This window comes from Euleptes europaea, chromosome 1, assembly GCF_029931775.1.
Source record: "Euleptes europaea isolate rEulEur1 chromosome 1, rEulEur1.hap1, whole genome shotgun sequence".
Taxonomy (NCBI): Eukaryota; Metazoa; Chordata; class Lepidosauria; order Squamata; family Sphaerodactylidae; genus Euleptes; species Euleptes europaea.
The window spans coordinates 22876227-23018665 of NC_079312.1; the positions used below are offsets into that span (position 1 = coordinate 22876227).

Here is a 142439-nt window from a genome sequence, read left to right on the forward strand (position 1 = left end):
CACCACAGAGAAGGCCTGTCTACGGTTGCCATCCATCCTTGTTTCGAAAGCTGTAGGGGGACGGGGGAGCACATAGCGGGGCCTCTGATATTGATCTTAACTGGCAGGCTGGCTTGTGTAGGAGTCAGCGGCAGATGAGATAAATGGACTGTTTTCGAGAGATTGCCTCTGCTAAATATTCCGGTTAGCAGCCCTCGTTCAAAGTCTGACCTTAGTCCAACATCACTGGCGTAGGATAATAAACAATGACACGGCTTTTTCCCTGCCCGGGCTATGGAAATGCCTCGGCGCTGGGAATGCCGTTCATTAGGACGCCTCTTCGGAGAGGGCGATGACATGGTTTGAAACCTTATCACCCCAAAAAATGCCCCCTGGGGGGAGCGTCCTGTCACCACGCAAACGGCAGGCCCAAGGTATGGCTGGAAAGGGCTTGATGCAGCCGGCTCGCTGACAGAGGTGAAGGCGAGGCTTAGAGAGTAACCCCCTGGAGCTGTGCAGGAAAAAGGCAGCATGTGACTATAATAAGGTTTAAAAAAAAGGTACAGGTAGTCCCCCGTGCGAGCACTGGGTCAGAGGAGGCCAACAAAGATGGTGAGGGGTCTGGAGACCAAGTCCAAAGAGGAAAGGTTGAAGGAGCTGGGTACGTTTAGCCTGGAGAGGAGATGACTGAGAGGGGATATGATAACCATCTTCAAGTACTTGAAGGGCTGTCATACAGAGGAGGGTGCCGAGTTGTTTTCTGTTGCCCCAGAAGGCCGGACAAGAACCAACGGGTTAAAATTAAATCAGAAGAATTTCCATCTAGACATCGGGAAGAATTTTCTAACCGTTCGAGCGGTTCCTCAGTGGAACAGGCTTCCTCGGGAGGTGGTAAGCTCTCCTTCCCTGGAGGTTTTTAAGCAGAGGCTAGATGGCCATCTGTCAGCAATGCTGCTTCTATGAACTTGGGCAGTTCATGGGAAGGGGGTATCTTGGCCATCTTCTGGGCACTGGGAGTGTGTGGGGGAGGTAGTTGTGAGTTTCCTGCATTGTGCAGGAAACTAGATAACCCTGGTGGTCCCTTCCAACTCTATGATTCTATGATTCCTGACCCATGGGGTGATGTCACATCACAACGATTACTAGGCAGACTATGTTTATGGGGTGGTTTGCTCTTGGCTTCCACAGTCATCTACACTGGACCCCCAGCAAGCTGGGTACTCGTTTTACCGATCTCGGAAGGATGGAAGGCTGAGTCAACCTTGAGCTGGTTACCTGACACTGACCTCCGTTGGGATCGAACTCAGGTCATGAGCAGAGCTTTTGACTGCAGTACTGCAGCTTACCACTCTGCGCCCTTCATTAATGCATGATAGGGGAGCAAAGTGGGATATAAAAACATGTCATAATAAGCATATAAGGAAAATATTAAATTTGGGATCCGCTCTGCATCGTGTTGATGCCCTCAACTTGTGTGTGTGTGTGTTTTTAAAAATCTGATCAAAGATTTAGGCTTTAGCAACAGCAGTAATGCAGTACCTTTTATTGGGACCAAATCAGATAACACAAGGTAATGACCAACGTAGTGATGTTTTCGCTGATCCTAATAAAAGGTACTGCATTCCTGTTGATTTGGGATTTAATGGACCTATATGGCAACCTGCAGTTTAACCTTTATGGATCTATAGCCAATGAATCCATTTTGTTCTTAGTTTTATGATTTAGCAGCGACCATAGGAGCAGCTGGTTTGCATGCGGAAGATCCCAGATTCAATCCTCAGCATCTCTACCTAAAAGGGCCAGGTAGTAGGTGATGGGAAAGAATTTCATGCTGGAGAACCTCTATCAATCAGAGTAGACAATATTAACTTTGATTAGGGTTAGAATCATAGAGTTGGAAGGGACCACCAGGGTCATCTAGTCCAACCCCCTGCACAATGCAAGGAATTCACAAATACCTCCCACACACACCTCCAGTGACCCATACTCCATGCCCAGAAGATGGCCAAGAAGGCCTCCCTCTCATGAGTCGGCTGGAGATCAGTTGTAATAGCAGGAGACCTCCAGCTAGTACCTGGAGGTTGGCAACCCTACATTGTGCAGGGGGTTGGACTTCACTAGATGACCCTGGTGGTCCCTTCCAACTCTATGATTCTAAATCGCCACGAATTTCCCGACCTAGAGATGGCAATCTTAGACCAGGGCAGCTACTCCCAATCTGCCCCATAGCTGGGCTTTGTGGGTTAATGCTGGCAAGGAGATAACACAAGGCTTTATTCTTCTGCCCCTCTTACAGCTCTTGATCTACATTCTCATCCATTGCTACCCCACCCCCCCACCCCCCCACCCCACACACACTGCTTCCCATTTCAGTATAGAGGGGCCTAATCTGCTCAGAAACAGACTGTGGTTTCTCTAATGGGACACAATTCCAAACATCAACAATGACATTATTTGCAAAACAGCTTTTGAAACACAGCACTGGGGGCTCAAGAATCATGGGCAGATGAGTCACCCAGAAAACCTTGGCGCTGAAGAAAGGCTACAAGGAAAGATGTCACATCATACATAGGGTTGCCAAGCTCCAGGTACTAATGTAAACAATGGATCTGTGCTGTATTAACCACAGTTATACCAAAAAATCAGCACGAGGGCTCTGCTTTTAAACATAAGATTATATTCACCAATTACAAGTTGCAAGTTTCCCTTATTTAAGTAGCACTATATACATTGAAATCAAAACAAAACATTTACACAAGATAATACAAAGTGTTCAGTCACACCATTCACTTTCAGAATCAGTTACTCAAGTGTAAGCTGTAAAGGAGTCCGTTACTCAAGTGTAAGCTGCTAGAGAGTCCAAATGAAATTCAAAAACAAACCAAGGTATAAATCATGCTGCGGCTGTCTTCCTGCAGCCAAAGGTCAGACCAAGGTGTAAATCACGCTGCGGCTGCCTTCTTGCAAGAAGAGTAACTGATTCTGAAATTGAATGGTGTGACTGAACACTTTGTATTATCTTGTTTAAATGTTTTATTTTGATTTCAATGTATACAGTGCTACTTAAATAAGGGAATGTATATAGTGCTACTTAAATAAGGGAAACTTGCAACTTGTAATTGGTGAATATAATCTTATGTTTAAAAGCAGAGCACTCGTGCTGATTTTTTGGTATAACTAAGCTCCTGGTACTAGCTGGAGATCTCCTGCTATTACAACTGATCTCCAGCCGATAGAGATCAGATCACCTGGAGAAAATGGCCGCTTTGGCAATTGGACCCTATGGCGTTGAAGTCCCTCCCCGCCCCAAACCCTGCTCTCCTCAGGCTCCGCCCCCCAAAAAAACCACCAGTGGCGAGGAGGGACCTTGCAACCCTAATCATACGTGCATAATTTAGCATTTCTTGATGCAGAATTTTTATTCCCCGCCTCCCTCTTGCATATATTGTATACGTAGCTATTCTATAGGACACAAGGGTGAGAGTTCTAGATGGCCTCTGATGCCTTGCTCAGTTTCAGATTGTCAAATATCTCCTGAATTGATTTTTTTCCATTACACAGCTTCTGCATCGTGGTCAGGAGGGTAGAATCATTTCCTCTATGCAACGTGCAGGACGGCAGAGGATGCAAAAGAAAACCCCTCCCAGTCCCCTACATGTATTCATTCCTGCTGTTACGAACCCAAAAGAGACGTAAGCTGCTGGCTCATGAAATATTCTTTATTATATCATTTCCTTCTTTCCAGGAAACCTCAAGCCCAGAATAACAAATTGCAAATTGGCTGGTTTGTAACGTAGCCTTTGGCTGGCATTGTGGCTGTTCCAGATGTGCCCCATTTCTTCTAAGGTTCCGATTAGATGTGATGCTCAGATGCACGTGGAAAAATAGTTAACGGCAATCATTGCAATAATGGTAGCAAGCTTATTTGTAGGGTTGCCAGGTCCCTCTTCGCCACCGGTGGGAGGTTTTGGGGCGGAGCCTGAGGAGGGTGGGGTTTGGGGAGGGGAGGGACTTCAATGCCATAGAGTCCACTGGCCAAAGCGAGTGAACTGATCTCTATCAGCTAGTACCTTAATTTGTATAATGTATAGTTATATAATACACTTACGTGTATAGTTTGGGAAGGGGTTGTGTCCCTCTGTAGATGCAGCCCATGGTTTCCTGAGGTCTATGAATCTGTGTGACTTCTGTTTTGACTGATCTAATTAGGTACACAAATGAGAAACTCCATTTTTTGCATGTGCTCTGTTATGGCCAGGAATCATGTCATGCTTTAAAAAGACATGTCTGCTCATACATATTAGGTATTTCTCACCTAAGCTTCCTGATAAACTACTCTTACGCAAGTTTCCACTGCTTCTTTTCAATTTAGGAGAATATAAAAGGTACTGTGGGGGCGAGAGGAGGTGCCTTCTAAGAAGGATTGTGTCATAAAATACACTGCGATAGAGATCTGTGGTATTCAGCAAGTCAGAAGTGCCTAAGGTGTAAGAATTTCCATCTTTGAGAGAGGCATCAATTAAAAACATAAGGCAGAAAGGAAGAATTATTGAGGGGACGTCAGACATGACAAAAAAGTCTTCAACCACTGGCTGAAGACAGTGATAGAGAAGGACAGATAAATATTTCTGGGGAGGGAGTTCCACAATCTTGGCGCTGCCCGCAACTGGAAAGGCCCTCTCTCGATTTGCTGCCTAATCTCAGAAGACAGGAGCACCCGAAGCAAGGCCACAGAAGATGACCATAGTGGTCAGGTAGCAGCCCTTGTGGCCCATCTAGGCAACCCTTGCTCATGTTGCTCCTCAGATCTCCCCCACTGATATCCTGTGGCCTTCCCAAGTCAGTGTGTGTGTGTGTGTGTGTGTGTGTGTGTGTGTGTGTGTGTGTGTAAGTGCTGTCAAGTCACATCCGACTCATGGCGACCCTATGAATCAATGTCCTCCAAAACGTCCTATCTTTAACAGTCATGCTCAGGTCTTGCAAATTGAGGGCCGTGGCTTCCTTTGTAGAGTCAATCCATCTCTTGTTGGGTCTTCCTCTTTTCCTGCTGCCTTCAGCTTTTCCTAGCATGACTGTCTTTTCCAGTGACTCTTGTCTTCTCATAATGTGACCAAAGTACGATAGCTTCAGTTGAGTCATTTTAGCTTCTGCGGTCAGTTCAGGCTTGATTTTATCTATAACCCACTGATTTGTTTTTTTGGCAGTCCATGGTATCCGTAACACTTTCCTCCAACACCATATTTCAAAGGAATCTGCTTTCTTCCTATAAGCTTTCTTCACTGTCCAGCTTTCACACCCATACATAGTAATAGGGAATACCATGGCATGAATTAACTTGATCTTGGTTGCTAGTGACACATCCTTACATTTAAGAATCTTTTCCAGCTCCTTCATGGCTGCCCTTCAGTCTCCTTCTGATTTCTTGGCTGCAGTCTCCCTTTTGGTTGTTGATGGAACCAAGGAATAGAAAGTCTTGAATAATTTCAATTTCCTCACTGTCAACCTTAAAGTTGAGTAATCCTCCCGTAGTCGTTACTTTTGTCTTCTTGATGTTCAGCTGTAGTCCTGCTTTGGCACTTTCTCTTTTAACTTTTAGCAGTAGTCGTTTCAAGTCTTCACTATTTTCTGCCAGTAATGTAGTATCATCGGCATATCTCAAATTGTTAATGTTCCTCCCCCCAATTTTCACTCCACCTTCATCTAAATCTAATTCATCTTTCCTAATGATAAGTTCTGCATACAAATTTAAGAGATAGGGAGATAAAATACATCCTTGTGTAACACCTTTGCCAATTGGAAACCGTTTTGTTTCTCCATATTCTGTCCTATCTGTGGCCTCTTGTCCAGAGTACAGGTTGCACATCAAATTGATCAGATGTTGTGGCACACCCATTTCCTTTAAAACCAGCCATAGCTTTTCATGATCCACACAGTCAAAAGCTTTGCTGTAATCTATGAAACACAAGCCGATTTCCTTCTGAAATTCTCTTGTACGCTCCAGTAACCAATGTAAATTTGCAATATGGTCTCTAGTGCCTCTTCCTTTTCTGAATCCAGCCTGAACATAAGGCATTTCTCGTTCCATATATGGTAACAGTCTTTGTTGTAAGATTTTGAGCATCCAAAGTCAGAGATGCAGATAAATCCATCAATTTTTATATCAAGTCAGGCTCTCTTGATAAGGCATGTTATTTTCCAGGTGCTTTCAAGAGGAAGTAGCTTGGTTGCCTGAGAACTCCAGAGACACATTAATGAAGGGTCTTTCTTTGGTCCTCCAAAATGCCTCACGCCCTGGTCATGACTAATGACGCAAGTTTGAAGGATAATAACCAAGGCTGTAAAAATCTCCCTCACAATGCAGACTTCCCTGGTAACTCATCCGCCCATCTCCTGGCCACTATCAGTTGGTTCCTATGGCAGCTTGGATCCTGACCTTTCATCAATGAGGCCTCAGATCCTAAAGCTGGTTGCACTGGTGGTTTAGCTGCACCAGGAGATGAGCATGAAGAGTATGACCCTATTAGTTCTCCTGGGTCTCTGGGTGGCTTTTGATTCCCTCGATTGTGGTATCCTCCTGGACAGCCTTTGGAGGCTGGGACTGGGAGGCACTGTTCTGTGGTGGTTTTGATCCTACATCAAAGGTAGGTTCCAGAGTATGTTATGGAGGACTACTGCTCCATCCTTTGACCTCTGGCCCACAGGGTCCTGCAAGGTTCCATTTTGACCCCCATGCTTTTAAAAAGCTACATAAAAGGTGCTGGGAGAGGTCATCCAGAGATTTAGGCTGAGTTGCCACCAACATGAGGACAACACTCTGCCAGCTTGGTATAGTGGTAAAGAGTGGTGGTTTGGAGCGGTGAGCTCTGATCTGGAGAACCATGTTTGATTCACTGCTCCTCCACATGAATGGCAGGGGCTAATCTGGAGAACTGGGTTTGATTCCCCACTCCTCCACATGAGTGGCAGAAGCTAATCCAGTGAACTGGATTTGTTTCCCCACTCCTACACATGAAGCCAGCTGGGTGACCTTGGGCTGGTCACAGTTCTCTGGGTACTTTCTCAGCCCCACCTACCTCACAGGGTGTCTGTTGTGGGGAGGGGAAGGGAAGGAGACTGCAAGCCAGTTTGATTCTTCCTTAAGTGGTAGAGAAAGTCAACATATAAAAACCAACTCTTCTTCTTCTATTTTGTGCTTCCAGCAGATTCTAGGGAGGCTGTGAAAACCATGAATGGGTGCCTGGAGGCAGTTTTGGGATGGAAGAGGGTTAACAAACTGAAACACACTCCCAACGAAAAGGAGGTGCTATGGGTGGGAGAAGGTCTGACTCAGGGACAAGGATATATCCTGTGTTTGATGGGGTTGTACTCTCACTAAAAGAGCAGGTTCGTAGTCTGAGGGTGCTGCTGGACCTGGGCCTTCTGTTGGATAAACAGGTGGCCACAGTGCCTTTCACCGGCTTTGGCTGGTGAGTCAGCTGAGGCCCTTCTTGCCACTGAGGTGCATGCCCTGGTACTATCTAGATTAGATTACTGCAATGCGCTCTATTTGGGGCTGCCCTTGAAGACTGTCTGGAAGCTGTAGTTGGTACAGAGTACTGGCAAGAGTAGGTCATCAAGTCTTGTTCCATCTACACTGATTCCCAATTTGCTTCCAAGCCATGGGCCCTTCTCCTTCCTTATGTGGGGTTGTGTGTTTATGTTTTATTGAACTGTTTAAATATTTTATATGCACATATATTTTAAATGGTGTTTTAATGTATTGATGTTTTAATGTTTTGATGTGTGCCACCTTGGGGGCCCCAACTGGGTAGAAAGGAAGCATAGAATTTTTTCAAGCAAATAAATACTTAAAAAACAACATTGCACCAATCAGAATACAATCCAATTTCACCAGGGCTCAGACAAACCCTGAAGATTTGGGCCAATCCTATCGTGGATCCTAACTCTGCACTAAATTCTGCCAATGTTGTTACTTCCCCCGTTCAAACCCAGATAAATCCATCGGCATAAGAAGAGCATCCCAAACCTTCCAGCCTCTTCGCTACTAACACTGAAATAACTGGACTTCTTCATCAAGACAGGCAGAGTATGCTTTTCTCTCTCTTATTCTGCTCCAACTTCCAAACTGATCCTACATGCCTTTCCATCTCTGTCTTAAACCTTCTTCATTCCCTGATCCCAGTCAGCCAACTAGTCTTTCTCTGTAGTATCCTTAGCCTCCTTTCCCCATAAACCCTTCCCCATTTATCCCACTGCAACTCCTGGACCCTTTTTGGTCAACCTCTCACCTATCTCTTCTCTCTGAGCTGGTTTTTCTGGCCTAGCGTGGCGTAGCGGTTAAGAGCAGTGGTTTAGAGCGGTGGACTCTAATCTGGAGAACCGGGTTCAATTCCCCACTCCTCCACATGAGCGGTGGACGCTAATCTGGTGAACCGGGTTGGTTTCCCCACTCCTCCACATGAAGCCAGCTGGATGACCTTAGGCTAGTCACAGATCTCTCAACCCCACCTACCTCAAAGGGTGTCTGTTGTGGGGAGGGGAAGCCGGTTTGATTCTCCCTTAAGTGGTAGAGAAAGTCAGTATATAAAAACCAACTTGTCTTCATTTCCCAAATCTGAAAGGAAGCAACAAAATGCCATTGGGTTTTTATGAAAAATGCCCAGTTTGTTTTATAAGCTGTTTTCAGGGGGTTTCTATGATACACATTGCAATGTTTTCTTCCTGTTTGAAACATAACTCCTCTTTCTCACCCAAAGGAGAGGTAATATGGATTGACTGCAAAAATTACCCAGAAAATTTATGAAGGTGTTGGGCGTTTTAAAATTAAGCCTCTAATTGCACTGGTTTGTCTTTTCCTATTGCTGCCAGAGGCAGAGGAAAGTCTGGGGGAAACCCCTGCAAGGAAGCTCCGTTACCACTGAGAATGCCTCTGGGCTTTCTGCTGCAATGAGAACAACACGGGAACCGCCCCTGTGTGGAAAGATCAGATCTCTCCAGGATCAGAGGAGCATGCCTGTTGTATTAGGTGCTGTGGAACACGGGCAGGATGGTGCTGCTGCACTCGTCTTGTTTGTGGCTTCCTAAAGGCACCTGGTTGGCCACTGTGTGGACAGACTGCTGGACTTGATGGCCCTTGGTCTGATCCAGCACGGCCTTTCTTATGTTCTTATGAAGCAGACTTTAAGCTCCCAAAAGATAAGGATTGAACAAAACCTGTTATTGATAGGGTTGCCAACCTCCAGGTACTAGCTGGAGATCTCCTGCTATTACAACTGATCTCCAGCCGATAGAGATCAGTTCCCCTGGAGAAAATGGCTGCTTTGGCAATTGGACTCTATGGCACTGAAGTCCCTCCCCTCCCCAAACTCCACCCTCCTCAGGCTCCACCCCAAAAACCTCCCATCGATAGCAAAAAGGGACCTGGCAACCCTAGTTATTGATAATGAGGATACTTTTGTGATTTTATATGATTTTGTTAATTATTCTTGTGATCTTCTAATAGGGTTGCCAGGTCCCTCTTCGCAACAAGTGGGATATTTTGGGGGTGGAGCCTGAAGAGGACACGGTTTGGGGAGGGGAGGGACCCCAATGCCATAGAGTTCAATTGCCAAAGCGGCCATTTTTCTCCAGGTGAACTGATCTCTATCAGCTGGAGATCAGTTGAATTAGCAGGAGATCTCCTGCTACTACCTGGCAGTTGTCAACCCTATCTTCTAAGCTACTCTGAGAGCCTACTGGGCTATAGGGCAGGAGATAAATGCCGTACATCAAAAAATTTAAAAGTTTATATCAGGGGTGTCTAACTCAATTGTTATGAGAGCCGGATAAAACATAAATGTCACTTGGTTGGGCCGGACCATACCTCGCCAGCCCAGATCGAGAGCAGGGGGTGGCTTCCCCAGCTGGCTCGCGGGCCGGATAAGAGCTCTCAAGGGGCCGGATGTTTGACACCCCTGGTTTATATTGTGAGCACTCAGTAATGAATTCCCAAGGCTGTATTGTTTTAAATTTATTTTCTATATTAGATGCTTGGGTAAATACACTTTCTTTTCCTTCTCTGCTGCGTCACGTTCCGTCTTTTTTTCCATGTGTAAAACAGAAATTTCCACAAGCCTGTGTAACCAGTGTGTGGACCTTTGGTGTGCATGTGAGATTTTTAAGGCATAGAAATGTGTTGGCGGCCCTCCTGGGTCAATATCTGTGTATTTATTGCACAGGATGTTTATAGTGCAAGAGCCTGTTTGTGCTGTTGCAACCGTCTTGTTTATTTCATGGACTCAAAATATATGTGTCAGAGGGGTTACATTTTGCAAAATGGTGTGTGGGTATGTGGGACACAGAGAGAGAGGCCCAAAGTACTTGGTGTGGGGGATATTGGTTTAGGGTTGCCAACCTCCAGGTGTGGCCTGGAGATCTTCTGGAATTACAACTAATCTCTACACCACAGAGATCGGTTCCTCTGGAGACACCGGCTGCTTGATTCCATACCTAGAATCACAGACTCCACCCATTGACATGTCAGAGGTTCACTAGGCTTCTTCTATGCTAGTGTGCTGTAGTGGTTAAGAATGGTAGACTCTAATCTGGAGAACCGGGTTTGATTCCCTCTCCTCCACATGAAGCCTGCTGTGTGACCTTGGGCTAGTCTAGGTTGCCAGGTCCCTCTTTGCCACCGGCGGGAGGTTTTTGGGGCAGAGCCTGAGGAGGGCAGGGTTTGGGGAGGGACTTCAATGCACACATCCTTTCTCCTCAGTAGCCACTGTTCTGCCCCTTATAGCCCCCCTCATTTTTTAAACTAAACCTTGCTGGCATGTCATTGTATCAATGTACAGCTGTAAATATGTTTCCCATCTGTTTGTGTGTAAATTTTTCGTTCCTCTCTGCACCTACATTATCAGGAGCACTGGAAGAGGAGGAGGAAGAGGAGGAAGAGGAGGAAGAGGAGGAGGAGGAAGGAGGAGGAAAAGGAGGAGGAGGAAGAGGAGGAAGAAGAAGAGGAGGAAGAGGAGGAAGAAGAGGAGGAAGAGGAAGAAGAAGAGGAGAAAGAAGAAGAAGAGGAAGAAGAAGAGGAAGAAGATAGTTTTTATTCTCAGATTTTCTCTACCTTTAAGGAGTCTCAAAGTGTATTACAATCACCTTCCCTTCCCATCCCCACCACAGACAGCTTGTGAGATAGGTGGGGCTGAGAGTTCAGAGAAAACTGTGACTAGCCTAGAGTTGCCAACCTCCAGGTAGTAGCTGGAGATCTCCTGCTATTACAACTGATCTCCAGCCGACAGAGATCAGTGCACCTGGAGAAAATGGCCACTTTGGCAATTGGACTCTACAGCATTGAAGTCCCTCCCCTCCCCAAACCCTGTCCTCCTCAGGCTCCGCCCCAAAAACCTCCTGCCGGTGGCAAAGAGGGACCTGGCAACCCTATTCAGGGAGCTGTAATTTGTTTCCAAGAGGAAATCATTTGTACTGATCAGCTATAGATAATTTCCCCAAAAGGAAGATCATTCTGAGCTGCTTCCTTTTCTGATCAGCTTCCTGCCCTGTCTTCATCACTAAAACCATTCAAGCAGGGCTGTTTCCTCGCGGTCACCCCCGCCGTCTGCTCCGGTACTTCGTTTTGGTTATGCATGCCTTTCCCAACCGTCAGAGGTCGCCTCGGCCTCCCCGCGTGTCTCCGCGTGTTTTGCCCACATTTTCCGGATTCTCGCTAAAACGGCACCTGAATAACGTGGGCAAAACACACGGAAACCCGCGGGGAATGCGAGGCGGTCTCTGACGGTAGGGAAAGACATGCATAACCAAAACGAAGCACCGCGAGGGAAACAGCCCTGCATAAATGGCCTAAGACTCTTCTTAAACATAAAGACTGAACTGGATCCATTCTAGCAAAAAAGGCAAATCTGAGGTCTCAGAACCTGGCTGTTCCACAGTCTTGAAAATCAGCATTTTTCCAGAGAATGGCTCCATAAGTACCAATGCAGTTATTTTGTTGACACTCAGTATTCAGCACTTCATTGGGAAATTACTTGAGAGTCCAAAGGAAGAGTAGGATATCATGCACTTTGAGTAGGATATCATGCACTCGTCTGAAGATGTTAAACCCTGACTGCTGATTAATTGGCCCTCAAAGAAGCCGCCGCCCTCAATCTGCAAGACCTGAGCAAGGCTGTGAATGATAGGATGATCTGGAGGACATTGAGTCATAGGGCTGCCATGGGTCGGAAGTGACTTCACACACACACAAAGCACCTTACAACAGATTACCCCTCCCACACACACATGAACAACCACTCAGCAGCTCTTAGGCCTCTGGTTGTGGCTAAGGTTGCCAACCTCCAGGAGGGGCCTGGAGATCTCTCGCAATTACACTCGATCTCCAGGTGACAGAGATCGGTTCCCCTGGAGAAAATGGCTGCTTTGGAGGGTGGACTCTATGGCATTATGCCCTGTGGAGGTTCCTCCCATCCCCAAGCCCTGCCCAGGCTCCATCCTCCAAAATTTCCAGGTATTTCACACCCAGAGCTGGCAACCCTGCTAGTGGCAGAGGCTTGAATGTTTTTCCCTTCATGTTTGTGGTCTGTGAGCAACTGGCTCTGTGGCAGCGTGGTGTGGTGGTTAAGAGTGGTGGTTTGGAGAGGTGGAGTCTGATCTGGAGGATCGGGTTTGATTGCCCACTCCTCCACCTGAGTGGCAGAGGTTAATCTGGTGAACTGGATTTGTTTCCCCGCTCACGCACATGAAGCCAGCTGGGTGACCTTGGGCTAGTCACAGCTCTCTCAGCCCCACTTACCCCACAGGGTGTTGTGGGGAGGGGAAGGTGATTATAAGTCGGTTTGATTCTTCCTTAAGTGGTAGAGAAACTCGGCATATGAAAACCAACTCTTCTTCTTCTCTGGCTATCAACTGGATTCTCTGGTTATCAGCTGGTATTCCCCTGGACAAAGTGCTCTTCCTGGTATGGAGGAAACTGCCCAGTGTCCCGAACAGCAAGAAGTTCTACAGGCAGCGCTACTGTGCCTGAGTGGGCCTTTCTGTAGTATTTGTTTCCAAATGTACAAGTAGAGCACAGGCAGCGAAAAAGGGACATTCTGAAAAGGAGGCAGATCCAGCGCTCTGCCCCGGTACACAGGGCAGGGGGAGAGAGAACTCCTGTGCTCCCCAGGGGTCTCACCCAACTCACAGCCTGTGGTGGAGGACCGTTTACAGGGAAATTTCCTGGTGGGCCAACGATGATCAAGAGCAGGCCATGCTAAGCAGAGTGCCTCCTTTCTAAGCCCACTGACTTAAGAACATAAGAACTCATCTGCTGGGTCATGGTGGGAAGAGGAGCTTAAGGACATAAGAGCATAAGAAAGGCCGTGCTGGTTCAGACCAAGGCCCACCAAGTCCAGCAGTCTGTTCACAAGAGGCCAACCAGGCGCCCCAAGGAAGCCCCCAGGCAAGACGGCTGCAGCAGCACCATCCTGCCTGTTTTCCACAGCACCTAAAATAGAAGAAGAGTTGGTTTTTATATGCCGACTTTCTCTACCACTTAAAGGAGACTCAAACCGGCTTACAATCACCTTCCCTTCCCCTCCCCACAACAGACATCCTGTGAGATAGATGGGGCTGAGAAAGCTGTGACTTGCCCAAGGTCACCCAGCTGGCTTCGTGTGTAGGAGTGGGGAAACAAATCCAGTTCACCAGATTAGCCTCCGCCGCTCATGTGGAGGAGTGGGGAATCGCACCCGGTTCTCCAGATCAGACTCCACTGCTCCAAACCACCGCTCTTAACCACTACATCACGCTGGCTCCCATTTCTGGTTTTAATAGGCCTGCTCCTCTGATCCTGGAGAGAATAGGTATGCACCATGACTAGTATCCATTTTGACTAGTAGCCATGGATACCCCTCTCCTCCATGAACAGTGGACTTTGAAGGGCGTTGACTCTGTTTAGGATTGCTCTGTCAAGGTGCAGCCTGAAACTAGCCCCACCTGGCATTTGACTTGGCAAACCCGCTTGGCATTCAACACCGGACGCTTACAAAAGGCCTCACGCCCATTGCCTGAAACTAACTTCTCCTCCCCATGTTTTTTTTTAAAAAAACATCTGGACTGCTGGTGTTCTGGAGGAACTGCGAGCCTGCACACTTTTCTGGTCGGTCCTAATGAGAGGTATTAGATATTTTGGAAACCCACACAGAGGCACCGCAGATACCGGAAAGGCAGAACAGTTGGAATCAGTAGGGCTACTCCCTGAGCTCATCACTAATCAAATCTATCACATTTATATCTCGCCTTTCCTCCAAGGACCCATAGTGCCATAAGGAAGGGTCAGTCACAGAATGCTGAAAATCAGTTCAGCTACTGTAAATCCTGACCTGGATGGCCCAGGGTAGCCCAATCTGGTCTGATCTCAGAAGCTTGGTGAGTGTGTTTCTGTGCATTTGCTGTTCATATCAGAGTGTGGTTCATAGATTCCTTGAGTTGGAAGGGACCACCAGGGTCATCTAGTCCAACCCCCTGCATAATGAAGGAAATTCACAACTACCTCCCCGCCCCAACCCTGCAGTGTCCCCTACTCCATGACCAGAAGATGGCTAAGATGCCCTCCCTCTCATGATCTGCCTAAGGTCACAGAATCAGCATTGCTGACAGATGGCCATCTAGCCTCTTCTTAAAAACCTCCAGGGAATGAGCACATACAACCTCCTGAGGAAGCCTGTTCCAGAGGAACTGCTCTGTTAAAAAAATTCTTCCTAATGTCTAGATGTTCTTAACCTTTAATCCACTACGGCCCACCAAAGCACACAACATCATCATCAAATGCCTCTTCCCAAATAAAAAAGGAACATAAAAACTGCACACCAAACAAGGCAGCTTTTGTTTCTACAGGCACATTTATGACATATGCCTGCAATCCACAGATCTCAGGCCTAAGTTCAATGAAGTGCTTGTATGTGATCAGCTAACTCAGAACCAACAGGTTGAAATTAAATCGAGTTTCCGTCTAAACATTAGGAAGAATTTTCTAACAGTGAGATCGGTTCCTCAGTGGAACAGGCTTCCTCTGGAGGTGGTAAGTGCTCCTTCCCTGGAGGTTTTTAAGTAAAGGCTAGATGGCCATCTGTCAGCAATGCTGATTCTATGAACTTGGGCAGTTTATGAGAGGGAGGGCATCTTGGCCATGGAGTAGGGGTCACTGGGAGTGTGTGGGGGAGGTAGTTGTGAATTTCCTGCACTGTGCAGGAGGTTGGACTAGATGACCCTGATGGTCCCTTTCAACTCTATGATTCTATAACTCATTAATGTCAGGCTTGATTCCTATTTGATAGGTGCCACTATTGGAGGAGGGGTGGGATCTAGGATCTGGGATTTGACCCTCAGGGCAGGATAGCGGTAGAAAATAACTTTCCTTCCCTGGATGTCAAAAACCATTGTAAGTAGGGAGAAGGGGCTGACTCAAATCCTAAATATCCCTTTCTCCTTCCTTTTTGTAGCCTGCTGCTGAAGGGCGGGGGGGGGGGGGTCATATGATCTCCATTAGGAGCTACTGTGCCTGGCATCTGCTCTCCGTCTGTGGTTTTGGCTCCCGGCATTTACAAAAGTCACTGACATTTCAGGATTTGTTTCATAGCTTTACGCCCCTCGGTCTTGACACTGATAGAGAAGTGTTAAATGAGATTGTGTGTGGGTGGGTGTTTATTTTCTGCAAGGCATGCCCTTCCCCCATCCTCACTGCTTGCGGTTACTCAACCCTCCCCTTCCTTTCTCCCTCTCTCCATGCCTTGCGTGACAGCTCCCCATTCAGCTGGGCCCGCAGCCAACACTGACTGAACGCAGAAGTTTGGACTTTCCCGAATGTGCTGTCATCTGAACACCCAATCACGAGCGTCCCCTTCTCCCTCCCGAGCCAATCCTGTCGCGGGGGGGAGTGTCGCCGCCACCATTCATAAAGCCGCAGCTGGAAGGCACCCTCTCATCCTCGCTTATTGCTCTGCTGAGCAAAAACCAGTGGCTGCCTCCCGCTTGCTTTCTTCGTCACATGAACGCCTTGTACGGCACGACAAGCATGTGCTGTGCCTGTGAGCCCAGACTGCCTGCCCTAAAGATGCCCCAGGCCCCGCATCGGGCACAGCCCACCGGGCCCCAGTACTTCACTTTCGACCCACTCCCAGAGGTCGAGGCGAGTCCAGCCTACAAGAAGCCCTCGAGGACCGCCAGGATCAAGAAGCGATCCCGTAGAGTTCTCTATCCCCCAGTGGTAAGTTAGCGAGTTTGGACCCTTGCAGAGAAAAGGGGATAGGGTTTCATGGGTTGGCACTATCAGCCAGGACTCCTGGGTCCACTGGGAAAGTGGGGTGCATCTGAGAGGGAACAGGTGGGGAACTGTGGGACTCTTAAGGGCGGAGTGAGGCCTACCATTCAGGATTTTGGAGTTCGCTCAGAAAAGGGATTTGTCTTCAGGGCGTTTAAGACTCTGGGCTCTTCACAATGCACTGTATGAATGAACGAGGGAAGCTAAATAGTAAATACCCCTTCTTCATGCACATAGAATTACTTCCTCTTTTTTTCTGGCAAAGCCTTAACATTGTAATTTTGTACTGATACTTGTTGGTCAAATGACTATAAATACACTGAACTGAAAACTCTGGCAAAGCTGCCAATGCCAGTGTGGTGTAGTGGTTAAGAGCGGCAGTTTGGAGCGGTGGACTCTGATATGGAGAACCGGGTTTGATTCCCCAATCCTCCACATGAACGGCGGAGGCGAATCTGGTGAACTGGGTTGGTTTCCCCCACTCCTACACATGAAGCCAGCTGAGTGACCTTGGGCTAGTCACAGCTCTCTTAGAGCTCTCTCAGCCCCACCTACCTCACAGGATGTCTGTTGTGGGGAGGGGGGCAAAGGGAAGGTGATTGTAAGCCCAGCTTGATTCTTCCTTAAGTGGTACAGAAAGTTGGCATACAAAAACCAACTCTTCTCCTTCAAAGCTTGACCAAAACTCAGGAGGTGAAACTTCCTCCATTGCTGTATCTTCAAGGCAGGAAAAAGCCTCACCTGCTTTATTTCTGTCTACATGCTATCTTCATGGGCAAAAGAGCCTTGCCAAAAAGAAAAAAAAGTTGGCATACTATGAGTCAGGCATGGGTGTAGGATATGCTGGCAATGAGTCACCCTTTGTTACCTGTCCCAGCACGTCACTCCTCTTCCCACATGCCTCTGAGGAGAGTGACCTTTGCTCTAGTTCCCTATAATAATTATTTCACTATTAATATACTTCTTAATTGTATTTCAGTTCAACAATTACTTTGATAAAATACATATTTTGTTATGTGCAAATGGCTTTAGATACCTATTAGGTCCATAAATTACCATATAGCATATGTGTGTGTGTTAAGTGCCGTCAAGTCGCTTCCAACTCATGGCGACCATATGAACGCAAGTCCTCCAAAATGTCCTGTTTTTGACAGCCTTGCTCAGATCTTGCAAATTGAAGGCCGTGGCTTCCTTTATTCAGTCCATCTCTTGTTGGGTCTTCCTCTTTTCCTTATATAGCATATATATTCAACGCAAAAAACAGCAACAATTTGTTGTTGACAAAGGGCAGCTGGACATATCAAGGGCCCCATTACCTTCAATAGCTTAGGGCCTCATCAAACTGTGACAGTACCCCAGAGATCTCCCGGTAATAATTGGCTTCCAGACTGCCAGGGAAAGAATTTCTGCCTAGCTACAAGCCTGCTCTGTGCACTGGGGAACTGGGCTAAGAGTCATGGAGTGTCAGTGAACGAGAAACAACGATAGGAGAAACTGGATGAAACGGCAACTGTCCCGAGTCGCCTTTCTGTCTGTAATGCAATCAGAGATGCATCACTTGTTGATGCATCGTCATAACTTGAATTTGGATCAATACCTCTTCCCCAGTATAATCGGTAGCAGAAAAGGGCAAGAGTCCAGTAGCACCTTAAAGACTAACAAAAATATTTTCTGGTAGGGTAGGAGCTTTCGTGAGCCACCGCTCACTTCTTCAGGTGTCAGAGTGAACGATCAACAATGCTAGGAGAAACGGGACGAAACGGCAACTGTCCCGAGTCGCCTTTCTGTCTGTAATGCAATCAGAGATGCATAACTTGTTGATGTATCGTCATAACTTGAATTTGGATCAATACCTCTTTTCCAGTACAAAAGGGACTCAGAGATTTCTGCCCATTAGGTCAGCAGCTGCAAATAAACTGTTGTCTTGATAAGGATCTTGGGTCTCCCTCTCCCCCTGTTTTACTGCAACAAAACCTCAATCCGGCCCTGGGAATGCTGCACTCCCCCCACCCCCCAGGATCTGACCCCCTTGTCCCTCTTCTCTTTGCAGGTGAAGCGCTACTACCCCACCGAGGAGCGCAGCTTCTCCAAGCGCCTGCTCGTCATCCTCCTGGCCGTCGTCTTCTTCCAGATCTACAGCGCCGAGGAGGAGCTCCCCCTCGCCCTGGGGGCCTCCGAGGAAGCCGCCCTCGCCCGCCCGGCGGCCAAGGCGGGGGGACCCCGCTGCGAGCCCTTCCCCCTGCAGCAGCCCGGCTCCACCGCGCCCTCCTGGCAGGGGGCGGCCAATGCCACCGCCCGGCCCTGGGGCAGCCCGGAGGCGCCCGCCTCCACCGTCATAGACATCACCCACTTCCTGCTGCAGAGCCGGTTCGCTTTCTGAAGATCTCCCCGGGCTGCAATGCAGCCGATTAGGGCTCCTCGCGAGCAAGGACAGGACTCTGAGCGTGTGAACAGGGAGGCGATCCTTTTCTGTGCGGGGCTGCAGACAGGAGCGGGTTAATAGGCCTCCCGGGGTTCCTTCCGGGATCGGCTTGCTCGGAACCCGGCGCGGCTGGCGTCGCGCGTAAAGCGACGCGGCCTCTGACGTCGCGCGTAAAGCGACGCGGCCTCTGACGTCGCGCGTAAAGCCGCGCCCTCTTCCTGCAACCGCTGAGCGCGCCTCTCCCAAGCCAAGTGGGGAGGGGAGGAAATAATTTAATATTTATTAATATTATATTATATTGTTGTTATTATTATTATTATAAAGATGTGTAATTTAAACTGACTCTGTTATTTAAAGGGCAAGAGTCCAGTAGCACCTTAAAGACTATTTTCTGGTAGGGTAGGAGCTTTCGTGAGCCCATCACGCCTGCTATTCACATTTACATACTATGAACATTTACATACTAACGCTTGTCTGAATTCACTCTCCTCTACTTAAAGACAGATGGATTCACATTCTGGCTGTATCTGAAGAAGTGAGCTGTGGCTCACGAAAGCTCCTACCCTGCCAGAAAATATTTTTGTTAGTCTTTAAGGTGCTACTGGACTCTTGCCCTTTTCTACTACCGCAGACAGACCAACACGGCGACCCACTGTGAATTATCTGTTATTTAAGATTGCCTGACACTAAAAGTTTGCAAGAGAAATTGCTGTGTGCAGATGATTCAAAAGAGAGAGGGGAAAACGTGCAACGTTTGCCTCCTTAGGATGGGCTATCGTTACAGTAAGAGTCCTTAGGAATGGATTAAAATCTCTAATCTGAATCAGACGAACTTCTGGTTTTCTGATGTAAAACTCTTAAGTTTATAATCTGTTTAAAAATCAGGATTGTGCTGTGATGCTTTTAGCTGGTCTGATAAAAATGGGATTTGTATGACTGGTATAAAAAGAGAAGTATTTATTTGGATTATTATTATTATTATTATTATTATTTGGAAGCACGACATTTCTTAGGTTAATGCGGGGGGGGGGGACCAACCTCACATTTTGGCTCCTTGATACTTTTCGAAAGAAAGAACTAAAGGTATTTCAGGGCGCCATTCAAGCCAATTTTTTTATTTATTTTTTTGCTTTTTAATCTAAGAATGCCGTGCTAAATGTCTTGTTCCGGGTAACAGCCAGCACTGTTCCTTGCTATGTGTTTGCTTACCATGTAAGCATGCTCTGTCTTAAGAGCAATGACCATATCCAAAGAAGCATTTCTGTAAACAGACTTGGTTAATTTATTTTGTGAACTGCACCTTGCATGACAACACACGGTTCCAGATGGACCATCTGACCTCTGTATGTTCTGTGAACAAATTAAATAAACCTTTTAAAAAGGATTTTTGTTTCTTTTTATCTTCTCTGATTGGGATGTATAAAAAACTATTCAGGGAGCGGGGATGAGAACAGCAGGATAATAACTTTTCTTAATAATTATTAAGCGCTGTGGAGAAGTCACAATTGACTTATGGTGACCCGTCATGGAGTTTCCAGGGCAAGAAATGCGCAGAGGTGGTTTGCTACTGCCTTTGTATGCATAGCAGCCTTGGTGTGGATGTCAGAAGGGATTTCATAGAATCATAAGAGTTGGAAGGGACCACTGAAGCATCCATGAATAAGTCCCTCACTGTCAGCTGTATGAGCAGACACGCAAGCTCCATGCAAGCCCTCCCTCCCTTCACATTAAGTGCCTTGAAAGCAGTAACATATGTACACACACACACACACACAGGCATCTCCCCCAACCCAGAGCCCCTCTAAGGCTGGAAATCTCCCCTATTTCCCCCGCCCGGGGAAAAGCGGAACTCTCTTGTCTGAAGTAAGGCACAGCTATCCCCGCTACTGAAACTGACATGCTAAAAGGTACACTGTCTTCCCTGGCTAGTGAAACTGACAAGCTAGATGCAGTTGGCACACGAAACGCTGACCTTTGCAATATGTAATGCCAGTACAGAACAATGAACAACTGAGCATCGAATCATGATCAAAAATGTATATTGTACATGTAGTTTCCTGAAAGTTATAAATCAAACTACTTGCCTCCCGGTGGGGTGTGTCGTCTCCCACCTGCGTTTGGGCACGGAGTCGTACACCCGGTTCTGTTCTTGATCAATAAAAACTTAGTTTCACTCAACCTCCTCTCAATTGTCTATCATTGGACTCTACGGATAATGGCGGTGCAACACCACCAGGGTAATCTAGTCCAACCTCCTGCACAATGCAGGAAATTCACAACTACATCCCCCCCGCACCCCCAGTGACCCCTACTCCATGCCCAGAAGATGGCCAAGATGCCCTCCCTCTCATGATCTGCCTAAGGTCATAGAATCAGCATTGCTGACAGATGGCCATCTAGCCTCTGCTTAAAAACCTCCAGGGAAGGAGCACTTACCACCTCCCGAGGAAGCCTGTTCCACTGAGGAACCGCTCTAACTGTTAGAAAACTCTTCCCGATGTCTAGATGGAAACTCTTTTGATTTCATTTCAACCAGTTGGTTCTGGTCCGACCTTCTGGGGCAACAGAAAACAACACTACATGACAGCCCTTCAAGTACTTGAAGAGGGTTATCATGTCAACTCTCAGTCTTCTCCTCTTCAGGCTAAATTTCAAGTGTTATGAGTCGACAGGATCCTAAAAATATATTCCCCAATGTAGTGCTGTGCCAAGGAGCCCTTATTGCCACTGTATGAATGTATTGGTAAAACTCATATGGGGAATGGTTTTAATGTCAGTAATGCTGCCAAAAGAATTAGAGTCAATATCTAACGAGTCCAGTGGCACCTTAAAAGATAAACAACATTTATTCCAGTATAAAGTCTTGCAAGTCAGAGCTCATTCCATCAGACATGCTGAATCTGCAAAGCTGCCCATTAAATGTGCTGAGAAACTGCCCAAAATGCCATGCATATAATTGGGGGTCAGAGTGGGGCTCAGCCATCATGCATGGCCGCCACAGATTCACCCACATCGTCAGGCACACCAGAGGCAGGCACACCAGAGAGCTCCGCATAACTTGTGCAAGCAAGACAAGCCGCATGCTTCAGTGGCAAGCCAAAGTTGCCATGGCTGTTCCTTCGATCCTAAATGATTTTTTTCTCCCCATGATGGGTATAAAAAGAGAGGAAATGACATTTGGAAAGTGGTCTTCATGGTCCGAGAAGAAGAAGAAGAAGAGGAAGAGGAGGAGGAGGAGAGGAGGAGAAGGAGAAGAAGAAGAGTTGGTTTTTATATGCCAACTTTCTCTGCCACTTAAGGAAGACTCAAACCGACTGACAATCACCTTCCCCTCCCCTCAACAGACACCCTGGCAGGTAGGTGGGGCTGAGAGAGTGTGACTAGCCCAAGGTCACCCAGCTGGCTTCATGTGGAGGAGCGGGGAAACAAATCCAGTTCACCAGATTAGCCTCCACTGCTCATGTGTAGGAGTGAGGAATCAAACCTGGTTCTCCAGGTTAAAGTCCCCTGCTCCAAACCACCGCTCTTAACCACTACACCACACTGGCTCTCAATGAGAAGCTAACCAGAGTGTGACACCAGAGGAAGCCCAAAGTGATCGGTTAATGCTTTCTGTTGTAATACTTCTTCTTTGGATGCTTGCTTTCTCTGAACAGTGATCGGAGCATGTAGGTCTGCCTACCATCAGATATCACCCCTGGAAACAGTGCATGGAAACTAGTTATCAGCAGGGAGGTGAGGGACCCTGAGCAGCCCCACACCCCAAGTATTGCCCACATGATGCATACCTATTCTCTCCAGGATCAGAGGAGCATGCCTATTAGGTGCTGTGGAACTCAGGCAGGATGCTGCTGTAGTTGTCTTGTTTGGGGGCTTCCTCGAGGCACCTGGTTGGCCAATGTGTGAACAGGCTGCTGGACTTGATGGACCTTGATCTGATCCAGCATGGCTTTTTTTATGTTCTTATGGCTGTCCACTTGGGATTCTAAAAATTCCAGGTCAGTTTGGAAAGCTGTGACCAGGTTTTTATTGGCCAGCAGGAGAGCTCGGTGAATTTTTAGGAACTTGGGGACGGTGTGAGAGCCTGGAGTTCTTTTGGTGCATGGGGCCTGGATATTTCTGGGGTCATCAGAGTGTAGAACAGGGGTGGGGAATCTTTTTTCCACCAAGGGCCATTTGGATATTTATAACATCATTCGTGGGCCAAACAAAATTATCAACTTAAAAATTAGCTGACCAAGCCCCAAGCAGGCAGCTGCCCCAGATGACCCCCCCCCCAGCATGGGCAAGCAGGCAGGCATCCCACCTGTGGTGCACACACCCACCTGGTGGCCCGGGATGGTCTGTTGCACCAGCCAGGCATAGCCGTCCAGCCACACGCCCCAGTTGCTCCTGCTCTGCATGGTTGGGGGCAGATTCTACAGCCAGCTCCTGCTACCTCCACCTGCAGGGATGAAATGAGGACACACTGGCTAAGAACTCCCCCCCCCCCGCATATTCTGGCCCTGCCCATTTAACCCCTCCATTGTCACCACTTCTGCCCCCAGCCCTCTTGTAGTACAGAGGGAATACGTTTCTCCGTGGCACGGGTGGGAAAGGGTTAACACGGTTTCTTGGGCAGTCCTAGCAGCTCCTTAGCTAATGACTCTTCTGCAAGGGGGGGAAAAGGTTCTTTTTCTCGGCAAAACAAACTCACATCCGCCTTGAATAGAGGCTATTCCTGTCCGTGGGAGGGGGCGGATCACCAGTCTTAGATCCTTCTGAGCTAGAGATCTGCCAGGACCCACGAAGGGCCAGACCAAATGATTTTGTGGGCCTTATATGGCCCCCGGGCCTGACGTTCCCCACCCCTGGCGTAGAACCTGGAAGATTTTATTTCCACACTGAAGAATCCTAGTGGACTTCAGACATGTCAGTGGGTGGAATCTGTGATTCAGGGTATGGAATCAATAGGGAAACCAAATTCTCCCTTCTGCTGGCTCAAAATTCATGTTCAGGCCATACAAAATACCTGAAACTGGATCCAAAGGCAAAATACCGAAATAACAGCTCAAATGCCTAATAGTTGGCCACCCTAAGAAAGGAACCATCCTTGAGGTGCTCCTCCTAAAGCACTGGTTCCCAACTGGTGGTCCGCAGACCACCAGGGGTCCGTGAGAACTAAACCAGGGGTCCGCGAAACAAAGTTATAAAGTAAACCCATATTAAAATAATATTTACGCGGGTGTGCGTGGATTGCGTGATCCTGCGTGCAGAGCGAGCGTGTGAAGGAGGGAAAGAAGGGGATCGGGCGCTGCCAGTGCGCATTGCGTGAGCGCCAAAAGACAGTGGCGGAGTCCGACGGTTGTCGAGTCGGCTTCGAGCAGATGCGGGTGGCGGCAGCGCCCCCGGCATGCATGGTGAGTGGCTTCTGGGCGTCCGGGGGCTCTGGCGAGCAACCCGCCGCCTGTTGAGCGGGGCAGGGGGCGAAGGGGGAGGGCGGCCGCCCCATCAGAGCAAAAATGCTCCCCCAGGTCCTACCCCAGCTCCCGGGCTCCTTTCGGTGGGAGGCACTGTGAGTGCGTCGGTCTCCCAGGGCAGGAGCGCCACCTCTCCCCTTCTCCTCCTCCTCCTGGGAGCCTTTCTCTGCTCCTCTGTTTCGAACTGTTGCATGGTAGGGCATGCATATCTCCCCCCCCCCCCCCGGTAGGGATTTGTACTTGGGAATCGTGTTTATGGCAGAATAAGAAAAGACTCTTTATTTTTTTTAATCGAAGGGCGGAGTTGGTTGCAGCCGCTCATAAAACAAAACAAAAAAGTACATTAAAAGGTTGTGGAAACCCTTTTTTCCAGTTGTGTGGTAAAAGGTGTTAATGTTTTAAAAACCTGGTATGCGGTGAAGAGGATACAAACAAGAGGCATCAAGTGTCCAAAAAATCTTGCAGCTTAAAAAGAAGAAATGCATTTCCATATTAATGAAAGTAGCCCATGTAGCTCTGTACGTGTAGCTCTGAGCAAAAGTCCTAGTGATCCCTGGTCAAAAAAAGGTTGGGGACCACTGTCCTAAAGCGATGTCACTAGTGATCCCATCAACTCTACAAGCTCATTTCCCATTGGAGTTGGGCAGGGAGACAAAAAAAAATCCTGGAAGATTTTTTTTAATGCCCCAAACCTTAACCTCCCCCAAATCCCACTGCACCAGCAACCTTGTACCAGTACAGCAATACGTCCTTTCCCTGTTCAGGAAATTTTACTTTTTTCTTTTCTGAAAAGCAGATGGCAACAATCGTCAGGAAGATGAAGGCATATATCACCACCCAGTTTCTCACTCTTGGTGCAGGAAGGGTACTGTCAGGCCTTGCTCTCTCAGTCCGAAGTAAAGGCTCTTGACCTGAGTTAGGCCAGCGTTTGGCTGGGTGTCAAGTCCTTGGTTCTCATGCCTGTTAACTCTGTGTACAGTTTCGCCTGTCCTGTTTTCGCTGGCAGTGCAGATGCCAGGCTGCTGTTTAGTCTTTCCTCCTGGGAACTCCTTATCTTGGAGCTGCTTCACCATGTTTACTTCCAGAGCCTGTCTTGCTTTTAAAACATGTAACCTGCCAAGGATTCCTCATTACAAGCCTCATCTGTATGTAGACAGTCAGTTCTTTATTTCTGTCCTGTTGCTCCTAATAAAGTATTACTGCTTCAGAGCTACTTGCCTGCATGAGTTTGCTTTTGGGATGCTAAGGACGGACGCCTGATCCTGACAGGTACGTTTCCCCCTGAGGATTTGGAGAAAGAGGGGAGCCTTTGTCTTCTGTGGAAGGCAAAACACTAACCTCATGCAAATGGGCGTCAATTCTCCAGTTCATCCCTTATCTCATTCTAATTTGCGATAAGATTTCCAGGTCGCTCAAACTGGGAACAGAGCTGGCTGTAGGACTTTATGGGCCCTCAAACAAAATATGTCTGTGTATGTCCTACACATCTCTGCCCTCTTAAATACCAAAGGTCAGAGGAGGAGGAAACAGAAGGGAAGGGGGCCTTCTGAGGTTCATTCTCATAAAAAACAAACCCATTATAATATGTTCGTTATTATCTGAATGCAGAATGAGTTTAATACTTTTTGAATGTGTGAGAGTCGGTGTAGTGTAGTTTTTGGACTAGGACCGTTCAAATCCTCACTGCCATGAAAGTTCTTAGTTGACCCTGGGTCAGACATTCTCTCTTAGTCTGAAGCAAGACATTTTGTCACAACTCCCAACTGATTCCCTCACAATCAAAAGCGTGGGGAAAGGTGAGGTTAGAAGGGGCGAACCACTAGGCAAGATGGCTGCGCGGAGGGGACTGTGGTGTTTATGGCACCGGTGGAGGCATGTAAGTACTGTGCTGCCTGGTACCTCTCGCGGTCCCCTGGTAAATGATGTCCGAGTCCTGTATGGTGGTGAAACTGCCCCTTTGCTCTGAACAATGTGCCAGATAGAATTGGTCACTTTTCATTCTGGGTGTCTTCGATGCCTCTTCCGATTTTTGCCTTTGCACCCCTTTCCCCTATGAACTTATACTGTATTTTTAATGTGTGAAGGGCTGAACCATCCTTGGGGAGGGGCTGTGGCTTAGTGGTAGAGCATCTGCTTGGCATGCAGAAGGTCCCAGGTTCAATCCCCGGCATCGCCAGTTAAAAGGGACTAGGCAAGTAGGTGATGTGAAAGACCTCTGCCTGAGACCCTGGAGAGCCGCTGCCAGTCTGAGTAGACAACCCTGACTTCGATGGACCAAGGGTCTGATTCAGTACAAGACAGCTTCATGTCTTCATGTGTTCAAACGTGGCCCACAGAACAAAGTTCCTACGCACGTGAGGAACCTATTTCAATCAAGAACATGGATCAGGGAACCCAGACCCAACTTCAGCCCAAATGCCCCACCCAAGCCCTAGATTTAGATTTGACCCTTAGCTGTAGGTTTAAAAATTGGGGGAGGGGCTTCTGCTTCAATCTAGCATCCCCATCCTCCATTGGTGGTGGAAAGTGCTATTAAGTCACAGCTGACTTATGGTGACCCTGTACGGTTTTCAAGGCAAGAGACATTCAGAGGTGGTTTGCCATTGCCTGCCTCCACATGGGCTAAGAGAGTTCTGAGAGAACTGTGACTGGCCCAAGGTCACCCAGCAGGCTTCATGTGGAGGAGCAGGGGAATCGAACCCGGCTCCTCAGATTAAAGTCCACTGCTCTTAACCACTACACCATGCTGGCTGGATGGCCGGCCCAGGTTAGCCTGATCTCGTCAGATCTCAGAAGCTAAGCAGGGTCAGCCCTGGTTAGTAGTTGGATGGGAGACCACCAAGGAAGTCCAGGGCTGCTTTGCAGAGGAAGGCAATGGCAAACCACCTCTGTTAGTCTCTTGCCATGAAAACCCCAAAAGGGGTCGCCATAAGTCGGCTGCGACTTGACGGCACTTTACACACAAAAAAAAAACCCTACCTTACGGGGCTGTTAATTAGGATAAAAAGGGAAGACCCACTTTGAACTCCTTGGAAGAAGGATGGGATAAAAATGTACTAAATAAGCAAATGTGCCCATTAAAAAAAGACTGAATGAGGGAATAAGGCTGGTTTGAGTAGCGAGAAAGCCTTGGACAAGGTTTTAGCTGCCAAAGAGAGCTTAAATGGGCTTGATATGCATGGATTTTATTCCGTCTGGGCAAGTAATCTGAGGAGATTATCTCTGTGGGAATCTTGTTTCTTTGAAATAAATTTAGTGACATTCACAAAATCCAGCACCATGAGTAATGTAGCAGCATATGACAGAGGGTTAGAAGCCTGGGGGGGGGCTCCACTTCACTGCGGTGTCCCCCCACAGTTATCTCATCAGGTTCGGAGAACAACAGAAATGACACAAGGATGTGGAACGGCTGGCTGGCCTAGAAAGGCTGAAGGAAATGAACATTTTTAGCTCACGGATTAAGAAAGGGTGTGTGATTATTTGCGTAATAGCAGTGAGAAAAATTGCTTAATGGGGCAGCAGGAAGAAGCATAAAAACTGCCCTTACTGTAAAAATATATTGAGCAAATGGACAAATTTATTCTGGGGAAGTTATCGAACCTCCGGTGGGAGAGGCTGTGGCTCAGTGGGAGAGCATCTGCTTTACATGCAGGAAGTCCCCAGTTCAATCCCTTGCATCTCCGGGCAAAAAATTCAGGTAGTAGGTGATGAGAAAAATGTCATCCTGGGATCCTGGTGAGCTGCCACCATTCAAAAGAAACTTGATAGACTAATTACTTAGTAGGAGGCAGCTTCATGTGTACATGTTTGCCCTGAGCAAAAGGGAATGCGAAGGAATATGTAGACCAGGGATGTCAAACATGAGGCCCACAGGCCAGATCCGGCCCCTTGAGAACTCTTATCCGGCCCGTGTGCCAGCCAAGGCAGCCAACCTCACCCACTCTCAATCTGGGCTGGCGAGGCATGGCCTGTTCCAACCAAGTGACATTTATGTCATATCGGGCCCTTGTAATAGTACATGTATGTAAATACTACTAAAGTGCTATGAAGCCTGCCTAACATTTTAAGTTGCTGCTGTGATGTGGTTTATCTAGAGATTGGGTAATGATCATGATCATCATTGTCGAAGGCTTTCACGGTCAGAGTTCATTGGTTCTTGTGGGTTATCCGGGCTGTGTAATATACCAAGACCACGGTTACACAGCCCGGATAACCCACAAGAACCAATGATCATCATTGTTTATTATATCACAGTCTGGCTGGATGGTTAGATTATTTTAATCCTTTATTATAAGCTTTTCTTTAACCCCAAAAATATGGTACATTTTATATATTTTACACTTAATTGTATTGTATACTCTGTAGGGGCCCTGGTTTGTTCAGCAGGGATTTGTGTGAATTGTTCTCGTTCGTGAGAATCTGTATTAGCTGTTTTTTGTACTGTGCCTATTAAAGGTTATTGAATTTTGAATTATTATTTTTTACTACTAAAGTGGATCTGTTTTCCAAGCTAATGGGTTGAGTCTGAAGCTCGAATAGTCAAGACTTTATGCTTTTCAGTTCTGTTCCCGGGGACACAGAACCTGATCCAGAATACTAATCTAGTAGAAAACACTGAGATGAGGGTAGAAGAAGAAAGCCAAAGGGGGCCCTGGAAGGCATGCTTGAATTGAGCAAAAGGGAATGTGAAGGAATATGTAGACCAGGGGTGTCAAACATAAGGCCTACGGGCCAGATCCTGCCCCTTGAGAGCTCTTATTCTGCTCGTGAGCCAGCCAAGGCAGCCACCTTTACCCCTGATCTGGGCTGGTGAGTCATGTCCCGGCCCGACCAAGTGGCATTTATGTCATATCCTGCCCTCATAACAATTAAGTTTGACACCCCTGGTGTAGACAGTCATGAGTGGAGCAATGGAGAGCTTTATGCATAAGAACCTTGATTCGTATGATGTTTTGATGAGAAGCCAACGGAAAGACCTAAGAAGGGAGCTATGTAACAGAAGAGACAAAGCAAGACTAGCAGGTGCTAATAGAATAAAAAAGGAGGGGAGAGACAAGAGCAGATCAAGTTAAGAGTTTTGGGGTGCCCCAGGAGACAGCTTTCTTAATAGAAAACTAGGGCAGACTCAGTGCAGTTGCTAGAAATGTAGGGTTGCCTACATTTGGTAATAGATATGTCATGATAGGACCATGATGCTATAGTAATATACCTACTACCAAAAAAATTTTAAAACGCACAGCAAAAATCCCTCCAGTGACCTGGGAGAGGGGCAAGTGCAAGGGATAAGTTTGGTTGGCTACGGTTCTGGATAAAAAAAGTTCTGCCATCTTTAATAGAGGAATAATCTCTTGGAAATGGGCAGCGCATACTTTTCTTGGAGAATAACACTACCTAGTAAATAACATCCCATTAAGCTCTTATTGTAGGTACAAGGGGAGGGAAGGCAGCATGGTATAGCCCGATCTCATCAGATCTCAGAAGCTAAGCAGGGTCAGCCCTGGTTGACCACCAAGGAGTTGGAGAGAATTCTTTGTCAGGGAGATAGCATGGCTATTTCTGATTCAGAAGAGGGAACCAGTAGTAGAGGAAAGGAAGCACCTCTTATATGAGTGGACGTCACATCTTCCTGTAGCAGGAATTGCCATAATTGTACCCACTTTGGGGAGAGGAAAAATAATTACTTCCTGCTCTGTTTATTTCTAAGCCTTCCGTATTTAATTTCATCTAAGTCGTCTTGCATTCCATTCAAAGATCAACAGCTTTTCCTTGTTTACCCCACATCATCCTAGATTGTACAAACAGCCTTTCCTTGTATGGGAAGCCATCCGCATACCTGACTGCGTTTCTGTTGGACTTTCTCCAGGTATCTTATATCCTTTAGGAGATTCTCTAACGAGAACAAAAAGCGAATGACAGCACCGATGTAGATTTTTTTTCTCCTTCCTTCTTTCTTTCCTTCCTCCTAATCTGGTTTTGTATAGTGGAAACTCTGTGTGTGGATGGATAGAGGAGAAGTTACATCAGGGGTGGGGAACCTTTTTTCTGCCAAGGGCCATTTGGATATTTATGACATCATTCGCAGGCCATACAAAATTATCAACTTAAAAATTAGCCTGCTATATTTGGTCAAACATTTAGCCAAGAGGCATAACCGGAGATGGCTCGAAGTGTCTGCCACATAGAGCGACTTGCTTTTGAGCTCTGTCGTCCCCAGCTGGGCCCAAGAGATTCAGGCAGGGCAGTATCCTTCTGAACTAGAGATAAGCCAGGACCTATGGAGGGCCAGACCAAATGATTTCGCGGGCCTTATACGGCCCCCGGGCCTGACGTTCCCCACCCCTGAGTTACATGAATGTGAGAAATCCAGTTTTAAATCACTGCTGAGTGGTGAAGTTCACTTAGCCTTGGATCACGCTGCAAAGTATCCATTTTTAGGATATGTAGCTTCCAGGTAGAGCGGAACCTAGGCCTCTTCTCTTTAGACATTAACCACTGCCCTTGGCAGTGTAAAGTATGTTAGACACAGAAATGACAGATACTAACTCTATGGTCGAAAACACATGGCCGTTTTATCCTGAAATTCTCCCGCAAATGTAGCGAATCTAGTGAGTCAACACGCATGGTATCTCCCTCTTTTGGGACCATCCCACTCCCGTTGCGAAACTTTACCAGGTTTTCGTAATCCAGTTTTGTCCCAATTTAAAACAAAGATTTGCTGAAATTGCGAGGACTTGCTGTGTGTTTCAGCATGCAGGTCGACTCCTCTTCCTTCCGGCAGAAGCGTCTTTCTTCCCACCTCATTTCAGGGGGGTGCCTGTTCGCACCCATTTCCCTTTCCTCTCTCCAGGCCTAGGGAAAGGGCCCCAACTCTCTCCTTGGCTACCTGCCTTCTGATCTTCCCCCCAAAGGTCCATCCAGCTGGAATGATATATCTGAGCCCCGTTTCTGCCGAGGGGAGTTATCCCAAGCGAGAGGCGACTTTTCATGGGGAGCTGCAGCACCTGCAGCCACCCCGGCTGCCTCTGAGCGGGGGCTCGCTTACCCGCAGCCAGCCACCAGCCGACCCCCCAGCCCAGAGCCCAGCTTTGCATTTCAGCCCGGTGCCCCTTCTTTGCCCTCCCTCGGCAGGCTGTCTCCTCACTGCCTTCACTATGTGTTCAATTTTTTTGAACATGGGACAGAAAAGTGTGGGACAAATGAATAACGAACCTCTATACATCCTAGCCGTGCATTAACAGCCATGGTCTTCCTCTCCCTGCCATTCCCTGACTGTTCCTAGGCACTTCCACTGTACATTCACACAGTAAAGATGGCTCAGCGATTGTGATGGCTCAGCTATTGTGTCCACTCTCCCTCCCTGCATGTTGAGTCAAAACGCAGATGGATTGTCTGCAAAGGGCTACACAATAAGTCTGGCCTACTTTACAGGGCAGTTGTGCAAGATAATGCATAGGAAGGGCATGGATACATTAGATACATGCTCTCCCTGACCTGCATGGCCCAGGCTAGCCTGATCTCAGATGCTCAGCAGGGTCAGCCCTGGTTAGTACTTGGATGGGAGACCACCCAGGAAGGTCCAGGGTTGCTACGCAGAGGCTGGCAATGGCCAAACCATCTCTGTTTGTCTCTTGTCTTGTAAACAGGGTTGCCAACTCAAGGTTGGGAAACTCCTGGAGGTTTGGAGGTGGAGCCTGGGGAGGGGAAGGGCATCAGTGGCGTATAATGCCCTATAGTCCACCCTGCAAAGCAGCCATCTCCTTAAGGGTAACTGATCTCTGTCTGGAAATCACCTGTAATTCCAGGAGATCTCCAGACCCCACATGGAGGTTGAAAACCCCTACTTGTAAACTCTATGAGGTTGCCATAAGTCAGCCGTGACTCGATGGCACTTTCTACCACCGCACAGGCGAAATGTTTCTATTTAGTCTCAACAAACCATCCTGTCTCCACCCCACCCTGTGTCCAAACTCTTCCTTTTACATTTTCTCCCCTTCCTTCCCACAACAACTGCACAGAACCCAAACTGACACGCCTCTGTAGGCTGACCACCAGCGCCCTTGTCCTTGGTGGTGGTTGGTGATAGGCAGATAAGGGGCTAGCAGAGCAGCTGATAAAGACCCATTAACAGTCTCTCCCCAGCCACAGAAGAACTCTGTGTTCCTGGCCATGTGCTCCTTGGTAGGCCTCAAATGGGGATAGGGTTGTTAGCTCTGGGTTGGGAAATACCTAGAGATTTGCAAGGGGAAGGGATGGAGCCTGAGGAAAGTGGGGTTTGAGGAGGGGAGGGGCATAATATCATATAATAGGGTATAACATCATAAAAGGAGTCCACCTTCCAAAGTGGCCGTTTTCTCCAGGGGAACTGATCTCTGTCACCTGGAGATGAGTTGTAATCCTGGGAAATCTCTAGCCACCGCCTGGAAGTTGGCAACCCTAAATGGGAGGGATTCTGCCAGGCAGCCATACTAGAAGAAGACTTGTAGCTTTCAACAACTCCTTTTTTGTCTACTGAGGCAGTCAGCTGGAGGATCTCCAGAGTGAGGAAATCAGTTCCAGAAATACACTCAGTAGGATCTTACAGTTCACAGAAAGGGAGGAGGCATTCTGACGTTGAGTTGCTACTCCTGTGTTACTCTTATGAGAAGATAGTTGGTCTCCAAGGTGCTACTTTAGAAAGCCAGCATGGTGTAATGGTTAAGAGCAGTGGACTCTAATCTGGAGAACCGGGTTCGATTTCCCACTCCTCCATATGAAGCCTGCTAAGTGACCTTGGGCCAGTCACGGTTTTGTCAGAACTCTCTCAGCCCACATGAAGGCAAGTATTGGCAAACCACCTTCAAATGTCTCTTGCCTTGAAAACCCTACGGGGTTGCCATAAGTCAGGTGTGATTTGATGGAACACATGCCCACCTAAGGTGCTACTGGACTCAAATCTAATTCGTAACCTGAGAAGACAGCTCTTTTGCTTGCAGCTAGAAATCAATATTATTAGAACTAAGGAGAATAGGTGCATGCTTCTTGGGGACATTTAGGGAGGGGGCATTGCTCAGTGGTAGAATATCAGCGTTGTTTACAGACGGTTCCAGGTTCAATCCCCAGTATCTCCACTTAAAAAGTCCAGGTCACAGGTAACGTGAAAGACTTCTACTTAAGAACCTGGAGAGTTACTGCTAATCAATATAGACAATATGAATACGGTTTCTAATTTCCAGGTGTGGCCTGGAGATCTCCTGGAATTATAACTGATGTCCAGACCACAGAGGTTAGTTCCCTTGGAGGAAATGGCTGCTTCAGAGGGTGGACTCAAAGGCATTAGACCCCACTGAAGCCCCTCCCCTTCCCAACCCCCGCCCTTCCCAAGCCTCCAAGAATTTCCTAACCAAGAGTTGGCAACCCTAAATACTGACCTTGATAGACCAATGGTATGACTCAGCTTCATGTGTTCGTGTGTGTTCACCTCAAATATTCACCCAATAACCGATGAGTCACACAGTGCTGTCAAAGGTCTTTGAAAGGAATATGGGCATTTCAGCTTCCTGCTAAAACTGGCCAACCTTTTAGACAGACTGGACATCTGTATGATGGCACCAGGGGTCAGTGACTAGGGTTGCCAAATCCCTCTTCGCCACTGGTGGGAGGTTTTTGGGGTGGAGCCTGAGGGGGGCGGGGTTTGGGGAGGGGAGGGACTTCAATGCCATAGAGTCCACCTTCTAAAGCAGCCATTTTCTCCAGGTGAACGGATCTCTATCAGCTGGAGATCAGTTGTAATAGCGGGAGATCTCCAGCCGCTACCTGGAGGTTGGCTACCTGACGCAGATTTGCCATCTGCTAACACTGAGGGATTACAAACCTTATCTCTAGAACACATGTTCTGTGGAACTGTGATAGAACGTCGTGGGACTGCCAGAATTGAAAAAGCTTATGCGAAATAGGACTCTATACCGGAAACCTATCTTTATTTGGCATTCTTGGACTTTACTGACCCACAGGGTCATGGTGATACTTACCTTGTTGTATATTTGAAGTTGGCACATGTACTTTGTTGTCATTTTTTGCTTATGCACATATTATATTTCCTTGTTAAGCATTTATAGTTGTGTGCTTTTTTGCCATAAGTGCCTGCTACTTGTTGTAATCCCTCCTCATTGGGCACTAGCCTTTTTGTTTGATTAGCTACCTGGAGGTTAGCAACCCTACCATCCCCAAATCTCCAGGACCTTCCCACAACAGAGTAGGCAACATTACCTGTAGAAGAACTCACATTCAAACCATGCCACCTCACATTTGAAGGGATCCTGCAGCCAGGATGCCATAAAGACCTCTACAAGTAGGGTTGCCCAGGTTGAGAAATTCTTGGAGATTTGATGGTGGAGCCTAGGCAGGGTGGGGTTTGGGGAGGGGAGGGACTTCAGAAGGGTGTAATGCCATAAAGTCCACTCTCCAAAGCAGCCATTTTCACCAGGGAAACTGATCTCTGCACTCTGGAGAACAGTTGTCATTCCGGGAGATCTCCAGGCCTCACCTTGAGGTTGGTAACTCTATCTACAAGAACAGAGTCAGAGATAGATTAGTTGTCTAACCTGGGGTGCCAACCTGAGCTCCTTGGAGTAAGGGTGGGATAAAAATACAGTACAATAATAAACCAAGAGCCCCGTGGCGCAGAGTGGAAAGCTGCAGTACTGCAGTCCAAGCTCTGCTCATTACCTGAGTTCGATCTCGACAGAAGTCGAGTTCAGGTAGCTGGCTCAAGGTTGACTCAGCCTTCCATCATTCTGAGGTCGGTAAAATGAGTACCCAGCTTGCTGGGGGTCAAGGGAAGATGACTGGGGAAGGCACTGGCAAACCACCCCGTAAACAAAGTCTGCCTAGGAATCCTCGGGATGTGACGTCACCCCATGGGTCAGGAATGACCCGGTGCTTCCACAGGGGACCTTTACCTTTACTTAATAAACCACCAGCAATAGCTACAGTATGACTTGAATCCTGCCTAGAATTTCTGCAGAGGAAGATATTATTACCTGTGGAAGAACAACTTCCTCACCTCTCCCCCTCCACTGTAGTCCAAAACACCCATGAAATGCTGTTCCTGGGGGCTGGGGAATAGTTTTTTTGGGGAGGGAGGAAATCAGAGGCCTGCCTCAGGAGGGAGGAACTGGCAAAGATCTCTCCTCCCTCAGTTCAGGTAGAGTGGCCAACTTCCAGATGGGGTCTGGAGGTCTTCCAGAATTACAACTAACAGTGCTCTCCAGAGCACAGAGGTCAGTTGCTCTGGAGAAAATGGATACTATGGCATACTATGGGGTGGACTCTATGGCATTATTCCCCACTGAGGCCTCTCCTCTCCCTAAACCCTGTCCTCCCCAGGCTCAATCCCCCAAATCTCCAGGAATTTCTAAACCCAGAGTTGGCACCCATATGCCGGTGGAAATTTCAGGTGGGATCCAACTAAACGATTATGTTTCGTTGGGCTCCAAATAGACACTCCTCAGTATTCCTTGTTTAGCTGCGACTTGCTCAACAAAGCGAGAGACGGATGGACAAAGCCTTTTTTATCGGGGAATCTCCTTGTGAATTGGAAAATTTGAGGGTTCTTTTAGCAGAGGTGGATTTTAATATTACATTGGCAGGTGCCAAGTATCATTAAAGTAATTAAGTTTCATAGGGCTGTCATCGGGATCAATAAAATTAGCATGGAAATTGCCTGTTATCCTTCCATGTCCAGTATTTCAGCAACATGGATATGCCCCAATATGACAAATAAATAGGTCAGAAGTGAAGAGGAAGGAACTTAAAAGTGAAAAAAAAATGTTACTGGAGGCTTTGGTGGCCGCAGAAGATCAGTTGCAACTTTTTTTTTTCATCCCCCAGAGAAGAAGAGACTTTTCATTGCACAACATCTTAACTTCCTGGATGTGGAAACCCATTTGTCAGCTAGCCAAGCAAAGGGGCTGTTAGCTTGAAAGCAAAGCGGAAACTGAAGTGTCCACATCCGTTTTTGTTTAACCACATAATGAGCGTGATTAGTGAAAGCAGATCATAACTATCAGCGGAGGAGGAAAGAGAAAAGATGAGTTTTCAACATCCTCACGCTGTTGCTAGCATTACAGTTTATTTCCTTGTTATGATGACATCAAGTGGGCTTTTTGATTTCCTATAGCTTGAAGAGCTGAAGGCAGTTTCCGTTCTAATCTGTTCGACTTTTCCCCCAAGCATAATTTAAAAAACCGTGCAGTAATGTATGAGGAAGCAATCCAAGTATTCCAAGATAACGTTACCCCTTATTCTTCAGAAAAGGCATAATCTAAGGTTTTTGACAGACAGGTTGAAGAATAATCAAATTGTATGTTAGTGTGTGTAAAGTGCCGTCAAGTCAGAGCCGACTGATGGCGACCCTTTATGGGGTATTCAGGGCAAGAGACTAACAGAGTTGGTTTGCCAGTGCCTTCCTCTGCATAGCAACCCTGGTGTTCCTTGGTGGTCTCCCATCCAAATGCTAACCAGAGCTGACCCTGCTTAGCTTCTGAAATCTGACAAGATTGGGCTATACCATGCTGCTACATTGAATACAGATGGGGATTTCCATTTAAACTGACTTTTAAATTGAAAGGTGAAACTCAGATTGTTAGAACTGAGGAAGCTGAGGAAATAGTGAAACATTTTTTTCATAAGTGATAGGTAATCAATTGTTAAGTGTATTAGAATTTAAGACAAACCAAATAAAGGTCTTTTCTACAAATGTCAATGGACTCAATGAACTGTAAAAAAGATGTCGCTTTTTTCATAAACTAAAAAAAGCAAAAGCAAATATAATCTTTATTCAAGAGACTCACAGTAAGAAATGTCATAATTATCTTTTACATTGTCCTAAATTAGGTCAAGAATATGTAGCCTCTGGGCCAAATAATAAAAGAGGAGTGGCTATTTATGTTAATCTTACATGGTTCAAAATTAATTACATTTGGTTGACTCTTCAGGTAGATATTTAAGTATAAAAGATATTTTCAAGGAACAAAAATAACATTAGTTAATGCTCCAAATACTAAACAGAAAATTTTCTATAATGAATTGGTTAGTGTTCTGGATTCCTTTGCAGATGGTGTACTTATATTAGGTGTAGATTTTAATTTAGTTATGAACCCTAACTTAGACATATCTTGTAAAAGTGATAAGGGTGAACCTTATAAAGAACGTAGTGAACAGGAGACTTCCGGTGGTGCTGCTGGGGAGAGCACTCCATTTCCCCAGGCTGTCCTGGGAGAAATCCAAGTTTGCGTTATTTCTGGGGTACATAGATACCCCAATCCGACCCTTGCAAGTGGGTTGGAAAGCAGGAATTCCCTGCAGCCCGCAAACGCGGTTTGACCTCCTAGGTACTCTGAGGGGGCTTTTTAAGCCCCTCGGAGTCCTGGACGCCGGTCCTGCGAGGGCACTAGGGAAGGACATCGCCAAAACGCAACTTAGGCATCAAGCTCCACCCTCCACCACCTTAATACCAACATAAGGACTACATAAAGAAAAGAACCTCACCTCTTGACACCCAAGTGAGTACAAAAGAACTCTTCGTCTACTTACTGGAAACTTGAACAGACGGGGGGCTGATAAGAATATTTCTGGGACCCCCATTCCTCCTTAATCTGAACTGAAAAAGTTTGATCTGAGTTAGCCATCGGGATTAGCGACAGGAGCCTTATCAATCCGATCAGCCTAAACCATAATAAAGAGTCGGAAGGATACCTTTTGATTGACAAGAACTATCACCAATGGGTCCAAGGGAAGGGGAGGGTGATTTTTCTTCCTGATTTTCCGGCGAAGAATATCCTGCCACGTTTGCAGTAAGGGAGCGCCTGGAACGGAAGACCCTCTATCATCGGAACTAAAATAACAGGAAGTAGTTGTAGGACCGATTACGCGTCGCACCCGAGTTACTTGGAAATCATTCCTGAAGGAACAACCATCGAGAAGAGGCGGTAGAAGGTCCACGGCACTAGCAACTTCCTGTATACTTCCTGATCAGCCCGACCTAGAGCGACCGAAAAAAACTCACTGGTATTTCAAAACTTTAAAACGCAACTCTAGAGCCAATTTCGACTCTTTTCAACCCGAAAAAATTATAAGGCTGATGTTTGAACTATTATCTTTTAATTAGAACTTTAAAGGCCCTGTCTGTGGACATGTATTTTACCAGCTTCTTTTGGCTTAATACATAGCCCTGCTCCTATGAAATCAAAGGGAATTTTACAGAATTCAAACATGGAAAAAAAAATACAGGACATGCTTGCTAAACATTCTGAGGCGACAATTAAACAATTAAAACAGATTTCAACACAGATGGCTCAACTGATTTCAATGATGACGACTCTTGACCAATCATCACAGGTAGGCAATCAGAAGTTGGATCTGGTTATAGAAGACATAAAAGTCTTGAAAATTCAAACGATGACCACAAATACAGACATACAAGCAATGGACTCTTCTGCCCAAAAAGTCATGGAAGAATACAAGGATACAAAGAAGAAGACAGATGTTCAAGAAAGCAACCAGCCGGCGATAAAGAGATCAGACATACAAGAAATAGACTTTTCATTTAAAAAAGTCATGGAACGACGTGTGGATATAAGGAAGAAGAGAGTAGGTCAAGGAATACAGATTGAAGCCACGATGGAGATGAAGCCCAGAAAGAGTTATTTTTGGATACGTATCCTGTCTGAGGAAATGAGAGAGAACAAAGAAATCCTGTTCCCATACCTGACTGGCCTATTTCAGTTACAGAAGGAAGTATTAGACCATGGTTAAAGGATTGATTTAAACATGATTGCTGGATCCAAAGGCTTTGATAGTGTGGACGGGTGGCATGGCTATTAATGATGTAGTGGAATTAAGATTAAGACATTATTTTGGGAATAAAGGGCTAGAAATTCTTGAGAAAAAAGACTGGATTGTTAAAATGTTTGAAGTGGCAGAAATGGCAAAACTCACAGCTATTCTAAATGAAGAAAATGATGTTCGGTTTCTGGGGGAATGGGAGGCGTGGATGCATTATTGTGAATATGAGTTAAAATTGGGAAGAATGGAAGAATATTTTCTAATCTGATCCAGAGGATTATTTTTGGGTTTTTTTATAATGAATAAGCATAATTATATTTACTAACAGATTATGGTTTTTTTATACAGGATATTGATAGTTTATTAAGATTAGATTAACTACGACGAGATGAACTTTTTATTAAGAGGAAGATAGAGGTGAAGGGGAAGTCAAAAATTTTCATTTCTTTTTTTTTCTTTTTTTTCTTTATTATATGTTATGGAACTATAACAACTTTAGGTTAGAATTGAAATTTTATATTGTCATAGATGTTGTTTAATGCAATGGAAAATTTTTAGTATAAAATCCAATACAATCTATATATATAAAAAAAAAAAAAAAAAAAAGAACGTAGTGAACAGATTTGGCTTAGTCGATGTTTGACGAACTTTTAATCCTAAAACCAGTGATTACACCTTCTTCTCCGCTATTCACAACACCTATTCTTGAATAGATTTTTTTTTTAACGTCAAAACAATTTATGGCTCAGATTAAACGTTCTTTGATTGGATCAATGTCTTATGCAGATCAGGCTCCTATAATCTTAAGATTATTATTTGATGGACATGAAAGGTACATGGAGAACCATCACCGGATGGAAGCAGGCAGGCAGGCAATCCTTCCTCCCACCCCAACCCCCCAGTATCACAGCTCTGATCCAAATCACCCCTCCCCTTCATTCTTAGCTGCTTTTTAAAGGTAGTTGTTGCTCTCCCATGCAATCTGTACTCGAACCCTAAGGATAAAACTTTTGGGGAGCGCCTCCAGATTTCATGGGTGGTGATGGATGTGTTTCTGCTGCTTTAGAGCAAGCCTGCTAGGAAGTCGTGCACGTTGATATAACCCGGTCCCCGCGAGACAGGCTGTAGAGGGGGAATGTTTGGCTGCAGTGGCTGCGTTAACATTTAAACAGAAGAATGTGGAGCGGAAGAGGCGCTTATTGGGGAAATGCCTGGCTTTGGTGCCTTAGACTGGCCTCACAAAGCAGAGTTGGTGATATTAACACAGCGTTGTCAACTGACTGAACGGGGTGGGGGTAGTGCTGCAAGCCCACTGGCTACTAAAGCCGCAACTAGATTGTCCACTTTAAAAGGTCCTAGGTAGCCATGCTGGTCCCAAGAAAAACCCAAAAAGCAAAAGCCATGTCATCCTTTTTAAGAACAAGGCCAAAATCCATGAAATAACTTTTATCGTATGTGTATAAAGTACCATCAAATCGCAGCCAACTTATGGCAGCCCTGTAGAGTTTACAGGGCAAGAGATGTTCAGAGTAGGGTTGCCAACCTCCAGGTACTACAAAGTCACAAAAACCACCTGTGCTGTAAGGTAACCTCCAGGTACTAGCTGGAGATCTCCTGCTGTTACAACTGATCTCCAACTGATAGAGATCAGTTCGCCTGGAGAAAATGGCCACTTTGGCCATTGGACTCTATGGCATTGAAGTCCCTCCCCTCTCCAAACCCCGCCCTCCTCAGGCTCCGCCCCCAAAATCTCCAGGTATTTCCCAACCTAGAGCTGGCAACCCTAGTTCAGAGGTGGTTTGCCGTTGCCTGCCTCTGCATAGCAACCCTGGACTTCCTTGCCAATCTCCCATCCAAGTACTAACCAGGGCTGACCCTGCTGAGCTTCCAAGATTTGCCAAGATTGGGCTAGCTGGGCCTATCCAGGACGTGGGGAATCACTTTTATTGGACTTACAAAATTAGCAGAAAAACACTGTAAGCTTTCGAGCCCACCAGGACTCTTCATCAGACCTGATGTTAAAGTTTTTAAAAGACAGAAGGGTGGAAAGCAGATCTCTTAAGGTCTTGATGGCTCCCTCAGTGAGATGCCAGCAGGGCTGTAAACTTAACTTTATTGGTGCATTGCAGGCTTACAGAATCTTCTCCGGAATGCTTTGTTCCGCCAATCTCCATTCTTTGTTCTACCACTGAAGTACAAAAACCATCCAAAGTCCCGCCAAAACCATCCCAGACCAGGAGCACAGACCCCCTTGCAGGTTGAGAGAACTAGGAAGCACCTATAACCCACTGATTTGGTTTTTTGGCCGTCCCCGGAATCCGTAACACTCTCCTCCAACACTGCATTTCAAAGGAATCTATTTTCTTCCTAAAGGGCCAGAGTCCAGTAGCCCCTTAAAGACTAACAAAAATATTTTCTGGCAGGGTATGAGCTTTCGTGAGCCACCGCTCCCTTCTTCAGAGCTGCGCCTCACGAAAGCCCATACCCTACCAGAAAATATTGTTGTTAGTCGATATTGATATTGAAAACCTTTAATGGCATAAGTAATATTACAATTGTTACAAAGGTACATAAAATATGCAGTCATTAAGATAAAAACATAGGCCTTTTTGTTAGTCTTTAAGGTGCTACTGGACTCTTGCCCTTTTTGACTACTGCAAACAGACTAACCCGGCGACCCGCTGTGAATTATTTTCTTCCTATCAGCTTTCTTCCCTGTCCAGCTTTCGCACCCATACATGTGTGTGTTAAGTGCCGTCAAGTCGCTTCCGACTCATGGCGACCCCATGAATGAAAGTCCTCCAAAATGTCCTATCTTTGACAGCCTTGCTCAGATCTTGCAAACTGAAGGCCGTGGCTTCCTTTACCGAGTCAATCCATCTCCTTTTGGGTCTTCCTCTTTTCCTGCTGCCCTCCACTTTTCCTATCATGACGGTCTTTTCCAGTGACTCTTGTGGTCTCATGACGTGACCAAAATACGACAGCCTCAGTTTAGTCATTTTACCTTCTAGGGTCAGTTCAGGCTTGATTTGATCTATAACCCACTGATTTGTTTTTTTGGCAGTCCACGGAATCCGTAACACTCTCCTCCAACACCGCATTTCAAAGGAATCTATTTTCTTCCTATCAGCTTTCTTCCCATACATAGTAACAGGGATAAAAGAGCAAGAGTCCAACAGCACCTTAAAGATGAACAAACACATTTTCGGCGACCCACTGTGAATTAGGGAATACGAATTAACACGAATGAATCCAGCCTTGGTGGCCAGTGACACATCCCTACGCTGCAAAATATTTTCTAGCTCCCTCATCGGCTGCCCTGTCACTCAAAGGCAGTGGGGGTTTTTTTGGGGGGGGCGAGGGTCTTCCCGCACCGTCTCCCGGCGGCCAGCAGGGGGCGGCAGACCCTCTCCGCGGCCGCTGTTTGCATTCGCGTGCCTTGCAAGGGGAACGGGGAAGTAGCAGCAAACCGAGGCCTGCCGGGAAAGCGGCGGCGGCGGGGTCAGAGCCAGGAAGGGTGTGTGCCTGCTCGGAGCAGGAAGGAGCCAGCGGAGGCGCTTGCAATTGGAGCCGCAGCGGGAGCCTCGGTCGTCCCGGGGGTGAGTCTCTTGCAGGGGGGGGGGGGATGCATGCTTTGAAGATGGCCTGGTGGGGAGAAAACACCGACCTCTTCGCCCTTGCACCCTTCTCCCCCCACCCCTTAGTAAATAAAGCAAAAAAAAAAAAATGCTACTATTGCCTTCGACAATATTTTGCTACTATTTTTGTTCATCCTGGAGAATCCAGGCGTCCCGGGTTCTCTAGAAGAGCTCTTGGAGATTACAAGCACCCCAATGAAAAATTTATTTAATTTTTTTTAAAAAAAATTATTAAAAAAATAAAACATTTATTAAAAACAAAATTAAAAAATATTTTTTTAAAAGAGATTACAAGCACCCCAGTAAAAAATTTATTTAATTTTTTTTTAAAAAATTATTAAAAAATAAATAAAACATTTATTAAAAACAAAATTAAAAAATATTTTTAAAAAAGAGATTACAAGCACCCCTGGCTTCCGGGTGTCCCGGTCCTTTTGCTCCTGTCCCGCTAGTCCCCGTTGCTCCCCCGAAAGCGCCTCGTCCACGCCCTGCCTCTGCGCTCATTGCAGAGGTAACAGGCAGGATAATTATACCCTTGGGAAGGTAGGGCGGTGTAGCTCATCTCTGGGGTGGGGTTGGGATGATGTTTGCAGGGGGGTTTTCACACCCGGGGAAATGCACTGCCTGAAGGAGGTGCTAGGGGTGGGTCCTGCTGGAGAGGAGAGCTGGGGGGGGGGAGGCCTGGATCCTGCAAAGCCTGAGCACGTGCGTGTAATAAACATGCACCCAGACACACAGGGGCCTTTGAACGCCCCTCCCAAATGATGGCACTAGCTAGGGTTGCCAGGTCCCTCTTTGCAACCGGTGGGAGGTTTTTGGGGCGGAGCCTGGGGAGGGCGGGGTTTGGTTTGGGGAGGGACTTCAGGGCCATAGAGTCCAGTGGCCAAAGCACCCATTTTTCTCCACTGATCTCTATCTGCTGGAGATCCATTGTAATCATGGGAGATCTCCAGCTAGTACCTGGAGGTTGTGCAAAAAAACCACTAAGGTGAGAATATCAGTACGCAACCACTGATTAATTTATATGCAGTTTTACTACTCTTGAGATACTATCTTCATTATACAATAGAAACTAGATAATCCTTCATACAGAATAATGAAACAGTGGGTGATGTAAACACTAGCAAGATGACTGTTTTACTATTTGCAAGACTATTGGACAACGTATACATGCACAAAGATTCCCCTACTCCTAGCGAGATCCCATGTTGTCAAAGTCCCATATAGTCCTGCGGACCAAACTTCCACAGGGGTTTGGGGAGGGGCTTCAATGCCATGGGGTCCAGTTGCCAAAGCGGCCCTTTTCTCCAGGGGAACTGATCTCTGTCGGCTGGAGATCAGTTGTAATAGCGGGACATCTCCAGCTAGGGTTGCCAACTGCCAGGTAGTAGCAGAAGATCTCCTGCTAATACAGTTGATCTCCAGCCGATAGAGATCAGATTACGGTACCTGGAGAAAAATGGCCGCTTTGGCCATTGGACTCTATGGCATTGAAGTCCCTCCCCTCCCCAAACCCCGCCCTCCTCAGGCTCCGCCCAAAAAATCTCCCGCCAGTGGCGAAGAGGGACCTGACAACCCTATCTCCAGCTAGTACCTGGAGGTTGTTTAAAGAGGCAGCGCGTGGCTCAAAAAATAATAAAGTACAATAATATCAAAAACAAGAATGTCTTGGTATAAGAATTATATTCATTCAAAACCAACCAAAGAATAAACGTAATAGCCTCGCAGGGCTTAAGACAAAGCCATAAGAGGCTTAAAAGTGATTTGTATTCAACATGGCCAACCGGCTCCAACAAATACAATGCCTCTCAAGGCTTAACAAATACAAAATTGAAATTGTAGATTCAACAGAGCCAATGGCTTATAGTTACACAACAACATATATTATAGGGGCAATCACAAAGAGTAGCAAGACTAAACAAAGCAGAGGTCCGTTTATTCTTTGGTTGGTTTTGAATGAATATAATTCTTATATTCTTGTTTTTGATATCATTGTACTTTATTATTTTTTGAGCCACGGGCTGCCTCTTGATACAGCTGCCACTATTTTCAGCATAGGTTCCTTATTCTCTACAGTACCTGGAGGTTGGCAACCCTATAGAGCACGTTGATTTCCCCCCATGCTCAGAGGTCGTGTTGCTGGTCTGACACAAGGGAGGACTCTGTTATGGCTCGCCTGTACTTCCCCAAGGACAGCCTTCTGCCCAGGTTGGAAAGGAAACGTGGGCTAGGCCACAGCGACGTTGCACAGTCAAGGCCTCTGCCTCCACCCCTATCAGCCTGCCCAAGCCTGAGTTCAATGGAGGGGACTTTCCTGCAAGAAACGGCTTTGTTAGGTTGGCAGGGCCTTCGGGAAAGGCCCCTTCAGCAGCTGCCCCCAAATGAGGTCACTTCCTGCCCCTGGAGGTGGAACTGCCGCCATCCCTTCCGAGCCGATTAAAGACGTTTCAGAAGGCCTTTGAACAGTAGGGTGTCCAGGTCCCTCTTCACCGGCGGGAGGTTTTTGGGGCGGAGCCTGAGGAGGGCAGGGTTTGGGGAGGGGAGGGACTTCAATGCCATAGAGTCCAATGGCCAAAGCGGCCGTTTTCTCCAGGGGAACTGATCTCTATCGGCCGGAGATCAGTTGTAATAACAGGAGATCGCCAGCTAGTACCTGGCAGTTACACCCGAAAAATCAGCACGAAGGCTCTGCTCTTAAACATCAGATTATATTCACCAGTTATGAGTATCCCTTATTTGTGTACTATATGTATCAAAATAAATATAAAAACATTTCCACAAAATAATACACAGTGTTAATTCACACTAGTCAATTTCAAAATCAGTTTTTGGTATAACTGCGGTTAATACAGCATAGATTTATTGTTTGTATCAAGTACCTGGCAGTTGGCAACCCTAACAATGTCTGATGCATAGTTTTTTTTTATCCATACTGTTTTTATTTTACTGTTCTTAAATTCTCATTTGGCTACTGTTTGTTTTTTTTTAATGCCGTGGATGCCCCTGGTGGGCAGAAAAGCAGTTTAATTAGTGAACCGAATAAAAATTACTATGTTTTAATCCCAACCTTTTTCCAATGAGCTCTGGGCAGCATTCGCGGTCCTCCCCGTACAGGCTGAGTATCCCTTATCCGGACTGCTTGGGGCCAGAAGAGGTCCGTATTTCGGATCTTTCCGTATATTAAAATATTTTGGAATTTTTGCATATGCATAATGAGATATCTTGTGGATGGGACCCAAATTCATTTATGTTTTGTATACATTTTATACACATTGAATGTAATTTTAAACAGTATTTTTAATAATTTTGTGTACATTGGACTATCAGATCCAGCAGGGCTTTTCTTATGTTCTTATGAAGTGCCACAACCTGCTAGTGGTCTTGTTTGTGGGCTTCCTAGAGGCCCCTGGTTGGCCACTGTGTGAACAGACTGCTGGACTTGATGGGCCTTGACCTGATCCAGCAGGGCTTTTCTTATGTTCTTATGTAAAGAAAAGATGTAACTGTCTCACCAGAAAACCTGTATCAGCTGTTAAACAAAAGCAACAGCAAACAACTAACTAACTAACAACTGCAGACTTTCAGTCTCCATCTATAATGCAGTGTACAGTATTTTATTTTTTTAGGTGAGAGGAAACATTGAAAGCAGGCAGCACAGATCTGCCTGCATGCCGGATCGAAGGGTCCGGTTTTTGGATCAGTCCGGACATGGGATGTCCAGATAAGGGATACTCTACCTGTATTTCAGAGTTCCTTGGCCTGCCCTTAGTAATGACCTCATAGAGAAATCTGAACGTACTTTAAAGGCACCTTGAGATCTCTGGAACAAATAGAGTTTGAACACTGGGCTGGGTGAGGCTTCACTTGGAAACAGCCATGCGGTTCACGCAGATTTGTGAAGTGTTCTGTATTTTTGGCGAGGGGCCATGGCTCAGTAGTAGAGCATCTGCATTGCACATAGAAGGTCCCCAGTTTGATCCCTGGTATCTCCAGTTACAAGGATCCAGTAGGAGGGGAAGTGAAAGATCCCACCTGAGACCTTAGAGAACTGCTGCCAGTCTGAGTAGACGATACTGACTTTGACGGACCAAGGGTCTGGTTCAGTACGACAGCTTTGTCCATTTTTTGATAGAGCCAAAGTAGAGCATGTTCAGAAATGAGAACTGTGCCGGTTTTCATTTCAGCCTTGGGGTCGTGTTCTGTGCTGAGAACTGATGTTCTGGTTTAAAAACTATAAAGTTGAGAAACGAATTTGTTTTTTCAATTGGGAAGCTATAATAAGAGGGAAGAGTGTAGTGTAATGGGGCAGTAGAGAGAAGCTGGATACCCAAGCTCTAATATCCATGTTTCCTTCTCCTTTGCAGAACCTCCAGGCACCAAAATGTTCTTTACCTGTGGCCCCAATGAGGCCATGGTTGTCTCAGGTATGTGTTACTCTTGGTCTTCTTTATTGGGAAGGGGGGTGCCTCAGTGAAGCAGGTAGCTCCAGGTTGAGCTGGCCAGTTTTAGAAGGTTGCAGACGGTGCAGAGGGTGGTCAGGAAGGACATGATTCTGGTGCTTCCTGTCCTGTGGGCTTCTCCGCAACGCCCAATCGCTCTGTCTGGTGATTGTACGTCTTGCTGCAAGGTGTCCGACTTGCCTGCTCAGGCCATTGGAAATGGCTCTTTGCCCCGGCAGGAACTGAACTCTCCAGCCCTAAGAGTGTGCGGCTGTCCTCAACAAGAGCCAGGGCCTTTTTGGCCCTGGCGCTGGCCTGGGCTTGTAAAACGGAGTTATTCCACCAGGCCTACAATTGAGGACAGCTGCGGGCATCATCTGCGCTGGTCTCCCTATCTCCCCCCTCCCTTGTATATGGTCTTTGGGGGGAAATGTCTAGCTGCAGTGCTTCTCAGTAGCTACTATTCTCTACTGAGCACCATCTGTTATTTATTATGGTTATTTATGGTTGATTTTACTGTTTTAATGTATATGTATTATGGACTGTAAAATGGCTTTAATGTTATTACCCGTCCTGAGCCTGGCTCCAGCTGGCGAGGGCAGGATAGAAATGTAAGCAAACAAACAGCTCCCTTTCTTATCTGCCCCTTTTCTTGGAGCGCAGTCGCCACATTTGGCCCAAAGATAGCTCCGATGTGGCCCCTTTGCCAAGGCGTTTATTTTCCAGAAGGGTGTCCCAAACAGAATCTGAGCTAGCCAGGCCCGGATCAGGTGCTGCAGAGGGTCTGTTTCTCTGCCCCCTTTAAACAATGCAGTCTCACATTGGAGAAGGTAATCCTTGGTGGTACAAGCCCCATAATATCATTCTTCAGTGCACACAGAACTTCTGCAAAACAGTCAGTCCCCCTTTCTTTGCACCCAATCACAGCTGAGGGAGGCAGGCTCCCATTGCATAGCGTTGGAGCTTCCCATGTTGCAGAGAGGACTTTGCCATACCCTTGATCTCTTATAGTAATATTAGTCCTCGTGTAGTGATTAAGAACGGTGGTTTGCAGTGGTGGACTCTGATCTGGAGAACTGGGTTTGATTCCCCACTCCTCCACATGAGCGGCGGAGGCTAATCTGGTGAACTGGATTTGTTTCCCCTCTCCTGCACACAAAGCCAGCTGGGTGACCTTGGGCTAGTCACACTCTCTCAGCCTCACCTACCTCACAGGGTGTCTGTTGCGGGGAGAGGAAGGGAAGGTGATTGTAAGCCGGTTTGAGTTCTCCTTATGTGGTAGAGAAAGTCGGCATATAAAAACCAACTCTTCTTCCTCTTCTTAACTGACACACTACACGCAATCCTCCCATTATGCGCAATTGCCGTATTGTCTGAAGGGTGCAACCTGTGTATTTTCACCTTTAGTACACATGAGCCAGAACCCTGGCAAATCAGAGTCCTGCTATGTATGTGCCAAGGCTGAAAATACATGCATTGCCCCTTTCAGACAAAATGGCAGTGGTGTATCGTGTGTTCTCCCCATGCACAGAACTCCCCTGAAATGAAATGACTGAAAACGACTTCTGGTTTTTCTGGTTTTTCATCTTGTCTGTCCCTCTCACCCAAGTTGCTGGCAAATAATATTATGCTTCCCTGGGCAGGCTTGCCTCTGCGCGTGAGTCCAACCCCTGGACGACACCACCATTTAAAATGGATTTTAAAATGCCGAGAAGGCAGGCTGAGGAGTTCTTGTTACCCCACATGACTTTTCAGGTGCCAAAAAAAGCTGCACCTCCCCACACACCGCTGTTTTGGCACTTGAAAAGTCGTGGGGGGACGGACGGACAAGAGTGCCCCATCCTGCCATGCTGTGGGCCCAGTCTTGATCAGGCTCTTGCAGCCTTTTTGAATCCCTTTAAAATGGTGGCAGCATCCCTGTATCGGACACAGGGAAACTGTAATGTCTAGTTAGGCCCTGTATCTCTGTAGGAAGTAGTATTTCTGTAAACCACCTCCACGTAGTTTGCCCGCCTATACCTACTTTTTGACAATTCCTCGTCTCTCTAGAGCCTTCTTTTTGGCTAGATTAAACGCTAACCCTTCTATGGTTTTGCAAGGTAAATTTTTGAACCTGCCATGTTCAAAAAGGACTTGTCTGTGCTCTTCCGGTTCCATCGATTCACTAGCTCTTATGCTCTTGGAATACCATTTCTATGAGGATCTTAATTACGATATCTCTCTCCTCTTTTAATAGATAAATCTAATGCCTCTGTGTCTGATATAATGCCTTTTTATTAAGTGAAAGGAATCCTAAGGCTACAGTGGCAGTGGCAAAATTTATCTCAGTCCTTATATCCCCCAAACAATAGATTTAAAACTACGCTGCTCAAGATCAGTGGATCAAAGAGCTTCAAAGGGATAAAGAAAAGGAAAGGAAGTAGTATTTCAAAGGTGTTGGGTGTGCTTTATTAATTCTGTGCTTTCCCCCAGGATTCTGCCGCAGCCCCCCGGTCATGATAGCGGGAGGCCGGGTGTTTGTGATGCCCTGTATCCAGCAGATTCAGAGGTGAGTCCTTTTGTGGCTGACATGGTTGGAAAGCAGGTGAAGATCTCGGCCCGTCGGGAGGCTGCTGATGTGAGCAGACATAGGCTTGGACCCTGAGTTGCTGCTTCCACTAGCATAGCCGCAGTTCCACTGACGGAACAATGCTGTGTAGTAGTTAAAGTGTCAGACTGGCATCTGGGAGACCCAGGTTCCAATCCCCACCTCTGCCATGGAAGCTCTCTGGGTTACCTGGGGCCAGTCACTCTCTCTTAGCCTAAACTACCTCACGGGGTTGCCGTTAGGATACAGGAACACATACATCAAGCTGCCTTATACTGAATACTTGGTCCATCAAAGTCAGTATTGTCTACTCCGACCGGCAGCAGCTCTCCAGGGTCTCAGGCTGAGGTCTTTCACATCACCTACTTGCCTTGTCCCTTTTAACTGGAGATGCCGGAGATTGAACCTGGCACCTTCTGCATGCCAAGCAGATGCTCTACCACTAAGCCATGTGGGGAGGGAGCCACCCTGGATCCCCATTTTGGGCAGAAATGAGATACAAATAAATGTATCCATTGGTGGAAGAGGAGAGCTGGGCCCGGAGGCTTCTGAGCCCCACATGGATCTGGGTGGCGGCAGCGGCCGGGGAGTTCTGTGCCAGCCTGACCAGCTAGCAGGTAAGTAAGGGAGAGGGGACGGGGAGTCTTTTTTTTAATGGTGTTGGGGCCAAAGTGGCCCGAATCATGCCGAAAATATTCGGGGATCCCTTTAAATTGCTGCCATTTTTGGGGGGAGGAACCCCCCCCCAATAGCAATGAGGTATTTTTGGGGGAGGGGGGTTCGGTTCGGCTTTGCTGAACGCACACTCCTAGTCTCCAAGTCTTTCCAGAAACAGGGCTCAAACTGAACTGCAAGGATGTGACAGCAAGATGGCGGCAACGCTTGAACCACTGATCTTGTCTCCAATTAATGGGAAGGTTTAAAGCAAACTGAAGATGCTGCTTTTCAAAACGAGTACGGGTTGAATATCCCTTATCCAGACATCTGATATCCGGACTGATCTGAAAACCAGACCTTTTGAGCCGACATGCAGGCATTACTCAGCAGCTCCATTGATGGTTCAGTGTACACAAAATTATTTAAAATATTGTTTAAAATTACATTCAGGCTATGTGTATAAAGTATATATAAAACATGAATGAATTTCATGTTTAGACTTGGGTCCCATCCCCAAGATATCTCATTATGTATATGCAAAAATTACAAAATATTCTGAAATATGGACTACTTGGATAAGGAATACTCAACCGGTTGTACCCGGGAGCTCGTCTTGTGTGATTTATGCAGCCTTCAGATTTATGTAGCCTAAAATGTGTATTTAAGTAGTATTTTTGATATTGTCACATATTGATAATAACATATGGCATTGTTATTATTCAGCTAGTGATTACATGTTTGGAGTGGATGGGACGTATTGTTGTGATATTTGATATACCGGTACAATTTTGGATTTCTGTGACCGCATGTACATATTATATTTCTGAGTGGTTATTGTTTGCACTCTTAGAGGTCTTAACTTTCCAGTTTCATTCTTTCTTGCTCTAGTCTCAGTCAAGGCAGGGAAGGCTTGGAAATTGTTCTGCCCTTTCAGCGCAGGTTCGATTGCATCAGTGAGAAAAAGTCTGGAAGCAAAGCAAGAGTCATTGGTGCTGCGGAGTAAATCTATTAGTTACTTTTCGCTTTGGGTTTGTTTGTTTTTAAATCCGCATGCAGTTTTAATTGATTACAACTTTTGTGATCGATCGATTAAAAGTGTGATCATCTTAGTTCACTTTAGGGAGAGGGCCAGTGGAGGATCAGGCTGCAGGTGATGTTTCAGATCTTGACCTGAGGCCCTGGAGAGCTGCTGCCAGTCAAAGTAGACAGTACAGATCGCACCCCAAGAGTGCTTGTTAATGGTTCCTCTTCCACTTGGAGAGAAGTGACTCGTGGAGTTGCTCAGGGATCTGTCCTGGGCCCTGTGTTGTTCAACATCTTTATAAATGATTTGGATGAAGGATGCTTATTAAATTTGCAGATGATACTAAATTGGGAGGGGTAGCAAATACGGTAGAAGACAGAGCCAGGATACAGGATGATCTTGACAGGCTGGAGAATTGGGCTAAAACCAATAAAATGCATTTCAACAGAGATAAATGTAAAGTTCTGCATCTAGGTAGGAAAAATCAAATGAATAATTATAGGATGGGGGAGACTTGTCTCAGCAGTAGTGTGTGCAAAAAGGATCTTGGGGTCTTAGTAGACCAAACGCTGAACATGAGTCAGCAGTGTGATGCGATAGCTAAAAAGGCAAATGCTGTCTTGGGCTGTATCAACAGAAGTATAGTGTCCAGATCACGCGAAGTGATGGTATTGCTTTACTCTGCTCTGGTTAGACCTCACCTAAGTGCTGTGTTCAGTTTTGGGCACCACAATTTAAGAAGGATGTAGACAAGCTGGAACATGCCCAGAGGAGGGCTACAAAGATGGTGAGGGGTCTGGAGACCAAGTCCTATGAGGAAAGGTTGAAGGAGCTGGATATGTTTAGCCTGAAGAGGAGAAGGCTGAGAGGGGATACGATAACCATCTTCAAGTACTTGAAGGGCTGTCATATAGAGGAGGGTGCTGAGTTGTTTTCTGTTGCCCAAGAAGGTCGGACCAGAACCAACAGGTTGAAATTAAATCAAAAAAGTTTCCATCTAGACATTAGGAAGAATTTTCTAACCGTTAAAGCGGTTCCTTGGCGGAACGGGCTTCCTCGGGAGGTGGTGAGCACTCCTTCTCTGGAGATTTTTAAGAAGAGGTTGGATGGCCATCTGTCAGGAATGCTGATTCTGTAACCTGGTCAGATGATGAGAGGGAGGGCATCTTGGCCTTCTTCTAGACATGGAGTGGGAGTCACTGGGGTATGGGGGGAGGTAGTTGTGAATTTCCTGCATTGTGCAGGGGTTTAGACTAGATGACCCTGGTCCCTTCCAACTGTATGATTTTATGACCTTGATGGACCAATGGTCTGATTCAGTACAGGTAGAGTATCCCTTATCCAGACATCCCATATCCGGACTGATCTGAAAACTGAACCCTTTGAGTCGGCATGCAGGCAGATCCATGTTGTCTGCTTTCAATGTTTCTTCTTGCCTAATTTTTTTAAAAAACTAACAACGGCAAGCTTTCAGTCTCCACCTACGATAGTTAGTTTGTTTATTGTTTGTTGTTGCTCTTGTTTAACAGCTGATACAGGTATTCTGGTGAGATAGTTACACCTTTACCCTGACCTGGATGGCCCAGGCTAGCCTGATCTTGTCAGATCTCAGAAGCTAAGCAGGGTCAGCCCTGGTTAGTATTTGGATGGGAGACCACCAAGGAATACCAGGGTTGCTGTGCAGAGGAAGGCACTGGCAAACCACGTCTGTTAGTCTCTTGCCATGAAAACCACCAAAAAGGGGTCGCCATAAGTCGGCTGCGATTTGATGGCACTTTACACACACACACAGTTACACCTTTACTTTCTGATGGTTAATGTACACAAAATGATTAAAAACATTATTTAAAATCATATTTAGGCTATGTATATAAAGCATAAATGAATTTGGGTCCCAGCCACAAGATATCTCATTATGTATATGCAAAAAATTCCAGAATATTCCAATATACGGAAAGATCCGAAATACGGACCACTTCTGGTCCCACGCAGTTTGGATAAGGGATAAGGCAGCGTTATATGCGAACTGTCTGTGCAGAGAACTGTAACCTGTGATTTCTTGAGTTGGGCAATAGTTCTGATTATTGCTCTGGCATAATAATTTATGCAGAATGCAACATTGTGATTTTTATTTCCTGCTTTAAAATACTTATATCCTGCCTTTTTTTATTTAGCCCAATGGGATTTGCGGACTTGGCTATGGGCCGAAATCACACTGTGAAAAACAAAACAAGATCCACACTGTAAAACCACAGAGTGCTCAGGGAAAGCAATATCAAATCGACGGCGTGCTTTTATATGCTTTTAGTTTAAAATCTACCAGCTTGCAAGAGAACCATCCCAAAGGCCTTACAGGCCTTAGAAGAGGCGCTCCATGTTGATGCTTTCTGGACTGCCTCTGGTAATCTGTTCCAGGGTGCAGTGTGGGGGCACAGTGAGTGGGAAAGCTCATGAAAGGGCAGAGGCATAACGTGCCATGCAAGGAGGCAGGGGGAATAATTCCTTCAAGAAGCATAGTTGGCGCACGGAAAGGCAATCCTTCAGATACGCAGGTGCCGGCGTAACTGCTTCACAACTGGTGTTCTAAGTGCACAGCGCCTAAATCATGTTAAGTTGGAGACCTGCTGCATTCTGCACTCATTGAAGCTACTAGCTGGTCTTCAAGGGCAGCCCCACATAGAGTGCATTGCAGTAATCCAGCGTAGGTTAGAGAAGGATGCATCAGAGAGGCTAGGTCGGCAGAGTCTAGGAGAGAGGACAGTTTCTGAATTGGGTGTGGCTGGAAAAAAACACACTGGCAATGGAAGATGTGCTGAGTTGGTTCATTGGCTGGGCTAGAAGAGTTTATCAGATTGCTGGAGGCAGCAGCAGCAAAGGAAGGAAGAGGGTGGGGGAGAAAGATAAAGGGCAGCTCTGTTTGTGTCTGCCGTTACCGCTCTGGCAGGCTCTGAAATTTTCAGGCATCCTCCCAAGAGCTCTCTTTATGCCTTGCAAAATCTAAACCTTGGCAAGGGGACCTAAATTGTCTGTAGCAAGCCCGGGAAGCAGAAATTAGTGTGAGAGGCCAAAAGAAAGAAAAAATCACCAATGGTGCCAGCAGCGTGAGCAAAGGAAGTGAAAAATTCCATATTGGGGGGCAACATACAGTAAAGCTTAAAATATCACCTCTCCTTTAAATCTGTTACGCACCTGCTTTTAAAATGACGTGCAGTTCTGGCTAACTCAGAAGGGATGTAGTAGAGCAGGAAATCTAGAAGAAAAATCATTGTCATTGTGGGGAGGGGGGCTGGAGTAATTTCCTTATCCAGAAAAGGCTGCACTTAATGGTATTTTAACATAGAATGTGTTTGTTATACAGTTATGCTGTTTTCCAGTACCAAGAGATGTGATGGCCCCAAAGGAAAACTAGAATGTTTTGGAAGGGGTGGGGAGAAGCATCCTTTTCCCCTTCTTTACCTCTCTGTTTTTCCAGTGGGGAAAATGGAAATGTGGGTGGAAGCACTGAATAAAACCTGTTTGAAATGTTTTTCTCTTTAGAACGGAATGAAATGCTTTGCACAATAAGGCTTTGCTCACCCAATCAATCAAACCTTTATTGGCATACACAATACCTGCGGAGAACATAATCGATACAATTTCACTCAACAGAGCTCGCCTGGGCTTTGCTCACCCAAAATATGTAGAGCGCAGATATTTTTTATTAATCTAAAGCAGGGGACCCCAACCTTTTTGAGCCTGTGGGCACCTTTTGAGTACTGACACAGTATGGTGGGCACGGCCACAAAATAAGTGCCCCAGGAGGCGGACCCAGTCACACATCTGCCGCATCTTACCTTCAGTTATACAGTGAAAATCCCTGTGTGGTGGCAGTTGCTGCCAAAGCAACATTTTTAAGAATCATAGAAACATTGAGTTGGAAAGGGCCATACAGGCTCTCTAGTCCAACCCCCTGCTCAATGCAGGATCAGCCTAGAGCATCCCTGACAAGTGTTTGTCCAGCCTCTGCTTAAAGACTGCCAATGAGGGGGAGCCCACCACCTCCCTAGGTAGCCGATTCCACCGTCGAACAACTCTTAACTGTAAAAAAATTCCTAATATCCAGCCGGTACCTCTCCGCTTGCAATTTAAACCCATTATTGCGAGTCTTGTCCTCTGCTGCCAACAGGAACAGCTCCCTGCCCTCCTAAATGACAGCTCTCCAAATAGTTCAAGAGATCAATCATGTCCCCCCTCAACTTCTTCTCCAGACTAAAGATTCCCAGCTCCCTCAGCCTTTCCTGGTAGGGCTGGGTCTCCAGGCCCCTGATCATCCTCATCGCTCTCCTCTGCACCCGCTTGATTCTGTCCACATCCTTTTTGAAGTGAGGCCTCCAGAACTGCACATGGTACTCTACAGCCACTCAGAAGTGTTGCGGGGCAAAAACCCCACCTGGCCCTGCCCACTTTTTAAAAACACTTGGCGGGCGCCATGGCACCATGTTGGGGAACCCTGATTATTAGATGTGTATACTGTAGTCCCGTGGCACAGAGTGTTAAGCTGCAGTACTGCAGTCCCAAGCTCTGCTCACGACCTGAGTTGGATCCCTACAGAAGTCAGTTTCAGGTAGCCGGCTCAAGGTTGACTCAGCCTTCCATCCTTCCGAGGTCGGTAAAATGAGGACCCAGCTTGCTGGGGTAAAGGGAAGATGACTGGGGAAGGCACTGGCAAACCATCCCATAAATAAAGTCTGCCTAGGAATCATCGGGATGTGACATCACCCCATGGGTCAGGAACAACCCAGTGCTTGCACAGGGGACCTTTACCTTTATACTGTAGTTTCAGAGAGTGGCAGGAGAAGATCCAGATTTGAGCAGTACCATCTTAGAGACCATCAAGATTTCTGGGGTATAAGCTTGAAAACTCATCCCCTAGAAATCGTGTTGGTCTCCAAGATGCTACTGGACTCGAATGTTGCTCTTGTGTATACATACAATGTCTTTTCCCAAGGGTATGTTTAACTGTCCACAGCTTGTTATAACGTGAGTGATCGTAGTATGCTATTGAAGTGTTCGGGGTTTGTTTGATTTTACTGTCCAAACATGCTGCTAGTCTGCTTGTGGCTGTCTGAGACTGTTTCTCTCCAAATCACACATTTTATTTGTTTACTGCAAACTTAATGTTTCTATTTTCAGCTTTCTCCCTACCTCTTAGATGGTGAAAACTAAGCTACATATTGCTAAGATAAGCACTGGTCACAGAAGTTAGCAGCATTCTCTCTCTGTCTCTCATATATTGGGTATATTCACCGTTTTGCTTATGGAAAACTAAAGCACGAATACTCTACATTTTACAAATATGCCAAATGGTACAATTTTATGTGCCTATATATAATTGTTGCATTTTGTGTTGCTAAAGCAGTAAAATATTTTCAGGTTTGCTAAGACACTATTTCCCCAAAATTTCTAAGTAATTTTCCTGGGGGAGAAAAGCAAAAAAACAGCTCTGCCAATATCACTCTTCGTGGTACTAAGATAGAGCTCATCTGAGCCGTGTCGCCTTTGGTGGGAGGGAAGCAGATTATTCCCATTTTGTCTTTCAGGGAAGTCAATGGTGGTTCTCTCTAGGATTCCCTAGTGTTTACCAAATACAGTACGGACTTGCTTGGCTTGAGCAAGATTGTTGCATCTTGTACTTTGAGTCTGGAATTACTTGCTTTAAGCGATTGAGCCTTCTGTACTGTACCCTTGTACAGCTTGTACAACTTCAGATTTAATGAGGACTAGAAATCACAAAACTGCAGACCACCATGCATTGTGATTTTTTTTTTCAACAGCGTTGGAAAAAATGAACTGCCCAGCTTACGTTTTCCACAGTGGAGATTTACTGTTTCTGTGTGAAGTCCAGAAGCTGTGGAGTTAAGAATATACTCGGGCATCATGCCAAAAATGCTCGAGTAGGATGCGGTCTTTGTAAAGGAAAGGGTGGGAGAGAAGTTGATAAGATGAAGATATTCCATGGTCTCAATCACTGGTGGTGTTGATCGATTATACTTTTATCCATTCCTTCTCCCGAGGAGATCCGGGCAGAGTATATTGTTCTCTCTCCCTATCCCCCGTTTTTTCTCTCCAACAACAACCCTGTGCAGTAGATTAGGCTGGGGTACAGTGAATGTCTCAGGCCACCCAACAAGCTTCCTGGTAGTGGGGATTTGAACTTTGGCTCCCAAATCTTAGTTCCCCTCTTTCATTATAGGTCTTTCATGCATGGCTGTTTCCCTCGCGGTCACCCCTCTGACGACTTGGGGTCTTTGTTTGGATTATGCATGCCGTTTCCGACCGTCAGAGGCTGCCTCGCTCTCTCCCTGCGTTTTGCACACGTTTTCAAATTCGAGCTAAAACAGGCCCCTCAAAACGCGGGGAAACGCAGGGGAAGAGCGAGGCGACCCCTGACTGTCGGAAAGGGCATGCATAGTCCAAACGAAGACCCGAAGTCGTCAGAGGGGTGACCGCGAGGGAAACAGCCATGCATAAAGGACCTCAGTGGCTGTGTAGAATCCATGCACTGAGAGTGTTGGTAACAGGGATGAAAACGCTCACAATGAGGGACTGCCAAGGAAAGAGATCCTCGAGCTAAGCTAGGCATGCCAGCAATATGTCGAGGGGGATTATTATTGATAATAATTTTCTGTCTTTATTTTACTTCAATGATTCCCTGCCTTTCGCCCCAGTGGGGAACCATAGCAGCTTACGTCAGTCTCCTCTCCTTCATGATATCACCATGTATCACTCCAAGCCTGAAAGGAAGAGACTTCCTGTGTACCATTCCTACCTTCCCTTTTGAGCCCTAGAAAGATGATTCCCAGGGTTATGAGACCCTCACAGAGGTACGGTCATACAGGTTGGAGGGGTTGGAGTGAGGAAGCCTGCAGGCAGTGAAATCTCACCTCCTTCCTTTTCCATAAGTGCGGTTTTCTGAGGATCCGGGGACGAGCTGAAACTTTTGGTTTTAAAAAGCTGTTACCTGAGATGCTCCTTTACAGAATAATGCTTAAAGAGGGAGGTGCATATGTGAGAGAATGGCAAGCAGAGGAGAGCTAAAGACAGTGGTGTCTCAGTTTGAAGTTCCTTTTCATTTGTGACTAGTGCTTCTCCTGCACCGCTTCCCATTCATTTTGTCCTCACGACAACACTGTGAGGTAGGTTAGGCTGAGCGAGTGTGACTGGCCCACAGTGAGCTTCATGACTGAATGGAGAGTTAGGCCTCCTTAGCCCAGCACTTTAACCAGTACGCCATACTTGTTTAGATATTTGTTCCTCACTTTTTTCCCCAACGGGGACCCAGAACGCTGTACAACATTGGAGTCTTCTCCCTCATTTGATCCTTGCAACAACATTCCTGTGAGGTAGGTTAGGCTGAGCATGTGTGGCTGTCCTGAAGTCAGTGAACTTCCCAGTGAACTTCCATGGCAGGGTGGGGGTTTGAACCTGGGTCTCCCAGATCTTAATCTAAAGAAGCTGAAGAGTTGATTTTTATACCCTGCTTTTCTCTACTGAAAGGAGTCTCAAAGTGGCTTATGTTACAATCTTTTCCTCTCCCCACAACAGGCACCTTGTGAGCCAGTATGGTGTAGTGGTTAAGAGCGGTGGTTTGGAGTGGTAGACTCTGATCTGGAGAGCCAGGTTTGATTCCCCATTCCTCCACATGAGCGGCGGAGGTTAATCTGGTGAACTGGATTTGTTTCCCCCACTCCTCCACACGAAACCAGCTGGGTGACCTTGGGCAAGTTACAGCTCTGTTAGAGCTCTCTCAGCCCCACCTACCTCACAGGGTATCTGTTGTGGGGAGGAGAAGGGAAAGTGATTGTAAGCCGGTTTGAGTCTCCTTTAAGTGGTAGAGAAAGCCGGCATATAAAACCAACTCTCCTTCTAGGTGGGGCTGAGAGAGTTCAGAGAGATCTGTGACTAGCCCAAGGTCACCCAGCAGGCTTCATGTGGAGGAGTGGGGGAATAGAACCCGGCTCTCCAGATTAGAGTCCGCCGCTCTTAAACACTACACCACACTGGCTCATTATAAATCTGACCCATTAGGTCATGGGCTCCATCTCTTTTCATTCTCCTTGCTACAGAGGTAGCTCATCACAGGAGACACATTCTCCTGCATCTCTGCCAGGATCATCTACTAAACACAACTCGGGTGACTCCTTTATTTTCTCTTTGACACTCTCTGACTACCTGGAGCTCCGCAATGTGGTCCTTTTTCAGACCATGAATATATTTTTCTTCTCTGCCATCCAAACAGCTTGAATATTTCCTTACTGTCTGAGGGAGGAACACTGTTCTGAACAGCCAGCTTTAGCTGAGTCCTGGGCACGTAGCCTTTATAGTAGGGATCTTGCTCATTAAGTTTGCAATGTTTATTTATTTATTGGTACAGTCAATCAGACCAGTAAAAACTATACAACAATAAACCTCGCATGAACAATATAAAAAAGCATTTAAAAAATGAGACATATTTATATAAATTTTAAGAACATTTACATAAAAGTGGATGGAGTAGGAAAAAGTGCAATGTGTGCCAATAACATCATTTTAGCAGAAGCTTCATAGAGACAACACAAAATTTGGCAACCTGAGTTGTAACCTGAGGGTTCTCGTCGCTTAACAATTTCGCGACCCTATCCGCTGAGTCCTGGCCTGGGAATCTTACCAACAACAGAGAAATCATTTCAGCATGAGCATTTTCACGACGAGGGCAGAATAGTAAAATGTGTTTCGTGGTATCAACTTGCCCACTGCCACACAGGCAAAATCTTTGAGCTACGTTTGCAATGAAGCGAGCCAGACAGCAATCTGAGAGCAACGCGTGTTTGGTTGTAGGCCAATATAAATCTTGCATTGTAAAAGTCACAGACATTTTGGACATTGCCGTTACACAGGCTCGGTTAAAGATCCTAGCACCGCTGTGGTATCAGATTAGGATCTGGGAGATCTGGTTTTGAATTCCTCCTCTGCCATGGACGCTTGCTGGGTAAACATGAGCCAGTCACTCTCTCTCTCAGACTAGCCTACCTCATAGGGTTGTTATGAGAGGAAAATGGAAGAGGGGAGAATATTGTAAGCTGGTTTTCATCTCCAGTGGGGGAAAAAGGCTGTAAATAAATAAAAGGGAGGTTTAAAGCCCTTCCAGTTATATTACCTTGTTCTTCAGCTAACCAAATATGCAATCCAACATGTTTTAATTGTCACAGCAACCAGTTCATTTCCTTGTTCATGGAGTTAATATGACTTGCTAACTGAGAAATGTACTTGGCAGTAGTTTTAATAAAAGGACTTCAACTGGCTTTATAAATTATCCGTCTTGCTGATTGAAATCAATGCTCCTTGTGATTGGTGTCTTTCTAGCAACAGTTCGATATAGCTGCAGAACAATGCTTGCATTTAAAATGTCGAAAATAGCCCGAGGACAGGCTTTAAAGACATATTTGTCTGTGTGTAAGAGAAAGACACACACAAATTAAAAAAAAAAACCTCTTCATTAACCCTCTCCTGGCCTTTCCTGTTCTACTCAGGATTTCACTGAATACTCTGACGCTCAATGTGAAGAGTGAAAAGGTTTACACTCGGCATGGTGTCCCCATCTCTGTCACCGGCATCGCCCAGGTAACATGTTCCCAGTGATGTATGGAGGGTTATTAAGGGAAATATCCATGGGTTGGAGGAGGAGAGCAGGGCTTATAGAAACAAGCACAGATTTCTTTCCCCTCCGACTGGCACAGCCTCGGCTAGGCCCGTTTATCACCCCTCTCCCATGGGGGGTGTGTGTGTGCCAACCACATCTATCCATTTTCCGCCCTCCTCCTTCATGTTTCCACAATAATATCAGCTGCAGCTGAGGTTTTATTTGTTTAAAACGTTTCTGTGCCGCCTTCCATCCAAACAGGAGTGTTTCTTCCCCCTGCCTCCCGTTACAAAATGGTATCTGCCTCAGCTCTGTCCCCCCCTTCCATTATACCATGGCACCTCCTGGCCTCGATCCTGTATTTGCTGAATGGGTTAAACTTTGTGGACCGAGAAGAAAGATGCCCTTTGCCGTGGCAACCGCCTCCAGAAGCCATTGCCATGGGAAGAAGAAGGAGGCAGTCTCTTAAAGGGGAAGCGCCCCCTGTTTGAGCGATCCCTGAAACTGGAGGGGGGGATATGGAAGGTGGTGGGAAACGAAGGGCAATCCCATTCTCCTCCTCAGCTTCCTCTCTTCTCCCAATTGTAGGTGAAGATCCAGGGGCAGAACAAGGAGATGCTGTCTGCCGCTTGCCAGATGTTCCTGGGCAAGGAAGAGCCTGAGATTGCCCAGATTGCCCTGGAGACGCTGGAAGGGCATCAGAGAGCCATCATGGCCCATATGACCGTAGAGGTGAGGCTGCCGGTGTGAGTGCATCTTTGCTGCCCCCTCCTGGATAGGAGGAGTTTTGTTGTGTATCTATCCGTGACTCTCTAATCTGCACTCTGGGAAATATCTTTCCAGCAGTTCCATTCTAATTATGGAGCTGAGTTCTGTTTCTTTTAAAAGCTCCAGGACAGGCTGTTTAGGTATTTATGCCCCGCTATTCTCTGATGTCCGAGGCCAGCTCAATCTTGTCAGATCTCAGAAGCTGAGCAGGATCAGCTCTGGTTTGTATTTGGGTGGGAAGTCCAGGGTTGCTATGCAGAGGCAAGCAATGTTCAGTCTAACTACCAGAAGGAGATTTATTCCAGGGTCCCAGATTTGGGGACAGGGGAATCGAATCATCTTTGCAAGGATGTGGTGGGTTGGAAAAAAAAACAACCCCATCTTTGACAATCCCTGCTCTGCCGTGGAAACTTACTGGGTGACTGTGGGCCAGTCCCACCCTCTCATCCTCTCGCACACGTAGTAGAACACACCAATAAAAACAACAGGCTTTGTTGAAAAGATTAAAGAAAAGGTTCAGGCTGAAGCATAAGGCAAAGGACAAGCAGGTGCAATAAACTAAGAAAATCTCTAGTTTCCTAGTATACACTTACATATGTGAAGGCAAGCAGCGTGGTGTAGTGGTTAAGAGCGGTGGTTTGGAGCGGTGGACTCTGATCTGGAGAACCGGGTTTGATTCCCCACTCCTCCACATAAGTGGCGGAGGCTAATCTGGTGAACTGGATTGGTTTCCCCACTCCTACGCACGAAGCCAGCAGGGTGACCTCGGGCTAGTCACAGCTCTCTTAGAGCTCTCTCAGCCCCACCTACCTCATGGGGTGTCTATTGTGGGGAGGGGAAGGGAAGGTGATTGTAAGCCAGTTTGATTCTTCCTTAAGTGGTAGAGAAAGTCAGCATTTAAAAATGAACTCTTCATCATCATCTTCAAATCAGCATAGGTAGCAAAGTAACAGGTAGGAGATGGAGCAAGATGGTCCCTGGCCCATTCCTGGTCCTGATGATGTTATTGGGCCATGCTTGGAAAAACTTGTCCCAGAAGGCTAACTGTATAGAAAACTGGACCCCTGACTAATTTAAGCCAATCAAGAACTTGATCCAAAAGATGATTCTTGAAGAGGAGCAAGATTCCCCATCCCATTTCACATCACTGAGGGCAGTTAAGTCAGATCGCTTTGAAATGCAAAAGTATGATCTCGATCTCTTCAACTTTATCTTGGGAACAGCAGAAGAGTTTGTAAGCTTTTGATACAGAACTCTTCCCGTGTTATTCTTTAACACTTGGATGACACATTCTTTAAATTTATGGCATGGCCAAATGCTGCTGCTTAAACTGTCAGGTTGACTGATAACAGAGGTGACCATCTCTCTTGACAGGGGTTCGAGCCTGGGTCTCCAAAATCCTAGTTTAACACTTTAACTACTATCCGATGCTTGCTACAGTATGCCATATGCTGGTGCCTCTGTAGAAGACCTTTGTGCCTGGGAACTTTTAAATAAACAGGTCATTTTCCAGGAGAATGAGAAGGATGGGAAACTTGGTTCCAGAGGTGTCTCCCTGGCTAGTTTGGATGCTTCTGATGGAACCGTCTCCTATTCTTCCCCTCCCTGATACACCTGGTTATCTCTGTCTGCTCCACAGGAAATTTACAAAGACCGGCAAAAGTTCTCGGAGCAAGTCTTCAAAGTTGCTTCCTCTGATCTGGTCAACATGGGGATCAGCGTGGTCAGCTACACTCTCAAAGACATCCATGACGATCAGGTAGGGTCCCCAGGAGTAGATTCTGTCTTCTGATAGTGTGACCAGGGGATTTAAGGGATTAAAATGATTTAATTTGTTTGACTTTTAGCTGGTTAATCAATTCCTCGTTTTAAATCAAACTTGTTTCAAAACATCATTGAAGATGTCATTCTGACGATCTCAAGATAGTGGGCAGTTGAAGACTGAGGACTTCTTTAATAAATAGATGCTGTCACTCATTAAGACTGTTATTAATGTTTTCTCCTTTTGTCGAATATGGGAATATGGAGCGTTTCCTATGATGACAACATAATCAGAGTCAAAATGGCTTGGGAAAATAAACAAATTCAAATGCCATCATTTTTGTAGACTATCCAGATTTAAAAGGCATATTGATTCTTGCTGTCAGCTTCAGTTTTCTGGGTTTTTCTGGCTGGAAGGAAAATCCTAGTGTCTTCACTGTGAAGCGCAACATTAGCTGAGTAAGAACTGGAAGAAGATCCCATCTCTTTCTGTAACTTTTTTGATCAGATCTACGGCAGGATCAGGAAGTGTGTGTATCCAGGAACCCTTTGGGCCTTGTAAGAAGTTTGGCTTGTTATCAGCCACACCGATCAATTTTAATCTGAGATCAGTGCTTGAGTTTGATCGCCCTCTGACGAGATCAGGCTAGCCTGGGCCATCCAGGTCAGGGTATTAAATATAGGAGGGCTTTGAGGGTTGCTGGAAGCATATTCCTTTAAACCGGGTAGGGAACATCAGGCCCAGGTGCCGTATAAGGCCCGCAAAATCATTTGGTCTGGTCCTTTGTGGGTCCTGGCAGATCTCTAGCTCAGAAGGATCTAAGACTGGTGATCCGCCCCCTCCCAGGGACAGGAATAGCCTCTATTCAAGGTGGATGTGAGTTTATTTTGCCGAGAAAAGGAACCTTCCCCCCCCCTGCGCACCACCGGTTGGATGCCTGCCTGCTTGCCCATGCGGAGGGGTCATCTGGGGCAGCTGCCTGCTTGGGGCTTGGTTGGCTAATTTTTAAGTTGATCATTTTGTATGGCCAGCGAATGATGTTATAAATATCCAAATGGCCCTTGGCGTAAAAAAGGTTCCCCACCCCTGCTTTAAACAATCAATTATGTCCTTATAGTGGAGACTGTCTTGAAATTATTACAAGGGAGTTAGAGTGCATGTCATTGCTCCTTTTTTGGCTATGGTGCTAGGCCAGTCAGCAGAACAGCTAATTACCCCTTTTTTTGCTGGGCTGTGGCTCAGTGGTAGAGCATCTGCTTTTTCATGGAGAAGGTCGCAGGTTCAATGCCAATCATCTCCAGTTAAAAGGATGTACACAGTATTGAAAAAGGGGCAGTGTTTTTCAGTTGTAGCCACTGAGATAAGGTCCTGTATGGTCAAATGATCCTGTTAATCAATTTTTAATAATTGCTACATTCTGTTTTAACGCTTGGCTCTTAAAGGTCTATTGACTGTGTGTTATAAGTCGTTATTGTAGGTTGACTATAGGGTAGGATTTCAGTGACTTCTACAGAGCCAGTGTGGTATAGTGGGTAAGAGTGGCGTACTCTGATCTGGAGAGTTGGATTCGATTCCTCACTTCTCCACATGAAGGCAGCTGGGTGACCTTGGACTAGTCACAGTTCTCTCAGAACTGTCTCAGCCCCACCTACCTCACAGGGTGTCTGTTGTGGGGAGGGGAAGGGAAGGTGGTTGTAAGCCACTTTGAGACTCCTTAAAGGTAGAGAAAAGCGGGGTATAAAAACCAACAGTTCTTCTTCTCCACCCAGCCATGGCCTAATATTCCCTGGCTTTTGACCTGCATAGTCTTGATCTTGCTGCAAAGCAATGTTTCCAATGTGAGGTCACAATGCTCAGCATAGTAGGGGGGATTTTTGCCCCTCCCCAAGGTTAGCCGAAGTATAAATCGACTTATGGGAGAGTGCCCCCCCCCCGCCCACAGTGTGCTTTCAAGAAAAAGAGGGGATTGTCTTAAATTCACATACAAAATAGGGAAAGGGAGGCAAAAAAAAAGAAGGCCTGCCCTTGTTATCTCCAAAGCTGAAGACTGGAAAAATGGGGAAACAGAGCAAAGAAAAACTAGCCGATAATGTGATGCACTAATTCATAAATCTTCCAGCCAATCTGGACAGTTCCATATGTCATCCCTGCTACAAGATGTCAACTCAGATATAACGTATTCAGTTGCTAGATTCTGTGCCGCTGCAATTGACATACGATGGAGGAGGGGCTGTGCTAACCAGCAGTCTTGAAAATGAAGGCAAACAGTTATATTGTATGTGCTCTCCTTTCTTACCAAGTGGTTCATTCATTATACTAACTAATGAACCAGCATGTTTTATTCAGATGTTTTTTTTAGACGACTGTAAATTGGTAACTTACCTGTTTTACTTATGCTGGTCATTGACTGTAATAAAATTTCTATTCTATTCTAATGTGATGCAAGTGTGTGAGGAGTAAGCATAAAAGGGAAAGGGGGACTTCTGTGGGCAGGGAGTTGCAACGGGTTGGTGCCACTGCCAAGAAGGCCCTGCTCAGTATCCCCTGCCAGTTTCGTGTGCAAAGGAGGGGACCCAGAGCACAACCTTCTCTGTTGATTCCAGGAGGCGCAACAGAACATGCAGGAGAAATTAGGCAAGGTCCACAGGCCGTATCCAGCTTTAAGCTTTGAATTGGTCCCAGAAGCAAACTGACAACCCATGCATAGCAGCGACAATGGGTGTAATGGGCTACCTACAACTGTCTTTAGCTAAAAGATAGTGTGCCAGATTCTGCACCAGCTGCCATTTCCATTGTGGAAAACCCAAGCCCATTTAGAGCTTTGGGAGAACGTCGATACCCGGAATTAGCCTGGTAGCAAATAAGAAGCCAGGGCAGGGACTTTGCATGAGAAGTCATAGCCGGTGCGGAATTCAGCACCCCATCTTTTAGCATGTCCTTGACAGTATATACTGAAAGACTGCAGACAGTGAGCATATGGAAATAATCTACTTGACAGTTTATTGACAGCTGTAGTCACATGACTGTAAAAAGATGTAGTCAGAACAGGCCTGAACAGGTTGAGAATGATGACTCAGCATCTGCCAGTTGATTGGTTAATTGACTAGGCAGAATTGTATATAACTGTACAAAGAATGTATGTATTCACTCTGCTACAAATAGAGTGTCTGGCGGAGCACTTTGTCAGAGTATGCCAGAATTTGCCTGTATGTATTTATTTCACCAGTAAATAAATGTAAATAGCACTTAAACCAGGGGTGGGGAACGTCAGGCCCGGGGGCCGTATAAGGCCCGCGAAAGTGTTTGGTCTGGCCCTTCGTGGGTCCTGGCAGATCTCTAGCTCAGAAGGATCTAAGACTGGTGATCCGCCCCCTTCCGCAGACAGGAATAGCCTCTATTCAAGGCAGATGTGTTTGTTTTGCAGAGAAAAGGAACCTTTTTTCTGCCTTGAAGAAGAGTCATTAACTATGGAGCTGCTAGGACTGCCTAAGAGTATAGCAGGCTAATTTTAAGTTGATAATTTTGTATGGCCCGCGAATGATATTATAAATATCTAAATGGCCCTTGGCAGAAAAAAGGTTCCCCACCCCTGACTTAAACAAACTGTGCTGACTCTGCTGGCCTCACTTGAGCCTGGGGTGCCAGCCAACCTAAACTACAGAAGCCGTCAGTCCTCTGTGGCCTGGTCCCAAAGGGAGACGGGCCACGGCATTCTCCACCAGCCACAGCTTCTTGGATGCCTCTGAGCGACTCCACTACAGTCATCTGAGTGGCAAGTCAGCCAGGAAGTCAAGCGGAGCAATTTGAATCTGGAAGGAGAGACTGCAGACAGCTTAAATGGCAAACCATTGCGTTCTTTGGTGCTGAATTTTGGATGTTCTTTCTGTTTGGTGCCACGTGTGGGCACCGCTGACCATAATTCCCCTCTCAATTGCAGGATTATCTTCACTCTCTGGGGAAAGCCCGAACTGCCCAGGTTCAGAAGGATGCCCGGATTGGAGAAGCTGAAGCCAAGAGAGACGCTGGCATCAGGGTGAGTTCTAGGTCCACAGTCTGAAGGAAACATGGGCCGTTTCTGCCAGCTTAGGGCCTTTGGCATCTCTCTCACCTTAGCGCCATGGCATAATTTGAATTCAGGACCCGTTACATGAAAAGCCTGTGCTCCCCCTCTCCACCCATAGGAAGCGAAGGCCAAGCAAGAGAAGTTGTCTGCTCAGTACCTGAGCGAAATCGAAATGGCCAAGGCCCAGCGGGATTACGAGCTGAAGAAAGCGTCCTATGATATCGAGGTGAACACAAGGAAAGCCGAATCTGACTTGGCATATCAACTCCAGGTGAGGCAACCCTCTTAAGTTCCATCTTTGACCCCCTACCCCTCTTCATCTGGGCGACCCCTGAGCTCTTCCCTGCTTTCTCCACACTCCGTAGGTAGCCAAAACGAAGCAGAAGATTGAGGAGCAGAAGATGCAGGTGCTGGTGGTGGAGCGGTCCCAGCAGATTCAAATCCAGGAGCAAGAGATCATCTGCAAGGAGAGGGAACTGGAGTCCAAAGTCAAGAAACCCGCAGAGGCCGAGCGCTTCCGGCTGGAGAAACTGGCTGAAGCTGAAAGGTAAGGACAGACCTGGCCGTCTTTCCCCACGTAACAGCCGGGGCTTTTTCTGTTGGCAGCCAAAACAAGGGAGAAGGGCCGTAGCTCGCTGGTAGAGCCTCTGCTTGACATGCAGAAGGTCCCAATTTCAATCTCCGGCATCTCCAAGGGACTAGGCAAGTAGGTGATGTGAAAGACCCCTGCCTGAGACCCTGGAGAGCCGCTGCCGGTCTGAGTAGACAATACTGACCTTGATGGACCAAGGGTCTGATTCAGTAAAAGGCAGCTTCATGGGTTCATGTGAGAAGTTGTCCCAGGTGATAGATCTGTTGCTGGATTGCTTCAGGCTGATCGGGTATTGGTGGTGAGGAGTTGAATACCCGCATGTCCTTCACAGAAAAATAAAACCTCTGCACTGTACAGTATGATACAAATTATCCTTGCTGTTGTAAGTGTAGTATTTTTATATTTTCTATGTGCAGGGATTTTATTTTTTCCAGGGTGAAGCATTCAGTCATGTGATTTCTCACAGACACACACCTCCCTGAAGTCTAAACTTTCCCCCCTCCCTAAAGTCTGAACTTTCCCCCATTATCTGTGGGGATAATATTATGCCCTCGTGCTTACACACTGGAATCTCTCTCTCACCCATTTGTTCTCTGCTGACCTTAAGGTGCCTCGAACTGGGGCTCCAGCTAGGGTTGCCAGGAATTGAACCCAGTTCTCCAGATCAGAGTCCACCGCTCCAAACCACCACTCTTAACCATTACACCACACTGGCAGGCACCTATTATGTGATTTTAGCGCCATCAGGGGGAGTATTACTCCCTATTTATTGTATGATTTGGGCTATTTTAAATGTATTTAAATTAGATTTTAAGGTTTTATTGGTTTTCTTGTTCTGAACTTGTAAGCCTCCCTGAGCCTGGCCTTTGGGCCGGGGAGAGTGAGGTAAAAATGTAATAAAATAACTAAGTAAATAAAATATCCCCTTCCAACCCAATGTCATCTTTTACACACAACAGGCAGCATTATATCTTTGGAGTGCTACGGTCCCTCCTCTTCCTCCCGCTACCCCCTTTAAATGTCGGGAGCAGGACACGGGAGTGTGGCCACCCTCCTGATTGTGTTTCTCTGTCAGGTCCCAGCTGATCATGCAGGCCGAGGCTGAGGCAGAGTCGGTCAAGGTGAGTGCGTCTCCGTGGCGGAAAGAAGGACAGGCTGTACGTGAAGTAAATGAATAAACTCATTCTCGTTTTCAACCCCGACCTCCTGTCCCTAGGTGAAGGGCGAGGCTCGGGCCTACGCTATCGAGGCCAAAGCCCGGGCTGACGCCGAGCAGATGGCCAAGAAGGCAGAGGCCTTTCAGCAGTACCAAGAGGCAGCCATGGTCGACATGCTTCTGGAGAAGATTCCGGAGGTTAGCATTCTCCCCGCCACCACCACAGTTCCCCTCTTTTAGGGCAAAACTAATTTTGGAGCTCGCCCTGCCTGTATCTACAGAAACCTAGAGCGCTCGGCTTAAAAAAGAACGAGCAGGGCAAGTGCTCAGACAGGTTCTTGGGACTTGGTTTCATCTTTTCTTAGATGCCGTTATCACTGATCTCTCTTCTGTTCACATTCCTATAATGGGGGGAGGCTGCTGTTTCCAAATGAGTGCTCCGTGCAGATATCCTGCTCCAGCGAGGTGGAGGAAAGCCAGGGTTGGCTCTTTCCATCAACCATGGAAGAGAGGTTTGCTGAAGAAGCAAATGGGCATCCTGACACACAATCGTAGGTGCCACGGGGACCATGTTGGGGATCACTGGTTTAGACAAAAGTCGCTCAAGGCTGCTTGGAAGAGGCTTAGAGGATCCCAAATGCCACCTGCCAGATATTTAAGCTTTTGTAAATTCTGCTTGTGGATATTTCAAAGCCCACCAGGAGCATTTGCAAAAAAAAAGCTGTGGCTGAGGAGCAGCAGCTTGGGTGATTCTGAGCAAAGGCCTGTTATTTCCACAAAATCCGAGCCCCCTAAAATATAACCACTCGGTGCCTGTTCTCTCCCCCCCTTTTGTGTATATTTCTCTCGCAGATGGCTGAAGAGATCAGCAAGCCCTTGACCTCAGTGAAGAAGATCAAGATAGTGTCTAGTGGGAGCGGAGACATGGGGGCTTCCAAGATCACTGGGGAGGTCATAGACATCATGAACAAACTGCCCGACACCATTGAGAAACTCACCGGCATTAGCATCTCTCAGGTACCGGGCAAAATTGCTGGGTTCTCTGAGGAAGAAGGAGTTTTGTCTCGAGCCCTGGTCATTGCCAAAAAGCTAATAATGGAAGGGGCGCTTCAAGGAGGTGCTGAACAGCCAACCCACTCTCCTTCACTACTTCCGGAAGTGTCCTGCTAAACAGGAGCAGATATAGCGAGAAATCCCTGGTTCGGATTTTGTGTCAGTCATGTACCTGTTAGGTGGCCTTGGGCACATGTGCGCATCTGTCTGTGGATATATGCAGGCACACCATAGGAGTCCTTCCGGATCAGACCAGCGATCCCTCTAGTCCAGCATTGTGTTTTCCACAGTAGCCAGTCGGATACCTCTGAGAAGCCTGCAGACCAGGGCTCAGAGGCAAATACCCCTCCCCTTCTGTTGCTCCCCATCTCCCCCCATAAATTAGCATCTCTCATTTAGCAGTATGCTGCCTCTGAACATGGACGTTCCCTTGAGCCAGCATGTCTTAAGAGCCATCGATGGACCCATCCTCCATAACTTTGTCTGACCCTGTTATAAATCGATCTAAGCTGGTTGGCGTCACGGCATCCTGTGGCAGTGGCGTTCTTCAGAAACTAGTTTGTTGTGTGAAAACGTCTTTATTTATTTTTTCTTTCCTGACTTTACTGCCCATTGCCTTCATTTGGCTTTCCTGAGTTGGGATAGATAAGATATTTAATTTACAGTCCTTAGACCAAACATAAAATGTTTCCAGGTACATTGCCTTACCCAAACCGGCAGCATAAAACAATACATTTTGGTTAAAACACTATACAAAATATTACTCTCTTTAAAAACTGGTCAGCAATATAAAATTAAGCAATCAATCCACTCTACAACTTTTCATTTTGATTTCCTATAATTAAATACTATTCTACAAAACTTGGCCACTAACTTTGTTACCTGAGAAAATTCGTCCTTAAGAAGCCCCGAGTTTAGGAGCCCCGTGGCGCAGAGTGTTAAGCTGCAGTGCTGCAGTCCAAGCTCTGCTCACGACCTGAGTTCGATCCCAACGGAAGTCGGTTTCAGGTAGCCAGCTCAAGGTTGACTCAGCCTTCCATCCTTCCGAGGTCAGTCAAATGAATACCCAGCTTGCTGGGGGTAAAGGGAAGATGACTGGGGAAGGCACTGGCAAAGCACCCCGTAAACAAAAGTCTGCCTAGTAAACGTTGGGATGTGACGTCACCCCATGGGTCAGGAATGACCCGGTGCTTGCACAGGGGACTACCTTTACCTTTACCTTTTTAAGAAGGATGTTAACTCTAACGAGTTCAGGATAACTAGGATAACCAGTGCTTTCTTAAAAGGGGGTCAATAATCTTCTCGTAGAATCATAGAAGAATAGAGTCGGAAGGGACCACCAGGGCCATCTAGTCCAACCCCCTGCACAATGCAGGAATTTCACAACCACCTCCCCCCCACACCCCCAGTGACTCCATGCCCAGAAGATGCCCTCCCTCTCATGAACTGCCCAAAGTCACAGAATCAGCATTGCTGACAGATGGCCATCTAGCCTCTGCTTAAAAACCTCCAGGGTTTTCTCCCTGTCCTCCGTATAGTAACTGCACCTAAGAAGGACATGTAAGATTTGGGATTTTATTTTTCTATTTGTTTTATTTATTTGTGTTATTTATAGTCTCCCTTTGTCACTGGGGCTCAGCAGATTACACAGTGTAAATCAATGCAGTCAACAGGATGGATCATCCGATAAACACTGCAATAGGATTTGGATTGTAAAAATCTGGATTCAACCAAGCAATCCAAAAACAGAGCTGAAACCCAAGTATTCAACATGGCATATTAAACAATGTATTTTATGGTATTGTTTGCATTGTAACCCACCTTGAGTTCCTATAAGGTAGAAAGGTGGCTAATAAGTGTTTTAAATTTAAACATTAGGATCCTACTTACAAAAACAGGCAATATTAACTATACACGGTAGTATCAACCATAGTCCCTAACCCCTTTACCCAAGAGGGTGAAGTTAAGTTCTCTGTATCTACTTTCACTACACCATCCATCATCTTACAGAGCTCTTTCACGTTCCCTTCATTATTAATTAATACTGGTTGTTGTAAGAATGATCAAAACAATTATTTTGACCAATAGAATTGTGCTCTGTGTGTGCGCTTATAGTCAAAACGTTCACTTACTCCATCCATCCCCAGAATTTTGCTCCTATACTAACAATTCAAGGAGGATAGATTGAACCCAGAGGTAGAGTTGTTCATTTCCAGAAGTTTTGATGCCATGGGGAGAAACTGTGGTGTGATTTTTCCCCCCACTTTCTTTTCTTGTTTGGGGAAATAAAACCAAGAATATTTGGGGGAAATTGAAGTATACGCAGAGCTTACTTTCCTAACAAGGGTAAATTTGTTTTACTGCTTTAACAACATAAATACCTCATTTAAAACTTAGCGTACAAAATTAGGAATATTTATGGAATTGCATAATATACCCAGTACTACGAAGACTATGAGCAGCAATCTGTTGTGCTTTAGCACAATGTGTAATACAGATTATCACTACTGAATGCTATAGAACTATTTTCATCCTACACATTTTGAATGAATGAAGCCTTGTCTTTAAAAAGCATTTTGCTCACTCCAACCAAGAAAATATTTCATAGGCTTTTTTTCAGTCCCCCCCAAATATTTTTTTCATCAGCAATTTTTAAAAAATCCTCAAAAAAAATGTTATTTTCCTGAATACTTTGGGGGGCTTTTCCCCAGGACCTTCACATCTCCACTCAAAAGGTCTGTCATTAGTTGGATTTCCCACCACCACCAGTCTAGTCAAATGCCACAAGGTGAAACTGCAAGGAGGAAAGGTAATTTGGCTAACCAAGGAAATGAACCACATTTCTTTGACTGTTCAAGGTTTCTAGAAACCCTTTTCCCCATCCCTCATCTTCCTCCCCCTCTGGGTACCATACTGAAGAACTGTGTATGACCGTTCCATTTGTATTCTTGGGGTTGATGACTTTGATCTGGTGTTTTGTTTTTGTCTCGCCAGCAGATAAACCAGAAGAAGCCAGGACGAATGAACTAAATGCTGAAGATGTGGGGGTGCGGGTGGGATCCTTTGTGAGCATGAACTCCCATGATCCTAGTCTGTATGTGTTCATATATAGAGTCTTTCCCATCAGGAGACCCACCCACCCTCCCAGAGATCGCCATACCTTTATGGACTGAACTGTTGCATGTTGGCCAACAATCCTCAACACCGCTGAGGTCTCGTGCACCCGTTGTGTCCCTATGACACCCCCCGTGTATACCTTAAGAATATCCTAACACCCACTGCATCTTGTAAAGCACGATTATTTTGATCCTGTTCCCACTAAGTCCGCCACAACGCATAAATACGTTTCGCTCAGTTAAGTCCTGTTCTTACTCTGTTGGTTGGACACTGTTGGACACCATACACTTCCTAAAAGTTGCATCTCTTCGAGGATTTAAGACAGGATCTGCTGCTAGAATTCTTGGGAAGGCAACAAGAATGTAGTTCGGATGATGGTGAGAAATGGAGGCTTGTTCTTTGAAATTGGTTGCTGGACTGTTCGCTACAAAGTTTTGTAAGTGCCGGAAGCTGATGTTGGTTTTTGGGGGGAGCTGGGGTGGGGGTGTTCTCCCAAGGCACTGTGACGAATGTGTGAAGAAATTTTAAGGAGCCGTTTTTTTCAGTACTGGAAAAAACAACAACCGTGGGCAAGGACTTCTGTAAGTAGAGCCGCATCAAGCCACCTATGTTTTCCCATGTGCCCGCTCCCATGCCAGTCCAACACCTCATTTTGTGCCATAAATCCTGGGTGCTATGCCCTGCTAAGATGCTATTCTTGGCAAAAAAAAAAAAAAAGATTATTTTTTTTGCCTTTGTTTCTGTTCCTTTTCTCCCTGGTAAGATCTCTTTTTAAGGAGTGTGTGTTTACAGAGGCTTCCTTGCACGTAAACCCAGAAGTGTTGGAAATCCGCATAGCGGAAGTATGCAAAAGAGCCTATTCCATGTTTTCTTCATTGTGCGGTGGACTGGAGGGTGATCTCTGCGGAAGGGAAATTCTGGTTAGTGTGCATCACAGAGGCAGAGATGTACGCAGTTTCCACTTACAATCAATGTCTGGATGTGCCTTATATCTTTCTAACTTCTGGAACAATCACACACCGCCAACAGCATTCCCATGGCTGGGAGCAAAACGTGCACTTCTGAAGAACTGGAATATACAAGCGGAAGAAGCCTGTGGGATAGTCTCAGGGGACTGCTCCATTTCCGATGGGGGAGGTCCTACAGGGATATGCATGCTCTCCGTGGAAAACTAGCACTGGTCTTGGTTTAACCCTTTTCCTCTGGTTTTCTGCATGCATGTGGTTTATCAGGGGAGAGCATTCCAACAGGTGACTCCTCCCACTTGCAGGACAAAACTGGGACCTGCGCCGAGCTATGAGTACTTTCCCCTACCGTCACTTGACCTGAGAAAAAGAAAATATTAGAACCGCCTCTGCAGTCTGACTGCAGGACTGTTGCATTTATGTGTAATATTGTCCCCTACCAAGTCAGGCTGTCGTGAGCCTCCCTTGGCCTTACCAGTCTGAGCGGTGAATGGCCAGCCCCCTCCCCGCTCTGTCTCCTCCTGCCTCTGTGTCTCAAACTGTGACCCCCCCCCTGCTACTAAGTGCGTAAACAAAGCATCCTCGATCTGTTTGCTGTCGCTTTGTAGGGACCCAGAGTTGGTATCCTGTTAACTGTGATGGGGAAGTCAAATGTTTGTATCTGAGCCCTTTGCCTTGCTTGCTGTGAAGCCTCAGCACGGTGCCTTGTCTGACATTTACTGAAAGGGGGGGGATTTGCCCCCTCTCCGCCGCTCTGCTGGTGAGCTGCTCAGCTTATAATAAAGCCCAATGTTACTGCCTGTGGCTGTCCTCTGGAGTTTGTTTCTAAAAATCAGAACAAAGGAGCACCCGCCGCTTGTTTGCAAGACTAGACGTTCTCTTTGCCCCCCTCATCAGAATCTAAACTCTCACCAAGGAAGCCCATGTCAGGAATCCAGAAACGATTTATGCGAAATGTATAACTTTGAATGATTTCGTCGTCATTTATACAGATCCATGTATCTAGGAACTGGTGAAATTCAGAATATTTTAGCAGCCACCTGGAGGGCAAGGGATGGAGAAAACTCCTGCCCCTTGCATTGTAAACTTCTTGCAACCGTTACATGTGTGCAAAGAATATTGTTGCACACATAGTAGTTGGAGAGGAAAACAACATGGGTGAATGGGCAAGATAATATTGATTTATAGCAGCGTTGGCCATGATTGCTAAACAAACTGGTTCAGAGGCAGTATACCTCTGAGGAGTAGATAGAATCATAGAGTTGGAAGGGACCACCAGGGTCATCAAGTCCAACCCCCTGCACAATGCAGGAATTTCACAACTACCCCCCACACACACACCTAGTGACCAGAAGATGGCCAAGATGCCCTCCCTCTCATCATCTGCCTAAGGTCACAGAATCAGCATTGCTGACAGATGATGGGAACAAGTGTTAGGTGGGGGTTAAGGACTGTTGCCTCTCTTCCCTGCTTATGAGCATCTAAGGCCTGGACTGGATGTTACATTTGACATATGACTGCTGTGGGGGATTTGCAATCTCACTGGCTTCCATTAATAAGATGCTGGGCCACAAGATGAAACTGGTTCAGCAGGGTAGCGTTTACACGTGTTTGTCACGTGTCATCAAGTCACAGCTGACTTAGGGCGGCCCGGTAGGGTTTTCAAGGCAAGAGACCAACAGGTGATTTGCCATACAGACTGTAATTTTAGAGCACAAAACATTTCAGTGTTTATCCCGTCTCGTGTCTGCTTCTTTCATTTCTGGAGCCTCAATAGACCTGTGAATGAAGTAAGACGCGAGCCAGCGTGGTGTAGCGGTTAAGAGTGGCGGACTCTAATCTGGGGAACCGGGTTCGATTCCCCACTCTTCCACATGAAGCCTGCCTGTTGACCTTGGGCTAGTTACAGTTCTCTCCGAACTCTCTCAGGCTCAGCTATCTCGCAAGGTGTCTGTTGTTGGGAGGGGAAGGGAAGGAGAGTGTAAGCTAGTTTGATTCTCCTTAAAAGGCAGAGAAAATCGGCATATAAAAACCAACTCTCCTTCTGGACTGCAACGAGGAAACGTGGGAAAGGCCATTAGGGTTGTGTTTGTTCAGCTGGCTTCGATGCTGGCATCTCTGTCCCTGTGGACTCCCCACCCCACCCCGCATCTATTGTCAATTGTTTTCCCTGGACCCAGCATCTGCCGAGGTCGGGGGCAGCCACGTCCAGTTCCTTTACTTGCCGTGACTCTGCAGCCAGGGCTCTGCTCGGCGTAGAGGGAACGTGTTAGTCCGGCCGTAGCCACGGATGTGTGCGGCTACGGTTTGGAGGCGAGACGCCCGCTGCAAGGAGCAACCCATTTGGCAACCGCCCCGATGGGGAGAACGTGGCAGTTGTGCCATTGGCTCATCTCAGCACATCCCGGGACAAAGGAGCTTTTAAACTCAGCCTCTGGACTATGATTTGTGGGTCTGCTTCCTCCCAGTCCTAAGGAGGGCTCTCGAGACTCACTGGTATTGTGGGTCAGAGGCCACTGGAAAGCAGCAGCCAACACCAAACCAGCAGCAGATAAGCTAAAACAGAGCCCTCCTTTCAGGATTGGGGTTTTTTGGGGGGTGTTTTTTTTTTTAAAGAATTCCACCCTTGCCTTACCAGCAGTGAGCTGTGGCTCACGAAAGCTCATACGCTGCCAGAAAATATTTTTGTTAGTCTTTAAAGTACTATCCAAAAAGGGCCAGAGTCCAGTAGCACCTTAAAGACTAACAAAAATATTTTCTGGTAGGGTATGAGCTTTCTGAAGAAGTGAGCTGTGGCTCACGAAAGCTCATACCCTACCAGAAAATATTTTTGTTAGTCTTTAAGGTGCGACTGGACTCTTGCTCTTTTCTACTGCCGCAGCCAGACTAACACGGCTACCCACTGTGAATTATCTTTAAGGTACTATGTTCATGAAGGAGAGGGCTATTCATGGCTACTAGTCATGATGCATACCTATTCTCTCCACTACCAGAGGAGCATGCCTGTCGTATTAGGTGCTGTGGGACACAGGCAGGATGGTGCTGCTGCAGTCGTCTTGTTTGGGGGCTTCCTAGAGGCCCCTGGTTGGCCGCTGTGTGAACAGCCTGCTGGACTTGATGGGCCTTGGTCTGATCCAGCAGGGCCTGTCTTATGTTATTATGTTTAAGTATCTGGAGGCTGGCAACCCTAGGGGGAAAAACATGCCTGCTAGAGGCCTATTCTTCCCCCACTTTTTGTATGGAAAGCGGGCCGGTTGCGTCACGGCGCTGCGCTTAACGTCGGGAGACGTTGCAAGCTGCAAGAGACCCCCTCCGTCCCACCCAGTCTCTCATCAGTGTGTGGCACCACGCCAGAGGCGTGTCCTCCCTCCATGCGGCCGCCTCCCTGTCTCCTCTCCAGGCATTCCTGCAGCCTCAGTTTCTAAAAGGGGGGGAGAGAGAGAGACGAAGGGATCGGTTTCTGCTGCTATCATACTGCCCTTGTACAAATCTATGGTGAGACCACACTTGGAATGCTGTGTACAGTTCGGGTCACCACACCTAAAAAAAAAGGATATTGCAGAGCTTGAGAAGGTGCAGAAAAGAGCAACCAAGATGATCAGGGGCAACTAGAGCAGCTGCCCTACGAGGAGCGGTTAAGGCGCTTAGGGCTGTCACCGCACTAGGTATTCCCAGCGATGTATTAAGAGTTTGAAAATGTTAATCAAAAATACCATTCGCACTTTCTGTGTCTTCCCACCGATGCATTCAGAGTTTGAAACTGTTATAAAAAATACCGTTCGCACTTTGTTTGGCCCCTTTAGCTGTGAAGACGTCTTCTAACCATTTTTTAGCCGTGGCATCCAAAAAACCTTTTAAAGCAATGTTTTTTATAACGTTTTCAAACTCTTAATACATCACTGGGAATACCTAGTGCGGTAACAGCCGTTATAAAAAAATTATGTTCGCACTTTCAGTGTATTAAGAGTTTGAAACTGTTATAAAAAAATACTGTTCGCACTTTGTTTGGCCCTTTTAGCTGGGAAGACGTCTTCCAATCATTTTTTAGCCGTGGCATCCCAAAACCCTTTTTAAGCGATGTTTTTTATAACATTTTCAAACTCTTACTACATCGCTGGGAATGCCTAGTGCGGTAACAGCCTTGGAAAGAAGGCGGCTAAGGGGAGGTGTGATAGAGGTCTATACAATTATGCATGGTGTGGAGAGAGTGGACAGGGAGAAGCTTTTCTCCCTCATAATTCGAGAACGTGGGGTCATCTGCTGAAGCTGGAGGGTGAGAGATTCAAAACAGATAAAAGGAAGTATTTCTTCACGCAACGCATAGTTAACTTGTGGAACTCCCTGCCCCAGGATGTGGTGATGGCTGCCAACTTGGAAGGCTTTAACAGGGGAGTGGGCATGTTCATGGAGGAGAGGGCTATTCATGGCTACTAGTCAAAATGGATACTAGTCATGATGCATGCCTATTCTCTCCAGGATCAGAGGAGAATGCCCATTATATTAGGTGCTTTAGGTGCCCTACCAGAAAATTAGGTGCCCTACCAGGAAATATTTTTGTTAGTCTTTAAGGTGCTACTGGACTCTTGCTCTTTTCTACTAGAAAATATGTTTGTCATCTTTAAGGTGCCACTGGACTCTTGCCCTTTTCTACTACTGCAAACAGACTAACACGGCTGCCCACTGTGAATTATCTTTAAGGTACTATGTTCATGAAGGAGAGGGCTATTCATGGCTACTAGTCATGATGCATACCTATTCTCTCCACTACCAGAGGAGCATGCCTGTCGTATTAGGTGCTGTGGGACACCGGCAGGATAATGTGGCTGCAGTCGTCTTGTTTGTGGGCTTCCTAGAGGCCCCTGGTTGGCCGCTGTGTGAACAGACTGCTGGACTTGATGGGCCTTGGTCTGATCCAGCAGGGCGTTTATGTTCTTAAGGCTTTAAGAGGGGAGTGGACATGTTCATGGAGGAGAGGGCTAGCCATGGCTCCTAGTCAAAATGGATACTAGTCATGATGCATGCCTATTCTCTCCAGGATCTGAGGAACATGCCTATTTTAGGTGCTGTGGAACACAGGCAGGATAATGCTGCTGCAGTCGTCTTCCTTGTGGGCTTCCTAGAGGCACCTGGTTGGCCACTGCGTGAACAGACTGCTGGACTTGACGGGCCTTGGTCTGATCCAGCATGGCTTTTCTTACGTTCATAAGGGATTGGTTCCGTCTCCCCAAGCCAAGGCTCAGTTTCAAAACTTGGGCCACGTGACGAGACCGGGAAGATTAAAACAAATGCCGCAGGGTACATCCCACCCTCGCTGAGCATCTGGGTGGCTGCTGTTAGAAACAGACGGCTTGCACCAGCCGGGCTTGTGGTATTGGCCCCCACACTGGGTTAAGGATTCCCAGAGCATAAACGAAATAAAGCCTGATTAAAATATTGTCGAAAGCCTGATTTCTCAAACTTTTAACCAATAACCGTAGTGTTTCAAGTATAATTTAATGGCAGCAAATGCGAAGAAAAATGCCGGAGGGGATAATTGGAGAAAAGAGACGTATTTTCTAAATCTACAAGGTTGGGCTGCGATTACTTCATGCTGTGGAAAGATTCTCAGAGGCAACTGGTTATGGTTACTATATAAGCCAAGACTCTCTTGGCTTCAGTGGCACTTTGCTTTTGACTTATTTGCGCATTCTGGCTCATTCCCACACATATGCTGTAGTCATATGATGAACGTGTCACTTGAATGATGCAGTCCATAGCGTCTGGAGGCCGAGAAGGGAAGGCATTGTGTGAAAGCTTAGGAAGGCTTTTGTTGGTCTGGTAGCCTTGACAAAAAAAAAAGTGTTTTATTGTTCTACTGGCTGTTAGGCAACCCCACTGCATTTCGTGATGCAGCATTTGTAAGTATGATTTCAACAGAACACATTGTCCATTTATAGCTATGGCGCCAGAGGGACTAAAGGAAAATTCAGTTGTGAATGGAAGTCGTAGGAGTCCACTGCAACCAAGTAATTGAGTCTTTAACGTTGTCACAATCAATCACTTCCCTTGCTGCTTGCAAACACGCTGCTACTTAGCCGAAACTCAAGGCAGTCAAAAGGTGAGCTCACCTTTTGTTAAATACAAAGATTAAAAAAGATCCCGCATTTTGTTTATTGGGAATTCCAAAAAAGAATATGGATAAATCTGATAGAGTGGTATGTCGACATAGTTTTGCAGCAGCAAGAATTACAATAGCAAAGAAATGGAAACAAGTGAATAAACCATTAATAAAGGACTGGAGAGAGAAACTGTGGACGTATATGCGGATGGCCAAATTAACAGATTCTTTACATGGTAAAGAGATGGAACAGTATAAAATAACTTGGTCAAAGGCCATCGCGTACTGGGATGAACTGGCGAAAATGAATTTTCGTAGTATAGTTAATGAATTATAGTTAACATATTTTATATAGATAAAAATAGTATAAGTTTAAATACTGTCAGACTACTTCTCCAGAAGTCAACTGGTGGTGGGTGACACGAATAAGGTGGGTGGAGGGTTTAGGGCACTAGTTAAGGCATAATATTATAATAGTAGAAGTAAAACTGGATTATATGTGCTCTAATGTTATTTGTTATATTTGATAATGTTTTTATGTTAAGTTTTATGTTATGTTACGTTTTATGTTTAAAAAAATTAATAAAAATTTATATAAAAAAAGGTGAGCTCACCTTGAGTGAAGCATCAGGTGCTTTTACGCCACCCCCCATAGTCCCCCCCCACATTTCTAATTTTACCTACCTCACAAAGCTGTTCCGATCAGTTAAAATATCCCCACCTTGCAAGAAGGCTGAGATGAATCACCTCTTTCCCATACCATGTGGTTGCTTTCTCTTTGCGGTACTCTGCACACAGCGGGAGATACTTGACATCCTGCTGCTGAAGTGGGCTGATTTATCTTGTCACGCTTTACCTTCTGTCAGTTTGTGGTGAAATTCTTGAGCCCTGAAGCTTCGCTACGTATTCAACCCAACCAGGGTGGTATCCCAAGAGGTGAGAATGGATAGTGTGTATAGCTATGGAGCCTTTAAAGGACAGATACTGATGACACTCAACACTCAAAGAGAACATAAAAACACATTTTTTTTTATTTGTTCACATGACATCTTTTCAATATGAAAAAGCAGGGATTTAAAACAAAAAATGAAAAATGAATGAGGAAAAGAAAGCATACAGAGAGGCAAAAAAAAGATTGAAAGAAACTCAAGGTGTTAAGAGTGGCAGAGAAACTTTCCAGGTGTAATCCCATTCACACTGGGGCAAGAACTAAAGCAGTCATCCCTTTCCATGTAGCCCCAGCGCCTCCCTCGCAAGAGCCCTGCACTGCCCCTGCCCCGGGGAATTGCATCAAATTTTCACCCTTGCTTACACGTGGAGCAAGAGGCAGTGGGACAGGCACACGTTTTTGAATGCTGTACCCTATAGCAAGTATCCCAGCAAGAACAAAGCAGAGAGGAGAGCAGCCTTCAGTCGTCTCTCCACCTGAAGAGCAACACACTCATCCCTGCATATAAAGCCACCAGATCGAATATTTCAGCATGGTGCACCTTCCTCTCCCATGAGACGGCCTGTTACCAATTAATTCTGCGGCAGGGGTAGACCAGCTCTTTGGAGGCCTTTTGAAAGACAACTTGCCCTGTGCTCGTTCTTTGCAAAAGGAGGCCCCATTCTACCCCCCGGGGGGGGGGGCTTTGTTTACATATCTAAACTTCAATCTTTGGTAGCTGGATCCGCAGCTACCCCCTAACCGACACTGAGCCACGCCATTTCCTTTAGCATCCTACAACCAAGAAGACTCTACTGCCACCCCCAGTCCCTTAACCAGACACCTGCCTGTTACCTTCCCTTGAGCCTTAACCAGTTTTGCTGTTCACAGCAAGATGGCGGCACTATTTCCTCTCCAATGCTGTATATGCTATAGGGCAATTCTGGAACGTCAATGGAAACATCCTGCCTTCCATTGAAAGACGGCTACACTCAGTTGAGTGGTAGAAGACATGTCATTAACTGGACGTTGTGGCTGTCCACCATTCCTCTTGAGTAGCTCTGATTTGGGAGTGTGAGTAAAGAAGGGGAAAGGCTTCTTTTGGAAATTAGAAGCCAGAACAAGCTCACAAGCCATTCGGTTAAACTCCGGTCAGATGCAGCAAGTCTTTTAACTTCTGCAGACTTTTGTTTCACTTCACATCAGAGAATGGAAAATAGGTGTCCCCCAAAGCAGACACACCAGAGTGCTGGGCATTAATGAAATTTGGGTATACTGTCACACACACCCAGTTTTCTGAAAGGGGTATTACAGCTATGCAATATTAAATCCATGCTTGAAGACCCTACATGGCTATGGTTCAATAAAATGGAACTTCAGCAGTTCTCCCAGCTGGAAAAGTCCCTTCTACCTTGGTTGTTCAATGCAAGTCCCTTACTCCAGTAGAAGTTTCTTCAGAGACCAGTATCATGGAGTATACCTATTGCAATATGAACTTGTTACCCATCCCAGACACTGCCTTTAAACTCTTCCACGCCCATTCTACACACAATCTAGAATCAGCTTTTAGTTTTCATAAGCATGTGCAATATGAAACCAAATGCTTGTAGCCTCAACAGCTGTCACGAAAACTAGATGAAATCCCCCCAGTTTTGAAGAGGAAGTTCTGCTTGGCACAGAAGGCAATGTGGATTTTAGGAACTGTCTCCATTTTAATGCAGCTGCCTATCCAATTACCTATAGCGGCTCAAGTACAGCTCCATCTCTCCCCAAATCCTTCTACGATGCTCCTACCCTAACAGCTAGCATAGGTACGATGAGTAGTAGCAGTGAAGACCAGAATCAGAAAGGGAAAGTTCAGTTTCTTCTTTAACCCGGAGTCTCAAATAACTTAAATTGATCACCAAGAGCTGAACACTTGGGTGTTGCCAGAGACAATACTTCTTTCCACACTGACCCTATTTTGCCAGTCAAAGGGGACATCTTTCTGATGGTTGGTTTTCTCAGCCGTGAGAGAATCCCACCACTGAGAAAGAAACATACAAGGATTAAGACTGTGTCGAGCCAGCATTAAAATGGAGACTGCACCCTAAAAAGATAAGCCTTGAGAAAAGATCGACAGATTAGGCTTAAGGAAGAGGAGAAAGAAATAGAACATGAGATGCAATTTTTTTTTTAATTTTTATTTTGTGCGAATTACTTTTAAATTTTTAAAAATGGCAGCAGATGAACCTCAAGCTTCTTCCTCGGCCTCTTCACCGAAGTCCTCCTCTTCCTCGGCTGTGGCGTCCTGGTACTGCTGGTATTCAGAGACCAGGTCATTCATGTTGCTCTCTGCTTCTGTGAACTCCATCTCGTCCATGCCCTCTCCTGTGTACCAGTGGAGGAAGGCCTTGCGGCGGAACATGGCGGTGAACTGCTCAGAGATACGTTTGAAGAGCTCCTGGATGGCTGTGCTGTTGCCGATGAAAGTGACGGCCATTTTCAGACCACGGGGAGGGATGTCGCACACTGCCGTTTTGACGTTGTTGGGGATCCACTCTACGAAGTAGCTGCTGTTCTTGTTCTGCACGTTCAGCATCTGTTCGTCCACCTCTTTCATGGACATGCGGCCCCGGAAGACGGCCGCCACGGTCAGGTAGCGCCCATGGCGGGGGTCGCAGGCTGCCATCATGTTCTTGGCGTCGAAGACTTGCTGCGTCAGCTCCGGGACTGTCAAGGCTCGGTACTGTTGGCTGCCACGGCTGGTCAAGGGAGCGAAGCCGGGCATGAAGAAGTGGAGGCGGGGGAAGGGGACCATGTTGACTGCCAGCTTGCGGAGGTCAGCGTTGAGCTGCCCAGGGAAGCGGAGGCAGGTTGTTACGCCGCTCATGGTGGCAGAGACGAGGTGGTTAAGGTCGCCATAGGTGGGAGTGGTGAGCTTGAGGGTGCGGAAGCAGATGTCGTAGAGGGCTTCGTTGTCAATGCAGTAGGTCTCATCCGTGTTCTCCACTAGCTGGTGCACCGAGAGAGTGGCGTTGTATGGCTCCACCACGGTGTCAGAGACCTTCGGAGACGGCACCACGCTGAAGGTGTTCATGATGCGGTCAGGGTACTCTTCACGGATCTTGCTGATCAATAAGGTGCCCATCCCGGAACCGGTTCCGCCACCCAGAGAGTGGGTCAGCTGGAAGCCCTGCAGACAATCGCAGCTCTCCGCTTCCTTCCTCACTACATCCAGGACTGAATCGACCAGCTCAGCACCTTCTGTATAGTGGCCTTTGGCCCAGTTGTTACCAGCTCCACTCTGGCCTGTGTGAGAGAAGACATAATAGTTGTGGCTAAGGCGGCCATCACTCCCTCAACTGGCTGCCTCTCAATTAGATTCCCAGCCTGACCCCGTTACATTCATCCAGTACATCTCTGGGAGCCATCAAGATGGATTCTCAAGCTCATCCCTCTCATGACATCTTAAATACCATCACCTGGCCTGTTTGCCAGTTCAACTCACATAATCAAAAATGAAAATCCTAGGAATGTGGCCCAGTGTGGAAAAACAGCACCACTGCATTACAAGGGAGAAGGTGATATCAGTCCCCCAGGCATAAGGAAAGGGTCTACAGTGAAGACAGAAGTTGCCATGTTTATTTATTATTCCAGTTTAATACCCTGCTCTCCCCAGCCAAGACCCCACTGGATGGTCTCTGCCTTAAACCCTTGTTTATAGTGACTAAAGAGCCACCGTGGGACCTCGTGCCCCTATTGGCACAGTTCAGAGGAAATTAGCTCTAAAGATGGGTTTCTAAAGAATACTGAACTTGGCTGTGATCGAAGGGGGTGCAAGCAGAACTTCAGTGCTTGCCTGGGAGAAGGACTGGCCCACCCCCAGCTGTAACATTGCCAAAGTTCAAATAGTGATATCAAATCCAAAAATACAGCATCAAAAGCAGGCATTACACAGTGGCCATCCCAGAAGATCAGCTATTTACATGCCGCCTTTCCTCTTGGCTCAAGATGGCTATCCCAGCATGCCTTGGGAACACTAATGATATGGTGGAAAGGTATAGCTCAGGCACTCCTGAAGGGCCTTATTAGAGACAATTCAGAGATCACCCAAGATCCCTGGTGAACAACCCCCCATGTGACCAGGATCCAGTGGCATTTCAGTCGTCCTGACCCACATTTTGGAGGTGCCTGTCTTACACTTACCCGGTCAAAAGTATCAGTGGTTCAAGTCTAAGCGGCCACTAGGCCTGAGTATCAAAACTGAAGTAGCCATCCCATTGCTACCCTCTTTCCTCACTAACACAAGGACAAATCTGCTCGTCACTTTGTGTGGAGACCATTTGGTCACTAAACCCCATTGGATGGTCTCTGTCTTAAACCCTTTCCCACCACCCATAGACAAAACAATAACAACAATAAAGGGTTGGACTGCATCTTACCAAATACAAAGTTGTCTGGTCGGAAGATCTGGCCAAAAGGCCCAGATCTCACGGAGTCCATAGTCCCGGGCTCCAAATCAACCAAGATGGCACGAGGGACATATTTGCCACCTAGAAAACAAAAAGAAACAGCCAGTATAAATCTGATTCAGACAGACTGATTCGGCATTAAGAGTGTCCCCGGCATCCCTCCAAATCAGGGGTCCCCCAAGATTTTTGAACCTGTGGGCACCTTTTGAATTCTGAGACAAAGTGGTGGACTCAACCACAAAATGGTTGCCACGAGAGGTGGAGCCAACCATAAAATGGCTGCGGCAGAAAGCAGCGCGCATATACAGAGGAAGCCGAAGTGCTGGGGAGAAGAAAGGTGATTTAAAAAAAAAATACACTGGGAAAGAGTGAGAGACTAAAACTAACGCTGGTGGCAGCTGCTGCTGAAACATTTTTATCTGTACAGCCAACTGGATCTCCAATGGCCAAATCAGAAGCCTGCTGGTTAAGAGCCCCATCTGGCCCCACCACACTTGATAAGAACAGATCTTTACTGTGCTGCAGGTCTTACTCCCAACAATGGGTTTGCAAAAATCTACTTTGAGAGTTTGAACAAGTGGGCAAAGCCCTTTTAATCAGGAGCACACAGGCAGAACAAAGTACACAAACCACATGTGTACTTAGTTACTTGTTTTTCAGTTGAGCTAAACGATTTGGAGGAAGCTTTTTTTGTAAGTCAGAAAATTGTGGTTAAGGAGCTGTAACAAGGGAAGCATGTCAGCAGAAATTTGAGCACGTGCCAGTTATTTAAAGAGACTCCTGGGGCACTGTAGGTGGGAGGGGAAAGAAAAGTAAAGGTGTACAAGGGAGTGACAACAGAGTGCTAAAGGCCCACCAAGTCTATTCTTGAGAATAGAATGCGCTTTCACACATTCTGAATAATGCGCTTTCAATGCACTTTGCAGCTAGATTTTACTGTGCGAAATGGCAAAATCCACTTGCAAACGATCGTTAAAGTGCATTGAAAGTGGGTTGAAGATGCATTATTCTGGATTTGTGAAAGTGCCCTAGAGGTCACACATTCCATTGGCCACACGTGCCACAATCCGTCCACAAATCCCCAGTGGTCAGGATGGAAGAAAGAATGGGGTAAAGACTAGAATGAAAAGAACTTGCTGAACCTTACTCTGGCGCATGACGTTTCTTCAGGTACAACCTTACACACATTCAGTCAGACATCTAGAAACATTTTAGCTCCTAAGAGGCTAAGGCTGTTACCGCACTAGGTATTCCCAGCGATGTATCAAGAGTTTGGAAATGTTATAAAAAACATCGCTTTAAAAGGGTTTTTGGATGCCACGGCTAAAAAATGGTTGGAAGACGTCTTCACAGCTAAAGGGGCCAAACAAAGTGCGAACAGTATTTTTTATAACAGTTTCAAACTCTCAATACATCGCTGGGAATACCTAGTGCGGTAACAGCCTAAAACTGGGACCATTTCAGTTGTGATCATTAAAGCTTACTGTATCCCCACACCCGATTACTTGCTGTTACTTTCCAAACTGCCCTTTCCTGATTGGAAAAGTAAAATCCTGCACTCCCCCCAGAGCAAAAGGAGGTGTGGACATGAGCCAACAACAAGGGAGGGGCTTTGGCTCAGTGGTACAGCAACTGCTTGACATGCAGAAGGTCCCAGGGTCAATCCCCGGCATCTCCAGCTAAAGGGACTGGGCAAGTGGGTGATGTGAAAGCCCTCCGCCTGAGACCCTGGAGAGCCACTGCCGGTCTGAGTAAACAATACTGACTTGGATGGACCAGGGGTCTGATTCAGTAGAAGGCAGCTTCATGTGATCACGTGTGAGAGATTATAGAACTAGAAAAGGGAGAACAAGGCCAATATGCCTCATATGAGGAAGAGTGACCCTCCCTAGACCAGGCAGAGCAGGAGAGCTTACCTGTGGCCTCATTGTAGTAAACACTGATGCGGTCCAGCTGCAAATCACTGTCGCCATGGTAAGTTCCAGTGGGGTCAATTCCATGCTCATCGCTAATCACCTCCCAGAACTGTGGGAAACAGAAGAGGGAAGAGGAGTCAGCGTGGGAACACCCCTCAACAATAGAGTTGGCAACTTCACGTTCATTGTTCCATACTCCATGATTACCCGCAGGCAGACGGTACGATACCAGCGCCCACGTTTTCCCTCCCTTCAGTACAGCAAACAAACAATTCCCCAACCCCATTAAGGCCCTTCAAATACTCTCCTAGTCTCGATGGGGTTACTTCGATGAGCTCGGGGCAGAGTTTTAAATGGCCCAGGCAACCATGGAATGAACATCGGACTGGAAACGGTGTTGCCAGTTCCTCCACCACAGTTTTTAGCCACGTCTTCACTGAGAGGCAAGCGGTTTCCCTTGCAGCTATGGTCATGCTGAAAGGAACAAGCCCCCCCTGCCGCCCCCCGGCAGGCTTTTAAGAATTCTTTGTGGGAACAGCTTTAGAATAGTTGCCATATCATCCTAAGGAAGAGTATGGAGCAGCAGCCAACCAATTGCAGATGCTATCTATTATTAAATGAATCATAACTCAGTTTCTAGAGAAGTTACCAGGAATTGGCATGAAAACCACTCTTAAGACTCCCCCTCCCCTGCACACTTTCTCAGAACTGTGCAATGGACAGTGATGAGTGAAATGGGGCTGTGGCTCAGTAGAGCATCTGCTTGGCATGCAGAAGGTCCCGGGTTCAATCCCCGGCATCTCCAGTTAAAGGGACTAGGAAGTAGGTGATGTGAAAGACCTCTGCCTGAGACCCTGGAGAGCCGCTGCCGGTCTGAGTAGACAATACTGACTTTGATGGACCAAGGGTCTGATTCAGTATAAGGCAGCTTCATGTGTTTAAGTGCACTCTACACATGCTCAAATGGGTTCTAAGGTGTAAGTCGAACTCAGGTCAAAAGCCCTAGGGATATTTCTACTCTACTAGGATGTCTTCTGGGTAACCCTGGGCCAGACTCCCTCTCATCCCAACCTACCTCACAGGCCTATGGATAGGACAAAACGGCATAGGGACAACCATGTAGGCCAACCTGAACTTCTTAGAGGAAGGACGCGGTAAAAATGTGAAAGATGCTCAGGTGTACATTTTAGGATTAGGTTGAAAAAGGTACACAGGTGGGGCAGACTAAAACTAAAAGTGTCTACCAGTTTGGAAAGGGGCATCTCTGCACTTCACAACTAGCGTAGTCATGGACCCTTTCTCTTAAGAGACAGTCACGGTTTCCCCCTAAAAGGGCAGACGGGCTGACTCAGCAGCTAACACAAATACGGCCGTGCTCCACTCAAAGGCCAGCCCACTGGCTTTCCCCTAGGCTAGCCCCACAGAAACCTCACACCCTTCCTTCTGTAGGATGCAGGAGTAACAGTATCTCTCCTTTCAATTCGGCTAGGGTGAGAGCTGTGTCAAGGGAACATCCCAGCTTACAGTAGCTTATCATCCTCTGTAGAAACTCCCAGCCTTAAGGTACAAGGAAAGGAGCCCACATGGTGCAGTGGTTAGGAGCAGTGGACTCTTAAATCTGGTGAACCGGGTTGGTTTCCTCCGCATGATGCCAGCTGGGTGACCTTGGGCTAGTCACAGTTCTCTCCGAACACTCTCAGCCCCACCTACCTCACAAGGTGTCTGTTGTGGGGAGAGGAAGGGAAGGTGATTGTAAGCCAGTTTGATTACTCTTAAAAGATAGAGAACACCGGCATACAAAAAACAGCTCTTCTTCCGGAGTGCCATATATCCTTGCCTACTGGAATCTACTAGAAGAGTGATTTTTGGAAAATTCTCCCCCTTCAGGGATCCCTTTCTATGCAGACGTCTCTACCACAAAGCACCAGCAGAGGTGGCAGAAGGCTGAACACATCAGCAACTGAGCATCCCCTCAGGCCTCAGCAGCGCATCCAAACTATGCCCTGGAACGCCCTTCCCTCTCCCCGTTGCAGGGAAAGCAAAGTTCCTCCTAAAATACCAGTTGCCTGTTGAACATGGCTGGCTACTGGTACTTTAGAGAAAGCTTACAAGCAGTTCTTCAAGGATAAGATCAGTTCTAGCAGGCAAATGTGGAAGGCACAGCGCTGGTTAGAACATCAGACTAAAATCCAGAAGACTCCAGGACTGAATCTGCATGCTGGGTAATGTTGGGCCCGTCACTCACTCTGACCTGCCACACAGGATTGTTGCGAGGATAAAATGGAAGATGAAACAGATCTCTCCCCAATGGGGAGATAAGTTGAGTTACAGGCAAATGGAACGAAGGTACATTTAAAATTTAGGGACAGGAATATCAGTGTCCCAACACTACACTGAAGAACAGAGCAGGAACTCCCAAAATGCAGGCTTAACTGGAAAGGCAGAGGCATATACGGGTGACAGGAGAAACAGGTGTTTGAGGTTTGCCACTCAAAACCCTCATCGTTCAGACTTGACCCGCGCAGAAAAGCAAACGGCTCAGCATGTTTCCAGTCCTCAGTGAGTTTTATGCAATGCCCCAAAAACAGTAGTAGGGGCAATAAAGTAATCCTGCTGACTGGGGTTTTAGGAAAGCTGTGCCTTATTACTATTTACTGTTCACCCACACTTTGCCCTACCTGAAAGCACAGGGCCACTTCATGAAGGGCCACTTCGTGAGCTACCAACCTAGCCAATTTCATAAGGGGTTTGTGACGTGTACTGACATTAAGGATAATCCACTCAGCTGCTCGAGTGGGATTCTCAAAGCCTACATTGGCAACATTCTTAGGACAATTCACAGTGGGTAGCCATGTTAGTCTGTCTACAGTAGTAGAAAAGAGCAAGAGTCCAGTAGCACCTTAAAGACTAACAAAAATATTTTCTGGCAGGGTAGGAGCTTTCGTGAGCCAGTTTCTTAGGACAGTTATTGCGTGATTCTTAGGACAGTTATTGCATTTGCCAATGTGAAGAGAACACACACACACTGTCCTGTTAACCACCCAGCTAGGAATGGGACCGATGGAGATCCTCTCGAGGACTGTAGCGTGCCTCCTTCCCTCAATCATCCTGGGCATTTTTAAGCCAGCTGCTTGGAGGACGTCACAGACGCGCCAAGAAGTTTCCAACGACATGGGCTGAACAGATGGCAAAGGGACCGAGGTTAAGCTGCCTGCATCCAGCCTCTGCGGATCAATTCCTCGCTGGGGATTACACTTCCTTCTGTGAGCCAGTGATTCCTAGGGGGGTGAGGTGGGGGAGTTTGTAGTGTCCAATCAGACCAAAGGAACCAGACAGCCAAGCAACCCTTAGGGCATTGGAGGTGATACCCAAGTCTGGAAAAACTCATTCTAAAAAGAAATCCCACTATTTATTAGCACCAAGTGGCTGAACCTTATAATGAAATAATAGTCGCTATTCCAGTAAGCCCTGACCTGGATGGCCCAAGCTAGCCCGATCTCATCAGATCTTGGAAGCTAAGCAGGGTCAGCCCAGTTTAGTACTTGGATGGGAGACCACCACGTCCAAGGTCGCTACGCAGAGGCAGGCAATGGCAAACCACCTCTGTTCATCTCTTGCTTTGAAAGCCCAACAAGGTCACCATATCTGCTGTGACTTGATGACAAAACCACCACCATTCCAGTGCACATTTCCTAAAATAAGATGTTCTATGAACTTTCCAAAAAGTCTAGATAGAATATGACCAGAGGGGTGTCGTTGGGAGAGGGTTTTTTAAATAGGGCATGATAAACAGGGGACTAGACATATCTTATTGATTGGACAAGGCCTGGATTGGTGGGGAGAAGCATTGGTGGGGAGAGGTTTGCTGCTGTTCAATGCCCCGCATGCCATGTTTGGAATGGAGCAGGTGAGGCAGGAAGAGGACTTTCTAATGTCCTCCTTCCCACCCTGAACAGCAACTGAGATTCTGACACAGACCTTCTGTCCCCACCCCCTGCCCTATAACGCAGCTTCACCACAGGCAAACCAGGCTGAGTCACAGAGGCCCAGATTCAGAGGCTTGCTGGGTGACCTTGGGCCAGTCACACTCTCTCAGCTTAACCTACCTCACAGGGTTGTTGTGAGGATAAAATGGAGGAGAGGAGGATGGTGTGAGCTGCTTTGGGTCCCCACTGAGGAGAAAGGCACGGAAGTATTTTTTTTCACACCATGCATAGTTAAATTGTGGAACTCCCTGCCCCAGAATGTGGTGATGGCTGCCACCTTGGAAGGCTTTAAGAGGGGAGTGGACATGTTCATGGAGGAGAGGGCTATTCGTGGATAGTAGTCAAAATGGATACTAGTCAGGATGCATACCTATTCTCTCCAGGATCAGAGGAGCATGCCAAATATATTAGGTGCATTGGAACACAGGCAGGATAATATTGTCGAAGGCTTTCACGGTCAGAGTTCATAGGTTCTTGTAGGTTATCCGAGCTGTGTGACCGTGGTCTTGGTATACCAAGATACCAAAATACCAAGACCATGGTCACACAGCTCGGATAACCTACAAGAACCAGGCAGGATAATGTTGCTGCAGTTGTCTTGTTTGGGGGCTTCCTAGAGGCACCCAGGTGGCCGCTGTGCGAACAGACTGCTGGACTTGATGGGCCTTGGTCTGATCCAGCATGGCTTTCCTTATGTTCCTATCAATGAATTAAATTACCCTATTCTCTCCAGGATCTGAAGAGCACGCCTAATGTATTGGGTGCTCTGGAACACAGGCAGGATGGTGCTGCTGCACTCGTCTTGTTTGGGGGCTTCCTAGAGGCCTCTGGTTGGCCACTGTGTGAACAGACTGCTGGACTTGACGGGCCTTGGTCTGATCCAGCATGGCTTTCCTTAGGTTCTTACCCCTTCAGATTGGGGAGGGCAGGGTAAAAGTGCAATAAAATAAATAAATTATATGGCAGATGTTGAAATCGGGGGTCAGATGAGAAACTTCTGAAGGTCAGGACTGACCCCCTAGGGGGCCGCCAGCAGGCAGGCAAGTGAAGCACCAGAATACCTGGATCCACTGGGAACAGAGAGACTTTTAAGGTGTTCAGAAGCAAGTTTCCAGCATCTAGCACCGGTGGAACAAGAAAACGTGTGTAAAAGCTCTCCGCTGCCTAAGCCACTGAGCAGCCTGGGTTGATTTTCTAGTGCTGGAGCAGAAGATTAATGCCAGGAGCAGACGTCACCTTGAGGGGCCCTCCCCCAGTTTTCCTTATCAACACTGTCATGCAGACCTAGAGGTCGGGGCATCAACAGCCATCTCTCTCCCCCACCCTTTGTATATCCAACTTTGTCTGCTTCAGAGGATGAGTCATCCCGTCTCTAAGAGATGGTGAAGAGAGCAGAGTCCACTGAATGGGGGCGGCGGGGGGAGGATTGCATTTGCTTCAGAATAAGCTGACACAGAGCCTCCGCTGTCCTCAATTCCAGGCTTCCCTCCGATAGGCTGCTTGAGAAATCAACCCCGCAGGGAAGGGGCTGCTTCCCAGACCCATCTGTCCGGACCTTGGAATGAACAAGCCCGCCCTAGGAAGCCATCTCACGCGACGGGACGACAAGACTCCCATTTTCCATCTTCGAGGAACGCCTAGACTACAGCTGTGGTGGGGAGGGCAGCAACACATTCCAAGCATTTTTCTAGGCCTGGGTAATGGTTGACTGGAAGGCCAGAGAGGCTTGGAAGCAGTTCTCCTTACAGGCCTGCTCTTATGCCCGCCAAGGGATCCCGCTATAAAAAAGAAGAAGAAAGGACAGCTGCCGGGAAGGAAAACGCCACCCCCCTCAACTTGCAACTAAAGCCCTAGCAAGGCTTCACCCCACAACACAAACTCGGCAGAGATGCAATCCAAGGCTCTCTCGTCCTGTCTGAATCCACAATTGCCCTAATGACAGGGAAGCAAGACCCTTGGCTTCATAGCAGAGCTTTGCTCTGGTTAGACCTCACCTAGAGTATTGTGTTCTGTTTTGGGCACCACAGTTTCAGAAGGATGTAGACAAGCTGGAACGTGTCCAGAGGAGGGCAACGAAGATGGTGAGGGGTCTGGAGACCAGGTCCCGTGAGGAAGGGTTGAAGGAGCTGGGTATGTTTAGCCTGAAGAGGAGAAGACTGAGAGGGGATAGGATAACCATCTTCAAGTACTTGAAGGGCTGCATTATGGAGGAGGGTGCAGAGTTGTTTTCTGTTGCCCCAGAAGGTCGGACCAGAACCAACAAGTTGAAATTAAATCAAGAGTTTCCGTCTAGACATTAGGAAGAATTTTCTGACAGTTAGAGCGATTCCTCAGTGGAACAGGCTTCCTCGGGAGGTGGTAAGCGCTCCTTCCCTGGAGGTTTTTAAGCAGAGGCTAGATGGCCATCTGTCAGCAATGCTGATTCTATGACCTTAGGTGGGCCATGAGAGGGAGGGCATCTTGGCCATCTTCTGGACATGGAGTAGGGGTTCACTGGGGGTATGGAGGGAGGTAGTTGTGAATTTCCTGTATTGTGCAGGGGGTTGGACTAGATGACCCTGGTGGTCCCTTCCAACTCTATGATATTCAAGGTCAGGTCCCCAGTTTCCACTTTGATCTTTTCCTCCTGCAAAACAATCACAGGATTGTTGCCTACCCCTACTCAGGAGGAAGGCGCAGGGCTCAATTGGACTCCTGGGAAGAGGCCACATGTATTCTCTGGCCCCTAGCAGGATAGCTGATGCCAAACCACCATTTAGGGCCTCTGCACTCCCACCCCCCATTACACATACATCCATTACTTTCTTCCCAGGCAGAGGACTCTTTAAAGCACTCCTCTCCAGAGCTAACAGCAACACATTCACTTCTGGAGCCTTGCTATGTCCTCTGTTAAGAATGAATACTGCACAGTGGCTCTGCCACAACCTCTTATTGTTGCTCACACTAGAACAGGAGAAGTCATTCATTCTCACCAGAGCAGAGGGGGCTAGAGGTCTCTGCCCATCTTCTGTGCATGGGAGGGAGTCTGTGGACAAAATCACCCCTGCTGGCTTCTTAGAACATAAGAAAGGTCATGCTGGATCAGACCAAGTTCCATCCAGTCCAGCAGTCCGTTCCCACAGTGGCCAACCAGGTGCCTCTAGGAAGCCCACAACACAAGACCACTGCAGCAGCATTGTCCTGCCTGAGTTCCACGGCACCCAATATAACAGGCATGCTCCTCTTATCCTGGAGATAATAGGTATGCATCATGACTAGTATTCATTTTGACTAGTAATCATGGATAGCCCTTTCCTCCATGAACATATCCACTCCCTTCTTAAAGCCTTCCAAGTTGGCAGCCATCACCACATCCTAGGGCAGGGAGCTCCATCCAGCACAGTGTAGTAGTTAGTGTTGGACTACAGTCTTAGAGGCCCAGGTTCAAACCTACACTCTGCCATGGAAGCTTGCTGGGTGGCCATGGGCCAGTCTCTCTGAGCCTATCCTACCTCTTGGGGACAAGAGGATAAAATGCAGGAGAGAATAATGTTGTAAGCCATACTGGGTCTCCATTGGGTGGAAAAGCAGGATGAAAGTGTCTAAATAAAGAGGGGAAGACCCTTTAAAATTTTACATAACATTTAGGGATCTACAGCAAGTAATCCACAAGACCAATTCTGGATGGCACACTCTAATCCTCACAACAGGCATCTACCTCACCAGGTGTCTGTTGCGGGGAGGGGAAGGCTATTGTAAACCGCTTTGAGACTCCTTAAAGGTAGAGAGAAGCAGGGTATAAAAACCAACATCTTCTTGTGGGGTTACCTTTCTGCCCCCTTTGGGCCCACCCGTTTGAAGCTCAAGTGACCAAACCCAAATTAGCACACGGGAATACCAGAACAAGGGACTGCAGCTATTCTAAACTAGTTTACAGCAACCCAGCGGCTAAGAGGCTTAGCTGGGAGCCTGGGAGCCCCGGCCTTCTGCTAGGAACTCAGTAGGTGGCCTTAGGCAAGCCATTTTGGGCAATAAGGGGGGATTAGAATACTGACCTAAATTACAGAGCTCGTTTGGAAGGATTACCAAGATAAAAACACTAGAGCACTACATAAAATCCTAGCCATCCTCTCACATGCATGTGTGTGTGCATGCACACGTGTGTGTGTGTGTGTGTGTGTGTGTATAGATACACACACACACACACGTGCAGGTCTTTTGGTGGCTGATGTCTCAGTGTGGTGTAGTAGTAGTAGAGCCAGTGTGGTGTGGTGGTTTGGAGCAGTGGACTCTGATCTGGAGAACCGAGTTCGATTCCCCACTCCTCCACATGAGCGGCGGAGGCTAATCTGGTGAACTGGGTTGGTTTCCCCCACTCCTACACATGAAGCCAGCTGGTTGACTTTGGGCCAGTCACAGTTCCCTTCAAACTCTCTCAGCCCCACTTACCTCAAAGGGTGTCAGCTGTAGGGAGGGGAAGGGAAGGTGATTGTAAACCGGTTTGATTCTTCCCTAAGTGTTAGAGAAAGCTGGTGTATAAAAACCAACTCTTCTTCACATATATATCTTCTGGTTGTTGATGTCATATATATGACATCATATATATGACATCAACCATCATGTTTTCAAAATCCCTCCCTACAGGTCAGGGAATATATAACCTATTTTAAGGTATCATTTTGTCCACATGGATTACTAGAAGAGTGGATTAAGACTTAAAATTAAGGAAGCATTCTTGCTGGTCTGACCCCGTTCCTCCCACAAACCATTCCTCCCACCCTACCATAAAGGAGTCCCTATTAACACCCTTGGGACCACTTGCACAAAACCACTGATGCCGTTTAACTCAGCTGACCGAAGCTAAAGGCTGCAAAATACAACAATATTCGAATGGCGCCTTAAAAATAAAACAAAAACACATTTATTTCAATATGAGTTTTATGAGTCAAACAGCTATGAATCAAAGGGAAAAGTTTAAAAAACATGCTCAGTAAGGCAAATCAGCATGCAGCGAATGACAGATCTGAGCATCACGCAATTAGTGAAAGCCCTACACAGGCAATCTAAACACAATTCTCTATTTTAAGCTACACGGTCTCGCAGACAGAAGGCTAAATTATCGAGGGCATGGGGAATTCCCATACTAAGAACCAAGAGCAAACAGGAATTATATTCCCCACCCTGTATGAAGCATTGTGAGAATACCCCAAAGATCTTAACTGCTCTTTCCAAGAAAGGGCTGTGGCTGAGTTTGTACAGCATCTGCTTGGTATGCAGAAGGTCCCAGATTCAAGCCCCGGAATTGCCAGTTAAAGAGACTAGGCAGGAAGGTGATGTGAAAGATCTCCGCCTGAGACCCTGGAGAGCCACTGCTGGTCTGAGTGGACAATACTGACTTTGATGGACCAAAGGTCTGATTCAGTAGAAGGCAGCTTCATGTGTTCAAGGAGGCATTAGTCATGCAGCAAAATGGGTCAAGGGCTACTCTGGCAACACTTGCATGAACAAGGACTTGTTCAATTAGGGATTATAAGCACAAGGAGGAATTGTAATAGCAGCCGTGCTGGATCAGATCAGTGCTCCACCTTGGTCTTCCAGAGCATCTGGTTGGCAGGACAAGGAGCAGAGCAAAGAGGCCAAGGCCTTGCCCTGCCATCACCTGAATTCAGAGATTTGTACGTGTGTGAAGTGCCATCAAGTTGCAACCAACTATAGGGTATCAAAGCAAGAGATGTCCAGAGCTGATTTGCCTTTGCCCGCCTCTGCGTAGCGACCCTAGACTTCCTTGGTGATCTCTCATCCAAATACCAACCAGGGGCTGCATAGCTTCTGAGATCTGGCTAGCCTGGGCTATCCAGCTCGGGGCATTCAGAGATGTACTGCCTCTCAATATAATCCTTTGACTAGTAGCCATTGGTGGACCTCTCCTCCACCAATTCCCTTTAAAGCCATCTATGCTTGTGGTCAACATTCCCTCCACTCGCAGTGAATTCAATAAACGGGACTGTTATTTAGGCAACTGGCCCCAATACTTCAGGCAGGGGGAAAAAATGCACATTTGGGAGAAGATAGGCAAAGAAGACCATTTTAGTCACTGTCTAGAATGGTTTCCTTGTTATACCCCCAGAATCAATAGCCCTGTTATTGCTGCAAAAGCCTAAGCATAATATAGCCTTGTCTTTGGGGGGAGGGAAGAGAGTGTCACTATAATACCATACCAGGGAAACTGACTTTTTAAAAGACGGCTACCTGTGCCTTGTTTTGTATTGCTACTGCGCATGCCAGCCTCTTTTAAAGCCTCGCTTTATGATAAGGAGTAGAAACAGTTTCAAGAACCGCACTCTTTGCAGAACTCCCCCCAAAATTAGGACGTTCAAGGCCATTTTACACAGTGCATTTCTAGGCACATGTTGACCTTAGGCAGATCATAAGAGGGAGGGCATCTTGGCCATCTTCTGGGCGTGGAGTAGAGGTCATTAAGGGTGTGTGTGTGGGGGGGGATGTATTTGTGAATTTCCTGCATTGTGCAAGGGGGTTGGACTAGATGACCCTGGTGGTCCCTTCCAACTCTATGATTCTATGAAAAGTGGACCATGCCAGGCAACGTGTCTATCAACGCTACTCTCAGGGCCAGGGATTGTGAAATGTGGGGCTTTGCGGCAAGCCCAGGACTGGTGCCACGAACCACAGTGAGGCTCAACAGTCCTGCAGTTCTGCCCTACTGAGATGGTGGGGATTGCTAACGGATGCAGTGACACCTTTGCAAAAGGAGCAATACAGATTTGACGCTTTCGAACCGTGCGTGTCACTGTTAATTTAAACCGAAATTCTATTTAAAAAAAAAAAACTTTCCAGAATCACAAGAATGGCTGTGGCAATTGCTTACTGCAATCTAAAGATCTGCTTTAAATTAAAATGCCCTGTGGCCGATGCCAAGAAAAAAAATTCTGGCTGGCCTGGCCAAACACACCCTAAGGCGCTGCAGAGCCATAAATTTAAAGATGGGGTGGGGGAGAACGACTTGGTCTGGTCTCCCTGCCGCAGACGCCACCAGGCTCCATCAGCAGTAAAAAAAAAAAAAAAAAAGGACCCAGGCAGACTCCAAAGACCGGCCATATTCCAGAGCGAGGGCAGCTCTGAAACAAGGGGGTGCTCCCTCATACTGCAGGAAGATGCAACAGCACCCAAGCAGAATCCTCTTGCACGGCGATGCTCTTTATTCATCAGGTGCCAGCAGAGACGTGCAGCTACGCCCCCCTGCATACTGAGGCATCTATGCAATGTAGGTCATGTGGAGGTGAAGGAGGGTGGGGCAGCACACAAATATCCAGATCCTTCTTTGGAGCAAGCTAGACTCTGGCAAGAGCTAAAGATCTTCCTTCTTTTTCCCTAGGAAAAGTACTATTTTCAGCGGATGGATCTACCACCTTATCGCCTTTGAGCCTCATTCCTTAGCACTACTCTGAATGCTAGAGAACAGCACGCCAAAGCTGAAGGGACCCTTCTTCCATTTGATAAATTCAATATCCAGCCCAAGCAAGAAACAGAAAAACCAAGACAAGGGAAGAGAGCAGAAAAATGGAACAGCAGAAATGTGTTAAATGGGAAGCATCTCCAGGGGACCTTTAAAATATTATAAAGCCCTCCACATTCATATTCTCCCAGTTGCTTTGAGTCATGCCAAAGCCACACCTGAAATCGAACAAAGGATCTGAGGCATCAAACTTCCAACACCATTTCAGTCCTGCTGTAAAGTATCATCACTTCAGGAACAAGAAACTGGTGCCCTCAAACTATTTAAGCTGATTTATTGATCCCCAAACAGGATAATAAAACTTTCACTCTGGCCCATCTCAATGTTCTTCCATCTGCTTTATTAGAAGGGACAGCATTGGATTTTTGCTGAAGTGGGTTTATTTTATTAATATCATACAGATCTTGGGTCCGAAGCTCTCTCAAGTTGGGCAGATCTTTTAAAAAAATTCATCGTTTAAGGCAGCAAGTATAGATAAAATGGTTCTTGCTGAGATTGGTATAGCTATGCACAAGCTTTGGAGAGCTCCCAACTTCTGAATTCTGTTGTATCAGTTTGCACCCTTTCTGACAGCAGAATATCTTACTTCCTTCACCTTCCATACTTTGGACTCATACCAGCTACACCCTCTAAAGCAGCGTTTCTCAACCTTTTTACCCTTACAGAACCCTTGAAATAATATTCATGTCTCATGGAACCCCAACTTAGGATTACATACAATTTACATAGGATTAACCTATTTATCACCATTTCTCGCAGAACCCTGGTTGAGAAACGCCGCTCTAAGGATTCTTCCTCAAACTTTCTCCTGTATCGCATGCCCTTTATATTCAACATTCGGATGTGGTCAAAGTGGGATTCCCCACCCCACGCTGGAGCATCAGGTATAGAAGAGCCAACCTTATACACAGCCAAAAATGTCTTAGGTTCAGGGCAGAGGCTGAATGGCACCTCGGTCATCTCTCTTTCTCAGCCGCGCTGCAGGGCCACCCCTTAGAGCATCCACTCCCTTCAAGCTAGGCTCTTGGGGGGGGGGGAAGTGCTCGAGTAAAGGCGCTCCTCTCCCACACCTGCATACTTCAGAGCAGACCCATCCATCTTAATAAGGCTTCTCTTTGGGGAGGGTAGGCAGCTGGTTGCCTGCAGCCACCATGCAAAACCATTAAGTCTGGACCCGAGCCAATTCAAGAACAAAACGGTGAGCCACGTGCCGGCACTAGGGCAGAATTCGGCACTAGGGCAGAATTCGGCAGGCTCAGAAACCAGTTCAAGAAAAACGGGGGGCTCGTCTCTCATTTCCTCCGACTGCTATTCGAGCAGGCACCAAAAATAAAAAAAGACAAAGGAAAAGAGCTGAAGATGAGTCTTCACTGCCATGTAAGACAAAGCCAATGGCTCTATTTCCATGTCTCTTTCTGCCAGAGAGTAGGGCAAGAGAGAACTGCAGCCCCCCGCCTCTTTCCCCCATGAGTCCCACCCAGTCAGCAGCCATTACAGGCACAAAAGGCCCACGAGCGGTCAAAGGGAATCCAGCCAAAACCTTTGTAAAAATATTTCAAGGCCAGGGGAATAAGGGAGAGCCCGAACTGGGATTTGGGGGTGGGGTGGGGAATCAGCCAGCCTTGCCAGATCAAGACCTTTAAAGGCTGCTGGAAGATGGGACCGAGGGAATCCTGCTGCCATGTGCTGCTGCCTGCCAGCAGACAAAGAAGAGGGGAAAAAAGATGGTGGGCGGGCGAGGAGGGGACGGGCTCTTTGGCGCCAGAAAAAAGGCATCCGCTCAGCAGAAAAGAGTCAGAAAAATCACTGCCAAACGAGAATCACATCCAGAAAACCCAAGTTTTTCTTGGCAACATTGAAAGCCACCCTTGCTACAACGGGCGGCTGTTCCCCCCACCCGCCCATTTTCGCAAACAAAGCCAACACATGGGGGGGGTGGATCTTCAAGAAGATCTGTCTCTTTTCTAATAGACAACCACAGCTTAGCATTGGCATAATGTTGCATTAACCTATTCTATGAATCGCCACAATGTAACACATAAAGGGGGCGGGGAGAGAGACAAATCTTTCCCCAGCCGGAACACAAAGGAATCTAGGGAAGGCAGGATTTAGTGTGCAGGGAGCGATCAGAGCTCTGCGAGGAGCCCCTCCTAAATCTATACATTATAAGATCGAAGTTAAACAATTTAAACCAGGCTCTCGCTGATCTGTTAGGGGGGGGCGGCGGAGGGAGTGGTTTTTCCATGCTTCAGCAACACATCTATCCCTCCCCTTACTTCGTTATAAAATATCCACCCTTGTAAATACAATGGAGATGCTAACCCCAAAAAAAGTTTCTCGTTTTTTTTCAGTGCAACAGTAGCGATTTTAGAGAGGCTGTTTCGTCGCCAGGAGCGGAGCCGCCGAAGCACCTTTTCCGCCCCCACTAGCAGACAAAAATCCATTGCCCATAAATAAGCAGTCGTAAAAATAAAACGCAAGCGCTCGAATATCCACCACCCATCTTAACAGTGTATCCCATCACCATATTATACATTGTAATTATAATGGCTGTATGTGCTCTTTTTGTATCTTTGTATTTTTGTTTTTTATGATTTGCTTTATATAATTTGTTTTCTTGTTGTTTTTTACTTTAACAAAAAATAATAAAAATTTATTTAAAAAAAATGCAAGGAGATGCTTTGAAAGCCGCCGGCGCCATTGAAAAGCAGACTAGGAAAACCGGGTGGGGCGTAGAAAGGCAGGGAGGAAAACGGGACCCCCACCAAGCGGATCACGCCTGCCTAGAAAACGCTGGGAGTCGCCAGAGGCTCATGTGGCTGCATGGGGAAGTAGGCATGGGGCTGGATCCCCCTGCAAGGGGGGCCGGCCCGCCCCCCTTCTCCTTTCCCGGGCTGTGCCATGTGCAAAAACGCATGTGTGTGGGGGGGTTGGTTTCCGCCTCGGGTTTGCCGCTCTCTAAAGCCACATTTCCCCCATCTGAATTGTCAAAACTCAAAAATGAGCCCCCTTGCAGAGTTTTGAGAATTCGGATGGGGGGGGGAAATGTGGGTGTAGAGCGCAGCAAACCCAAGGCCAAACCTCCCTTGCATCAATGGCCATTGTTGAGTTTTGAGAATTTGGATGGGGAAAAATGTGGGTCTAGAGCAGCAAACCCAAGGCCAAACCTCCCTTGCATCAATGGCCATTGTTGAGTTTTGAGAATTTGGATGGGGAAAAATGTGGGTCTAGAGGAGCAAACCCAAGGCAAAACCTCCTATGCATCAATGGCCATTGTTGAGTGTTGAGAATTTGGATGGGGAAAAATGTGGGTCTAGAGAGCAGCAAACCAAGGCAAAACCTCCCGTGCATCAATGGCCATTGTTGAGTGTTGAGAATTTGGATGGGGGAAAATGTGGGTCTAGAGAGCAGCAAACCCAAGGCCAAACCTCCCGTGCATCAATGGCCATTGTTGAGTTTTGAGAATTTGGATGGGGAAAATGTGGGTCTAGAGAGCAGCAAGCCCAAGGCCAAACCTCCCGCGCATCAATGGCCATTGCGACCTTCTCCCCATAAAAGGAACCCCAGCTTGTTCCCCCTTTACCCCCCCCCCCTTGGTTTCAAGACGAGGCCGCCCGCCTTTTGTTCCGCGCTTCCGGGGCCCCTTGCAAACCCCCCCAAGCCCCCCCTCCGCGTGCGCTCGCTGCTGCCTCTTGGGCGCTCAACCCTACGCGCGCCGTTAGTTGGTCGGGGGAAGCGGGCGGGGATCCTGGCTTCGCCCCGCCACAAAGACACGGGGTGGGGGAGGCAAGACGGCTCTCCAGGCTGGCTCGCCGACGCGCACGGGCGGACGTCGCCGGTTTGCAACCGCGGCTCGCTGGGCAAGGAAAGACCCCCGGGCCCCCAGGACGCCTTGGGAGGGGATCTTCCACGGGTCGGCAAAGCGGACGTCTGAAAACGCGAGCGGACAAAAGGGATCGCCCCGCCCCAGCCTTTTTTTTTTTTTAACCGGCCGACGGCAGCACTGCCTAGTGGCGACCCGCCGACCAAGCCACGCCACCTTCCCCCTCGATCGCTGCCGAAAGACGGGGGTAATTCGCAGCGGGGAGCCGCGTTTAGTCGGTCTGCAGTAGGAGAACAGAGCAAGAGTCCAGCAGCACCTTCAAGACTAAAAAAATAAGATGGGGGGGGGGAAGGGGACCGGGGGGAGAAACAGCGCCACGATCTTTCCCAATTTTTTTCCCACCGCGGCCATGTGCGATACTGCAGGACTTCCGCTTTGCCACCGTGGCACGGCTGCAAGCGCCGGTTTCATGCTCTGGCCCATCGCCTCCCTAACGGGTTGCTTTTGCACAATGCCGTCCTACCGCGCCATTCACGCCGGGGGGGGGAGGAGGAAGGGGGCGTGGGTGTGTGCAGAGAATGCCATCCTCACCTTGGCACCGATCTGATTGCCGCATTGCCCGGCTTGGATGTGCACGATCTCCCTCATCTTGCCTGGCTGCTTGGTTGATTGATTGGTTGGTTGGTTGGTTGAAGGGCTTCACGCGGCCGGGAGCGCAGAACGCGGCGGGGCTGGAGGTTCTCGCCTTCGAACGCGGCGGGGCTGGAGGTTCTCGCCTTCGAACGCGGCGGGGCTGGAGGTTCTCGCCTTCGAACGCGGCGGGGCTGGAGGTTCTCGCCTTCGAACGCGGCGACCGCAGCGGAACGTTCCGAAGAGGCGGCGGGGCGAGCTCGAGCCCCAGACAAAGCTTTTATAAAGCGGCGGGCGGGCCGCGGCCCCATTGGCCGGCGGGGGGACACGAGCGCCCAGCGGATTGGACGGCGGCGGCCACGGGCGCGCGGATGGGAGAGGGTGGGGTCCCGAGCGGGGTGGGGCTGCCGGTGGAGCGCGGGGGGCTGATGCGGGGGGAGGCGAAAGTTGCAATTTGCCTTTTGTTCGTGACAAATTGCAATTGGGGGGGGGGGAGTAAGCAGCAGGAAAAGAGAGAGACCCAACAAGAGGTGGACGGACTCGAGAAAGGAAGCCACGGCCTTCAGTTTGCAAGATCTGAGCAAGGCTGTCAAAGTTAGGACATTTTGGAGGACTTTCATTCATAGGGTCGCCATGAGTCGGAAGCGACTTGACGGCACTTAACACACACACACAAAGGAGACCACTGTGGGGTGGGGTAGGTGGGTGGCGGCCTGGCCATCGCATTAGCTTGCCCCATGGCTTGTAGGGCCCCCCCCCCATGAAGTGGGCCCCCTTAAACATTAGACAATAAGCTAAAAATAAAAATTAAATGATCGCCTTATTAGTTGTGGGTGGGGCCCCCTTTGTCTCCTGACAACCACTATTTTTAGACCCAGTCCGCCACTGGACTGGGGCCCAGTTAATGGAACAGGATTTGACACTCCTATAGATTGCCTCTGTAAAGGGAGCCAGGGCCCTCAATTTGCAAGACCAGCGCAAGGCTGTTAAGGATAGGATGTTTTGGAGGACATCAATTCATAGGGTCGCCATGTGTCGGAAGCAGCTTGAGGGCACGCATACTGCAAGACTCTATGGGCTCCTTTATTTCTAGTGTGAAAAATGCCTTATTTGGGATCTGCACCCCAACCTGTGCAGAGGGCAGATGACTCAGCAAAAAAACTATCTTCTCTTTTACTAGCTAAAGAAGAAGAATGTGCCATCGAGTCCCCACCAAATCATGGCAACACCCCAACCATAGGGTGTTCATGGCAAAAGATTGGCCTCCTCCACATAGCAAACCCCATTCTTCCTTGGAGGTCTCCCTTAGGGTTGCAGGCTGCAGTAGGAATGTTCCTTGAGATTTGGGGGTGGAGGGTGGGGTTTGGGACGGGCAAGGGCCTCAGCAGGGTTTAATGCCATAGAGTCCGCCCTCCAAAGCAGCCATTTTCTCCAGGGGAGCTGCTCTCTGCAGTCAGGAGAGCAGTTGTAATTCCAGGAGATCTCCAGGCCCCACCTGGAGGTTGGCAACCCATTCAAATGCTGGTTGTGGCCAGCCCTGATTGGTTTTCTGTCCTGATGAGCACAGGCCAAACTGGCCTAGGCAGGATGCTAAAGGCTTGCCATTAAGACAGGACCTGCCGGCGAAATCTAGATTCTTTATAGGAACAACAACAACCCCATGCTCCCTCACCCAGCAAATAAGGACTGGTCAACCCGGCTTACTTGACATTTGTCCCCTTCTGCTTCATCCCCTTTTCCAAATCTTTGTTCTCGCGACCCATTTACAGCATGATGATTGCCTGAAAATGTTGGCTGCTGGTCTCCAGGAAAGTGGTGGCAGCTACTTATGAGGAGCCTGAAACAAGCCAAGAGTATCTAGGAGTCAGCACCAGCTAGCTGCATCCTTCAACAGGCCCTCAATTTGGGGCTATCACACATGAACACATATGAAGCTGCCTTCTACTGGATCAGACCCTTGGTCCATCAACGCCAGTATTGTCTACTCAGACGGGCAGCAGCTCTCCAGGGTCTCAGGCAGGGGTTTTTCACATCACCTACTCGCCTAGTCTCTTAAACTGGAGATGCCGGGGATTGAACCTGGGACCTTCTACATGCCAAGCAGAGGCTCTACGACTGAGCCACAGCCTCTCCTTTTAGGCTGCAGCTGGACTGCTGGTTGGGGCCAGTTACTGGGGTCATGTGACTCCAATATTACAGCAGTTACACTGGCTTCTGATCTGCTCCTGAGTTTAATTCAAGTGTTGGTTTTGACCTTTGAAGCCCTACATAGCTTGGGACTACATAGCTTGGGTATCTGAAGGACTATCTTCTTGCCCAGGAACTAAGATCCCAGGGAGAGGCTTTCTTGACTGCCCCATTGACCAAAGAAGGTCACCTGGTGGGTACATGAGAGAGGGCCTTCTCTGTGGCAGCCCCACAATTATGAAACAGGGATGTGTGCCTGGTCCCCTCACTCTTGACTTTTAGGATGCAGCTAAAGACAGTTTTATTTTCTTTTACTGGTTGACACATGAACACACGCTGGAACTTGCACAGCCAATAGCAGCATGGTTGCATCACTTTTATTTATGTGATTGATGGGAGCTCCAGGACGAATTCAGTCCTGATTTTCCTTTTGTCTATATTTGGAGCCCTAATAATGAACTGTTTCCCATGCAACCTGCTTTGACTGTTACAAAAATCATGTTATTGGTTGATTGTAGATGTGTGTATAACCCTATGGGCCGAAACATGTATGGTCTTGGTGGGTTTTATAGTGCAACCAATTGAGCTATCTTATGTGATTCCATATATGTATGTAGTTTACCTTTTGAGGCTTGAATTTTTCATTCATTTAAAGCACGATTGCACTCAATAATAAATAAAAAATTATAATATCATTTTTAATTATTGTGGTTCAGCCTTCTAGGTTCCTAGCCTGTTTCACAGGTTGGGTATAGCTCCCTTTGTTTCATAGAGTTGGAAGGGAACGCCAGGGTCATCTAGTCCAACTCCTCGCACAATGCAGGGCATCACAACAACCTCCCCCACACACACCCCAGTGACCCCCTACTACATGCCCAGAAGATGGGGGGGTAGAACCTCCAGAATCCCTGGCCAATCTGGCCCGGAGGAAAATTGCTTCCTGACTCCTGCTTGGCAGTTTGTTATAACACTCTGTGTGTGTGCGTGCGTGTGTAAAGTGCCCTCAAGTCACAGCTGACTTATGGCTATCCCTCAAGGGGTTTTCAAGGCAAGAGAGGAGCAGAGGTGGTTTGCTGTTGCCTTCCTCTGTGAAGTGACCCTGGACTTCCTCGGTGGTCTCCCATCCAAATACTAACCAGGGCCGACCCTGCTTAGCTTCTGAGATCTGATGAGATCAGGCTACACCATGCTGCCTTCCCTCCCTACAACACTATAATGATATGTCAATTACAGATTTAAAAAAAAACCCTGAAAAAGCCTCCATGGTACATGGGGCGAATGGATATGGGTGGGGGACGGGACTGGGGCAGGGGAAATGCAGGAAAGCCCACATATGAAAGATGTTTCTGTTCAATTTGCTGTGAAATGGTTGTGAAATGGTAGGCAGTTCCTCTTGGTATGATGAGGGTTTGTGTGGGTAGTTGCTTTATCATTTTATATATATTTAACGTTCACATATATATGCCTTGGGGAGCCTTTTTCCTCGGAGGAAAAGCAGGGCATGAATATTTTGATGGAGAAAATACACGAACAAAAAGGGAATATGGAAATGAAAAGGGCTGAAATGAAACACACAAAGCCATGAGAGATAGTGTGGTGCAGTGGCTACAGTGTCCTACTAGAGTCTAGGAAACCCCGGTTCAAATCCCCAATCTGCCATGGAAGCTTGCTTGGTGATCTCAGGCCAGCCACAATTTCTCAGCCTCACCCACCTCACAGGGTTGTTGTGAGGATTAAACAGTGGAAGGAAGAGCCAAGCTCGTTTGGTGGCCCATGATGAGGAGAGAATGCGGTCTGTTTCCGTTTATTTGTATTTAGGTTGATCAGAGTTTATTTGTTATTTAACTTTGATATAAACTGCTCTGAGTCCTGCTGGTTAGGAGGAACGTGGCATGAGAAATATTTTAAATAAATCCACTCTGCTGGGAGCTCCTTGAAGGAAGAATGGAATAAAAGAAATGCACTTAATAAATAATGACAATTGTTAAGAGTGTCAGACTGGGACCTGGGAGACCTGAGTTCAAGTCTTCTCCCTGCCATGAATCTGCCTCAGGGACTGAATGGCTGCTCACCCTTTCTCGGCCTGACCTGGGACTGCCAGTACTACAGCTGTAGCAAGAGACTTCCAGCCCACCAGCTTCCACCCCCACCCCTACGAGGTAAAATGGCAAGATGGAATGAGCATTGTTCTGATGTTGATGGGAGATTTGGGCAGGCAGGGACATGTAAACTGGCATCCATTTAACGCCAGAATTATCACTTCCAGCACAAACTCAGAAGTGACATCATTGCATCAGGGAGAGGCTAAAGCGTCACCCTGATGCAATGGCGTCACTTCCGGGTTGGTGGTGGAAGTGACATCACGGCGTCGAGGTGACTCTGATATACATGTCCCTGCCTCTCAAAAGCTCCCACCAGTTCCCAGTGCTGGGGTTGTTGGGTTAAAATGGCAGCATGGTGTAGTGGTTAAGAGTGCTAGACCCTATTCTGGTGAACCGGGTTTGATTTCCACATTCCTCCACACGAGCGGTGGACTCTAATCTGGTGAACCGGGTTGGTTTCCCCACTCCTACACACGAAGCCAACTGGGTGACCTTGGGCCAGTCACAGTTCTTTCTGAACTAGGGATGTTGAAAAAAAAATTCAGTAAAGTTCGGCTTCGGCAAAATTTGGCCCTTTTAAATTCGGGCCATGCCGAAGTCCGAACTCCCCTGCTTCGGATCCCCAAAATTTGGGCGAGATCCGGAGTTTGGGGGAAAATTCGCCCCCCCCCCCCCGCGGGCCTTCACAGGGCTTCCATGAAGGCGCGCGGGGGGCCTTTAAGCAGATCTGCGCCTAACAGCTGTTAGGCGCAGATCTGTTTCCCCCCCCCCCCGCGCCTTCAGGGGGCTTCCCTGAAGCCGGGCGGAGGGCCCTTTAAACAGATCTGAGCCTCAAGAGCCCCCCGCCCGGCTTCAGGGAAGCCCCCTGAAGCCGGGCACGGGGGGGGGGGGAAACAGATCTGTGCCTCCAGGCCGGGAGGATCAGATCTGTTTAAAGAGCCCCCCGCCCCGCTTCAGGGAAGCCCCGTGAAGGCGCGTGGGCAGGGGGAGCCGAACCCCAAATTTGTCAAATTTATTTCCCGAACACCCCGAAGTCGGGGAATTCGGCTTCCCCCGTTTCCCACCTATTTTGAATTTGGTTCTTCCCGAACAGGGGAAATTTGGTGGTTTTTCCGGTTCGGGACGAACCGAATTGACAGCCCTACTCCAAACTCTCTCAGCCCCACCTACCTCACAGGATGTCTGTTGGGTGGGGTGGGGGGGGGGGAGGAAAGGCAATTGCAAACTGGTTTGATTCTCCTTAAAAGGTAGAGAAAGTCAGCATACAAAAACCAACTCTTCTTCTTCTTCTAACTGACAGGGTTGTTGGGTTGAAATGGGAAAGGGAGAATGATGCATGCTGTTTCAAGAACCTTGGAGGACAAGCAGACAGAATTTTTTATTTTGTTAGATTTCTATCTCACCCTTTCCTGACCGCAGTTGGGCTCAGGGCGGCTACCAACAGAAACAAACAATCAAGATTAAAATACATACTATAAAAATTTTAAAACCTTTTTGCATTCTAAAATTTCCATTGCTCGGTAACGAACAGTAACACAATTATGGGAACAGCCAAACAAGAGGAACAGAAAAGAAGGGGAGAAAAAGCAAAACCAGGCCAAAACAAAAGAATTAAAGGGAAATGAAAATAAATGCAGCGGTAGGGTAGGGTTGGGAGGTCAGCTGTAATGTAACTGTTGCTGCCTGGTAGAATATCTCAGTCTTGCAGGTTCTGAGATATTGAGCCAGGTCCTGTAGAACCCAGCTCTCACTTGACAGGGAGTTCCACCAGGCCCGGACCAAAGCTAGGGTTGCCAGGTCCCTCTTTGCCACTGGCGGGAGGATTTTGGGGCAGAGCCTGAGGAGGGGGGGGGTTGGGAAGGGAGGGACTTCCATGCCATAGAGTCCAATTGCCAAAAGCGGCCATTTTCTCCAGGTGATCTGATCTCTATCGGCTGGCGATAGGGTTGACAATTGCCAGGTACTAGCTGGAGGTCTCCTGCTATTACATCTGATCTCCAGCCGACAGAGATCAGTTCACCTAGAGAAAATGGCTGCTTTGGACATTGGACTCTATGGCATTGAAGTCCCTCCCCAAACCCCGCCCTCCTCTGGCTCCGCCCCCAAAAACCTCCCACCAGTGGCAAAGAGGGGCCTGGCAACCCGAGCTGGAGATCAGTTGTAATAGCAGGAGATCTCCAGCTAGTACCTGGAGATTGGTGATATGCCTGTATTATTGTATCAATTCCCAATGACAATAACACAGTAGGAGGTTGATAGTTCAAAGCAGTTTGTTTATTAGGCCCAATATACACACCAGGTGAAAATTGCCCAAATGCGCAGGACAATTCACACAAACATCAAAGGAGTGCAAGCACGGATATAATCTTTGGTAATGGGAGGTACAAAAGACGAAATACATGGCGTCAGTACATAGAACCAATAATAGATATTTAAGGATTTGAATACCCTATTAGACATTCGGAGGCGTACATAGAAATGGTGATCTAATTCTCACTAATGAGCAGTGAAAACCCTCATGGTCAGGTGCTTTTCTATTTGATCCTAAGTTACAGCAGTTCTTCTTATCTTGGACCCTGGCAGCTGCCAAGGCTAACTAAGAGGGTTCCTGGCTAGTTCTTATCCCTGGAAAACCAGCTTACTAAAGCCATCTATGGATTCTTTAATTAACTTCTAACTAAGGAGCAACAGTGGGCCTCTTATACTTGAGGCCTGTAACATATGCAAGTGCTTCGTGTAACTATACAAGCCACCTCTAATATGCTGAGTGTGGCATGTTCATGAGTGCAGATATACTTTATTGAGTACAAAGAATCAAAGAATACATTTCCAATACATTTTCCCATAGCATATAATGATTTCAGGCATTACATTGGCAACCCTAGCCAGAGCTGGAAAAGCTGGTTTGAGGACAGCCGGATGCCCCTTGGGCCAGGGGTGAGGTGGGGGAGGGGGTGTTCTTGGTCAATATGCACAGGATCTGGCTGTGCTGCCCCATTTGGCCACGGCTTTCCCCTCTCCCCTCCCTGCTGGAACAAGCAGAGGGCTCCAGAGCAAGGCAGAAACCATCAGCAGAGCTTGAACCTCCTCCCCCGCCAGCTCATTCCTCTCTGGACTTCCCCTTTTGCAGGAGGCAGGCAGGAAGTCTGTGGGCAGGCTGCCACTAAGGGGCCCGGGCTCTGGCCACATTAGCTTTCTCCTTGACTCAGGCATGCTCAGGCTGTGATGCACCCGGGACGGAGGCCCAAATCAACCTCCCTGCTGAAGTCAGGGCAGAGCGAGTCCGGGCTACCTCTCGGATGCCTCCATTTCAAGCTTTGCTTTCTCTACCGCCTGGGCAGGAAAGCACCGTTTGTGTTCCTCTTGACCCAAAGGCAGGAATTAAATTAAAGGCATGATCCCTTAAAAAAGGGATGGCCCAGGCTAGCCTGATCGGGTCAGATCTCAGAAGCTAAGCAGGGTCAGCCCTGGTTAGTATTTGGATGGGAGACCACCAAGGAAGTCCAGGGTTGCAATGCAGAGGAAGGCACTGGCAAACCACCTCTGTTAGCCTCTTGCCATGAAAACCCCAAAAGGGGTCGCCAAAAGTCGGCTGCGACTTGAAGGCACTTTACACACACACACCCTTAAAAAAAAAAAAAACAGCACAAAGTACGCTGTAAAATGTAAGCTAAAGAGATGGGCAGGAAGCAAGCCCGGCTCTGTCATGAAGGCACTAGACCATTAGCAGGCCCCGTAGCGATCCCTCCATCTCACAGTTAAATGTTCGCTATTTGCCACAGCTAAATGTGCACTGTGAAATGTGGGAAATGATAGATTATTAAGGCCTCACAGAGGCTGAGGGATTTGGGGGCTGGATCAGCCCTGTACTCTATTTTTGACACACACCCCCCACAAAGGGAATAGAAAATGAAGAGTCAAAGGAAGCTCAGCATGGAGAGCCAGCATGGTGTAGTGGTTAAGAGTGGTAGTTTGGAGCGGTAGACTGATCTGGAGAACCGGGTTTGATTCCCCATTCCTCCATATGAGTAATGGACGCTAATCTGGTGAACCAGGTTGGTTTCCCCACTCCTACACATGAAGCCAGTTGGGTGACCTTGGGCTAGTCACAGCTTTCTTAGAGCTCTCTCAGCCCCACCTACTTCACAGGGTGTCTGTTGTGGGAAGGGGAAGGTGATTGTAAGCCGGTTTGATTCTTCCTTAAGAGGAAGAGAAAGTCGGCATATAAAAACCAACTCTTCTTCTCATTGTCAGGAGACTCGGGGTTGGTTAGCGTAGTTAGGCCTTAGGCGCTTGCTTCCCTACTAAAAGATCCTCTTCAGATCCAAGCAACGGTGTTCTTTAATGTTTAGCGCCAACTTGATAACAGAAAAATGCAGAACTGGGTACAGGAGGACTGTCTTTGTTCTTATCCAATATCAATTCAAACTTCTCCAGATTAGAGTCCGCGCCCTATGTGGAGGAGTGGGGAATCAAACCCAGTTCTCCAGATTAGATTAGGGAGGCCTCCTAGTCCGAGAAAGAGTGAATTGCAAAAATCTGTTTTTCTCCCTTCCTCCCAATGGATCCCCCACACACACCAATAATAACCAAGGAAAAGCATTTGAGAGGGCTGACTGAGTCACACTTTTAATGTCCATTCAGCATATTTAGGGAAGGATCCCCAGAGAAATAAATACTCATCAATACATAAAATTTAGCGTATCTGCAATCGCTCACTTAAATCTTCAGGGTGAAAATCGGCTTGACTTTGGGTTGGATCATGCCTTTTGTTTTACTGAAATAAACTGAAACAGATGTCAGTCAGCACGCCCTTGATTATGTGAGGCTTTTTATTTAAAATCTTGCTTTCATCATCTGTCAGTGGCCGATTAACACTCTCAACCTCAGATGCATAAACAAATCAGAGAAGACAGTCAAGGAAAACATCAAGGATAATGCAATTCTTAAACAATATCATTGAATTAAACTATTTATGAAGACAGAGCAATTCTTAGATGATCCAGTTGTCTTTTTCAGACAATCATAAAATCAAACAGTCCTATTCACAGAGGTTCTCTGTGTCTCACATGGATTTTCCAGGTTGGAGGTAGGGTTACCAACCTCCAGGTAGGGCTTGGAGTTTCCCCAGAATTACACTTTATGTCCAGACAAAAGTGATTTGCTGCCGCTTGGAAATAAAGCTAAGGTTACTGTCCAGCATTCAGGTGGGGCCTAGAGTTCTCCTAGAATTAGAACTGATCTCTCTCGTGTGTGCGACCCTGCTTACCTTCCGAGATCGGGCCATACCATGCTGCCTTTGAATGGATAAACCCTGTAGGGTTTTCAAGGCAAGAGACGTTTGGAGGTGGTTTGCAATTGCCTGCCTCTGCAAGCGATGAGACAGTTCTGAGTGAACTGTGACCGGCCCAAGGCCACCCAGAGAGCCAGCGTGGTGTAGTGGTTAAGAGCAGTGGTTAGGAGCAGTGGACTCTGATCTGGAGAACCAGGTTTGATTCCCCATTCCTCCACATGAGCGGCGGAGGCTAATCTGGTGAACTGGATTTGTTTCCCCACTCCTACTCATGAAGCCAGCTGAATGACCTTGGGCTATTCAAACTCTCTCAGCCTCACCTACCTCACAGGGTGCCTGTTGTGGGGAGGGGAAGGGAAGATGATTGTAAGCCAGTTTGATTCTCCCTTAAGTGGTAGAGAAAGCTGGCATATAAAAACCAACTCTTCTTCATGTGGAGGAGCAGATGAATCGGACCCAGGTCTCCTGATTACAGTCTACCACTTTCTCACTGTCTCTCTCCTGCCCCTTTAACAGAAGCTTAATGCCTAGAAATGGGCAGGTGATGCATTTCATGGCATGGCATCAACTGGTATTTGATGCAGATCAAACTGATGTTAAGGAAATTGCCCTACCGCACACAGAGAGCATCTAGCACCTGCAACCAACAAAGACCCAGAAATTAATAGTTTAAAAAATCAGATAAAGTGGGCAGGGTTAGAGGCTCCTTTGCATTCCTGCATAGCAATGAACAAGTCACCCATGCTAGAGCGCTTTGCTTGGAAAGGCCTCAGTAGAAAAAAAAAACTCTGCAAGTAAAGATGTAGCAATAAGAAAGGGAAGAAGAGTTTGGTTTTTATATGCTGACTTTCTCTACCACTTAAGGAAGAATTAAACCAGCTTACAATCACCTTCCCCTCCCTACAACAGGCACCTTGTGAGGTAGGTGGGGCTAAGAGAGCTGTGACTAGCCCAAGGTCACCTAGCTGGCTTCATGTGGAGGAGTGGGGAAACCAACCCAGTTCACCAGATTAGCGTCCACTGCTCATGTGGAGGACTGGGGAATCGAACCTGGTTCTCCAGATTAGAGTCCACTGCTCCAAACCACCACAGTTAACCACTACACTATGCTGACTCACCCGAACAATGACAGTGCCCTATTTTAATAGCTTCAGAAGGCTCTGCGTGCCTTATCTTGTAATCCTTCAAACAACCCCCTCAGTTACTATGCACGCTGTTGCAGTTGGTGTAGGCTGAGAGGAAATGCCTGAGGCGGCTGTAAAAGGAAATGAGAGACGTTTAAAGAGATGGAAGGATTGTGAACGAAAATACCTGCGTAAAGACCACACGCTGCGGGATACAGTGATAAGACCAGAAGACCCAAGCCAAAAAATGGGAGAACATGGAAACAGTTGAGAAACGTTGGTGGAAGAGGAATCCCACTCTGGAACTCCCTGCCCCAGGATGTGGTGATGGCTGCCAACTTGGAAGGCTTTAAGAGGGGAGTGGACATTACAACAAAATATTCCTAAAACACCTGAAATGATGCTATTAAGTATGATACCGGATACCATTTTTACCCATCGAACCTTTTTGATTTATGCCACCACGGCTGCATGATTGTTATATGCGGCTAAATGGAAGACCGTCGAGATACCAGACAAAAAAGATTGGATAAAAAAAGATGCTGGAATTGACTGAGATGGCGAAGCTTACAGCTTTGACAAATCAGAATGATAATGTACAATTTTGGGGGGAATGGGAGGCTTGGAGAACTTACTGTGACAATCCATTTTCAATGGGATCATTTAAAGGATATTCTTTGATCTAATCCCTTATCTATACTTTGTATTAATTTTATATTAGGTATTGATTTAATAATGTTGGATGGGATAAGAACAGGTTAAAAATTATATCGGGATTAGCTCAGTTAGCAAAAGTTTATACAATTTATTTTTAGATGGAAGAGGGAGAGGGGGAAGTCATTTTACTGTTAAATTAGTAATATTATTACTAATATTATACTGAGATGGCGAAGCTTACAGCTTTGACAAATCAGAATGATAATGTACAATTTTGGGGGGAATGGGAGGCTTGGAGAACTTACTGTGAAAATCAATTTTCAATGGAATTTAAAGGATATTCTTTGATCTAATCCCTTATCTATACTTTGTATTAATTTTATATTAGGTATTGATTTAATAATGTCGGATGGGATACGAACAGGTTAAAAATAATACCGGGATTAGCTCCGTTAGCAAAAGTTTATACAATTTATTTTTAGATGGAAGAGAGGGGGAAGTCATTTTACTGTTAAATTAGTAATATTTGGTTTTTTTATTGTTACTATTTAGTATTGGATTGTGTTTGTTTATATATTAAATGAAGAAAATAAAAAAAAGAAATAAAAATTTTTTTTAAAAAAGGGGAGTGGACATGTTCATGGAGGAGAGGTGTATTCATGGCTACTAGTCAAAATGGATACTAGTTATGATGCAGACCTAATTCTCTCCAGGATCAGAGGAGCATGCCTAATACATTAGGTGCTGTGGGACACAGGCAGGATAATGCTGCTGCAGTTGTCTTGTTTGTGGGTTTTGTAGAGGCACCTGGTGGGCCACTGTGATGCCTATAGACTCTTGCCCCACTTGTGTGGCCAGCGCTGAATCCCAGCCTAATGGAGCCTGCAAGTTGCACGAGAAGCATCCCGCCCCTCTAGGTTTATACGGTTCCAGGGAGGGGGCGGGGCGTACGTTTAGTGCGGCGTGGGAGGGGGGAAGCGTACGGTGCGACGTCGGCCTCTCTAGCCCGGCATCCCCCCCTCTCTATGACCGCCTTTTCCTGGATTCCTCGGGAACGAGGAAAGAAAGGACCGTTGAACGCCCGGCCGACCTATAAACGATTGACAAAGGACTAGACCAACCAAGAGAAGGAGTTGCCGTAAACGGCGGCGGGAGTGGCCAATGAAAACCACTCCCATGGGAGAGGCGGGACACCTGGAAAGAAATTGCGAGAGTTTGCCTCCTGGGCTTCCTTTCCGTAGGGGGGGTAGGAAGAGGCGGCTGACCCCCCCACTCCCACCCCCAAGAGACGGGGCAAAGCAAAAGGTGTTGCAATCGGAGGTTAATACCTTTAGGGGAGGGGGGGGGGAAAGTGCGCGCGGCGGCTTTAAGGCTTAAAGGGCGATGCGCCCTTTTCGAAGTTGGTTAGTAAGAGGGGGTCAGGTGGGAAGGGGTCTGGGATCAGAAATTAAGGGGCATCCCTATCCGCAGCCTCGCGGGAGGCCTCTGGGCCCTGGGATAATGGGAACAGAGCAGAGGCAGTCATGACCTGAAAGGGAGGCTTCCTTATCACGTGCAGGTTTAGAAACAAAGAGGAGTTTTGGCAGCAAAAAAAACACACTCACAGATGTATTATGATAATTCCCAGCGGGTCGCCGTGTTAGTCTGTCCGCAGTAGTAGAAAAGGGCCAGCGTCCAGGAGCACCTTAAAGATGAACAAAAGTATTTTCTGGTAGGGTAGGAGCTTTTGTGAGCCACAGCTCACTTCTTCAGATCCAGCTAGAATGTGAATCCATCTGTCTTTAAGTAGAGGAGAGTGAATTCAGACAAGCGTTAGTATGTAAATGTTCACAGTATGTAAATGTGAATAGCAGGCGTGATGGGATTAGGTGGGGTATGCAGAAGAGTCTGTGATGTCCAGGGGAGAGATGGGGGTGGAGAAATCAGCCTTGGTAATGAGCCGTGAATGCAAGGTCTTTATTCAGCCCATGCATTATGGCCCGAGCTTTTGTGCAGTAGAGTCTATTTCACCCGCTCTAATGTACGCTGCAATACGCTTGCTAGTTTTCATCCCAACAGTGCTTTTTGTTGTTGTTGTTGTTGTCGCGTCAGATTAACAGGGTTACTCTGTGAAACATTTCCCCCCCCCTTTTGTTGTTGCAGAATGGACCAAACTCAGCTGTTGGACTGGCATGGGGAGAGTGATCCTGAAGAGCCTTCCGATGGGGCTGGGGATTCTGGGGAGAGCCCCAAACCTGTGGGGCGCCTCCACCTTCTGAGGAGCAAGTATGGGCCTGAGAAGGGTAAGGTTGACCGTGCGCCAGAAGCTCTTATCCTTGCATTATATTAAATTGATTAGATTTTTTTTTAATTTGAGGCTGTAAATTTGGGGTTGATAATAACACTGGTTTTTTTAAAGGGAAAATGAAGTAGATTTTTGAGCCCTGGACATCAAATGCTGGCTCGGAAAACCAGGGGCATCTGTTGTTTTGGGTACGTACTCAGGCCTCAGGCTTTGGTGAAGGATCTGCCTTTCTCCACTGTGGAAAGATGCTCAAAAATACCTCTTGGTGAGCGAGAGTTTTCGAGAGTGGTTCACAATGGATATCAATAGGGTTTGGGGGATAGATCGCTAGCAGAGGTGAACAAGATGCATAGGACTTAACCGTCAAGGCCACAGATGCTGTGCTTTCACCTCCAGAGGATAGGCAGATGATAACTGGAAAGAGAGTCTTTTTCAGTTACTTTGTTTATGGAATGTCCTTATTGCAACCTGAAGCCTGGTTCTTCTTTGCCTCTTGACTAATCCACCCTGTGCTGGCACAGGGAGGTTGCCTTAACACTGACTTTTTTTTTTAAAAAAAAGTGCTTTCCCCCTCTTTTTTATTTTGTAACATCTGGCCTGATGAAGAGTTCTGGGGAACTCAAAAGCTTGCATGCTGGGATGTGTCATTGGGTTGGTCCTCATTAATGTGTTATGTGGATGGTGGTTTTGCCCTGACCTGGATGACCCAGGCTAACCTGACCTTATTAGAACTCAGAAGCTTAGCAGGGTCAGCCCTGGTTAGTAATTGGATGGGAGACTGCCCAGGTTGTTGTGCAGAGAAAGGCACTGGCAAACCACCTCTGTTAGTCTCTTTCCTTGAAAACCCTACTGGGTTGCTGTAAGTTGGCTGCAACTTGACAGCACTTTCTACACACGCACACACACACTCTCTCGACCCTGAAGGATACTGTGGTCGGGCCTTATTAAAGAGATCATCCTTAAGAGCGTGAATTTGACATTTGATAGCCAATGGATGGTGTTCTTAGTTCTAACATTTTTTAAAGTGCTGGATAAAAACTCATCCCTTCCCCAGTTTTTAAACTTTGGTTTTGTTATTGCTTCCACTTTAACTGCTTCTTAATATATTGTTTCTTTGCTGTTCATGTTTTCCTTATGATGATAATTGGAAAGAGGATCTTTGATTCTCAGTTTTACTGTAGTATCCTGCTTCATGTTGGACTTTATTTTTACCTGTGAGCTGCTTTGGATATTTTATATGCCATATCAGGGAATAAATATTTAATTAAATTAAAGCATGTGGCATAAAATGTTTTTCTTTTCTTTATGGGTGAAGCTGAATAAACCAGTTGCCATGCATACCTTGGTGGACATTTGATAGGGTGCCCAGATAGCCTTGTTTTGGGAGCAGGGCCTGGTCTGCCTTCCTGCTATCCCAGATTTATATAACCACTTAACTTGGGATGAATGGGGGGGATGAGTTCCTAGTTTGAATCACATTGAACTTATTTCAATTTATTGAAGGCAGCAGGAAAAGAGGAAGACCCAACATGAGATGGATTGACTCTATAAAGGAAGCCACGGTCCTTAGTCTGCAAGATTTGAGCAAGGCTGTTAATGACAGGGCATTTGGGAGGACATTGATTCATAGGGTCACCATGAGTTGGTACATAACACGCATAGTTAGAAACCAGCTGTTGGACGAGAGCAGGATAGGGTGGAGATTTGGAAAGTACAGAGTTCTGGGTTCCTTTAGTCTAATCCTTCTTCCTTCCCTGCAGATTTTTGGATCTACCAGGGGAAGAATCTCATTGGCCGGCACGACAGCTGTCAGATCTGCTTGCCCGTCTCTTCCGTTTCCAAGGCTCACGCAGTCATCGAGGTCCCCTCTCCCGACGGACCCCACCTTTTGTACGACCAGGAGAGCCTGAACCGGACCCGGCGCCAGCGGATGGTGTTGCTCCCGCATGTCCGCTACAGCCTCCAGGATGGGGACACTTTGGTCTTTGGGGATGTGGGATGCCAGTACTTCATGCTTGACCCGCAGGGGGCCCCCGAATCCCCGGATGACTCCTTGGAGGTGCCACCCACCCAGCCAAGAACGGACACCAGTGGCCTGGTCATTGAGGAGACGCCTGTGCCAGGGAGGAAGATGGGCTTTGGGGCTTTCCTGGTCCAGGATTCAGACAGAGAAGAGGAAGGCGAGGAAGTGGTGAATGGTGTGGGCAAGATCCAGTATCTCCCAGTGGATGATGGTGAGTGGGAGTTGTGAAATGGGCAGTGATTAGTATTGGGCAGCTCCCAGACCCTGTGGCGTTATTGTAGCTCAGGGGTACTTGCTCCATGACTGGCGGAGAAGCCCTATTCACAATTACTGTCAGCCAAAAGATTCGCCTTTACTTCTGTGCTTGGCATAAGGCCTGCATCTGAGAGAGCTTTGCAGCTTACAAGAACAAGAATTGGTTTTTATATCCCACTTTTCTCTACCGAAAGGAGTCTCAAAGTGGCTTACAATCGCCTTCCCCTCCCCACAACAGACATCTTGTGAGGTAGGTCGGGCTGAGAGAGTTCTGAGAGAACTGTGACTGGCCCAAGGTCACCCAGCAGGCTTCATGTGGAGGAGTGGGGAAACCAACCCGGTTCTCCAGATTAGAGTCCACCGTTCATATGGAGGAGTGGGGAATCAAACCCGGTTCTCCAGATTACAGTCTGTCGCTCTTAGCCACTGCACCACACTTACCTGTTCCTCTGGTGGCAGCTGTTTCAAGGTGGTAACCCCCCGCCCAAATGCCAGCCCCATCAGGCAAGGGCCTTGTCAACTTTCCTGAAACATGAGGCATGTGCCAAATGGGGACTAGTGCTCAGAAGAGCGTGTAAAATAGCCACTGGCAGCTTCCAAGCCATTGAGTGAATATTGTTGTTATAGGTCCTATTACAATAGTAATGGAAGTGGAAAAAAATATCACAGAACATGTTCTCAGCTGCAGAATTCAACTTCCTGAGAATCTTTGGCTATATTTTTTTAAAAGAACGCACCGAGTTTCTATCCCTTATGAAAGTAAGCGGTCAACATTTCCTGAAATCTTAGTCGTTAGGTTAAGCGGAGTACGATTGGCAGGGTGTCAGTGGCACAGTCCTCGCTGGGGAGAAAAGCAGAATGCAAATAAATAAATAAGTAAATGTTACAGTCTAAAATGCCATCCCTAGAACAAAGGCAACCTCTGTCCTCCTCCAGCCCCGTGGCTTCTCCAATTTCATAAGGCTTAGCCTGCATGGAAATGGTTTTTAAGTTAACCTTCAAAACCATATGTCGAAACTTGCTTTTAAACTTTAGAAACGTGTGGGTGTGTGGTGCCCTGATCTGGATGGCCCAGGCTAGTTCAGTCCACCAGATATTGGAAGCTGAGCAGGGTCGGCCCTGGTTAGCACTTGGATGGGAGACTGCCAGGGTGGCCGCTCAGAGGCAGGCGATGGCAAACCTTCTCTGTTTGTCTCTTGCCTTGAAAATGGGGGTTTCTGTAAGTCGGCTGCGACTTGATGGCGCTCTCCATCACCACCATGTGTGGTGAAGGGCGGTGTCAGAAAGTTCCGGGCAGCTGAAAGAGTCCTTTTACCCATACTCTGTAATAGGCCAAATGCCACTTTTTCACTTAAGTCCAGCTCCTGGTCCATTCGGTCCAGTGCTTGGAGCCCTGACTGACAGCAACTCTGCAGAGCTGTGGGCAGGGCTGTTTGTCAGCCCTGCTCCCAGAGATCTTGTGACCAAACATTCTGTGCAGCAAAGGCTTTGCCTCAGTGGCAGAGCCGCCTGCTTTTCGAGCAGAAGGTCCCGGGTTCGATCCCCGACATCTCCAACAAAAAGGATCAGTGGTGTGAATGACCTCTGCCCGAAACATTGGAGAGCTGCTGATTCTCAGAGCAGACAGTACTGACCTTGACAGGCCAAGGGGCCGACTCTGTAGAAGGCAGTATTATACGTTTATGCAAACCCAGTACCTTTAGAGATGTGAGGTTTGAGCTTTGCCATGGATCTGTCGCCCCTTCCTAAGGCTAACGGTGGGAAGGGAGGCAGTTCAATCTCCCTGCAGCAGTCTCCCTACTTTTATCCGTCTTTCTCACTAGGGTCTGATTCCTCTACCAAACACGGTGCCAGAGGACACTGCAGTTTGGCCTCCTCCATGTTGTTGTCGCCCTCTGCTACTGTAGTACCTGAAAGGTATGTTTTTGTTCTAACCATTGGTTTGGGGAAGGGGGTGGATGAGTCTGAACGATGATCTTTCTTGGAAAAGGGGGCCGCGCACGCATGTGCATTGAGGGAAGTGCGTGCGTGTACACCAAATAAATATATTGCTTTCTAAGAATTTTTAGTTTCCAGCTCAACCATTAGGGTCCCTGTACTCTTCAGGTTGAGTTTTTCCCCCTTTCTTGGTTGTCTCAGGGACCTTCTCAGCCCCGTCAACCTGGCAGGCTTGCTGGAAACAGCATCCGCATGCCACATACGAGCTGCCACCACCCAAGCTGGATTCTTGCCCTCTAAATGTTTAGGAGGGACTCATGATGAAGCCGAGGTGGAAATAGCACTATCTTACTAGAGGGGAATTTGAATTCGTGTCTCCTTTTAGCGCCGTCCAGTTGCAGCCAACTTAGGGTGACCCAAAGGGTTTTCAACACAAGAGACAAACAGCGATGGTTTGCCACTGCCTGCCTCTGCATAGCAACCCAGGGCTTACCTGGTGGTCTCTCTTCCAAGCACTAACCAGGGTCGACCCTGCTTAGCTTCCAAGCTCTGATGAGATTGGGCTAGCCTGGGCCACCCTAAGAATTTAGGCGCTTGCTGTGTTTCTGTGCCTTCCTGGAGTCACCATAAACTCACTGGAACTGTTGCCTTCCCTCGGTAGCCTGTAATTGTCCTACTGTGTCACTAGACAAGAGGGTACAGGTTTAAAGGGATTTAATGTTTCTTCCCCCAGCAATCTTTATTTTTTCTGCTTGCCGTTTGCATCCCACAGTGATGAAGAAAGCGGCGAGCCTTTGGAAGGTGGCCCATCTTGTCCTTCCTTGCGTCTGCGCTACGAGAGCGACGATGCTGCGCCCCGTTCTTTGGCAAACGGCGCTGTTACTCCTCTTGAGCAGGAAATGCATCCTGTACAGCCAGGAAGTGCAGAGGCAAAAGTTCCTCCAGACTCTGGAAGGCAACCAGGAGCTAAAGGCCAGGGTGCTTCTGCGGATCCGAGCCTCGTGGACTTCCATCTGGACAGTGATACAGATATGGAAGACGAAGGGGTAGAGGGTACCACTTCTGAAAGACCCCCGGTGAAGGATGACTTTGCTCTAGAACTGGGCAGCAACACAGACGCCGAGCAACCGTCGGTGGTGAATCCAGGGTCTGCAGACAACGGACAATTAGCAAATGACATTGACAGCGATACAGATATAGAGGAGGCGGAGAAGAACCCAAGTGTTTTGGACTTAAAGGCTCATCAAGTCACCGAAAACAGGGACAGCGATATGGATGCAGAGGGGGCAATGGACAGCCCAGGTGTTGCATCTCCTGAAAGCCAGGAGTCCAGTCTCAGGGGTGAGAACAGCCGCGAAGGCGAGGAAAGGGCTGGCAGCAGTCCAGGAGGTGACCGGCCTCACGAGGAAGTGGACAGTGACACGGATGTGGAAGCAGTAGGGAATCCAGCCGCGGGTTCTAAGAGCCAGCTGCCTGCTAAAAGTGAGGACGATGATACCGATGCGGAAGAGCAGTCCTTTGGGGCAGAGAATCAAGAGGGGATTCCGAAAGACCACAAGGCTTCTAGGGACAGCGACACGGATGTGGAAGCAGTAGAGAATCCAGCTGCGGTCCCGAAGAGCCAGCCACCCGCTAAAAGCGAGGACGATGATACAGACACGGAAGAGCCGTCCCTTGGGGCGGAGAATCGAGAGGGCCCTCCAAAGGATTGCGAGACTTCTAGGGTCAGCGATATGGATGTGGAAGTAGTAGAGAATCCAGCCGCGGGCCCAAAGACCCAGTCTCCTGCTAAAAGCGATGACGATGATACAGACGCAGAGGAGCTGTCTCTTGGAGCAGAGAATCGAGGGGGCCCTCCGAAGGATCGCGAGGCTTCTAGGGACAGCGATACTGATGTGGAAGTGGATGACTTGGAGCCAGGGAGGTTAGGTGGGGCCCATCCCCACAGCCCACAGCCTGCAAGAAATAAAGACAGTGATGCCGATGTGGAGGAAATCAAGGGGATTGGCCTGCAGGGTAACAGTGATGTGACTGACAATGCAAGAGGGGCAAAGAATACCGGCGTTGAACCCCCAAAGGGTTACGGAGCTGCTGGTGAACAGTCCGCGGGCTCGGATGTGAGAGAACCCATTGTAGATACCGAGGCTGTAGAGCAACTGACCTCTGCGCCTCAAAATCAACACCTGCTTGCGATATCGGTGGATAGTGATACAGATGTGGAGGAAGCTGCTGAGAATCCAAACGAGAGCTCAGAGGAAAACTGCAAAGTCACGAGCAATGGCCCCAGTGGAGGAAACCAAGGCAGCTGCTCTGGGAATCTAGAGATTGGGCCTGGGGAAGATGAGGACAGCGATCCGGATGTGGAAGTGACTTCTCCATCCCCCAAGACCTGTGCAGCTCACAACAGCGATACAGATGTGGAGGTGGTGACCTCGGCATTGCCGGGGAAACACTTGGAAGAGCAAGATACTCAGCTGGTCTTTGTGAGACCCTCGGTGGACGGGGAGGGAACAGCTAGCTCTGCAAAGGAACCAAAGGTCTGCTGTGATCCTTCCAAAGAGGATGAAGATACCGACGCTGAAGGAAACGGGTCCCATCCAGGTGATGAGAGCGACACAGATGATGAAGGTAAAAAAGGGAAAGGGTGGGAGGACCTTCTCTCCCTCTCCTCTACTGGAGGACTTTTTACAGCTCAAATCCTGTGATCTGATTGGGCAAACAAGATTAGTGATGTGAGCATGGGATAGCGGTTGGACTCGATCTGGGAGACCCAGCTTCAGATCCTTACTCTTTCCATAAAGCTTGCTGGATGGCCTTGGGCCAGCGTGGTGTGGTGGTTAAAAGTGGCGGACTCTGGAGAATCAGGTTGGTTTCCCCACTCCTCCCCATGAAGGCTGCTGGGTGACCTTGGGCTGGTCACAGTTCTCTCCGAACTCTCTCAGCCCCACCTACCTCATAAGGTGCCTGTTTTGGGGAGAGGAAGGGAAGGGAGATTGTAAGCCGGTTTGATTCTCCTTCGAAGAGAAAACCAGCATATAAAAACCAACTCTTCTTCTTCTTTCCACCTTAACCCCCTTCGAAGGGTGGTTGAGGATAACATGAGGCAAGGAGAGTGACATTTGCCACCCTGAACTCTAGAGGAAGGGAGGGATAAAAATATTAAAGGCGGACTGGGTTACATTGGAGCAGAACCATAGGGAGGATGTTGAGCCAACCTGGGAACTGGGTAAAGGTGATGCCTGTGTGATACTGTCTTCTGCAATGGTGTTGTGCAAAGGCTTCATGGGACAGGTGCCTTTTAAAGGCTGGCCGCAGCGGTGTAGGAGTGGTGCGCCCTGGGATACAAGGGTCACTTGTTTCCTCTTTTTCGTTTTCGCTCCACATCCTCTCCTTCCAGGTGATTCTGATCTGGCTGTCCAGGCAACCCAGTGTTACCTCCCTGCCCAGACTTCCTCTCCCAAGGCTGAGAAGGCAAGAGATATGGCAGGTAAGGAACCTCACAGGCCTCCTGGGTCCCCCGAAGGAGGAGCGAAATCTGAAGGGACGAAATTGGCTGAAGAGCAGAGGATTCCTGGGCACTTGTGGGGAAAAATAGGGGTTAAAACATGTCAGGCTGAGGGAGTGAGCCGTGGGAGAGCATGGCTTTCTTGTGTGGGGGAGCCGTCTATAAAGCACTAACCAGTGATACTGTACCTTTGTCCCTGTGTCATGGAACAGGGGCAGGGGTAGCATTTCTGAGATAAAATTATATATACATTAATATATTAGGGGAGCACACAGCCTTGAAAGAAGAAAATTAAGCCCAAAAATAAATTAATTTGGGATTGGGGGGTGCTGGAGAGAAATACCAAAAATGATAGGACAGTTTGACTTCTCAAAACGAAGCGAGCAAGTCGAAGAGAAAGGATCTTGGAGCGAGAGGGGGAGGATTGTGGATGACACCTTGTGATACAGCAAGAGTCGGGGAGGAATGAAATACTCTTCAGTCCGTTCATTTCTTTCTTCAGTTTTCTTTTCAAATTGGACACCCCCCCCCCCCGTCTCCTGTTCCTAGAACTAGGTCAGGTTAACATGGGGTCTCCCTTTCCTGTCTCTCCCTTGCAGACCCAAGATGTGCCCTGGAAGAGGAGGCTACTCAGGCATTTGTCTTTCGATCCCCTTCGAGTTTTGCCAAGTTCCATCCCGGGAAAAGTGAGTGAGTTTTCCTCTTCCAGGTAGCTTCTTCCCCTAGGTTGTTTGGCCGCTAGAGTTTGCTTGGCTGTGAGGAGGGCCGGTTCTGCAAGAAAGAGGTACCACCTGATGTGGCTTTGTCAGAGGAAGGTGCGACTTGTGTTTTTGAATCGTTTTTGATTCTGCTAATCCGTAGGTGAGCCAGTGTGGTTAAGAGCGGCAGACTCTAATCTGGAGAACAGGGTTCGATTCCACACTCCTCCTCATGAAGCCTGCTGGGTGACCTTGGGCTAGTTGCCGTTCTCTCCGAACTCTCAGCCCCATCTACCTCACAGGGTCTCTGTTGTGGGGAGGGGAAGGGAAGGTGATTGTAAGCCGGTTTGATTCTTCCTTAAGTGGTACAGCAAGTCGGCATATGAAAACCAACTCTTCTTCTCTTCTGTTAAAGGGGCAGGAGAGAGCCAGTGAGAAAGTGGTGGACTCTAATCTGGAGAACTGGGTTCGATTCCACACTCCTTCACATGAAGCTTGGTGGGTGACTTTGGGCCAGTCACAGTTCTCTCAGAGTTCTCTCGGCTTATATGGAGGCAGGCAATGTCTCCGAACATCTCTTGCATTGTAAACCCTACGGGGGTCACCATAAATCAGCTGTAACTTGACAGCACTTCCACCCCAATCCATAGGTGGCCATTTTAGGCACTGGTTGTAATGACCTCAAATCTCTCATTTGTACACCTGTTTCATGTTGAATCTACCTGCAAACTCCTTGTTTGGCTGACCTCTCTTTCTGAGAGATTACCTGAGATTATGCGATGCAGGCATTCCATGAAAATTAGAATTTAATTTTTTTCCAGAATACTATCTGACACCTTTTATAGGAAGCTCTATTTATTTTGACTTCTCTTTCTTGTAAATAAAACATTAAAGTCACAGACATTTGAACTGAAATATTTGAAGGGGGGAAAAGCAAACTTAAAGTTACATTCAAAACTTTGTGTGGAAATTGTTTTATTGAAATAATACTTGTGCAAGGGAAAAAAGTCAAGGCGAGTTAACAAAAATCCAACCATCCTTTCCCCCCCAGAATCAGAGTAACCATATGATTAAAATGGCTGTTTAAAAACCAGCCCAGAGATTTAAAAATAATCCCTTCTTTATGATGCTGGATGCAGTAGCATCTAGTGATTTCACCTCAGAGGGGGATGTAGGTCAGATTTATTAAAAAATATGCTTGGGCTAGAGAGACAGAGGGAATGTTTTTTCCTTCTCCCAAAGTTCTACAACTCGGGGGCATCCAGTGAAGATGATGGACAGTAGATTCAGGACGGACAAAAGGAAATACTTCTTCACACAGTGATGGATTAAAATGTGGAATTCATTGCCAGACGATGGGGGTTACCGCACTTGTATTTGCAGCGATGTATTAAGAGTTTGAAAATGTTATAAAAAATACTGTTCGCACTTTCTATGTATTCCCACCGATGTATTAAGAGTTTGAAAACGTTATAAAAAATACTGTTTGCAATTTGTTTGGCTGTGAAGACGTCTTCCAACCATTTATAAGCCGTGGTATCCAAAAACCCTTTTAAAGCTATGTTTTTTACAACATTTTCAAACTCTTAATACATCGCCGGGAATACAAAGTGCGGTAACCCCCGATGTCGTGATGGCCATGGGTATAGACAGCGTTAAAAGGGAATTAGACAGATTCATGGAGGAGAGGTCTATTGGTGGCTACCAGCCATGGGAACTAAAGCGAACCTCCACATTCAGAGTCCTTAAAGCTCTGAATCCCAGTGCCAGGAGGCAACATCAGGGGAAGGCCTCGGCCTTTATGGCCCTGTTTTTGGCCCTCCGAAGTAACTGGTTGGCCACTGTGTGAGAGAAGATGCTGGACTAGATGAGCTACAGGTCTGATCCAGCCAGGCTCTTCTTATGTATCCAGCCTCTGCCTTTGGGAAGGGGCCGTGGTTCAGTGGTAGAGCACCTTCTTTGCGTGCAGAATCCCAGGTTCAATCCTTAGCGTCTCCAGTTAAAGGGATCAGATAGGAGATGACGTGAAAGCCCCCAGTCCGAGATTCTGGAGAGCCACTTCCAGCCTGAGTAGAAAGTACTGACCTGGATTGACTCGCAGTGAGGTAGCGTCATGCGTTCATGCTCCCTCTCTTCCCGTAGTCTGCAGCTCTCCCTTGAAAGACGAAGATCCAGATATTTACATGCTAGAAGCCACGCAGCCATACTGCAAGGAGCCTGCAACACTCTCGGAGGAGCCCACGCAGGCGTTCGTTGCCGACGCGGAGGAAGATACAGAACTGTTTGTCCAACGACCCATCGAAAGGGGGCAACACCACTCCGAACAGGCGGCACGGCCTGCAGTTCCAATCTCAGCCACTGGGGGTCGGCAGGGTTCCACCGTCCCTGAAGACCCGGCCCAACCCCACACCGTGGAAGTGTCCCGTCCTGAGCCCGACTCACAACCAGCAGGGGGCGCTGCCGCAGAGGAATCCCACAAAGAAGAGGCAATCCAAACGGTCCCCTTGGTGCAAGTTCCCCCTTCCGTCAGCAGTCAACCCTTGGCACCGCTGGAGGTAGACAAGACTTCCGGGAGTGAGGAACAAGTGCATGAGGCACCCTTTGAAGGGGGAGTCGCTGCAGAAGTGTCACAATCCCCAGGAGGGGCAGGTGAGCAATAGGGATGCCCTGGGGGGGCGGGAGGGGAGGGTGCGTTGTTATCTTTAATGTGAGCACCTATGCCGATGGACGTGCAATTTGGCCTTGAGAAACATGCATCCTTCTGCAGGCATCAGTCGTCCATCTGTTAAGGGGGACTTGTCCACCCTGCTTGATTTACCTCAAGTGTCAATCAGGTTCCTGCTCTAAGAGCCAGTGGGGTACACATAAAGCTGCCTTATACTGAATCAGACCCTTGGTCCACCCAAGTCAGTATTGTCTACTCAGACTGGCAGCGGCTCTCCAGGGTCTCAGGCAGGGGTCTTTCACATCACCTAATGTCAGGTCTTTGCTACCTTTGGAGCAGAAGTTTGGCAATTGCAGGCCAGAGGCTGGCTTCCTGTCAAGGCCAGGCTCTGGCAGCTAGTCAAGGTTTTGTTCTCAAGGTGCAAATCCTGTGTACTGTTTATCACAGATGTTATGTCTGCGATTCTCTGGGGACCGTGATCTCATAGTTACTGCACTGTGGTTTCACTTTGTTTTACTTTCTTGCCTAGAAGGCTTTTATACTGTAACCTACCTGCATAGACCCCATTAGCAACCTCTCCTGCGTGAGAGGAAGTCAGCTTCTTTTAAATCTGTCTTTTTGCTCCTAATAAATTAGCATTGCTTAGGATCACCTGCCTGAGCGTGTCTGTTTATGGGATGCTAGGGATGGACGCCTGAGTCTGACACCTACCTGCCTAGTCCCTTTAACTGGAGATGCCGGGGATTGAACATGGGACCTTCTGCATGCCAGGCAGATGCTCTACCACTGAGCCACGGCCCCTCCTCTAAGCTCTCCAGGGTCTCAGGTGGAGGTCTTTCGCATCACCTACTTTCCCAGTCCCTTTAACTGGAGATGCCGGGGATTGAACCTGGGACCTTCTGCATGCCAGGCAGAGGCTCTACCACTGAGCCACGGCCCTTCTCCTCAGCGGAGTGGCTATTGCCATGAGCTCCCTCAGAGCAAAGGCCCATTTGGAAACAATACAGACACAGGTCCCAGATGGAGGATTTCTCAGCTATTGGATGTCCCACATAACCCACCAGTAACGCAGAAGGTTTGCTGACTCCTAAGATCAGGGGTGCTGAACTCAATTGTTACGAGGTCTGTGTGTGTGTTAAGTGCCGTCAAGTCGCTTCCGACCCATGGCGACCCTATGAATGAAAGTCCTCCAAAATGTCCTATCTTTGACAGCCTTGCTCAGATCTTGCAAATTGAGGGCCGTGGCTTCCTTTATTGAGTCAGTCCATATCTTGTTGGGTCTTCCTCTTTTCCTGCTGCCCTACGAGGTCTAGATATGACATAAATGATATTTGGTGGGGCCAAGGCAGGCCTCGCCAGCCCAGAGCGAGGGGGGGAGTGGCTGCCTGGGCTGGCTCACAGGCAGGATAAGAGTTCTCAAGGGCCCTGACCCAGCCCATGGGCCTTGTGTTTGACACCCCTACCCAAGGTGATCTGCATGATCCAAGTAAGTAGTCGGCCTAGGTGATTAGAGGGACCGGTGGGAAAGTCCCAACAACAGGCTTTGGAGAGATTCATTTGTAGAAATCCTACCCAGTCACACCTCTGTTGTTTTCTTACCCTCTGAATGCGGAGTTTCCCTTTAGTCACTGTCATTCCCCTGACATTATTTGCTTCTTGTAGGCCACATTAAAGGTGGAAAGCACTGGTTACAAGGCGTTTATGTAATCACTTGGAGCGACTCCAGAGTTTTACAAAAACAGTAGTAATAACAAAAGTTCAAATAAATTCCAAAACATATATTACAGACTACAAACAGTGAGCAAACACAAAAAGCAAAAATGTTGGTAATGTAATATAGCTACAGTAAGTCCCATGTAACCTGTTGTAAACAAGTTATATGTAATTATTGTGTGACATCAGTACTAGTTATACTTCTGTTTGCTGTTGAATTTCAAGGTTACAGTCTGAAGAAGGATATTGAAATGGGATACTAGCCGGCAAGCCTGTCACTGTTGTGGTTTCATGATACATAAACTGTTGTGGTTTTATGATCAACTGTTTTATGATACATAAACTTTTGTGGTTTTATGATCAACACTTTTGCTTTTTGTGTTTGCTCATTTGTATTCTGTAATATATGTTTTGGAATTTATTTGAAGCTTTGTTGATACTACTATTTTGTAAAACTTTGGAGTAGCCACAAGTGATTAGATAAACGCCTTGTAACCTCTGGCACTTTGCACATTTTTTCTCTGTCTCTTATCAGAGGTTTCTCCTCCCTCTTTTTTTCCACATTAAAGGTCAACCAGAAGAAAGGTGCTCAGAGCCGGCTGGAGGAGCAAGGGGTGCTGAGCAGGTGAGCAGTGGGGAGGGAGGGTGGTCTCTTCCCTTGCATGAATAGATGCTGCTGCTTTGAGTAGGATGAGGCCCCAGTAGTCCTGCCTCCCAGCTCAGCCCCATAGGCCTTGTCCCTCTCCTGTTGCAGCTGTCACGGCGTGCCACGAAGGAGCCGTCCAAGCCGGTGGCTTTGGTCTCCGAGCAGCGGCGCGGCCTGCGGTCTTCTGCTGCCTCCTCCCCGCCCCCCCTCCCAGAACGACGCAGTCGCCAACGCTGTGGCTGGGCAGGATCTGCGGACCCTGACGGCTCCCGCGAGTCCGTCGCTCCCCCAGCCAGACGTCGGGGACTGCGGCAGCTCGCCAATCCCACACGGCATACAGGGGAGCCAGAGAGGAAGGCGGAAGAAACCAAGGCAGAGGAGGCAAATCCCGGCAAGACCCCCAGCAAGGGGGAGCCTGCTGTTTCCTTGTGTCAAGGCAGAGTCAGGCGTTTGCAGCGGGGCTCCCGCTCTGCCGCTAAGCCTGATGGGAAAACGGCAACAGCTGCGGGCAGCCCAGTGACCGAGGAGCCTGCAAGGCCCAGGAAGCGGAGAGTGGCAGATGCCCCCGAGCCTGTGGAAGAAGAGCAGCTGGGACGTCGTTGGACCCGGTCCAGCAGGCAGTCGGGGGACACCTCAGAGACGACGCTAAGCCCAAAGGATTCTGGGAAAGGCACCAAGGTTGGGCAGGTGTGTAACTTGGTGGAAGTCGAGGTGGAATCACTAAGTGTGGTGCCGGGGGTGGGGGTAAACGTACATTGATCCGCCGTGGGGCTAGCCTCATTGCTGTTCCGTTGTGGTTACGCACTCTGCTTATGCCTCCATTCTGTTTTCTTTACCAGCATTTTGTTCTGCATCTTCCAGTACTTGTGATGTGCCTGAACTTCTATTATTATTTGTGTTTCTGTCCTTCCTTTCTTCATGGGACCCAAGGTGGCTTATGTCAAGTCCCATCCAGGCCCTGGCCACCCTGCACCTGCTTACCCACAGCCAGGTCAATGCATCATGTGCCGTCCCACCAAACACTGCTATTTCTTTTGTTGTCCCCCTTTCCCCTAGGGGCCTGCACCGTCCGCTCCATCTTCGGGGAGGAGGTCGCGGCGACAGAGCACAGAGAGCAAGACTGCTGGAGCGACCCAGAGCCGATCCCGCAGTTCGGTGGCCTCTGCCATTCCTACGCCAAAGGTACTGCACGTGTGCTGGAATCTGGCAATTTTGGGGAAAGGGCCCTGGGGCGAGGCACCCTGAGTTAGGCTCCCTTGACTTAGAACGGGGAGAATGTGCAGAATAGAGAAGCCGTGATTTGCAGCCGCAGACCTCCTTGCACATAAGAAGAAGAAGAGTTGGTTTTTATATGCTGACTTTCTCTATCACTTAAGGAAGAATCAAACCAGCTTACAATCACCTTCCCTTCCCCTCCCCACAACACACACCCTGTGAGGCAGGTGGGGCTGAGAGAGCTCTAAGAGAGCTGTGACTACCCCAAGGTCACCCAGCTGGCTTCACGTGTAGGAGTGGGGAAACCAACCCGGTTCACCAGATTAGCCTCCGCTGCTCATGTGGAGGAGTGGGGAATCAAACCCGGTTCTCCAGATCAGAGTCGACCGCTCCAAACCACCGCTCCTAACCACTACACCCACTGGGCATGCAGTGCCCCCTTGGCTAGATCAGGGCCCCAGTAAATGCCTGTTTTGCCACCATCTGGAACTGGCCCTGAACTTGACGCTGACTCGGTGGGATTGGCCATGCCAGCCATGAGTCAGAAAGGGGTGCGGGGGTGTGATGTTTCCAGGGAAGGGTACGGGTCCTGAGATAGGTAAAGTTGCCATCTCCCCTCTAGCTAATAACCTTGATGGTTGTATGCCCTTTGTGGAGTGAGAGGGAGGGAGAAGAAAAAAGTGCTGCTTTGCGTAACATGTAATTAGCCTGTGGAACTCATTGCCACAAGATGTGGCAGTGTCCTCTGGCCTGGAGGGCTTTTAAAAAGGTATTGGGCAAATTTGTGACAGTTAAAGCTGCTAGTGCCGACTGGCCAGGTGAGCTTAATAGAAACTCCCATGTTCAGAGGCTGTATGCCTCTGCTGGGGTGGGTGGGGAGCAGCACTTATGAAATTTTGGTGCATGGGCGTATCACTATCTTTGCCCACCCCCTTCATCCCAGCCTGATTTGAGGACAAAGAACTGCTGCTTTGTTTTAACGGTAGTTCCCTCAGTGTGATTTTAAGAACGGCTGTAGATATTTACTGTCCCGTTTCCTTTCAAATGACTATGTTTGGATAAGTCCCTCAGTTCCTAAATCTTTGCACTCCCCAGCAACATGAATGCACTTAATCTCTGCATCCTCACTGGGTTGGGGCTGTAGGGAAGGGGTTTAAATAAAAGGAGAACAAGTCGAAAACAATACGAGAAACCCATGATCGAAATATTTGCCCAACGGCTGCGCAGGGAGGCACAGTGCATTCGTTGACGGACTGTTCTCTTTTTTCCTGCTGTTCCCCCCCCCCCCCGCTGGCAGGTGCTGTTCACGGGGGTGATCGACGAGGAGGGGGAGCGCGTGGTCACGGAGCTGGGGGGCTCTTTGGCGGAGTCTGTCCTCGATTGCACCCACCTTGTGACGGACCGCGTGTGCCGCACGGTCAAATTCCTGTGCGCCCTGGCACGGGGCATTCCCATCGTGACCCTCGACTGGCTGGAGAAGGTGAGCTCCTTTCCCGGCACCTTCCCCACATCCACTGGAGCTGGGGACGGGCCCGCTCTTGCTTTCTTGGAGACCCTTCCATTCTCCAGACCGGGACCCAGGAGTTTGTTGCTGCCTGACCTGATCGTTTCGCATCTGGCCAGTCTCTGTAGCAGTATTCCCAGACTGATTGCTGGAGTACACTAATAGAAGCAGAATTGGTTTTTATATGCCAACTTTCTCTACCACTTAAGGAAGAATCAAACCAGCTTACAATCATCTTCCCCTCCCCACACCAGACATCCTGTGAGGTAGGTGGGGCTGAGAGAGCTGTGACTAGCCCACGGTCACCCAGCTGGCTTCGTGTGGAGGAGTGGAGAAACAAATCCAGTTCACCAGACTAGCCTCCGCCGCTCATGTGCAGGAGTGGGGAAATCAAACCCGGTTCTCCAGATTCAGAGTCCACCACTCCAAACCACTGCTCTTAACCACTACACCATGTTGGATGCAAGGCAATTTTTTTTTGGGGGGGGGGGCAATCATATTATCTACTGTTTAGTTTGTTGCTTTTAATGAATTGATTGTGGTGATGGGTGTCATCTTGGACATATCTGGAAAAACAGACTCTGATTTTTAAATAAATTGCCAGCACATTATAAGAAGTTATTATTTAACGGTTCTTGCTAGCCCAGAGCAGCCATTGACAGAGGAGGTTACACTCTGCGGCTCTGTATGATGTATTGTTCTGGCCTTGCCTAGTTCTGAAGCAGAGCAGTTTTTACTTTCGGGGTATGAGTGAAGGGTGCATCCAGATTAAATTCAGAAAAAAATGCCTCTGATACTAGAAGCCGTGCTGGCATTTCTCACAAGCAGGGCTCCAAAGTTGCTGAGTTGCGTGCTTGGCAATATGATCAGAATATTGTGTGCAGAATCCAAAAAGGAAGAACATTGACGTCGTGAATTTCTCTCTTTCTTGCAATTTTGAAGATAACTTCCTTTTGAGCACGGGTAATGTTTTGAGTAACACTGCCCACAGAGTGAAAATCGACAGGCCCTTGCTCTAGAGGGATCCCAAGGACAGAGGAAGTGTATGTTGTCACTCTGTGTGAATCACTGCTTATTTTAACGGGCAGACAAGAGAGCAGCTATGTTGCTAAGCGTTACTAGAGACAAGTATTTCCTCCTTGAGAGCCAGTGAGTGGTTTCACAAGGCATGTTTGGGCTGGGACCTGGGAGATGAGGGTTCAGATCTTGCTTCCAAGCGCGCTCGGTGACTTGGGGCATCCTGTTTCTCATTCCTCTTCTCAGCCGAACGTACCTGACAGGGTTGTTGTGAAAATGAAAATGGGGCAGGGTAGAAGCACATCTGCTGCTGTGACATCCTTGGAGAAACGAAGGACGGGACAAAATGTATAGATAGTGGATGCTGATGGTAGCACAGTTAAATCAGGGAGCCAGGCACAGAAGGGGGAAACGGCATTTCTGTGGACCCTGAGGGAGCACAGTTGTTTTGAGGGGGGGACAGCCAATAGCTCTGCCAGGCTTTGTTCGCACCCCACCTGGACTCCAGTTCCTCGTGGCTGCAATTAACTCCAAAAGAAGGGCTGAGAGAGACATCTTCCTGAGATTTTTGTAAAATGTACTTATTTCGCTATTTATACCCTACTTTTCTCCACAGTGGGGGACTCAAAGCAGCTAACCTCATTGTCTCCCCTCCTTCGTGTTGTCCTCACAACTACCTTGTGAGGTAGGCTAGGCTAAGAGTTTGAGCAGCCCAAGGACACCCAGTGAGTTTCCACAGCAGAGTGGGGATTAGAACCCAGGTCTCCCTGACCCTAGTCTGACACTCCAGCCATTATACACTCTGCCTGCCAAGGACAGACAGCCCTAGTCTAATTGAGCCAGTGATCTGAGAAGGTATGAGGTAACTTGTATCCCTTTCAGAGGGTAGCTGTGTTGATCTGCAGCTAGATTTGAGTCCAGTAGCAGAGACATACAAGATTTTTAAGGTGTAAGCTTTAGACCTTTTAGGCTATTGTATTTTGATCACATTATGAGAAGACAATCATGCTAGGAAAAGTTGAGGGCAGCAGGAAAAGAGGAAGACCCAACAAGAGATGGATTGACTCAATAAAGGAAGCCACAGCCTTCAATTTGCAAGATCTGAGCAAGGCTGTCAAAGATAGGACATTTTGGAGGACTTTCATTCATAGGATCGCCATGAGTCGGAAGCGACTTGATGGCACTTACCACACATAAGCTTTATACCAGGGGTCCCCAAACATTTTGAGCCTGAAGGCACGTTTGGAATTCTGACATGGCATGGTGGGCGCAGCAACAAAATGGCTGCCACAGGAGGTGGAGCCAGCCACAAAACGATTGCCACAGCTCAACTTCAGTAACAGAGTGCCGATCCTTGTGCTGTGGCGGCAGCTGATGCCAAAGCAACATTTTTAAAAAATCTACACGGCCAATCAGAAGCCTTGCTGGGCAAAAGCTTTATCTGGCCCTGCCCACTTCCTAAAAACACTTGATGGGTGCTAGAAAAGGTGTCAGTGGGTGCCAATGGTGCCCATAGGCTCCATGTTGGGGACCCCTGCTTTAAGACAGTCAAAAGTTCAGATATCTGATGAAGGGATCTTTCACTCTGGAAAGCATATGCCCCAAAAATCTCACTGGTCTCTAAAGTGCTACTGGACTCGAAAGTAGCTGCTGTATCAGTTTCTAGCTTTAGTTAGTTTGTGGTACCAAGCCAAATGGTGTATGGGCCTTTATTGAGGAAGAGAAGGAGGATTTCCCCAACATTTTACTGCCCGCTTGCCTATTTTTTTCAGTTCCCATTTTTCTCTCCCCCTTCTTCCCTCACAGAGCAAGCGAAACTCTTTCTTCCTGTCACCAAAAGGCTTCCTCGTCCGAGACCCTGAGCAGGAGAAGAACTTTGGGTTCCGCCTTGCCGAGTCCCTTCAGAAGGCCCGGCAGAAGGGAGGCCTGCTTCAGGTGAGACCATAACCAACCAGCCCCCGCCCTCAGTCTCACTCTCGCAGGCCCGCCAAGCCTGCGTGGTGTAGTGGTTAAGAGCAGTGGTTTGGAGCGGTGGACTCTGATCTGGAGAACCGGGTTCGATTCCCCACTCCTCCACATGAGCAGCGGATGCTAATCTGGTGAACTGGGCTTGTTTCCCCACTCCTCTGCAGGAAGCCAGCTGGGTGACCTTGGGCTACCCACACTCTCTCAGCCCCACCTACCTCACAGGGTGTCTGTTGTGGTGAGGGGAAGGGAAGGCAATTGTATGCCGGTTTGATTCTTCCTTTGAGTCTCCCTTAAGTGGTAGAGAAAGTTGGCATATAAAAACAAACTCGTCTTCCTCTTCTAGGAAAAAGTTCCCACTTCTCTTGTTGTGGCAGTGAGGCTGCACCCATTGTTTTCCCTCCTGTCCAGCGGCTATTCGAGTCAGAGGAACTCTTTTAGGAAAGGAATACTTGGGACTGTAAGGCCCCTAATCAACTGACTCAGTTTCACTGGTTCCCCCCTTCTGAAACTATGCATTTCATATTAATTAAGGGAAGGGTGGGGGGAGAAGTTACCGTCTCCTCAGATGAATTTCAGATTCCAATCGGTCTCAGATTTTGGTGAAGATGCCCAAAACACTGCAAGTGGTGGGGTTCGCAACTGCGCTGGAGTTCACAGGCACCCTCTCGTCTCTGTGGGGTCAGAGTCGCTGGCCCACAAGGGCTTGGACTTGGAAGCCCAGATGAGGACTCTGAGCCGCAAGGCAGGACAATGCTGCTGCGGCCGTCTTGTTTGTGGGCTTCCTAGAGGCGCCTGGTTGGCCACTGTGGGAACAGACTGCTGGACTCGGTGGGCCTTGGTCTGATCCAACAGGGCTTTTCTTACGTTCTTATGTTCTTAAGTTGTTTGCCCCTTTCTTGCTGAGAGTCTCACGCCCCCTGCTGGCTGCCGACGGACTGGTCTCTTTGCCTTTCAGGGCTACGAACTCCACGTCACCCCTAACGTCAAGCCGGAGCCTGAGCACATGAGAGACATCATTAAGTGCAGTGGGGGGACCTTCTTACCCAGAATGCCTCGGGCCTACAAGGTGCGTGGGAGGGTGGTGTGCACTGCAGGGCACTGGACAAATGGCACAAATGGTAGAAACGATCAGTTGGAAGACTGGTTGGGTTGGGGGTTGAGGTTACGTGCAGTCTGACTACCTTGTAACCCAGCATGGTATAGTGGTTTGGAGCAGTGGAGTTTGATCTGGAGAATCAGGTTTGATTCCCCACTCCTCCACATGAGCGGCGGAGGCTTTATCTGGGGAACTGGATTTGTTTCCCCACTCCCACACACAAAGCCAGGTGGGTGACTTTGGGCTAGTCACAGCTCTGTTTGAGCTCTCTCAGCCCCACCTACCTTACAGAGTGTCTGTTGTGGGGAGGAAAGGTGATTGATAGCCAGTTTGAGTCTCCTTTAAGGGGTAGAGAAAGTAAGCATATAAAAACCAACTCTCCTTCTTCTAAACAGGACAAACGTATCGTCATCTCCTGCCCCGAGGACCTGCCCCGCTGCAAACCAGCACAGGATGCCGGGGTCCCCATCGCCAACTCGGAATTCATCCTGACGGGCATATTGCAGCAGAAGGCTGACCTAGATGCCCACCGCCTGGGCGGAGTGGGCGCCCCCTCCCTCGCCAGTCCCGCCGCTTCCGCAACGAGGGCCAGCAAGAGGAGAGCAGCAGTGGCCACAGCTCCAGCACCACCGAGCACTGCAAAGCGACGGCGCTGATGCCACAATGTGGCTGAGAACATGGAGTCACTGCCTTAAATTTGTAAATAGCATTTTTTTTATCGCTGTCAATAAACACTGGGTATAAAAACAGCTGGCGGCTTGTGAGCAGGGTGTTGGGGAAGAAGGAATTGTGCTGGGTGGGTTATTAAAATTTACAATAATACAACATAAAAAAATAACTTTCTTAAACAAACAAACATCGACCAGTACTTATAAAACCTATAAAACATAACTTTCTACATAATCACTCTTTATGAACCACCACCAACAGAATCTAAACTTTTAAGTGTGTTCTCCATCCTGGTTATAGTGGGATTCCATATTCTATCCAGTTACTCTATGTTTTTGTTATTTTGATAGTAAGTTAATTTAATCAACATATAAATCTCTCTTACTTTGTCTAACCAACTATTTAAGCTTGGAGAGTTTGCTCCTTTCCAGCATCTGGCAAAATTTATCCTTGCTACTTGCTCATGTGGAGACCTCAAGAAGTTTCTTATTCATAGTTGGCAAACAGTTTAACAAGATTATTTCTGGATTCATGGGTATTTCTATTTCCAGACCTTTAGATATTATATTACATTTTTCCAATAAACTATAGCTCTAGTACACTCCCACCACATATGGTAAAAATCTGCCTTATCCCTCTTACAAAACCAACATTTATTTGCATTTTCCTTTAAGTTCGACATTTTCTGTATACTGATAGGGGACTGTGTGGGTTTTTTAATGTTGCAATCTGAGCAAGTAGCGTCTAGCTCTCAGTCAGTCTTGCCCTACAGTTGATTTACTTTCGGCAGGCGATTTAATTTGCTTTGCAGAAATCTCAGTATCAGTGCCTTTTCTATCGTACAGTTTTAATGAGCAAACGTTACCATTTTTTGTAAGAAGGAGAAGCCATATTTAATAGGGATCTTGGCTTGCGATAAGGGACTCCAACTTGCCAATGGAAGTGCCAAGTTGGAAGGGGCTCCGACTTGAGTTTCTAGGTCTGTGGACACACTGCAGCAAAATACGAAGAATCTTTAGCTTTCAGAGAGTATTATTTTGCCCTCCATGCATGGGCTTACCTTGGCGCTTAAGGACAGTGCTAGGTGCTGGAGCCAGCAAGGCCATAATGGGGAAAGTTTGTGTCTTAACACCTTCAGCCGTCTTACTTTCCCTGGATTCCAAGGGCAGCAGCAAAAGGTACGGTATACCAAGGGGCAGGGGCGGTTTTGATGGTGTTCTAAGAGAAAATAAAGCCCTAGCAGACATTGTGGTATGGACATATGTAGTAAAGGTATTAAAGCGTGTACACGGCCCATTTTTTTAAAAGAGTTTTATTGTTAGAACCCCAGGAATATCAGAAATTAAGAATGAAAAAAAAAACACATAGATTACATAGACCCAAAAAAACACAATGATAACAAAAATTACATAGACCAAAGAAAAAGACCATTCTTGAACTTCATTTGCAAACCCCAGTGTGAGCATCAATACATTCCACTAATTCTCTGCTCATTAAGTATTGCAGAAATGGTACTGTACATACATAAAATTGGGGGAAACAGAAACAAAAATCAATCAAAATTATCATTACAGATAAAAGTAATAATAATAAAAGATAATGAACTCAGCTATGCATATTAAAGCCAGCAAAAACATTACTCGTCTTCCTCTCCACGTTCTAGATTTTTGAAAGTATTTTCCATTCTGGAGATTATTGGGATCCAGACAGCATCTAGATCTTCCATATCTTTACCATTTTTATAATAAATCAGCTTAATTAATGCATAAGTTTGTTTAACCTTATCTATCCAATTGTTTATATCTGGGAATTTGTTTCCAATATCTTGCAAAATTAATTCTAGCTGTTAATATATGAAGGAATATGTCTCATAGATCTTTTTGTATATCTGGTATATAATTTAGTATCTCGGTGCTTTCTCATTATCTCAAAGGTCATTTGAGAAAGGGGGAAACGACATGGAAACCACAGAAGGTCACATGAACACATGAAGCTGCCTTATACTGAATCAGACACTCAGTCCATCCAAGTCACTATTATCTACTCAGACCAGCAGCGGCTCTCCAGGGTCTCAGGCGGAGGTCTTTCACATCACCTACTTGCCTGGTCCCTTTGGAGATGCCGGGGATTGAACCTTGGACCTGCTCTGCCACTGAGCCATGGCTCCTTCCCAAATCCTGGTTGCATGCGAAACCTCAACAAGCAACTTTGGAGACCAAGAATGTTTTCCTTTTTTTAATTTGGGTTTTGGGTGCATGCGTGTGGAAGGTCGTTGCAGTTCAGCACCCAACCAGTAGGAAAACCTGTGTCTGAAAAGAGGGTAAATGGATTCTCCAAAAAACCCTGTTCCTGGGGTTTGAAGCCAAACTGGAGCCAAACGGGAGCAAAATCTCCACATAGAAACAAGCCGACTGCTTCCTCAGTCTCCAGGTGCTTGCACCTCACTCCTTCACAAAATCGGTGTCAGATTGGAAAGGTCCTTCTCGCCCCCCAAGCTAGATCGCTGAAACGTAATTCTCGTTTCATCATAGGGCGAAAACACACGGTCGCTTTATCCTCCTTTAATCCCTGTTTTAGCCAGGATCGAACGCACATTAGGCGAAACACATGCGTTCAATCCTGGCTGAAACAGGGATTAAAGGAGGATAAAGCGACCGTGCGTTTTCGCCCTAAGACGTTCTGAAATAAGGACATCTCTTTACCTCACAGTAGATGCCTGAGCAAGACTGTTAACGATAGGAGGTTTGGGAGGTTGTTAATTCGTAGGGTCACCATTAGTTGGAAGTGACTCAATGGCGCATAAAACATACAAGCCAGCAATCTGGACCAAACAAAACCAGAAACTCAGGCAGCTGTGAGAGTTGAAGAGCCACACCCAAAGAGTAGTTGTCAATGACATTTCATCTGATTGGAGGGAGGTGTCCAGTGGGGTGCCACAGGGCTTGGTTCTAGGCCTGGTACGTTTCAATATTTTTATAAATGATCTGGATGAGAGTGTGGAGGGACTACTCAGTAAATTTGCAGATTCCAAATTGGGAGGAGCGGCAGACGCACCAGAAGACCGAGACAGAATTCAACAAGAGCTGAACACGCTGGAAAAGTGGGTGGATGTGAATAGGATGCAGTTCAACAAGGATAAGTGCAGAGTTCTGCATTTGGGTAATGAAAACAAGAAGCACGCATACTTTCAGTAGTACTGTGTGTGAACAAGATCTAGTGGTACAGGTAGACTGTAGGCTGAATATGAGCAGTCACTGACACAATGGCAAAAAAGGCTAATGCAGTCTTGGGGTTTATCAATAGGGGCATAACATCCAAACTGCAAAATGTCATGGACCGCACCTGGAGTATTGTGTGCAGTTCTGGAGGCCTCACTTCGAAAAGGATGTGGACAGAATCGAGCTGGTGCAGAAGAGAGTGACGAAGAGGCCAAGTCCTACAAGGAAAGTCTGAGGGACTTGGGTGTGTTCAGTCTGGGAAAGAGGAGGTTGAGGGGGGACGTGATTGCTCTCTCTTTTTAAAAAATATTTTTGATTTTCCAAAACAATAAAGAAAAATACATACACTTACATTCACCCTATAAAGCTACCATTTCCTCTTCTTCATGCGCCTGTCCGGCTCACGCATGGGGGCGGGGTGCATCTGCAGCTCCTCCACCAGCCTCCCCTCCGCCTCTGTGCCCACTGTGCTGCTCTCCCATCCTTCGCTACCTCAAGTGGTGGTGTCAGCTCTCCTGCCCACCCAGGTCGTGTGGTGGGGGAGCAGTGGTAACTCCACTGCCCCACTGCTCTGGTTGCCCCCTCCCCTCCCCTCCCTGCAAAACCTTGCTCCCCAAAGGGAACCTAAAGTTTCCAATAGCTTCCAGCAGCTTCTAATTCAAAAGCTTTGCTGTGTGTGTGTGTGGAGTGTGTGTGTGTGTCTGAAGATGGCCTAAGCCAGAATGTTCCCATTCCTTTCATGTTTGGCACTGCAGCTCCCACAGTCATCCTGACGCTGTTGGCCAATTTGGACACCCCAAGCTTCATTTCCTGATGAGTTATGTGTGCTGCAGATGGACAGAGAGATGGATCTTTTTAC

General features: G+C 47.4%; 4 protein-coding genes across 5 annotated transcripts; 3 read left to right on the top strand and 1 right to left on the bottom strand.

The window, feature by feature from the left end:
- Positions 1-16000: 16000 nt before the first annotated feature.
- On the top strand, positions 16001-18653 carry IER3 (immediate early response 3). The gene is made up of 2 exons (XM_056852066.1): positions 16001-16219; positions 18324-18653. The coding sequence occupies exons 1-2, from the start codon at positions 16001-16003 to the stop codon at positions 18651-18653; spliced, it is 549 nt and encodes a 182-aa protein (XP_056708044.1).
- Positions 18654-46984: 28331 nt separating this feature from the next.
- FLOT1 (flotillin 1) lies at positions 46985-73614 on the top strand. Of its 2 annotated transcripts, none has more exons than XM_056852006.1 (12): positions 46985-47039; positions 49527-49602; positions 60871-60961; positions 61569-61712; positions 63388-63507; positions 67448-67543; positions 67692-67844; positions 67939-68120; positions 69241-69286; positions 69382-69519; positions 70174-70338; positions 73369-73614. In XM_056852006.1, the coding sequence occupies exons 1-12, from the start codon at positions 46997-46999 to the stop codon at positions 73402-73404; spliced, it is 1290 nt and encodes a 429-aa protein (XP_056707984.1). In that variant the 5' UTR covers positions 46985-46996; the 3' UTR covers positions 73405-73614. The 2 variants fall into 2 exon arrangements, with proteins under 2 accessions (XP_056707984.1, XP_056707992.1); XM_056852014.1 differs by having other exon boundaries at positions 73372-73614.
- Positions 73615-83696: 10082 nt separating this feature from the next.
- Positions 83697-103825, bottom strand: TUBB (tubulin beta class I). The gene is made up of 4 exons (XM_056851995.1): positions 103765-103825; positions 87852-87960; positions 85906-86016; positions 83697-84772 (listed from the first exon to the last, which is right to left on the bottom strand). Exons 1-4 carry the CDS (start codon positions 103819-103821, stop codon positions 83715-83717), a joined length of 1335 nt encoding a protein of 444 aa, XP_056707973.1. The 5' UTR covers positions 103822-103825; the 3' UTR covers positions 83697-83714.
- Positions 103826-117309: 13484 nt separating this feature from the next.
- Positions 117310-138349, top strand: MDC1 (mediator of DNA damage checkpoint 1). The gene is made up of 16 exons (XM_056851953.1): positions 117310-117448; positions 119211-119684; positions 121552-121645; positions 122439-123225; positions 123538-124294; positions 125064-125153; positions 125771-125857; positions 128012-128518; positions 130197-130208; positions 130817-130872; positions 131002-131580; positions 131950-132075; positions 133406-133588; positions 136436-136564; positions 137553-137663; positions 138089-138349. The coding sequence occupies exons 1-16, from the start codon at positions 117310-117312 to the stop codon at positions 138347-138349; spliced, it is 4392 nt and encodes a 1463-aa protein (XP_056707931.1).
- The last annotated feature ends 4090 nt before the right edge of the window (positions 138350-142439 follow it).

Bases quoted from the DNA above. Each gene is read 5' to 3' on its own strand.
- MDC1 (XM_056851953.1), top strand. From the start codon at position 117,310: ATGGACCAAACTCAGCTGTTGGACTGGCATGGGGAGAGTGATCCTGAA. The intron at 130,873-131,001 runs GTGAGCAGTGGG...CTCCTGTTGCAG, and splicing joins GAGCAAGGGGTGCTGAGCAG to CTGTCACGGCGTGCCACGAA. The intron at 133,589-136,435 runs GTGAGCTCCTTT...CTTCCCTCACAG, and splicing joins CCCTCGACTGGCTGGAGAAG to AGCAAGCGAAACTCTTTCTT.
- IER3 (XM_056852066.1), top strand. From the start codon at position 16,001: ATGAACGCCTTGTACGGCACGACAAGCATGTGCTGTGCCTGTGAGCCC. The intron at 16,220-18,323 runs GTAAGTTAGCGA...TTCTCTTTGCAG, and splicing joins GAGTTCTCTATCCCCCAGTG to GTGAAGCGCTACTACCCCAC.
- FLOT1 (XM_056852006.1), top strand. From the start codon at position 46,997: ATGTTCTTTACCTGTGGCCCCAATGAGGCCATGGTTGTCTCAG. The intron at 67,845-67,938 runs GTGAGGCAACCC...CACACTCCGTAG, and splicing joins ACTTGGCATATCAACTCCAG to GTAGCCAAAACGAAGCAGAA. The intron at 70,339-73,368 runs GTACCGGGCAAA...TTGTCTCGCCAG, and splicing joins CCGGCATTAGCATCTCTCAG to CAGATAAACCAGAAGAAGCC.
- TUBB (XM_056851995.1), bottom strand. From the start codon at position 103,821: ATGAGGGAGATCGTGCACATCCAAGCCGGGCAATGCGGCAATCAGATC. The intron at 87,961-103,764 runs GTGAGGATGGCA...TGTTTCCCACAG, and splicing joins GCAATCAGATCGGTGCCAAG to TTCTGGGAGGTGATTAGCGA. The intron at 86,017-87,851 runs GTAAGCTCTCCT...TTTGTTTTCTAG, and splicing joins TTACTACAATGAGGCCACAG to GTGGCAAATATGTCCCTCGT.